The sequence below is a fragment of the Tauraco erythrolophus genome, chromosome 9 (genome assembly GCF_009769465.1).
Source record: "Tauraco erythrolophus isolate bTauEry1 chromosome 9, bTauEry1.pri, whole genome shotgun sequence".
Taxonomy (NCBI): domain Eukaryota; kingdom Metazoa; phylum Chordata; class Aves; order Musophagiformes; family Musophagidae; genus Tauraco; species Tauraco erythrolophus.
The window spans coordinates 11,441,745-11,585,923 of NC_141473.1; the positions used below are offsets into that span (position 1 = coordinate 11,441,745).

General features: G+C 42.8%; 4 protein-coding genes across 11 annotated transcripts; 1 reads left to right on the forward strand and 3 right to left on the reverse strand.

The window, feature by feature from the left end:
- Positions 1-26,876: 26,876 nt before the first annotated feature.
- ADRA2A (adrenoceptor alpha 2A) lies at positions 26,877-28,208 on the reverse strand. The gene has a single exon (XM_009991746.2). The coding sequence runs from the start codon at positions 28,206-28,208 to the stop codon at positions 26,877-26,879; it is 1,332 nt and encodes a 443-aa protein (XP_009990048.2).
- Positions 28,209-47,287: 19,079 nt separating this feature from the next.
- SHOC2 (SHOC2 leucine rich repeat scaffold protein) lies at positions 47,288-113,517 on the reverse strand. Of its 3 annotated transcripts, none has more exons than XM_086616295.1 (9): positions 113,480-113,517; positions 84,882-85,819; positions 69,661-69,798; positions 57,490-57,620; positions 53,718-53,906; positions 52,304-52,426; positions 50,033-50,170; positions 49,509-49,626; positions 47,288-47,566 (listed from the first exon to the last, which is right to left on the reverse strand). In XM_086616295.1, the coding sequence occupies exons 2-9, from the start codon at positions 85,582-85,584 to the stop codon at positions 47,358-47,360; spliced, it is 1,749 nt and encodes a 582-aa protein (XP_086472421.1). In that variant the 5' UTR covers positions 85,585-85,819; positions 113,480-113,517; the 3' UTR covers positions 47,288-47,357. The 3 variants fall into 3 exon arrangements, with proteins under 3 accessions (XP_086472421.1, XP_086472422.1, XP_086472423.1); XM_086616296.1 differs by lacking the exon at positions 113,480-113,517 and adding an exon at positions 90,938-90,987; XM_086616297.1 differs by lacking the exons at positions 84,882-85,819; positions 113,480-113,517 and adding an exon at positions 83,547-83,577.
- Positions 113,518-126,378: 12,861 nt separating this feature from the next.
- BBIP1 (BBSome interacting protein 1) lies at positions 126,379-129,441 on the forward strand. The gene is made up of 3 exons (XM_086616459.1): positions 126,379-126,424; positions 126,504-126,696; positions 129,055-129,441. Exons 1-2 carry the CDS (start codon positions 126,379-126,381, stop codon positions 126,656-126,658), a joined length of 201 nt encoding a protein of 66 aa, XP_086472585.1. The 3' UTR covers positions 126,659-126,696; positions 129,055-129,441.
- On the reverse strand, positions 127,210-144,104 carry PDCD4 (programmed cell death 4). 6 transcript variants are annotated; one of them, XM_009985898.2, is made up of 13 exons: positions 143,214-143,591; positions 142,558-142,712; positions 141,287-141,383; positions 137,572-137,868; positions 136,918-137,012; positions 135,098-135,211; positions 134,622-134,843; positions 134,257-134,354; positions 132,648-132,762; positions 131,710-131,817; positions 130,544-130,654; positions 129,429-129,568; positions 127,210-128,100 (listed from the first exon to the last, which is right to left on the reverse strand). In XM_009985898.2, exons 3-13 carry the CDS (start codon positions 141,324-141,326, stop codon positions 128,040-128,042), a joined length of 1,401 nt encoding a protein of 466 aa, XP_009984200.1. In that variant the 5' UTR covers positions 141,327-141,383; positions 142,558-142,712; positions 143,214-143,591; the 3' UTR covers positions 127,210-128,039. The 6 variants fall into 6 exon arrangements, with proteins under 6 accessions (XP_009984200.1, XP_086472584.1, XP_086472581.1 ...); XM_086616458.1 differs by lacking the exons at positions 127,210-128,100; positions 143,214-143,591 and adding an exon at positions 144,087-144,104 and having other exon boundaries at positions 129,530-130,654; XM_086616455.1 differs by lacking the exons at positions 127,210-128,100; positions 143,214-143,591 and adding an exon at positions 144,005-144,035 and having other exon boundaries at positions 129,530-130,654.
- Positions 144,105-144,179: the final 75 nt, after the last annotated feature.

The window sequence follows — 144,179 nt, forward strand, 5'->3', positions numbered from 1 at the left end:
TAAAGAAGAAGGAATAAGTAATCCTCTCTCAAATATAAGAAAGTGAAAAATATTTGTGTATCATCTTCTCCAGTACTGAAATGATACAATATATAGTCTGATACTGCATGATATATAGGATATTTCAGTGGGGTTTCTGGAAACAAAACTTCAACAGAAGAACAGTTTTCCTGTACTTTCCAATGAGGCACATTCTTGCCACTATAAGGTCCCCACACCTAGCATCCCGTGGCTCCATCAAAAAGGATGAGGACTTTACTTCAAGCCTTCTACTTCTCAATGCATCCTAATACTGAAATTTGTAAGCTTCTGTTCATCTTTTAAAAAAAAAATCGTAAAAATTTGAAAGTCATCTAAGCACAGCCATTATTGCTTGGCTGCTTGCCATTTTAGACAAAATGCTGTTCAGAAGGGAATACTTGAGCATTGCAATGACACTAACAGGAGATATTTGTCCAAGGTGTAGACCTCTCTGAAGACAAGAGCAATACATCATTAGTAAATTTAATCTATTGCATCACTAGTTTGACATTCAAAGCAGCCAGTAGCAGAGAGTTGCCAAGGACTCAGTGCTGACACAGGTCTTCTCCGGCAGTAGCATGCCAATCAGGATGAAGTGGGAAGGAAAGCTTTGGAGAATAGCACCATGCAAATGGAAAACAATGGAAAATTCTTAGCTCGGGTTCATTTCAGAAGTCCAAAAATCTAGTGTCAGCAAGCTTTCCATTTCTGATGAAAAGCAAAAAAAAAAAAATATTCCTAGCTGATAGAAAAAAAAATAATATATATATATAAAACTGAAAAGTGACAGAGATATAGTAGCTTCCAAGGTACTTACTTCCAATAAAGTGAGTGCTGTTAACTTATCCTGGATACTCTGCAGTCATTTTATTTGTTGATACTAAAGAAAAAAAAAATCCAACAAATTGAGAGCATGGTGCAGAGAGAAACTTCCTGGGTCATAAAGTCCAGACTTCTAGTATCGCTGGCACCACATGATTGACTTCTTTTCTTCTGAGTTATCTCCAGTCTTCTAGATGGACATTGAAAAAATGTAAAACAGGAGAAGTAATACTAGCAATCAGAAAATAAAAAATGACATGTTTTCTTCCCTATGACAAACAAAATCACATTAGCAGTGGGAGCAGCTGTACATACAGCAACCTGCAAGGCTACAATAGATAAGACAAAAACTAAAGTGTAGTGAAAGGTCTGACAATTTTTGAAGAAATGTGTTGTAGTCTTAATACACCTGTATCACATGAGTGGCAGAAGGTCTCTTGGACAGAGGCAGGCAAGGACAGAGCTGTGGGCTGGGGGGCTGTTTGGTGCCTCACTCCTGCTGTGCTCTGGGTATTCTCCCACTCTTGCCTGATGGGATGCAAACACACTCTGCTCGCAGAGGAATGATCTGGGTTTCAGCCCATGGTGATGAAACTGGTTATATTGTTGCATGGGACGAACAGTCCAGTATCGTAGACCAGAAGAAGACTCAAAGTTCTAAAAGCCAATAAAGAAGAGTTTTCAAACTAGAGAAGGCAGATAGGTTCTATACTTCACCCTTTGTCATGCTTACAACAGCCTGGGCAATTTCCTGGGGAGTTTCCTGAGACTGTGTGCCTGCTTCTACATACATATTAAATGAACTCTAAATAGCACTTAGGCAATGAGGGCCTTATAAATAAAGTGCTGCAATATGAAGCTGAAATATTGTGCGTTGGTGGTGAAGGCAAAAAACAGGTCTCTTCAGATTAACCCCTAGATCACATTTTCACTCAAGAAGCACCTTTCAAAAAACGGCCTCCGGATTTTTCTGCAAATCCGCTACTCAGTGGCAACAAGGACTTGCTGCAGCAAGACAGAGAGGTGTGTGCCCAGCCACACACAGGGGGTCGGCCCTGCCTGTGCTCGAGATTCCCCCTCCCCACGAACAGCCGCCGAGGTGCAAGGGCAGCTGCTGGGACGGCGTGCCTGTCCCTGGCCACACCAGCGAGACCAGGGCCAGTTCCCTGGCCCTCTCTCTGCTCCCTTTAACAAGAGTGGCTGACTCCAATGCTTGATCACTGGTGCCTGGAATAACGGGCTTGATTTCCAAAAGAGACCTGCTAATGACAATACCAGTCTGTGCACCTGATAATAGGGATTTGTCTTGGATATTGCTTGACATGTTTAAAGGTAGAGAATGAAAAAGCTGGTGAGTATATTAATAACCTTGATCTGAGTATATTAATAACCTTGATCTCTTCACTGTGGGAGGGAGAAGTTCATACGAAGCTTTCTGCCTCATAAAGCCTTTCCAAACCTATGCTTAGGAAAAGAGAAAAGGCTATTTTTAAATAAATCGTTTTCTTAAAGAGGCACTTGCCTGGAATAGGCTGAGCTTTGGAAACCATTGTTTAATTGCAGCCTAATAGAGAAAACATTGCTTTGGGCTTTATGAAACCTGGAGCCCAGTCTCTCTGCAGCAAACGTTGCACTGCTTGGGGCTTTTGATGAGAAGTCATTTCCATAGGTTGTTCCTGTTAAGCTGCTGTGTCCATGTGGGAGCTGGCAGCATCTCCTTTCCAGTCCACAGGGGAGATGAGAATCAGCCCCGTGTTTTTTACCAGAAAGGAAGGAAAGGGAGAAGCAATAGAAAACTACATGAGGCAGAGGGAATTGACTGCAACCAGCCAGATATAATTACATTGTGGAGGACATTTAATATTTCATCTTAATCTTTGCTGCATCAGGAGAGTAAAGAAAATCACCATATGAGAGAGAGAGGCTGCAACTTCTCTTGATTTGAATTGTAAATTCCCAGAAGCAAAACCATGAGTTACTTTCAGACAATCTGTACTGCTGCTGCCTGACTGTATGTGACCCAGATTGCAGGCAGAACCAGAAAGCCACTCCACCTGCTTTTGAAGACAACAGTGGCACTAAGCCATGATGGCAGGTTCCCAGCACAGCAGGTATTTAATCCAATTGTACTAATCAATTTCTCTCCTCCCTGCACTCCTGGGCAGCTCCAGACATATTGGCACAGGGGTCTCTGGTTAACCACTGCAAGGAGGAAAGAGCTTTGAATCTCACAATCTTAAACAGCTCCATGCTCAAAGCCAGACCTTTTACAAGCACAGCATGGGTTTCAGTTATGACTGGTGTAAGTAACGTGCACACACATGGGAAGAGACAGTTGCTGGTGCAGGAAGTTTAGAGTGCTGAAAGGAAAAGATGAGAAGGTAAACAGAGGCTCTGAACCAAGGTTAAAAAGAAAAACAAGAGGTAGACTCAAAGCAAGGACGCCCGCTATACTAAGGGCATATATATGTGCAAGGCAATCCATCCCATGCAAATCCTCCAAGAAAGAACACTAAATCCCAGTAAATCCACCCAGCCTCCACTGACTCCTAATTCTGGTGTCTGGTACCCAAAAAATGGGCCATGCATTTGTTGTGATGGAAGAAAGTCAGAGGCAGCATCTAGGAGGAACCTGGAGAGAGAAAAGGAGGAGAAGGCATTACTGAGCATCCCTACACACCTAGATAGCTCCTTATAACTTTGACTGGACCAGCCTGTCTTTAGTGGTTTGGCCACCTACCACCAAAATGCAGCTCCCTGAGCTGGATCAGAGATGGCTCAAGCCAGACCTCATATAAGGGAGGGAAAAAACACCCCAGGAGCCCCATGTTTTTATCTTTCCTACAGCCTGAAGCTGCCAAACACGTCTCCATTTGCCTTGTTCACGTCCACACTCACTCAGCCGACAGTAAACCAGCTCTACATATTAATTATCATAAATGAGGGGGAGATTTACTCATTGCTCCAGATGATTAATCAGCTAGTCAGGCACAACACCACCCATGCTATTGTAATTGCAGTCAAATAATAATGTTATACACACCACAATCATAGCCATCATCAAACACCAGAGGAGTCTGGTGATACAAGCAATGGCATCTCTCCACAGTCTCTGCAATCTGAAATTATCTACAATCTGGAATAAGTTCTTAAAGAGAGCTCATGAGATCAACGTCTCAGTGCAGAGGAAAACTGGAAACAGACCAGTGATGGTCTTCAAAACAAAGTTTATGGATAGCATGTGGTGACAAGGGTGTAAATTGCTTTCATCTGTAGTTTTCCTGACCTAGTGCTGCATGTGTGTAGGCAGGAGCTGGTCTCGAGGCCGGCGCACTGCAAAATGCTGTTGTGAGCAATGACCCACTCCCTGCTGCCGGGACACATTCCCCCAGCCCTCAGCGCCCTGCTCACCCCAGGGTGTGAAGGGGAGCAGCCCCTTAACTGCCTTATGGAGAAGAGTCAGGGAGAGGAGGTTCAAGCTCATCAGCACACCGTGCCTCCAAAACCTGCTCTAGAGAGCAACCACTGCAAAGGGCTGGAGCAGTGGTATGGAGAGAGAAGACGGATTTCTTGGCCGATGGCTCTCTTAAAATACATCTCGCCACTCGTTTTGTTATCCATCCTGGTTTTGGAGCAGCGTGTGAACAGTCAAGACAGATAATTTGTTTAACAGAATTTACTAGTTTTGCATCTTTCTTTATAGCTCTTCCTGGTTAGCTGAGTGAGCTAAGCCCTAACCCTTAGACAATTCTCTAGGTAATTCTCCATGCACTGGCCCTCTTATCTCACTGACCTTGTCACTTAATGCAGCAAAACGTCTCTTCTAAATTTTCCATTAGTCCTATTCAGATTTCAAACCAAAAAAATGAAAAAGATGAGTATTTACTCCCCAATCCTACTCCACAGCTGCCACAATGTGCCATTTTTTCCCCATTCTCTGTTTCATACAGGAGCAATTTCTCCTACAAGTTTCTAAACTAGTCATCTTCTGGCAAGGGTTGGAGTACTGGATCCTGAAGCTGGGCTGCAGCAAGGAGAAATTTTCACTAGCTATATATTCATATGAGTAGTCAAAGTATGTATTTACTGGGGAAGGCAGGTGAGAACGCGCCTAGGCCAGGTCCTGCATAAACACAATAACCAATAGTGCTGTCCCCAAGGCCATACACACATCCAGCAGGCAAAGGCAATGTCTGCCCAACAGCCTCAACCCCTCTCAGGCTCCAAAGCTGCTTTAAAAGATCTTGTGCACTTGCAGAAATGTCTTAAACTCAACAAGAGTTTGCACCAAGCACCTAAGCTACATCTCACCTCTCAAGACAAGCTAGAGAAGAATATTTGGCTATCAATCAGCCTCGTATAATACTAAGTCCCACATCCCAGGGCCAAAAACAAAAAGCTCAACCATGTAGCCAGAGCCCAGAAGAAAGGATATAACATTGAAGCAGCACGAGAACTTACAGTCATTACACCAGCTGTGAAAAAAGTATCTTTTGTGTTGGGTTTTTTTTTAATCTAGTGTGTATTTTGCCCGAGGCTGGTGGTGTTCACTTGTTGAACAGCTCTTTGGTGGTCTGCGGGAAGCTGATCGGTTTGCGCAGTGGGGCAGTTTTAGTTCAGAAGGGATAATTTAAGACAAAGGTTATCAGTCTGTTGTCCAGCTTTGGAAAAGTGGCTGAGCCTGCTCAGGGGCTGCTTTCCAGTGGAATGAGTAGCTGCTTGACATGGGGATCTTTTCTCAGCTAAGTAATGAGCTGTATTGATTTTTCTCAAAAGAAAATTGGACTTTTACAAACAACGCAACAAGCTGCTTGAGTCAGGATGTTGCTGAAGTGATCTCGTGACTACCGTAGGCCCTTGTGCTTATCATGAAAGAGAAAAAAAAAGTCAGTAGGTTTATTCTGCAAGGTCAGGTTACACCAATAAAAAACTTATCTCCCTTCAAATACATCGGTCAAGTATCAGACTGACATGTCCTGCAGGGACAATTGACATTCACTCATTTGGAAAACAGCTGCAAGAATAGCCCTTGCACTTGTTCTTGTGTGTTGAGGCCCGAAGTGTGCAGAAGTCCATGTCTCCCTCCATCCAGTCTCTTTGCAGGGATCATGTTAATGCTCTCACCACCAGCCGGACACCTCTCCAGCAAGAAGCACTGAGCTACTTCATTTGGGCAACCTGAGAGCCACCCGGTAGCTCATCACTGTGAGTCTGGGCAAAATAACTCCAAAGGCAGAGCCCTTGAAAACATCTCTCTCCTCTTTCCCAAGCTGTTGAGCGTTTTTGACCTCCTGAAGAAGTCTCATCACATGGCAGAGCCCATGAGATTGTCCTGTTTGCTTAGACCAGGCTATCCAGGTCTGGCCGGCATAGGTTTAGTTCTTACATCCTAAAGATGAAAACAATTAGCTATAATCTCCATTTCAGTTCCCATACCTACAGTATATTCTTGAAGCTGACCTGACAGGAGAAAAATATTTAGTCAATTTCTAAACTGTCAATGGAACACAATTCCAGCCCTGGTACCTCTCCCAAGGTCCCAATGGCCTCACAGCTCTTTCAACCTTTCTACAGGACATGGGCTGAGGTTTCAGGGTGGCTGGGAACTGCCCAAATCTCTTGCCACACACCGGGAAATCCTTCCTCCACTGTTGCAGTCACCGAGGCAGGACTCAAGGTGTGCCCCATCCAGCACGGAGATCGTCATGCCCACACAAGGTGCTGAGAGAACCCTTGTCTGGCACTGAGCCCCCCACTGCTGCAGCTCACAGGGGTCTCTCATCTGAGCCACACTATGCAAATGAAGAGAGCATTGTCCCATGGGGTGGGTGGTGGGGGGTCCATGTCCCTCTCTCACTCTCTTTTTCTCACTCTCTCCTCTCCCCACCTCTCTCTGTCTACCCGCTGTGGCTACTTTTGGCCCATCTTTGCAGTGTGGGGCAGGGGCATCAAGGGGCAGAGACTCCCAAGCACAGCACGCTCAAGCTGTAGGGCATTGCTTTTACAGAGCTGAGCCCCAAAACTCATCCCTTGAAATGGGAACAGACCTATGGGAATGAAAGAGCAGATCCCCAGGCCAGTTCCTACTGCTGGGCAGGGACATAACACAACTTCCATCTTCTCCTTAACTTCCTGCAATGAGGGAACAAGCTGAGGGACAGCAGTTCAGGGAGGAGCTGCTCCTCGGGTGAGCACCGCAGAGCTGCTCACGTGGGTCCTGGCTTTGTGCACCAGCACATTCAGGCTTGTCCAGTTGTTCAGACTCCCCGTCCCCTCACTCTGGTCCTCACTTGCTGGAGCAGAGCACCCATCTCTCTCACAGACAGTGCCACTCTCTGTGTACTCTTCCAGTCAAACCTCAGCACCCTGCTTGGCAGGGATGGGTCAATAGCAAAGGCAAATTTCTGTCCTCTACTCAAAAGGGATCATTGCAGAGCATCTGAAAGAAGAAACCTAACCGTAATTTGACAGGTGGTCTCACACGGTCAGGCTGTCCCCAGAACCCCAACCCCAGCAGAGTTTTCATTGTGCTCTAGTCTCCCGGGGCTGCCACATCCTCAGACAGCAACATCAGTGCCAGCTCCAATTCCCAGTTATGCAGTCACAGTCCCCCAAGAAGCACCGCCAGTGCCACAGCAGGCAGGAAGGCGGTGGAGGGTATTCCCTCAACATCCCACTCCCATGGCTTCGCCATACACTGCTGCTTCCACTGGTCCCAAAAGGCAGCAGGACTCCCACTCCACCACCAGCTCTCCAGCAAAGCATGAGGCATCTTCAACCTTGCACTCAGCTGTGAAAAGGCAATATCCAAGAGCCTGACTGGTAAATGCCATGGCACCCAATTACTCTTTACAGTTTGATTCAGAGATCAAAAGATTCTTGTCTCTGTCTTAAATAATATCTGTGGACTCTGAAATTAAACATTTATGGGCAATAATTTCTCTCATTAGGCATGGACACCTGTAGAAACCTATTGGGCAAAAAAACCTAGTCAATGTTTGTGAAATTAGAAAACTAAAGAAAAAATCAACAGCAGTAAGCTCAGCAGGGACAAGAAGCGTTAATTTAGTGTTGGTAAATGGGAATTAAAAGAAGATGGAAAATAAATAAAAATGCAAATTCAAAGTCACAAAAAAGCACAATTAAAAGAAGTAGCTGACACACTTTCCTGTATCAGAAAGGAATGGAATTATAATTACAAAATAGGCTTTTCTAGTATTTTTCGTATCAGTCATTTTTGTATTTCATTTAGTGCATTATAAAATCTGGAGGAATATTACAATCTCTCCAGTAAACCAACATCTTATTACTTAGTTTTAAAAACATGAAAGGAAGAAAGATTTACAAAACCTCCAGCTTATAAAACATGATAACATTTTCCTTTCTAACGAGATAAAGAAAGATCATGCCAGTAAGTGGTGGACTTGCCAGCATTAGGAATGGTCAGCAAGATGCTCTTGCCAAGCGTGTGGACACACTGTAAGTAGCTAATATCTGACCTAGGTTTAAACAAAATAGCTTTGGTGATGGGTATAAGGAAGATGGACAATACGTTGTCGCAATGCGCTCAGCTCCCAACTGTCTGCCTGATCCAGCTCCTGCATGGTGTGTTTTCCCCAGGAACCAGCAGCAATTTGCTGTGCCCATCCCCATCAGCATTAGCTGCTGAGCAGCATGTGGCAAGGAAGAGTGGAGGGCTGAGAGGTGATCAGCAGCTCAGGGTGAGGCATAGTAATTCCATTTTCCAGAGATTTCCCATTTGCAATCCCTCTTCTCTTTAATACAAACTGTATTGGTTTAAAGATGAATGAGCTTCTTTTGGCCTTGTTTAGGGAAATAACAGGAGATCTCCAAAGCTCTAACACTGCCTTTTCTAGGAAAACAAATAAACAAACAAACAAACAACAAAATAAAAGAAACAGTGACTAATTTTGCTCCCTGCCTTAAATATGAGATGCTTGATGTCACTTAGCAGGTTCACACAACACCTGACCTCCTTCCTAAAAATGGAAAAAAGCAGCAAAATCCCTCCTCTCCCCTTGCTGTCATCCCTTTAATAGTTCTGCAGAATTAGGCTGAATGTGTTCATTATTTTCCACGTGCATTAATCATGGCCAAATCGTGCTAGCGAAGGAAAATGCACAGCCTGCTGCTCCCTCTCAGCACCCTCCTCTCAGAATAGTCTCAGCCTGGAGGGCATCCTGCCAGTGTGATTAACAGCGTGAACAGGAAAGGAGATGGGAAGACGAAGAAAAAAGACCTTTCCTCAAAACTTAGATATGGCTTTTAGCTTACCAGAGCAAGCCCTTGAGAACATCCTGCACTTGCAGCTGTGATCTTCCTCAGCTCATGAAATCCAGACAAGTGCAAGAGCAACTGCCATCATCTTCTGCAGTCTTAGTTCAGTCCCTGTCCAGAGTTCCACTCCAAACGTGCACGAGAAACACCTGCCAAGCTTTTCTCTTTTTCAGCTGTGGCTGTGCTTATTACAACACTCAGTAAAGGCTTAATAAATTATGAAGAGCTCTAAATGGTCAGCCTATTGCAGTAGATTTGGATGGAGTCTACCAGGATCAAAGTTAGGAGGAAAGCAGATTATTCCCTCCTTGACCAGATTCCTCTCTCCTGATTTTGCACCTCTACAGAGCAAGCATTCCTCTCCTCAGAGTTGGCCGGAAGCTTTCCTTCACCACCAACCAAGAGAAAGAGAGTGCTCAGGGCAATCCAACTCACCATAACGCAGCCATCTAAATCAGGTTGAATCTATTGAATCCTGGATTGGCTGGTCACAGAACTGAGAAGGTTCCTAGACCACCTTTTAGGAAGCCTTGGAAGACCATCACCTGCTTGGCTGGGATTCTGGAGACAAAGTGGAACTGCATATGTCTAATTTAGAGCTGTGAATGTCATATTTCAGGCTTGATTTGGCCATCACCACTCTCTGCAGGGAGGCAGCTTGCACTACCAAGCAAGGAGAGAAGCACAAGCTCTGATCCTCAGCCTGTAAACTCCTCCAAAGAGGATCCCTGCTGTTGGCTCTCCTCCACAGCAGCTGCTACTGCATCAGAAGAACAGGTTCTGCCAGGAATATTTTTCCATTTTCCTTTTCTTTTGCCAAAATCCTCGAGGGTACTGTCACTTAAAAAAAAAAAAAAATTGCATCCAAAAGAAAGCATATAAGAAGTGGAGATGACCTGGCAGAAGGATTAGGTGGCAAGGCCAGGAAGCAAGCAGTTAGCATTGGGCCGTTTCCAGATGCATTGTGGTCATGCCACACATTAATAAGCTGCAACAGGCATAAAGATGGGCAAACATTTGCCTACAAAGCCAGTTGCTTCATACATAGATACAATCACTGAGAAGATCAGGAGCATGTTTTTAGTCCCTGTCTTTGCAGAGCAAGGCTAGATCATAGGCACCCAGAAGCGGGGACACCCAGAGTTCAAATAAAAAGCCTTCAAAGCCTCTTAATGCAGCTGAGCATGCAGAAATACACACACATTTCGTGTCCCACAGCAAAAGGGTTGAGATGTCAGTGCATGTCTGAGCACTTAGTACACAGTATCTGAGTTCTTCCCAGGCAAGTACAAAAGTCTGTTCTCCTGCTGGCAGTGTCTGAGAGAAACAAAAGAATGGTCTTGCAGAAGTGTTTTTGCTGAAGGATGTTCCTCTTCCTCCAGCCTAGAAATCCAGATCCTCCTAAGTCTTTGCATGGGAGGTTCACATTCTGTATTACAGCAGTTTAATGCCATAAGGGCTGCACCCAAAACCTACTGAAAAGTTTGCGCTGTGAGGTGCATCAGGCCAGCAGCAGGTGTGCAACATGGCCTGGAATCTCAGACTTGCAATGGCTTTGTTCTCTGGGAATACAGAGCTGAATAGCAATCTGCTGTGACAGCAGGTGGCTTGAGGAGTATTTACTGAAAGATGGATTTTCCTCCCCGTCATGCCCAGAGCAACGCAGTCAGGCAAAACAAAGTGATCACAAAAATTACACGCAGTGACAGAAACAAAACATGTCACAAGAAAAATGCCTTCTGGTGTTGTTTTGTTGTTTTTGCGGCGGGCATCCCAGTTGGGTTCTGAAAAGCTCCCAGCACTCCCATCAGTTATTTGATCAGTTTAAAATAGCTCAAAAAAATACTGCAGCTTTCTCCCTATGACCGCGACCAGGCATGGTGGTTTTGGCTGAAATAGCTCTTCTCTTTAGTAACAAGGACTTCTCTTGAAGCCATCTAGCTTGCAGGACACGTGATGTTCCAGCTTACAGGGTCTATTTAAGTCCCATGAAGGTTAATGTGTTCCTGGGCAAGCCATCTTGGAGACTAGCCTGCCAGGCAGCAGCAAAGAGGATGCTCTGAGCCAGCAAGGTGAAAAGCTTGCGTCACTCACCACCCTCAACCCAAGGGACTTGGTAGACTTGACTGCCTGGCCCTTCCTGTGCCACCTGACAGCTCTCTTGGTGTTCAGCATCATACCAAAGGATTTGTGTAATGGGCTAACAAAGGTGATAACAGTTGAGACCCCTAGAAACCCCCTTGGGAAATGCAGCTCAAGCCCACTGACCTTCTCTGTTAGATCACGCGTTGCTGACTCCTGATGTGATCTTGACCTCTCAGTCCCATCATGATGTCATCTATGTTTTCACACAGGCAGAGGCAGATGAACTGAATCCCATCAGGCAGGTTTGAGACAAAACTTTCCCTCCACAGACATGCTCTGTTTCACACTTAGGAAAGCTTCCAGTGTTACACGATGTAAATGCTCTGCAGGCTGGTGGCATCGGTGCCTTCTCATCACTGCGTTCTCCACCGACTCTGGTCATAAATGTAACAGGCAGGACATTCCCTGGCACACAGTGCAAAGATGAGGTGAAGCCATCAGGCAGGGCTGGAGAAGCATGCGCCGTAAGGGCGCGTGTTTCTGTACCACTGCCCGAGGTGCAGAGCTCTGATCAGTACATTTCAAAAAAACATGCTCACGTTTGTCAGCTCCAAAGGGAAAAAATTCCCCCTGTGAGCTTTTAGAAGGAGGCCCAGAGGACTGTTTGATCACTGCTCAGAAAGGGCAAAGCTGGAGCAGAGATTACTATTTAGATTAGTGAGAAGTTTAGATGGAACACACTCCAAACCCACTTGTATGCTGTCTGAGTTAGTACCGACGGGTACCCTGCAGGTTTTCAATCATTCGTAGGCCTTTGGCACCAGCATCGATATTTGCAACCTGAACTCACTTTGAACACAGTGTTCCCAGCAGCTGCTGGAGCTATCAGCTTAAGAAAGAAACTGCTTGAGAGACTGAAGCAAAGATATCTGGAGAGAAACCCATCTCGTTGCTTCTCTGAGATTCTCAGGAACGGCACACCAGAGAGGAAAGGACAGCAAAAAGGGCCTTAAATAGTTGAACAGAAAGACAGCTCTGATATGGCCTTTCTCACAAGGATCATTCCTTCTTCTCCTCCGTCCCTTGATATAGTTCCTGCTTCTGCTTAAAAAATAAAATTAAAAAACCCAGAAGTTAACAGTGTGGGACTCTCTTTCTTGAGTATGTAAATATCATCACTTACGGGAAACCATGGCTATACACGTGCCATTCTCCTGATTCTTAGGAACTATTACATACTCTCAAAAATCTTCCCAGAACTATGACTGAAGATGGTTACCAACGTGGCAAAGCATGAACCTGCAATTCAGCAGCCCATGGGCAAATGCTGCTCACCTGCATCCCCATTTCCCTTCAAAGCCGTTGGCTTTGGATTCTGCACAGCCTAGTTTCCCTCTGAGAGCCTGCAAGCACATCTTCTGCCTCCAGTGAGAGGTCCCCATCCCTCCTCCTCTGAAATGACAGGCTGCATTAGACCGTTCAGAATCACATTTGTTTCTCATTTTCTAACAGACATCCAAGATAATATTTTTAGAAGAAGCTATACTGGTATTTGCAAAAAATAGCCTTCTTTGCTTTTATCCCAAATGAGGTCTTTTCCAAGTTTCTTTTCCTACTTTAGTCATATCTCTAAAGCTGTTTGCATTAAACAATCCGATTGTAGAAGGGCATTAATCAGAGTCTCTTTGGGATCCTACTTCATCTGCCTTTCTCTGTGTCATAAGGCAAAAATACAATCAGCTCAGCAATAACCTAATTCTCTCTCTCTCTCTCCAAGTCTATGCGGCTGGATCAGATCCACCCAAGGGTACTGAGAGAACTGATAGAAGTGGTCATCAAGACACTTTCCATCATTTATCAGCAGACCTGGCTGTTGTCCACCTAGACTTTAGTAAAGCCTTTGACATTGTTTCCCACAGCATTCTCCTGGAGAAACTGGCTGCTCATGCCTTGGACAGGCGTACGCGTCTCAGGGTAAAAAACTCTCTGGCCCAAAGAGTTGTGGTGAATGGCGTTAAATCCAGTTGGCGGCCGGTCACAAGTGGTGCTCCCTAGGGCTCAGTACTGGGGCATGTTCTGCTTAATATCTTTATCAATGATCTGGATGAGGGGCATTGAGTGCACCCTCAGTAAATTTGCAGATGATACCAAGCTGGGCAGAAGCGTTGATCAGCAGAGGGTAGGAAGGCTCTACAGAGGGATCTGGACAGGCTAGAACAATGGACCAAGGCCAGTTTTATGAGGTTCAACAAGACTGAGTGCCGGGTCATGCACTTGGGTCACCACAACCTCATGCAACGCTACAGCCTTGGGGAACAGTGGCTGGAAAGCTGCCCAGTGGAAAAGGATCTGGGGGTATTGGTTGATAGCTGGCTGAATATGAGCCAGCAGTGTGCCCAGGTGGCCAAGACGACCAATAGCATCCTGGCTTATATCAGAAATAGTGTGGTCAGCAGGATTGGAGAAGTGATTATCTCCCTGTACTGGGCACTGGTGAGGCCACATCTCACACACTGTGTTCAGTTTTGGGCCCCTCACTACAAGAAAGGCCTTGAGGTGCTGGAGTGTGTCCAAAGAAGGGGAATGAAGCTGGTGAAGGATCTAGAGCACAAGTCTCATGAGAAGCGGCTGAGGGAACTGAGGTTGTTTAGCCTGGAGAAAAGGAGGCTGAGGGGAGACCTTATCTCTCTCTACAACTACCTGAAAGCTGGTTGTAGCAAGGTGGGAGTTGGTCTCTTCTCCCAAGTAAAAAGCAATAGGACAAAGGAAATAGCCTCAAGTTGTGCCAGGGGAGGTTTAGACTAGATATGAGGAAGAATTTCTTCACCGAAAGGGTTGTCGAGCATTGGAAAATACCACCCAAGGAAGTGGTTGCGTCATCATCCCTGGAGGTATTTAAAAGACACATAGATGTGGTCCTTAGGGACATGGTTTAGTGGTGGACTTGGTAGTGTTAGGTTAACAGTTGGACTTGGTGATCTTAAAGGTCCTTTCCAACCTAAGCGATTCTACTATTCTATGATTCTCTTCCCCAGTAGAAGAAGTCCCAATCTGAGGCCCATATTGGGTGACAGCTGGTTCATTCAGTGTTTGCATGGTGCCACTGATGTCCGTGCATCAAGAGGAGCCGCTTCCCAAGACCTGCCCACCACCACAGGCAGCCTGCCCTTACTGGTCCCTCGCAGTTAAGAAATGCGGACCGACAGCCTGGTGCAATCCACCGAACAGAAAGGAGAGCCGTCAGCGTGGGCTGGCTTTGCACCTACCCTGAGCAAGGACTGTTGCCATCTCCCTTCCCCACCACCAGCAAGGAGCAGATCTGCATCTTCCAGGCAGTTGGCAACAGCATGGAACCACGAGTCCGTCCAAACCAGAGATGTCCTTCCCCAGCACTGGGGCTGTGTTCCCGCTGGCAGGAACCAAAGGGAAGGGCAGGAAACTAAAAAGGAAACCATGCCTGACCGTAAATACATCAGAATACACTAAGATCAATTGCTACCACACCAAATCCACAGGCAGGCAGCAAACTCCCTGTCCCCAACTGGTCCCTGAGAACCACAGCAGGGATTAGCAGGGGGGTGGGAAAACATGCCCACACAACCCAAGAGGTCCTCAGCACAGGTCTGTCTCACCCTCTGCCAAAAGGCTGGCCAGGCACTGCTTTATACCAAGCTGAATGAGATCAGCTTTCTGGTCCTTTTAAGCTTCATCCACTGGCCCATGCTGAATTATTTAAAACCATCTTTTATTAATCTACCACGGCTTTTTTTCACTCCACCTCTAGCAAGCCACTTAACCGCTCTGAATGGATTGCACCAGCTCCATCCCCACACCAGGATGCTGGAGGTGATGAGAGGGACAAGCCACTATTCTGCTACTGCTTCTGAAACTTTTTGGATGCCAGCAGACAAAAGTGGTCTGCTGGATAACTAGACCACTGGATTTACCCTCATGCTTAATGGGAGGTCTTGTCTAAACATACAGATCATATTGCTGGGTTACGACAGTACTTTTACTTAGAAAACTGCTGCTAAGATTTTGTTCATACTTTTAAAACAAGCTTAGGGTATCCAAAAACAAGAAAACACCGGCTAAAATAGTGCCAGTGCCAGCACAGGGGCCAAACACCAGCACTGAAAATTGGTCACTGAAGGGAACATATCCCCAGCCCAGTCTCTTCCAATGCCCATCATCACCCATCACTAGCCTTCTGGGTACGTGACTGGGGTTGCCCACAGTACCTCACCACCAGAAGAGGAGACGTCTGCTCAGGAGACCCCAGGTCCCTCAGGCACAGCGCAAGCCAGTCTGAAGTCCTGTCCCACTAACAAGGGATGTGGCAGAAAGCCTCTGCATAGGTGCCAGGATGGTGATCTGTGCCCAGCCAGGAGCAGAGGTGCCAGGAAAGCAGAAATTAGGGCCTTGGGGCTCAGGCAGCTCTGGGACTGAGTTTTGAGGATCTGCATCTAAGACATGAGCACCTAAATGAGTTTTATGCCGTTGAAATTCCCTCCACACACATACAGAATCAAAAAACTTAGGCTGAGAAGGAGTTTGGGAAAAAGCCTTTTTGGGAAATCCAGCCTCTTGCCCTAACAGATCAGCCCTAAATCTTGGCCATCCCACCTTCTGCAAAGTGTGGTCTAATGTGGGTGCTGGGCTTAAAGATCAGATACTTCAACAGTGCTTCATCAAATGAAAGTGGAGAACTGGCCCCAGCCATTCAAAGTCCTCTTATGAGCTCACACAGCTGTCACAAGGTATGCACTTCCTGCTATTTTTATTCCTCGCTTGCCTTTTTAACGCCTGTCTGTGTTGATCACTTGCTATGGTATGAGAGATTTTCAGAGCAGGGACATTTCTATCTGATGTGTGATGATGTATGAGACCTCACACACCTGGTACTACTCCAGTGTCAGTCCTGTGGAGGTGGCAAAACTGAGCATGGTACCAAGCGTGGTCAGACACACAAAATAGCCAAAGAAGGAGCAGACCTGGTAAATGTGCCCCTGGGACAATAACCTATATATCCCCCTCATGCTTTAAGTAGCTGGAGAGAGGCCACGACTGGCCATGCCTGTGAATCCAACGTGCTTTAAATTGCATGAAAAATTCTAATTTAACTAAGTACGTCACCTTGTGCTAACAAATGAAACCATATCTACTCCAGCAGGAACAGAGTGGATTTATTTGTCACTCTAGGTTATAAAGCAGTGTCAGGCTTTTGCAGATAAAGCAGGACACTGCAATATTGATAAGATATCTGGGTTCGGTTTATAAATGCATCATGAATTCCTTTCTCTTCTATAGGGAACTAGATCAAACTGTGCCGGCATGCAAGCAGACAGAGCCTTCAGCTCCAAGCAGATCTTTGGTTTGACCAAACCAAGGACCGTCTTTTCAGTCTACACTCACCAAAGGCAGATTTTGGCAAACGAGGCTATGTCTAGTTAAGTGTCTACCTCCAAGGCCAAGCAGCTGATTTCTGACAGCTACATACAGAGACTCGGGCAGGGGTAAGGTGTGACGAAGGCAGAGAGCAAGGTCTTCATACTTTTAAAGTTGATAAACCACCCACAAAACAAGTTAAGCCCTGTCCAAAGGAGAGTTGTAGAGAACCACAGAGGGAGAGACAAAGCTCACTTTTACAGAGAAAGAATAGACGACAAATAATCCAGCCGGCACAAACTGTCCAGTATGATAAGCAGCAGGGCTCCAAGTGGCCCATGTCTAATTTACAAGACCGTACTTGAAGTTCTTAACAAAATTCCAGATATTCTGGTTTATCTCTGGCCTATTCAAACTGTGCTGCAAGCAAACGTCTGAGGGCTGAAAGCTTGGTTTTGCTGTGGCTTTCTTCCTCAGGTCTGACGAAAAGGGAAATGCCAGCTTCATTAAGTTTTATTATTTGTTTTCTTCCCCAATTAAGCCACCACCATCCATGCAGGGCACAAGCCTAGCAAAGGCATCGGGGCTGAGCACCTGCAGGTCCTGCAGGCAGGTTGCTTCCTCCCTGCCAAAGCCAGGACAGGATCTCACCTGCTTATTGCAACAGCATTTGCCTCCGCTCCGGACAGCAGTACTGCTGGTGCCATATGGACCAGCCGAGCATCCCGGCCCCACTCCTCTGACAGTGCTGAGAGGAGCCATAACCTCTTGGCATTGCTAATGCCAGAGAAGATACAACTCAGCACATGAGTAGGGTACATCTGTTACACACAGAGATCACATTTTCTCATGTCCTTTGTTACCTGTGACTGTACCTCCATGTCCCATATATTGCCACCAATCGCATCGCCTTCCTCCTTGTGCCTCTTCTCTCGCAGACCAGAGCTGTCCACTTTTCCCTGGGGAAGCCAGGGCTTCCTCCCAACGGCTCCAGTTCACAGCTGCTTTTGTGGCTGACAAAGTACTTGACGTTTGTGCACAGCATGCTCCATGCATGAAGGCTTCCATCCAGCCATGGGTTGTGCTGAGCCAGGCACAGACCTTCCCTCCTCACTGCAAAGGCAAATGTTTCACGACAGAGGCACAGGTTGAAAGACATTGGCATGGATATTAACATAAAAGGATTTAAGTCCTAAATCTTCAGAACAACATGGTTTAATGAGCGGGACAAACATGGAATTTGTGAGCACGAGATGAGCCCCGTGCCCTTCTCCAGCACACATCTCGCACAAGGTTACGGTGCCCAAAGCACCGGTGGACACTCAGCAAACCGGACTCACCTCCCAGCAGGACTCGGGGACAGTGGTCCCACTCCAGCTCTGCCGGCGAGTGCACAGGGGCACCAGCCTGCACGAGTGGTGGGGAGCTGACTGTCCTCCTTTGAGCAAGACGTCATTTTTTCTACAAGTTTTCCTCTTCTTCAGGAGGCAGGATGCAACTACTCTGCATAAATCAGTGCCGTTTGCTTCCTATTTTGTCTTTGCCTGCCCACTGCCCTGAGAAATGAGAAGCGTGGGAGAAAACCCTTCCCCATGAAGCGTCTTTCCCAGCAGAAGATGAACGTGGCAGGAGAGCAGGAGTGACAACCCACACTGAAGTGGTACCTGAAGTCCCTGTGGGTCGTGGCTGAATAATCCCAGGGGAAGGACGACCGTGTTCCCACGCGGGCTGACAAAGACAAGAGGCCCACAGTAATTTCCTATCCGCTGATGATGATGCTCCCGTGTAGCTCTGGTCTTTGAACACTCCCTGGCATTTAGAAGATGTTCGAGCTTTACTGCCCACACAAACATCCACTGGGGCTGCTATCTGGGGGGAAGAGGGAGCTAAATATTTAATTTCAGTCTATTTCATCAAATATTTAATCTATTTAATATTAATTATGTCTTGGTCTGAATAAACAACAGCTAAAAAATTACCTCTTCCTCTAAATATCTGATAACTTGAACATGCCAGTTTATGCCATCCCAATTGAGATGGCAATTAATAAGGAAAGCGGGTCCTATCATATTCCTAGCTGCTGGAATTGCTGTGGTGGGTTGTTGGCCTCCTCTAACCTTTTAGGCTGGATCTTTTCCCAGTTGTACGTACAGTAGCATCATCTGGTTTACACCAACCATTTCCACACTCTGCTTCACTCTCTCATTTTCCATGGCCTTCATTTGTATCCCCACAAGTGCATGCCCTCATCCCAATCCCAGACACTGTTACATCCTCAGCAGTAGAAATCCATGAAGCTAAGGTGATGAGAAATGCTATTTCACCAAGGGGAAATAAAAAACAGGCCCCTCATGGGTGGATGTGTCCAGTGTGAATCATTCCCTGGTGCCTGGACCACACTCCTAACACAGCTGCACGCCTCGGACCATCACCCAGGAGCACAGCCAGGAACAAGCACTTCTGGGAATGATGAGGAACAGCTACAATAGCAGCAGATCATTTCCACTGCAAAAGATTTTAGCCAGTTAACACTGGGCTATAAAGGCAGCTGCCCCCATTGCATCTGCCACTACAACCATCTTATTTTACAACAGGAAACCCTATTTGGACCAAATCCCATTCATACCAGCCATACCAGCCAGAAACACATTTTCTAATTAGCCCTAGTAGAGCCAACAGTGACGAAAGACTGCCCTACATGCAACACTACTTACTTTGCTTTCCTCGGCGCGTGCCCGATTTAGCAGAGCAGCATTAAGCTTTTCTTTTCCTCTCCTCTCTGCTGTGCTGTTTTAAAGCCGTCTCAGCGCTGACGGGTGTTGATGAAAGTAATTACACTGCTGTTCAAAACGTATCGGGTGCATCTTCATTATCCTGAGACAGCAACGCCAAAGGCCCTGTGATGGTAAATCTTTCAGTGTAAGCAAGTCAGATTATTCCATTTAAACTGGCCATTTTAACTCTTTCAGCCTCACAAAATTTTGAGGCTGGTTTAAAAGCCATAAGATGTTTTGAAAATAATAAATGTAAGATTACTTTTAACTAACATCTCTGAAGTTTAGATCTTTGGGTTGTGCTTAGGTTACAGGTCAAACCTGTAACCAAGACAAACGGGGACACCACTCTCTCCTCATGTTGACCACTTGGTTGACTGGGGTCATGTTGCTGCTCTATATTTTAGGTACCCACCTGAGGAACAGTAAAACTTAGTAATGCATTTGGAGTCCCCTGTAGAAATGTGCCCTGTCTGGGTAATGGCACCGTGTTGCTGACGAACGGGGAGAGGCTGTGTTTGCGTGGCAGCAAGGCTGCAAAGTGTCAGGCACAGCCGTGCCTAAACTAATGGGAAGCTCATTCTGGCAAACCTTGTTCAAGGACCCATTTTGGGTCAAATATCTGCATCATGAACCCAAGAGCAAACTCAGCTTTACACAGAGAGACCGTATCACTCAATTACTCAAGGATCATGATTGCAGCAATAATTGCTGGGAGATGGGATGGTCTTCCAGGGTGTAGATCAGCATCACAGGAGCCAAGCTGTGCAGGTCTGCCACACTCAGGGTCTAACCCTGCACCTTTTGGTCTGCAATAGGAATCATTTGTCCAAGTTTTCTTGGTGGCAAAAGTTACCCTGATAATAAAAGACCAGAATTCAGTACTTCACTCTTAAAAAATGTTTGATCAATTCAGAAAAATAGAAGGTTGGCTTCAGTGTCTTAAATATCTACTTATACATTTATTTCATTTTTTTACTCAGGGAATTTTTCAGTAACACCTGAAATTTTCAATCTGTAGATTAATGCTTTGTAGCAACTCCACGTGTAGAGATGAAGGCAAAGCAGCCTTCAGAGGGGATTATTCTATCAGAGATATCCAGTGGTGGGAAGCTCTTTTCTTTTTCCTGCGAAGAGCAATTCAAAAACAAACAGGAAAAAGGCCATAAAGTCACGGTTCTGTAAAACACAACTGTTTCAATCAGCAAAGAAGCGATCGATTGTTTCATGTAGTGACTAATTTAAAACAAATGTTTCTCCTTTCTGGGAGCGAGCTCTATGACAGGTCACACAGCACTGGAGGACTGCAAGGATGGTCCTGCAAACGCAGTGCTCTGTGCTGTGCCTAAACCAGTACGGGCCAAACGCTGCAAACATTGCACACAGGGATGCAGGGATGTTTGGATAAACTCATCTCACCTCCTGAAAAACCTCGTTCACCCCTTTGCTTTAGCATAGAGCCAGTTGCTGGCTTTTGACTCAAACACATTTTTGAAAGCCATCCAGACCTCCCAATCCAGAGCATCGCTGAAGGGAAACACATGTCAGTGGAATTTCTCCGTTAGTGCAAAAGGCACCACTGACCCCAGGAAATCCCTGAGTGCCTAATGATCCCCGAGCCTCCTGGGAAGGGTCCTTACTCCTCCCTATTCCATAAAATCTGCTACAGGCCACTCTCAGAGCCATGGAGGGAGAGCAGGACCTTGGATCCAAGCCAGTGAGGATGGTCTCTCCTAACTTAGCCAATATGGAGTTGACCATCACATTAACAGTCTAAACCAGAGCCAGCTTAAGCAGTTGTTTTAAGCCAGCAAGGTCACACCTTTACTGATAGACACCTATGCTGAAGTGAGAGAGTTGCCTTCTTGCTCCCTTTTATGATTTGTCCTCATGTCTCTTTGTTAGATTTGGGTGCTGGGACCCATCTCATGTCCCTATAGACCTGGCTGTGAGTTGTTGTCCTCGCACACTGGTGGTCCTCTTTGGGAAACGAGTACTCCCAGGGGACAACTCAAATGGTCAAGAAGGTCCTCTGAGAAGGAACGGGTGTTGAATGATCAGCTCAAGTATCAGCATCTCCATTCAACACCTCCCAACATCCTCTGCCCCATGACAGCAGGTTTCCTTCTCCTCTGCTTCCAACAAATCTCTCTCCTGGGACCAGCCATGGTCCAGCCCAAGGAAGGTGTGGTTTACGATGCTCCCCCCCAGCACTGTTCACCACCACCTCTGCTCAGCCTTGGGGATATTTGGGAGTGTGCTGTGGCCTGCTATAGCATTACTGCAGTGTGACCCCCAGCTGGAAATTCACCTGGATTTCCTGGGGCTCTGACTACAACCCTTTCTCTCCACAGAGGGGTCAGGATCTGGTCCTGGAGCATTTGTGAGCTGAGTACTAGTGGCTAACACAGGGGGTAGGCTTCCCACTAACCCTGTTCTCTCTTCATTTCTACAGCTTGGGATAAGGCACAGCAATTGCAGCTACAAATATTTAACAAGTCACAGAGATGTTGCTATAAACCAGCTGCAAAGAGCAGTTCATAGCAGAGATGGTGGGAGCTCCAAGCGTAGCTGCCAGCCAGAGCACGGGCTGTAATAAAGGAGCAATCTCAACAGACTTTGAACTTTTCCAGTGGTGAAAGAACAGGGAATGTTAAGAAATAAAATAAAACAAAGAGCTTCAGCTAATGAGAACCTCACAGGCAGCTGGGCCAGCAACCCAACCCCAACCCAACCCAGAGGGACATTGCAGGGCACCAGGTCCAGCAACCCTGGGGGAGGGGATGCTGGGTGGGATGGGGGATACTTACGGCACAGGACAGCTGACAGGCATGGGCTGACACCCACAGAGGCTCCCCCAGGCCTGAGGAACTCGTTTTGTGTGCTCAGAGTGATTCAGGCCAAGTGCATCCCTCGCTGGAATATCTGGAAGAGGCTCCTGTGTGTGACCAGCTCCTTGTCCCCAGGAGAACAGGAGCCAAAACCCCACAGAAATAAGGGTGTCAGCAGGATGAGAGAGTCAGGGACAAGCCCTGGACAGGCAGTGACCAGTCTCTGCAAGGGCAACCCAGCTGCTCATGCAGCTTGCCCCTGGGGACATTTTGGGACACTCGCCACATCTCACCTGAGCCCATCCTGCACGTCCCTGAGCTGACACCTTTGGGCTGTCCTTGGGGATCGCCACACAAGGGGTGGGGTGCAGGATCACCCCATGCAGGAAAGCTGTGGAGAAACCCCTCCTGGGGTTCACTGTGTCAGCCTGGATGGCTCCCACCCCACCAGGGAGGCAGGTCTCCCTCTCTACCCTCCCACCATTAACCTTTCAGCCCCAAAACAAAAGGTTATAAAAACCAACCAAAGTTCATTACATCCTCTAATGTGCTATTTGCATGGGAATGAGCTGGGAGCAATGATGCAGCTTTCTCCTGCCAGGGAGAAATTTGGAAGGCAGAAGGGGAAGAGTCGGGCATTGGGACCAGGAAAGGGTGGTAGGACTCAGCCCCATGGCAAGATGGGGCAGGCATGCATGTGAGCGAGACAGCAGAGCTGGACACAGTTATGGCAGGGCCAGAGGAAGCATCCCAGCAAAGCCCACAGCAACACGACCTCCAGCTAAGAGGTAGCAGGCTGGTCCTCACCTACTAAAGGGAAAGTGATGGTGGTTTCACTCCACCACCTCCACCACACAGCCCACATGCCCAGAGGTCACTGTGGCTTAGACATGGCCATCTCCAGCAGGTGTGGAGGGTTCAAGACACAGCTGAAAATGACCAACAGCTCAGGGGAAATTAAATAAAAGCTTGAGTTGGAAGGTGACAAAGGCAGCAGGACAGGGGAAGCTCAGATACCAGCCACAGGGACAGGCAGGCAGCTCTGTAGTGTCGGATGCAGCGAGTCACTGCCTCCATGTAAAATAGCCCCTTGAATGTTTTATTTGACTGGGCTGATCCATGAGGGCACAAGGTTTTGGGAGGGACACAACCCTGGAGGCATAATTTCAGGTTTTTGCATCTTATTTTACTTTTGACAGAGAATTGGGCACAATCAGACATTTCAGCTGTGCAAAGCTTCACCAACTGGGAGCCCACCAAAGCCCCAGTCCCTCAGCCTGAAACTCACCAAAATACTCCACTATCTGTGCTAGCCATTTGGCCACAGGGACATCAGCCAGCCAGAAGGATGGGGCAAACATAACCAACCGCTGCTGGATTACCTCTTGCCCCAGGCACTGGATGCTGCATCTCCCATAGGGTCTGCTTTGTAAAACCCTCCAAGGCCAACAAGGCCAGCTGAGACCAGAGGATGGACAGCAGGACACTGCCCAGATCAAGCCCTTCTGGCCTGCAAAGGCCACCACAAGGTGACCAAGAGGTTCATCTCTAGGCCATCGTCAGGGGCCCCATGCCCAGCAGTGATGCTGCTTGCCAGTCCTTGTCCACCTCCCAGCTAGCTGAGCACCTCCAGGTGTGACCTCGGTGGCAGTGGCAGAGTGGGGCCATGAGACCAGCAGCTCCAGCACTAGGCTCTGGTCACATATTTTCTCACCAAATAAGAAGCAGAGCAGGGAAGCAGGGTGACTCCAGGCACCCCAACATCAGGAAGACCAGGAGCCAGAGCTCCCAAATAGCAATCAAATGTGCCCTCAAGCAAAACAAAGCACACACTAAAGCACTGGAACAAGTTGCCCAGAGAAGTAGTGGATGCCCCATGACTGGAAGTGTTCAAGGCCAGGCTGGGTGAGACTTTGAGCAACCTGATCCAGCGGAAGGTGACCCTGCCCATGGCAGGGGGGGTGGAACTAGATGATCTTTAAGGTCCCTTCCAACCCTAACCATTCTCTGATTCTAAAGCACTCGCAGGATCAGCACCTCGTGTCCCCCCCACCCCCACCTTTGAAGCTACCTGGCACTTGTGGCAAAGAAGGAGCTCAGCTGAAGCTGATGGCCAATGGACCCCAGCGTCCTCAGGGAGGGAGGTAGCTGCACAGGAGCAGCGCTTCGTTCGGTGGGAGAACCATCCCCCATCACCCTTCTGTCCGGCTGGCTCTCAGTAGCTGGAAACAAAGCCCCACTCAGATGGACACTCCTGCATATACCAAGAAATATTGCCTTCCAGCCTAATCATTCCTAATCCCCTCTGCAAGCTAATTAAAAACCTTCTCAACTCAATAGCTGTAAACGCTGCACCAGACAGGCGTTCCCAGCAATAGTGCCAGGCTGCATTTCCACGGAGCAAATCACATCCTGAAACTCTTCAGCTCTTTTCTTTAAGAAACACGTGAATGCTCTTACTGTGGTATTAGAGGGGGGAGCAGGGGGTGGAAAACCCAAGAAATATCAAGGAATCATTTGTTATTATGCCACTGCACAATGAACCGAGCCATTGTTCCCTACCTGGGGTAACAACGCCTTTCAGAAAACACGAGTGCTTTTTCTCAGTGTGTTCTTTGAAAAAAACGTCAAAAGCAAAGCTGCCAGAGGATTGGTGAACAGCTGGAAAATAAAATAAAACAAAACAGCTAACAGATTATTCAGAGAGTTTTCACATTTGATCTGTAAACGCTCTTTTATTTAATAAAAAATAATCATCCATTATAGCAACTTCTGCTCGTGGTTTGTTGTTTGCTTTTTTTACAGTAAAGCACAGTTTATTTGCTTTCCTCACCTCTTGAGGATTCAATTCTGAAAATGCAAGTGAATGTAAACATTGCTCTCCAGGTCCCAAGATGCATCCGAGGACCCTTGGAGTTAATTACAAAGTCAAAGAGAGAGCAAAATCAACAAAACACTTCCCAAAAGTAAAAAAGGTATTTGTTTTAAAGTCTCTCCATATGACTGTGCACCATATGACTCCAGAAAAGGCAAATTCATCTTATACACGAGACTTACACAAACTTCGCTTTCTCCAAACAATTTCTATGACTTGTCAGTATTTGATAAAGCTGTTCTCATAACTTTAAAAGGCTTACAGACTCATTTACTGTGATGGATCAAAAGTTTTGCCTTTTAATATTCTCCAGAAATTTCTTCATGGCACAAGGATGTTAGATTTGTTCTGTCCATTTTTTTATCTTTTTTTTTTTTTTCTAGCAGAAAGAGCTGAAAGACATTTCAGGAAAAGAGTGTAAAAGCAGTATTAACTCTCTCTCCTGCTCCCATCTCACAATATTTACATTTTTTTTAAAAAAAAAAAAAGCTTAATTACACTATAAAATACTGGAGAAACTGTCAGTGCGTTTTCCATTTCAGAGTTTTGTCCTGTATAAGACAGAGAGGGATGCTTCCATGTTTCCTAGGAAAGATGAGACTGGCAGATTAAAAACAGAACTCTTCTCCCTTAATTCAGAAAGGTGGCACAGCCTCTGTGCACAAACCCCCTCCTCTTCTGGCAGGAAAGCCCGCAGGAGTTAAACCATCACGAATCAATACAAATGAGATAACATGATACACGGAGCCCCGCTACTCGCTTTGAAACGTTATCTATTTACAGTCGGAGGCAGGGGAAGCAAGTTAGCATCGAACACATTTTGGTGCTGCGGTGTGCTATAGTATCAACCAAGATTAACTCGCGGGGAGCTTGGCTGGGTCCCAAGCCTCACGTTGCACGGGAAATAGCCTGTTACTCCATCACCTGGGACATCCCCGCAAACCCACCGCTCCGTCAGGGTCTGCTTTAATGAATAACGAGAGGGCAGTTACCATCTCAGCTGTGTTATAACACAGGCAACACAGAAATGGGACAGAATCAGGTACGATATAAAAAAACAACAACAAAAACAGCCAGTCCGATGAGGTCTGTAATCCTAAGATTTAAAGTCAAAAAAAAAATGACCGGACATTGGAAGTTTTGGTAACATTATCAAACTGTCAGGCAGGGGGAATGGCTCTAGTTGTTCAGCGGTTTTGAGTGAGGGAGGTTTCAGGGGTGGGAAAAGAAGGACTTTCAAGGTGTCAGAGATAATTAAAGCACTCACAGTTTCAAAGCTGCTTGCCTTACAAAAATTAAGACATTCAGATTTAGGGATACAATACTGTATTTTACAAGGGGGTTAAAATTAATTACATATGCAACAGGAAACAACAACAAAAAAAGATACAATAAAATAAAATGCCAACACCTCTGGGGTGGCATACTCCCTCTTTGTTGTTCGTCTCACAGAGCTGCACGCTGCTTGTCTTTAAAGAGTCAAACTGAGCAGTCTTGAAAATATCCACTAAGAGATTCTGGCAAAAGAAAAAAAAACTTACAAAATAAACCAAGCGAGTCAAAATCCATCCTCCTCTGGAAAGCCGAATGCCACGGCTCAGACTTCCACTTGCCTGCTGCTCCTTGCTCCTGCTGCCGGCATTTCCATAGGCTCATCTTGGGTTTTAAAGGCTTCCTGCTCATGAGCTGAAGGAAACCATCCCATGCAAGCACAGCCTGAGAGAGCCATGCCTTACTCTCCTACAAAGTCTTGAATTAGTCCTGCTTATAGCAAAGGGTCCTTCAAACAATCCTTTTCCTCTCTATCCTGCAGAGGATCCTTTTGAAGGCCCGTCTGAAGTCGTGGTTGAAAATGGTATAGATGACGGGGTTCAAGGAGCTATTGCAGTAACCGAACCAGAAGAAGAACTTGAAAAGGGTGTCGGGCACGGAGCAGCTCTTGCAGACAGCCAGCAGCGTGTAGGTGAAGAAGAAGGGGAACCAGCAGATGACAAAGACCCCGATCACCACCGCCAGCACAAAGGTGAAGCGCTTCTCCCGGTTCTGCCTGCCCCTCCACCGAGACCCTTTGGTGTTCCTCTCCTCCTCTGCCTTCCTGGGCAAACTGTCCCCAGGCTTAATCTGGCTCAGCTTAGTCTTGGTCTTTCCCCTCGATGGTTTCTCTGACTTCTTACACTGGTCGTTCTCCTGGTGCTCAGAGGAAGAGGTCTCCTCCATGTCTATGCCATTGACCTCTCCCTCCTGCACACCACCACCTCCTGCTGTCTTCTCCCCATTGAGCTGGGCTGTGGCTGGAAGGTCCTCCTTGTCAGCCAAGCCGTTCTGCCTCTTCTCAGGGCGCTCTGCCCGCTTGTTCGGTGGCACCCTGGTTCGCCTCTTGGCTATTTGGTAGATGCGCATGTAGACCAGGATCATGATAAGGCAGGGGGCAAAGAAAGAGCCAATGCTAGAAGAGATGATGTACCACTTCTCATCGTTGATCTTGCACCCTGCCACCCCCTGGTCAGCCTGCTGCCCGCTCTTTTTCTCGAAGGAGATGAGCGGCGGGAAGGAGATGACAGCCGAGATGACCCAGACGATGAAGATGATGCACTTGATGCGGCGCGGGGTACGCTTGAGGTTGTACTCGATGGCTTGCGTGATGGACCAGTAACGGTCCAGGCTGATGGCACACAAGTGCACAATGGAGGAGGTGCAGAAAAGCACATCCAAGGCCAAGTAGATCTCACACCAAACTTTGCCGAAGTACCAGTACCCCATCACCTCATTTGCTAGGGAGAAGGGGATGACCAGCGTGGCCACCAGGATGTCAGCTGAGGCTAAGGAGACCAGGAAGAGGTTCTGGGGGGCCTTGAGCGCCCGGCTAGTGAAGACGGCGATGATAACCAGGACGTTGCCGAAGACGGTGAAGAGCATGAGCAAGCCTGCCAGGCTGATGAGGGTGACGGTGGTGTGCAGGGGGTACGGCGTGCTCCGGCCCGGCCCGGCACCGCTGTCGTTGAAGGTCCCATTGGTGCCGAGAGGCAGGTAGACCTCCTCCTCCTCCAGCTGCCGCTGGTACTCCATGAAGGAGAAGTGGCCCCTCTCCGTGAACGGGCGCTCCAGGTTAAACATCAACCCCGGCTGCGTGGACACTCCCGCCCTTCGCCCCCTGCCCCACCCGCGCCGCTCCCGCTGCCGCGCTCCCGCTGCGCCGCTGGCCGAGGCGGGGCTGCGGGCGGCCGCGGCTCATGCTGGGGCGCTGCCCGCCGGGATCCGCTCAGCGGGGCGCGGAGCGGCGCGGAGCGGGGACGGAGCTGCAGCCGGCGGCGGCTGCTCTGCCTCGCTCGCCGCCCAGCCGCTTTATAGCCCCGGATCAGGCCGGGGCTGCCGCGTCAGCCCCACGTGGGGAGCTGCCCCCGGTGCACACACACACACACACACACGCACCCCGCACACCCCCCGCCCAGCCCTGCGCTCCCCCCGCCGCTCCGCCCCGCCCGCCCCCACCGCTCCGACACGGGCACACGCGCCCCCCGCCCCACGCACACTCACCTTGCTCCTCAGCCCCCACTCTATTCTGCACACCCGCTCACCCCCTGCCACTTCAGCCCTTACACGCGCACCCCCAGCCCCTCGTCCGCTGCGCCCCCGCCCCACGGTCTCGACCAGCCCACGGCGGGAGCGCCTTCATCCCGCCCGGAGAGAGGAGCGACCCCACGGAGCCCGGCGGGTCGCACGCGTGGCGGGGATGCGCACGAGCCGACTGGGACAGAGGGGACCAGGCTGCGTGTTGGGGGGGGGAGGGGGGACCGTGCGTGGGGGGTGCGACCACCGTGCAGGCGCTGCGCAGCCCACGGGGCTCCGGGCACCCATCGCGGTGCGGCTGGGGGCTGCTCCTGCCGCCGCCGCCGCCAGCCCGAGCCGCGCTGGGGTGGAAGCTGCCGCCCCGTCCCGCGTGTGCCTGGGGGCATCGACGGTGCGGCTCCGCTCCCGGTGCTGGGTGCGCGGCCGTGTTCGCTGGCACCTCCGAGGGCAGCGCTACGGGGGGCGGCTGGGCAGGGCTACGCTCCCGGACCCGCGAAGGGGTCCGGGGTGGGGGGGGGAGGGCACGGCCGCGCCGCTCGCAGCGAGCGGAGAGGAGGCAGGGGACCCCCGCGGGCAGGGCGCTGCCCGCTCCGCGCTGCCGCCGCGGCGGGCGGCGGCGGCCCCGGGCAGCGCGGGGGGGCAGTGGCACCTGCTGGCCGCGGCGCCTCACTGCACCCACCGCCCGCCGGGCCGGGGCGGAGCCCCCTGCCTGCCCCCCACCGCAGGGCCGGGCAGCCCCCGAGGGGTATCAGGAGGTGCCCCGGCACCTCGCTGCGCAGGCAGGGAAACGCTCCTGCCGGGGGCGGTCCCTGGGGAGGGTAACAGCCCTCATAAAGGGAAGGATGGGGCAGAGCAACCAGGGATGGGGCCAGCCCCCCAGGCTGCCTCAGTCCCGGCTGCACAGGTCTTCCTGCCCCGCAGCACCCACGAGGGCTCCCATCCCACAGCCCGAGGGCTCCCATCCCACAGCCCCAGGGCCCCCCCTCGTTGCCTCCTCCCCGTGCTCCCCACTGGCTCTGCCCAGCCCCGTGGGCAGGAGGAAGGGAGGTGGGCGGCAGGCCCAGGCAGGCAGCTGCCCCCACACACCCCTCCCCCTGGGGTGTCCCAGCCCCGGGAAGCATCCCCAGGGGCTCCCCAGGAGCACAGGGGCTGGCATCGCCCACCTGCGTGACTGCAACAGCAACACAGGACCTTTTTAATAGCAAAAGAGCAGTAGTGACATACCTGGTAGCCCGCCTGGCCCCCGAAGCTGTCAGCTCTCAGCACATACAGATTACTCACCCGTACAGCGCACGGACTCCAGCCCTGATCCTCTCGCTCACAGTCTCTTCTCCCTCATTTTCAGATGGCTCTAATGATGCTCACTTGGTGCTCCAGATTCAGGCAGCTCTCAATTAATCGCCGTGCTGAACGCTTGGGCCAATGAACGTATTTCCTCTGCGAGATGGAGGAAGCTCTGTCATCTTTGTCCCTGCGCCACACACCGTGTTATAAGCCAGGCCCAGGAGCGATGACGCCCGGGGGAGTAGGAATAAGAGTAGGAGAGATGGGGTCTGGGAGCTGGAGAGCACAGGCTCTGCAGCTGGCACAGGGTCAAGCAACGGAAAATGAGAGGGAATCCCACTGTTTGAGCCAGGGAGTGCAGGACCCACTGCACTGGTTTGCCTGGGAAAAGGGCAATCTGCAGAGAGTGACTTAAAACCTGTAAATCAAGCCCAAGATGACTGACATGCATGCACGAAAGCTCGAGAGAGAGAGAGTAAACACCATGTATAACCATAGACTTCACTGCAAGGGGAAAGCGGAGACACAAAGGATGAAGGGACTCACTGAAGTCCATGGCAAGGCCAGGCGGAAGGTCAAGGAGACACTGGACTTTGTGAGCATCTCCTGTCTTCTGCTCATTGCAGGGCACCTGTGTGCTCTGCAGAAGAACGCGCAGCTCTGCCCAGCAGTGGGTCTTTCTTTCCCTCAGATGTGGGATCTGCAGGGGCTCGAGATCACCTCTGGCAGAGACCTCCGTGGTCACTGCTTGAATGGAAGGACCTGGAGAGAGGGAAGGTGCAGGCCATGCTACCTGATGTGGATAACCCCTTCTCTGACCAGTTTGACCTCCGTTGTAACAGTGCACCTGCATAAGGCCATCACGGGCTGTCTGAGATGCTTGATCCAGACCTGGGCTGGTGCCATTCAGGAAACACCCGGCCTGCTCCCATGCTCTCTGCAAAGCCAAGCTGCGCTCCCCAACGCAGGCAGAGAGAAGATTTTAAATAACAAAACATGACCAGCTGCCTTGATTTTCTGTTTGCTTTTGTGGGTGGACATCCTCAGTCCACCTGAAGCTAAACCCAGACAACAACATCGCTCCTGAGCCACCGCATCGCAAACACAGAGCTTTGATCAGGACTCTTTGCTGGGACAGAGAGTGCAAGGAGGACACACGAGGTCAAAAGCCTGAAGAAAAGGGTTTGTTCCAGAAACCACTGGAAAGAGCTCTCTGCAAGCGGGGGACAGCTGGGATGGCATTGTATTCGTCTCAGAGAGGGAGAAAACCTGCCTCTTCAAAGGCACTTCCCTCGCACTGCCACCATCTCTGTGATTTTATTGACAGCAGCAGCACTCAGCGCCGCCTGCAAAGTGACTTGGTAACGCCAAGTCTCCCCTTTATTTTCTCTGCAGGTCACCTCATGGCTATGCCCAATTCCTCAGATGAAAGGTGGTTGGAAACTGCTGTGACTGGCAAAGACCCTTAAGATCTCACGCGACAACCCGCAGTGCACCCCGTCCTACAGGACGGCCATCTTTACGGGTCTATAGCAAGCTTGATGATAATTTGGAATATTCATAAAGCCTCAACTCGCAGAGTTCTGGGAATGGGCAAGAAATTTGAATTTGTAGCCCCTGGAAGACTGTAGAGAGAAGCTTCAGGGGGGAAAAAACAACTAGTAAATAAAATGTTTATATCAATACCCTGGCATTTGCATCCAGATGCTCAGTTTTTGAACGCGTGCTGCTGACGGCAGTGATATGAGTTATAAGAGCTCTGCAGTTCAAACTCAGTCAACAAGTGCCTGACGAGACAGCCCAGAAAACAGCCTGTTCTCCACCGGCATCGCACTCCAAAGAGCCGCAGGAGCCTGCCCTTTCCCGGTTTCTCAGCAGAGCCCTGCGAAGAGCCAGGCTCGCCAGGCGAGTGGGGCAGCCTGGGTACACACTAATGAGCGAGGCTGAAGGCTATCGATCTTACTCCGACAGCTCCCCCTCTGCCAGCCGCCGTCCCGGGCGGGCAGCGATGCCCTTTCTGAGGCACGGAGGTGAAGTTCATGTTCAGCATGTGTACCTCGAGCGCGTCCCTCGCAAACAAGCTGACCTTTATGGCTGGTTTCAGGTCATTAATTAGGCACGCTGCTTCCACGTTTATACATCTCTTTTGCTCACCGGCTCTGGCATCGCTTCCAGCATTATGGGGAGGGGGGAAGCTGGGAACACCCTCCCCTGCTGCCTCTTGGGGAGAAAGAGCCAAGAAATGTTTGTGGGGTCTCAAGGCTGCTCACAGCACGGAGCAAATCACATACAAGGAAGATAATCTCTGGAAAGAATCACTATGGTAATAAGGCTGCAAAACGTGTGTTTTGAACAAGCAGCCCCAGGAACTGTTTATTTCCAGAAGAGCAGTGAGATTCTGGCAGGGAGAGAAGTAACAAGAGCTGCTGAAGGACCGAGGCTTGCTTTTTTGACAGTCTGGTTCAGAGTTACAGAAGCTGGAGAAACCTGAGGCTAACTCAAGGCATCGCAGCACAGACTCCTGGGGGAGCCACACGAAAGGGTGACCACTAGAACAAGGTGCAAAAATTATTTCTCAGCGGAAGCTTTCAAGAGCAGCTCTGTGCCGACTGGGCACAAGCCATCAAAGCGGGGAGCCTTGGGTTGGGAGCTGGGGGTGCTCTGCAGCGGGAGGTAAACGGCAGCCACAGTTTGCTCTGGTTCGTTTGCATTGATCTCAATATTTGCGTGCCCGTGGCGGGAAACCCTTCTTCTCGCTGTGCATTTTGATTGTGCTACTAGGTGTACTTGAATAAATCAGAGCAGGGCATCTTTCAGGAAGATTTGTTTTACTAATTGGGAGTAATGCACTGAAATCCCACAGCTTGTGACACCCCGTGGCCTAACAACTGAATAGCCCTTCACAGCAGCTTTGAGTTGGCCAGTTTTCCTCCAGGCCTAAGACAAGCTGGCAGAGATGCACCCAAGTCGCACAAAAAAATGCTTTTCCCCTTTACTATACTATGTTAAACCCAGGAGGAACAACACTGTAGGAGCTCTCAGAGGAAGAAGCACAGACCTTCTGCAGGCAAACCAGGCGTCGCTGGTGTATGATGGTGCCACTGCAAAGCGAAACAAAGCAATACAACAAGCACACCATCCATTTCCAGGGAGGTGTCTCAAATGCTGTGGTTCGTACTTCCTTTTTGTTTTAAAAATTAATGAAAAAAAAAAAAATCATCAGAAGTGTGGCTGGTCCAGCCACTCCTCCAACTGCTTTAGGACCCCAGGCACTTTTCCTCCTGCACGCACATTCAAACCCACAGCCCTTCCTTTCCCCATCTGCCGCTGCACATGCGGGTTTGGGCTTTGCTCTTTCCATAGATCCCACAGCAGCGGCTTCTGCAGAGCCATGTTTTTCCAACAGTTTGTCTGGACTCAGCTGCTGGATGTACTTTTCCGAGTTGTTTGAATAAACCAGTAGGAAACGGATAGCTGCGACAGCAGTCTGTGCTAGCACCTAATCCCCTTGCGAGCAGGGACGCTGCTGCGGTGTCAGATGTTCGGAGGGGAAGGAGAGGAGGCACGCTGAATATTACCTACAGTGGCAGCTCTTCACTACCCCCCACCTGCAGAGAGCTGGCTCAAACCAGCACAAGATGGATCCTATGTGACCACCTGCTCCTCCGCTGGTGTTTTTGCAAACAATTTGAAAGCCCTGCTTGCATCTCCTCACTAGCTGACGCTCGGGTTGCCTGCCCTGTTCAGCAGGATTGTAGCTGCCGGGTTTGATTGCACAGCCCTAAACCAACAGCCAAGAGAAACATTTCCGCGCTACACGTTACAGCTTGGTGGAGCCGGGGGTGAGGCTGAGACACGGGCACTGCACTCGCACAAGCCTCTGGTTTATCTGTTCCTTATTTTTCCTCTTTTGCTTCTGCAAAAGTGCTTCTGGTGTCACGATGGCCTCTGCGACATTAAAGGCTCATTTCAGCTGTGCAGGAGGAATGATGCACAACCAGAAACCTCCCCGTCTGCCCGCATGTCGCTGCCCTTGTGCCTCTCAGGCACGTCACGCCTAGGGGAGAAGGGGAGAGAGAAATGTGCTTTTTCTCTCTGTAGCATCCACGAGTACATACACGCAAGTGTTCCTCCATGCCGAGAACAGGCAAGCATGTTTACACAGTCCAATTTTCTTTACCCAGCTGGGAATCCTCCCTCCTCGCTGCATCCTGCGACATAGCCAGAACTAAACTGCTGCGGGGCCATCCCTCAGCAGTGGCCACCAACTCCATCCCACTCCCTATGCTTCCCGTCCTGCTGGCTCACAAGATGGATCCCCCTGAAATGAGCCAATAAGGGCAGAAACATCATAAAAAACAAACCAAACAGACTATGGACCATCCCTAATATATTACAAGGACCTCCTGTATCACTCACCATCAGTCTCTCACTCAGGGAACTGACTCACTGCCTCCCCTAAAACCCTTTACCAGACTGCAACGGGCTTTTCCATACATATGGGACCACATAGCCAAAACACAGCAAAACCACAGCCAAGTCCTTCCAGTCCTGGCCAGAACAAGGGAAGACGATACCCTCCGCCCTCTGGCACAGCTCCCTTCTGGAGGTCACTGATTCGCTCCAGCATGAAGGAAGCTGGCTTCCCCCTGCAGCGACGCCCCAGCGAGCAATAACCAAGCCAGGAGCATTGCCGTGCTCCCAGTGCTGGGGCTGGCAGGGCAAAAGGGCTGTCCCGGCCAGCACTGCAAGGCAGAGGCAGTACAGAAGTGGCCAGAAGGGATTTTCTAACCAGCTTTTCAGAGGAAGAGCCGGTAGTCCTGGGCATGTGGAGAGGTGCCCAGGCTGGTGTTCAGAGAGAACAGTTGGGCACCAGTAGCTTTCCTTGTAACCTTCCCTAAATGGAACTGATCAAGTTTCTACAGCTCAAGAAGTTACCTTTCATCAGGAAAGCCGGCCCACATTTAAGGCAAAATTGAGGCAGCCTCACTTTAAGGCATTTAATTTCCCAACTGGGAGAGGTTAACGTCCAGTTATTCAGCCGAGAAGTAACTCATTCATTCCAGTTTCACTCCCTAGGGCCTGAGTGCGTGTCTCTGCCCTTTCCCTCCCCATTCTTTACCATCTCCATCCGAGAGTGACCCAGTGACACTACCTCAGCAACGTTCATTCAATCCCTCTTGCGAACGCAGAAGCGGCCCAGGTGAGCTGTAACTCTCCAGTTCGTTGCACATCCTCAGTAAGCTCTTTTGGCATGGCTGGAGCCAAGCTTCTAGCAAAGCAAATAGCTCTGAAAAGAGAGAGTACAACAGAGAGCAGCCAAACAGGGACTGCAGGTTGCAAATTCCCTCTTGGCGAGGTGGGGGTCTCACAGCAGATTCGGATCATTGGGGGAAAGGGGGATTACATCATACATCCCCTTCAAAAACCAGACCACAGCAAGCTGCTACAGCAAGAGACAGCTTTCCGTGCACGCTTGCACCAGGCAGGTTTGCTGTGTTTAACCCAGTTTATACGTTCAAAAAAATCCAGGGTGGCAGCACCGGAGTTAAAAAGATCAAAGAGCCAGGGTGGCAGCAGCAGTTCTTGAAGGTGAGCTATATAAAAGGGCCAGGGGATAATTGCCTGAAATTGCCGGGTTCCCAGAAAGCAGAGTGTGGTTTCACTGGGAGGAAGGCTGCTGGCGAACACAGCAAGACTTTCCGTGTTTTCCCTTATTACTTATTTCACCATCTAGTGGCAAAAGCAAATAATGCTGAGAAGCCATCCAGGAGCTGCAGCCGGCTCTGGAAGGAGACCTCTCTTTGCACCAGCTTCTCCCAGTTACCTCCACAGCTGCCTGGGAACACAGTGGTGGACACAGGGGAGCATCCAGGGTCCTGCAAGTCCCCCCGACCTAAATCATGGCTCTGTATAAAGACTCCTCTGCACAGGCTGACTCCCATCCCAGAACCCTCTGCCCACCCTGCTGCGGTCCCCCCACTCCAGCTCTAACCCACAGGCTGTGTGCTTCTCCCCCCAGGCACCAGTGACCACCTCCCATCCTCCTGCCTCTGCCCAAAACCACCTGGCTCGCCCTGGGGAAGCACCAGCCTCAGCTCCAGGTGGGACAGTAAGCAGAAAGCTGCAGAAGAGCAGCACAGGGTAGGGCAAACTCGGGTCTCCCAGCGATCAAACCCAGCTTAGCCAAAGGCACAGGCTGAACTAAGCCCCCAGGAAAAGACGTCAGGGTGAGCAGAGTCCTTCCAACTGGAGGTTTTTCCTTCCTCAGCTCCGCTGAACCATTTGCCAGGGCTGCGGTGGGTGGAGGAGTAAGGGTGTTGGAAAGGGACACAGATACCTTCAAGGAAAAACTTACTGTGGACTCAGCCTGGCGCTACGAGCACCTGCGGTGCTGGGGAGAGCTTTCCCTCACCAGCTCTCTAGAGGTGCTTTCTCCCCGTGCTGCCCCATTGCCATCGAGCCATGTGGAAGGGGATGTTTCCCCCAAAGCCAGGTCACAATCTGTCTACTTGGACATGACAGAAAGGTTTGCACGGGGATCCGCTCCATGGGAGCGGGGACTGCCTCTGCAGAGAGACTTCCCGTCAAGGAGGGTTCGCACAGCATATGCAGCCCTCGCAGCAGGGCCAGGGGCTGCCCCGTGTTTGAACTTCAGCTGGCAGATGGTCCAACGCCTTCCCAGCCTGCATGACAATAGCCAGGCGAGCGGAAAGCCGACAGAAACGTTCATCATCCGCTGGGCACGGGAGGGAAAGCTCTTCTCCCCAGAGCCAGGGTTTCCATCCTCTTGGTGGTTTGCAGATCCCACATGCAACATGCCACAGAGGGAAATCCATCATCCTTAGCGCATTCATTCCCTCGTTGCCTACAATACAGTTATGCCTATGCAGATTGCAAGGTACAACGTTGGGTTTTTTTTTCCTCCAAGAGGCTCAAATTAAGTTTAAACACCAGCTTTTGATTTATTTGCTTATTCAGCACCATCAGTTGCTTTTCAGCCATACAAACAGCTCACTCCCCAAGAATATTTATCCTATCTGGCAATACTATACTGAGGGTGGCAACGTGTACAGGACAAAGCACTTAGAGAAGGCAGGCTGGTATACTGGGTGCTGAGAGAAGAGGTATAATACGTCTCCACTTGTGCTTTTTTAACTCTGATTTTCTTTTTCCCTGAAAACATTGTAGGTAGCAAGGGAAATTCCTGCCATAAAAAAATACAAAAGCAAAATAATCCATGTCACTTCCCTGAAGTGTCACAGAAAACTAAGCACATACCAACAAGCATTAATCTCCGCTGCAAAAAAAACCCCACAACTCTTTCTTTTTTCTTCCCTAAGAAGTCATTTTCAGCCCTGTGCAGAGCAATGCCAGTGAATTCTTCTGCCACAGTTTTGTCTCTGTGCTCAGATGAAGGACACTGCAGGTCAGTGCTTCCATCAGCACAGGACGCCATCCCCATCCTCACAAGGCCTGGGCCTGATGTCTTTAGCATGCTCTGCCACGCTGAGAACAACTGATGGGAGCTCTGGCTGGGGGGAGAGGAAGGAGAAATCTCTATTTCACCTACAATTCAGCTATTCAGCCTGTCAACGCCAGTTAAATGCAAGGGCAGAAGGATTAAAAAGGAAAGTAAACTTTCTGAGAAACACTGGAGCTTCCCTACAGACGGGGAGCGTTGAACCTGCCCTGAACTCTGCTTTCCACTTGTTGAGGCCAAGCCATTTGCTGGGTCACAACCACAAAGAAGTGGAAACTGATGTACAGCATCCAAACATTACCAGAGGCGTAGTCCCAGTACGATCAAACACAGAGAGGAAAACAGCACAACCAAATTCAAGATTTAACAGCACCCTTTCAGTTCAGCTAGGCTAAAAATATCCCCCAAATCCTCAGAAAGGCAGTTCATTGCAGACCTCAACTGGCCTTGATCGACAGCCCCTCAAAACTGTTTTGTTGAGGAGACCTTCCTTGCTGCCCAGCAGACAAGGTGTATGGGATCAACCACCCTCCTAGCCAGCCATGAACCAGGCTCAGGTGCTACCAAGGAGGGTTCTCAGTGTCTCTGAGCACTGAGACACCTTGCTAGGCTAGCAAAGTCCTCCGGAGTTGAAGCCATTGAAGACCACCATTGATTCCTCACTACAATCCAATCTCAATTTTCCTTAAGTGGAGCAAGAGACAAGAGCGGTAAAAAGCAATCATGGCAACTTTAACGAACATCTTAAGAAAATCTGATTTTTTTAATGTTTCTGGGGAATTAAATGTCTGTATGAAATGAGAATGTCATTTTCTCATTAATATTTCACTAACAATTTAATTGTGGGAGTATGTGGGTTTTCCTAAAGCGAAAGTGATGAATATTATTAAGCACTACACATATTTCAGAACTCTTTATGGACTGCTAAGTGCTCCATGTCACTTCAAAAACTAAGACATTCATCCTTATGCCTAAATGGTTTGGAGCAAAAATTGGCCACAGAATTGTCATTTAATCAAAATTCATTCCTATCTGAGTCTTGACATGCACCCCAAGCCAAGTCATTTATCTGGTAAGTACTCAAACGGGAAAACCCTTCACAGGGACTGTGAGACACGCTGTAAAACCCTACACAGTTGCTCTCTGTAAACCACATGTCCAAGGATCCAACAGAGAAGCTCTAGAGCAATGCACAGCTGTGTCATATTCAGCAGATTCATCTTTTATATTTCTCTCTGCCAGCCATCTTTTCCCAAATCCTGTTCTTCTCCATGTGTCTCCATTCTGCAACAGAACTAGAGAAAAGGGGCTCAGAACCAATGCAAAGCAAGTTCAGAAGAGGAACTCGGTGCACCAACAGGTATACGGATCAGAAGCCACTGATCCCACATCATCTTTTTGCTCTCCCTACCCTTCTCCCATTTACTTCAGCTCAGCACAATGTGGGAAGCACTGGGATGAGACAAATGGCTTTTTGCAAAAAGAGGGAAATCTGAAGTAGGAGAGATGGGAGGTGAGAGCACAAGTGGAGAGGATAAGATCAGACGTGACACTGCAAGAGCTCACAGCAAAAAGACCAGACGATGCTGGAAAAGCCCCTCCTTCCCCTGGAGGATTCTGCTACTTCCAAATATGGTTCTGGTTTAATGTGACATCAACCCCTCACAAATTTCAAAAGCTGCTTCTCAAGAAGTGGTGGCCTGGCTCCAGGACCATCCATCTGGTGGAGCCACAGACCCAAGAATCTTGGCTGCGCTCTCCCGGCAGGCTGTCCCTGGAGCTGCAGCTGGGTGTGGGCTACCAACAGCCCCAACCAGGAGACGGGACCCGCTTACTGCTTTGCTCGACTTTCTTTTAGAGAGTTTCCTCCAGGGCCTTTCAACCTTTCCAGGCAAAGCTCTGACTCCCTGGTGCTGCTGGGAATCTCTTGGGTCTGCCACACCAGAACCATACGGTACTGTCTGATGTGGATTCTCGGGAGCCTGGAAATGCCCCACAGGCCTAAAAAGAAGCACTTTACTTACAGAAGATTAAAAAATCCAAAATCAGAGCTGCCTCGCTGACCAGAAGCTCCTTACCTAACTGAACGTGTTGCCCTCTGCTATGCTGGCGAGGAGAGATGATTTCAGACTTCTCAGTTGTAACTTCCCACTCAGCGAACATACTTGGCAAGGACCAAAAAAGCTGAAGGGCATCCAAAAAACTTGGGTCATATAGAAAGAAGAGTTTTACTGCGTTATTCTTACCATGGCTGTTTTCAAACAACATTTTAAGATTTTAATGGAAAAATATATTCCATTAAAACCAGCCACATGAAGTTTGGAAATCACTTCAGGCAGCACAGCTGTAATAATGCAGGACAAAAGCAAACCAGCTACTACTAGGTCAAGCGAAGCAACTACCAAACTACAGCAAACTCAGGATTCGTTATGAGTCTTAACAAAGAAATACTTTACCAATAGAAAGGAAAAAGAGGGTGTTGTGGAAAGAGCTTTTGAAAGGGAACACTTGTGTGCAATTTTGCAGATAGCATCTTACTCAGAGGCAGTGGTGTAGATTGATCTCTAAAGACTCTTAAAAGGTTTTGCAGTGGAAAAAATAGTTGCAAGGCATACAGTCAGATCATTAACTGTGCAGCCCAGGCTGCCAGCTGCTCACTCAAATACTCCAGATGGCTCCTCCTTTAAAACATCATCATTTGATCTTGGTAATCAAATTATCTCCCACTCTTACAATCCTAAGCGAGGCAAGGCTTGTATGAAGAGATGATGTATTTTATTTGACAGGGATGGCTTGCAAAAACAAAACAAATTAGCTTTCAAGGCGCTCAGCCTCTTCTAATTGTATCACAGCTAACCATCTCCAGCCCTTTAACACCTTTTTTTTTTTTTTTTGCTACTGCCACCACACCCAGTTCAAAGCACCAGCTACAATCTATAAAGCTGCCCGGCATCCAGATTTTGTACAGTATTTGCACACTAAACACTTAAACATACAGTAGGTACCTAAATCCGCAACTTCTTACCAATGGAAATTAGGACCTGTCACTGGGGAGCAGCATCGGGAGACTGAGTATCCTGAAGCACATAGACTGGATTAATTACACAAACATATAATCAGTTTGCTTCAGTGACCAGTCACCCAAGACACCGCCTGCACGTTTCTGAGGCCTTGAACACAGCCTTTAGGACGTTTTCTTCACTTTTCACTCAGTTAGATCCAAGACGCATTGTTCTTCCGAAGGCCAGGCTCATCTGTGGATGTGCGCTTCAATCATTTGAACAGAAAGTGGTCATGGCTGGCGAGATCCCCCCAGGCCCGGTGGCTGCCGAGCGCTGCCTGGCTGACACCGATTAGCAGCAGGATGCTACTGAGGCTGGGGAAATTGCTTTTTCTTCTCTTTAAAAAAGAAAAAAAAGAAAAAGGAATTTCTTACACGGCTTTCTGCAAAGGCTTCAAAGAAGAAAATAAAAACTGCACCGGTGCACTGTTGGTCTCCAACTTCTCTTCCAAAGAAACACCACCACTAGAAATTTCCTAATATTTTCAGAAAACGTTGAGCTTTGACAGTTTAAAAAGGCCGGCTGAAATATTCAAAAGTCACACCTTCCAAAACTATGCCTTCTTACTAGCATGAACAAAGTATTTTAAATCCTGGCATTATTTAAGTCAGCACACTTATGTAAAATTCAGTATTAATTTTGTTTCTCATGCCTAGTTGCAAGAGATGATGAAAGTCAGTCACAGCTAAGCAGAGGAAACGATTCATTACTGCAGTGGGTGGCTTGCATCTGAAGTCTAAACCCCAATCTGATCATTGACTAGTGGGATTATTCCCCACTGGAGTTTAGCACTAAACTTTATCGCCCACTCAGCTTCGATTTTCGTAACAGAGCTGTACTTTTATTTCACAAACTAGAAGCACACAAAGAACAAAAGAGCTTGCTAAAGGCCATGAATTAGGAAAAAGAATTAGAGCTGGGACTAGAAAACGATGGAGAAAGGCAAAAGAATGGAGGAGGTTTTGTTTGAAGAGAAGCTAAAAAACTAGAACTCTGACTTGGAGAAAAAACATTGCCATTTACGAAAAAAACTCTCAAGAGCAGTAAAAAGCAGATGAACAGGAAAAAGACTGTTCATAAATTTCTCAGAATATAAGAACTACGAGTCACCAAATGAAATAAGGTGGTGCGGTTCGAAACAAACAAAAGGAAGTACTTTTTCACCCAGCACATAATTATATTGTAGAATTATTAGATGTAGAATTATTAGAACGCAGGATGTTGCAGAGGTCAGAAATACAAATAGATTGAGAATTAAAAAAAGAAAAGAAAAAGAAAGCACTTTCTTCTGTGAATTTGCCTAATCTATCAAGGGCTACTGAATGCAGTGGTGCACATGCTGTTTCTTTTTCGCAAGCCCTTCGAACTGTGGTTGGTGAGGACTGGAACAGTATGCCAGAGGAACTGCATGTCCCCGTTAAGTTCCGTACATATTTGCCACCCAGCCCTGTCGGACAGGGGAGGGATGGTACGTGGTCCAACATCTTGGCACAGGACAGCCACTCTTGCGACGAGACTGGCCAGTTCCTTAGGTTGTTTCAGGATTGCTGGATTACTTACAGAAACAGGGATCGACTCAACTCAAAGACAGGCCTTTAGGCAGTTTGATCAGACCCTCTACCGATTTTAAGCAGCAGAGATCTGATGCAAGATCTGGCACTCAGATTATTGCAGGAGTGACTGCTGCAGACTATATGAGAACCCACTCCAGGGTTTTAAAGCGATCAGCCACAGCAAGTACACCGGTGCCCTCACCATTATCATCGTATCTGCATTGCTGAGGCCTTTCTAGTCTTATTTCAAGGGATATTAGCTTTATTTTGTTTGTAGGACATGATGCAAGCAAGACCTTCTTGAAACAGTATCTATAGTAATGAACTCTACGGAGTTAAAAGACATGGGTTCAGAGCTGTCATGTCAGCTTGGCAGTATTGCCTTTCATCCAGAAGTTTAAATGCCAGAATTTGTCTTTTAGGCACCAGAATTCTATACCTACTTTAATTTTGTTGTTGTTGAAATGCATTTTGCACTAAAGATTTATTTTCCCTTTCAGACAGAAAGGTGTTTTCCTTTTTTTTTTTTTTACTATATGCCCTACTGTACTATAACAAAATGAAAGTAAAAGATTTTACCAACTTTTGCTTTATAAAAGGTGTCCAATCTACATGACTCTGAGTAAAGCAGTTACTTACATGCAACTTTTGAAGTTTTCTGTAATTGCTCTACATGAAAATCTGTATTTTACTTGGAAAAAAAAAAAGTCTTTTGAAGAGTGACGAGTATACAGTGAGAAAGCAGTTCTTGATAATTCGGGACACTGCAAAGTATGACTTACATACAAGTTAATGTTAGACTAGAAATACTAGAAAACGTTCAAAAGACTCAGTGGCAGCTTATTTACAAATATACTATTTATAATGAATGCATTGATACAGAATGACTCTTATAAAAAAGCAAGGCAATCTTTTATATAGACATAACAATCAACATTACAATAATTCAGATTAAAAGTACATTTTTGTAGACTGTTTACACTCTTGTTTAGCTTTTAACCACAAAATTAGTGTGGTCTGGTATTTTCCACAGCAAGAGTCCTGTGCAGCCCTGGTTAAGACCTAAACTCAGAATAATAAACATAATTTTCTGATCTTCGCCAACGTAAAAACAAAAAACATTTGTAGATATTATCATTTGTTTGCAATTGTCCTTACTGTGCCTTGAAGTTCATGTTGTGCAAATTACTGCCAACAGCACATTTCGAATTTCTAATTAGAAGCTATTCTGGCATGCCGATTCAATACGACCCAGGTGTGACACTGACTATATGAAAATTCTTAGTTGCATTCAGATATGAAGACTCCCCTGATACAGGCTTGTACTGATTCAGAAATTTAATCTATTTTTTGGTTTGGTTGGGTTTTTTGTTTCTTTTTTTTTTTTAAAAAAAGGAAAAAATAATCTGTCAAAGTTTTCTAATTGTTAAATAAAAGGTATTTGTCAAACTCCCAGGATTAAAGATGATACTTGAATTCCAGGTGCCACAATGGGTTTAAGCGCTAACCAGCTAGATAGTTGGAGTACTAATTTACTAAATCATGTACATGAGCAAACACTACCTTCAAGAAGTCTGAACATGCACTTTCTCACCCAACATTAGCAAAAGATGGACAAAACTGCAGAGAAAACCTAAATCCAAGAGAGGCACTGAAGCAAATATTCTACAACCCAAATCTCTTTCTAAAAAGAGTGTATGAATTTCTAAGTTTCCAATAGCATCTGGCAAACGGAAAAGTGCCAATTACACAACTATGTGACCCAACTTTACAAGCAGCATTTGCACTGCAATTATACTAGGAAACTTTGGTGATGAACTTAAATAGGGGACAGCCAGAGACAGAACTTTAATGGGTTTATGCTAAAGAAAATATTTTTGCAAAGAATTACCAAACAACTTTCTATTCAGTAAATTTAAATACATGATGTGACCAACATGAGTCACAACAGCAATTATTCCTTCTTCTCATTATTTAACAAATCTCTAGTCTGCTTTACACCTTACCAGACTTCCATAAAACTATGTAGTCTATAGTACAGTAATTTAGCTTGTTAAATCAAGGCATGATTCACGATAGTGTCTTTATGGGGCATGTGTATATGTACATATTCTTATGTGCATAGGCACAGACACATACAAAATTGATATTTTGTCTACGGGCAAGCAATCAAGGTAATGATTTTCAACTAAAGTAAAGATTGTCACACTTTTCAATAACCCTTCTAAATATTTTTTCCCCAGTATGGCAAGGGGGATAAAGATTTAATACAAGTATCTGGGAATCACCTGTTTCTCCATCTTCTTTTCAAAGATGCTGTAAAAAAATTAATTTCTCCACCTTGTCAATGCTTTCATACATATATAGATACACATATACATATGTGTATGTACATGTACATACACTTGTCAGGATGAAGTTCTTTCCATTCATGCTTTAACTGATTAGGCCAAACAGAATTCTTAATAAGCAAGCACGTGTGTCCAACTGAATGTCATCAGGCATTAAATACAAACTTAGAAACTGCACCAGTTAACAATCCAGCATCCTGGGAAATGCAAAAGTCTGTTACGTCAGGATGTAAGACTGTTTTGAATGATCAAAACAGCTGGATTTATATGGATCTATGCACAGATTTGGATATAAATCCATGTATATACTTGCATAGATTTATATGCATCTATTCCAAATCCATGTCACACATTTAATACTTAAACTTTCGGATAATGTTAAAGAAATTTTCAAATTCTTCTGAGTTGATTTCTCCTGTACCAGAACTTCTCTCACACTGCTTTTATTCAAATCTCTCTTGAGACACTGAAAAAATAAGCGTGCACCTCAGAATGTATAAAATTAAACTCCAAAACCAGGGATTATCTGGCACTTGCAACAACCATACTAGTACAAAGATAGTTTGGAAAAATATCCTGTTTTTAATATAATAATGAATTAAAACATAGCTTTATTTATTCCTGTAAGTGTAATGAAAAGAATAGTTTGTTTTTAAGCGAGTGTAACGAGTACTATTTTGGTAGCCAACTTCTCCACAAGAATTTATGTGAGAGGGTCAGCTTCAATCATACAGTCATTAACCATGTACCTTAACAAGGTGAATAATCAACATATTTACAAACTAAACAAACTCAATCCCATCAACTCTTATAAAAATGGGATTGAGGAGCAGACAAGGAATGAGACCAAGATGCCTGAAAACACAGGGGGTCGCCACTTTTGTTTTAAGTAACCATATTAATTTCCCCTAGCAACCTGAGGGCACAAATATGGATTTAGCAGTATATTCCGAAGTTAGATTACAGTCTTGATACTAAGCATTTCAGCATCTTCATATTTTAACATCTTAATGCCGAGAAAGATTAACTTCAGGCAGAACTGTAAGAAACTAGCCTTTTATAAACTAAAGTCTAAACTGAAAAGCTACAGTAGATGTAAAGAAAAAAAAAAAAAAAAGAGGGGGGGGAGACAACAGAGAGACAGAGTGTGTGAGAAAGAACAGAACATTACTTAGTAAAATCCAGTGACATCTACAATAGTTTTACAGCATGTTTAAGCCCTCTAAGGTTTTATATCTCCACCTGCCTTCCATTTAAACTTACTCCTTGTTAATGAAAAGGACAAAACAGAATGCAAACAGATCAAGGCAATACATCTAAGTAAGCATGCCTGAAAGCCAGAAATAACATTACCCAAACTTCTGCATGTGAAATAATTTCCCATGGCATAGGTTGATTTGATTTGGCTCAAAAGGTACAGTTCTCTAAGTCACACTACCCCAGCAGCAATTCCAATGAGTACAAACCGGACAGTTCTTGAGTAACCGTGGAATCCAAACACCTTGAGTTCCTACCTCCTGAAAAGGGACAACTGGCCCAAGTGCAGCAATAGCGTAAATCTCCCTGAAGCATCTTCTGCCTTTTCAACAACCAAGGAAGTCATGATAAAACTGCATGTCCACTACTTAACAGTGTTTGTCTTGAGCTACCAACATCTACGCACAAATGAAAAAGGTGCCTCTTTTTTAACAGATCGGTTTAATACTGAAACAGATAGGATGAAGTTAAAAAAGAATAATCAAGATACTGAACTGAATATTTTGAAGCAAGTGCCCCAGCTGTGGGGAAAAGTGCATTTAGTTCAGCAGCAAAACAGCACAGTGTGAAGATATTGTGCTTGGACACAGAAGTTCCGTAATGGAAGGAGGTACAAGGCAAGTCAAGATATAAAACCATAGTACATTGTTAACCAACCTTAAAACTTACATATATTGCAGTGTTTAAAAGTAAGACACATTCATTTATTGTACAAGGACTATAAGGAATCCTTAAAACTGCCTGTTGTAGTTTATGACTCAACATTATAATAAAAATGTACATATATATTATTTCCTTGCCACTTAACTGTACTGTTAGACCTCATGAACTTGCTACTTCACAAAATGAAAACCGCTTTTCACTGAGTATACTCAACGTTTTTACCAATCTGAAAAGGTTTGCTTGTGCTAGAAAAGACCAACCGCAAAAGGCTCAGTTCAGATATGTTATGCCTGCAACTGATAACTTAGGGAAGCAAGACTTAAAGGAATTCAAGCTTTTTTTTTTTCTTTTCTTTTTCTTTTGTTTTGACTGCATCCTTTTCACCTGCCAGTTGTTCTGATGAGTATATGTTTTTAGTATACAAACTGGTTGATAAAAATTCATCAGCAGAGGCATATAAATTCTAGATATGATTGATTAAAACAGAGCAAATCAGAATAAAATAAAATCCAGTGATTTACTCTGACTGTAAACAATATAAAAACACCATTTGCTTCAAATCTCAAAATAAGTTAAAAGAAAATCCCAACCTCAGGACACATAACCCTTTCAGGTTTTGACACAAAAAAAAAAAAGGGAAGAAAACAGAAAAGTTCATTATATAAAGGTTATACATTTCTCTTAACTGAAAGTAAATCTAAGCAAAACTATTTTTGTCCCTTAAATTTAAACTTTGAGTTCATTGGCAATTGCTTTAAATGAACTGGCATTTCCAGATTATTCAGACAGCTTCCATCAAATTCAGCAAAGAAAACTTAGACAAGCATTTTTACAGAATAAAAAAATCTAAATGGCTATGATTCCTCTATTAGCAGAAACACATAATGCAGTCTTAAATTTGCCTTTTATATTATTTATATATTGTATATATATATAATATAATATAAATGACATATTATATTATATTATATATACATAAACAGACAATTACAACATTAATGCAGTTTGTATTTTGTACAGTGTATTGGACAATCCGATTAGCATCAGACCATGGCACGATATGGTCCCTGCATTTTTAGGAACTGAATGATGAAGGAGGGTCCTCCTGCAACAATCTGAGGTGGAAGGTGGCTGAGCGGGCAGTTCTCAATACTCATTATTGACAGTTTGCTGCAAAGAGCCAGCTCAAAGGGAAGGCTGTGCAGATTGGGGTTGTCATTCAAATACAGTTCTTCCAGATTCTCCAGTGTACCTGGTTAAAACAAAATAATACAAAGTAGTGGGGTGTTTTTTTCATTTATGCAGTTTATAACTTTTAGACAGAAGTTCTAAGTCCACTTGAAGATTCTTTACTATGTAGAATCTAGAGTCAATGACTCACCTAAACTCCTGTTTTCAAGCACTGGAACTTATGCAAGAACCAATTTGTTTTAGTTTGCCTGTAAAAATATCCATTACTACATCTCCTTTAGATAGCAACTTAATTGAGAATACACAGAATACGAGAACTGAAGAGGACTTCACTGTAACTGTTCAGCCAAGTGCTTTGCAATTGCAGGCAACATTGAATAGCTATCTAGTTAGAAGGGTCTAGAAAATGTTTATACCATACAGTATGTATTATCTCTATAAAAATATCTATGCTATACCTTTTTTTTTAATTAGAACCCATACAATTAAAGACCAGAAGCTGTAACTGTAACGCGCCACAGGAAGAAAGCAGAAGAAATCTCTGCACAGCAGTGAATTTATTAAATGAAACAAATCCATGTGAAAAATTCCTTCTGAATTCAAATTTTATAACCTGCCTCTATGAGAGATACTGCAACATAGATTAACTAGAAGACGGAAAAAGGACTAATTTCTTTTTTCTTAAGACTATCATTCCTCCACAGCAATCAAATATCAAAATTATTCCACATCTTCGAAATACACTCCAAACGTACAAGTCCTGCCCAAAACATTCCCCATTTTCCAATCTAATATACCATAAACGTCTCCTATAACATAAATAGACTATTTCATCTTTCACAAGAGCAAGCAGTAGCCACGGCTCAAAGCATGGAGAACCAACAAAAAGGAAAGGCTAAGAAATAATGGGAAATAGCTGACAAATTTAGGTGAAGCAGTCACATCTGAAAGTAGTTAAAATATTCTCTACTCTGTTACGACAACCGGCTCTAATAACCAAACTGTACTCCTATAATAGTATTTCAAGTTTACTTACATACTTTAATTCTGTAGCTCATTTCCACAGTATCCAAACTCTCTCCACTAACCTACGAACTAAATTACGAAGTGCCAGATTTAGATTGGTTTAGGCCCTTCTCACACTGAGGCACATGTAATACAAGCAAAAGCTGTAACGGCTCTTCACTAAAGATGCTGGGAGAGACAGACTGTGTCCCAGCCTTCTCCATCTGCACATCACTGTCTCTGACCACGTTTTGCTTTGTGTAGCTTCTCCCATAATTTTTTCTCCCATAATGAGCTCGAACTTTAAGATTTTAACTTAAGTGATCTGATCAGAATCACAATCTGGAGGTACCTGTGACCGACTACTAAAGAAATGAGGGCTCACAGTTTCGGATGTTCTGAATCTCATTTACTCTGGATGTCTCAAGACAAAAACAATCCTATTCCTCTCTTTCTGTAGATTTCCTCCTGTTCACTTCCTTTTCTCATCTCATCAAGGTGAAAAATAACATGGTGGTCTACAAACAGAAGTGTATGCAGAGGGACTATCAGCAGAAACGTTTGCTTCAGCTGTCTACACCTTACACAAGGTTTTGTCTACACCATTGAATTACGGTAGGATCAGTGCATTTGCTTTCTGACACAGACCTCCCCCCGCGAATAGGTTTATGAAGTTGTGTGACTGATAACACACAACTCGTGGGAGAATTTGGAAAGAAAAGGAATCTCACTATTCCAGGTTAGCGTGTGTTCAGAGGTTTTCTGCAGAAGAACTGAAAAAAGCTAGACCATTTGTTTCACTACAGTTCAGCAAGATAAAGATCATACCCTATATAGTGCTGTTCCTGTGGCGCATGCTTCATATCAGGTCGTGTATATCTAGAAGATTCACGTGAATTTTGTGGCCTCTACTTATGAGCATACTATAGGCCTATCTTCTGTGTCAGTAACTGCTTTGGCTCAGGCACACTGCATAAAATCAGAAAAAGGGATCTTACCAATTTCCTCAGGAAGGTGTGTGAGAAGATTCTCTCCAAGCCCAAGGTGCGTGAGATTGGTAAGGTGACCAATACCTCTGGGAAGGGTGGTCAACTGATTATTAGTCAGAACCAATTTCTAAGGGAAAAAAACACATTTTAAAAAATTAATTTAAATTCTGCTTCGAATGACAGCAAGTAACAAGATATATAACTGATAGACTGAGGGGTTTACTAGTGCATAGCAAAACGTGCCTAAATGGAAAAGCTTTCATGAACATGACTGAAACCAGAGGCTATTCCTGTAGCAGTGTTATACTCATGGTACAACAGTTAAACTCTTCAAAATTTGTTTGTTCGATATTAACTGATCCATCTGGGGAAGAATAAGTGAGGACAGATTGTGGATGAAGTTGTGCGAGACTCAGGACTTTTGATTCTATGTCCGGCCCCAAATAGTTTCCCTCATCAAACTAGCTGTAATTAAATCAAGATGGTGTAAATAAAGGACGCAAGATGTTTATCTCAGGCCATTATTGTTTCACCTGAAGATCCTTGAGGTAAGCTATTTCATTTGGCAAGGATTCCAGTTTGTTTTCCTCTAGATCTAGCTCTCGGAGTTTCCGTAGATTTCCAATTCCATGGGGAAGTTTCTTTAGTAGATTGTTTGACAAGATAAGAACCTAAAAAAAACCCCAAAACAACACAAAGAATTTCAGCAACACAATTAGTAAATAGCTATTAAGATAGGATCTTTCTATATTTTCAAGTAATGAAGCCCAAGATTAGCCTACATTCAAATTATGGAAGCAAATCGAAAAGATAAAAAATATAAAATCAGTGATCAACATCATTTTTTTTAAAGTCTTTAATGATAGAAATACATAGATTTATGACAGAATTATTTCAAATATTATTTTACATAATAGTAAAGTCAGAACAAAAACAAAGAACACCTTATTTCTTCAAATGACCAATGAAAAACAATTTTCTCCTGAACTTCCCTATCATTTTGTTATCCTTCCTTATAGCTATCTCATAACTATGTTTTACATTATTTGCTGTGCTTGCCAAGTCCTCCTTAAAAAGCCTAATATTTCCTCCTCTCCCTACGTCCCTTTGGTTAGGAGCAGCAGCAAGTAAACATACAGACCAGGGCACCTAAGCAGAACACTGTGTAGATAGCCACTGGCTTTTCAAAATGGTCTCCTGTCACACCCCCTCCCCTACCAGGGTGTTATCCTCTCGTTTTTCTCCTCCTTTCTAAGTTGAATTATAGATATCCTAGGAAAATAGGATAAAAGGTTCAAGGAAAATATTCTTATTTGCAATGTAATTTAACAGAGTTATTCATTATACCAGAAGCAAGTTAACAGGGTCTACGCTAGTACACTATTTTTCCTCTGGAGAAGTCTAACAGTCCCTAGAAGTAATCAAGCCTCATGACAACACAGTGAGCAGTAGGGTAATTCATTGCCAATTAAACAATGCTATTATCTAGTTATTTAACAAGGCATATTGAAACACAAGAATGTGAAAGTGCATCCAGTGTGGACCCTCATGCTAGCCAGGCACAGCTCCCTGCTAAGCCAGCCAAGGTTGCAAATGCCTGGCCCCTACCAGTCCCAGCTCTCACTAGCTTCATTTAACAGGGAAACACTAAAGGCAGGAACAGAATAGAAAGTGAGGCTAAAAATCAAAGTGAAAATCAAAACGAGTAAAAGCCAAAATCTTAGCATTAGCACAAGCAGTATTTCAGCAGCCTTCCTTTATATGCTACGATACCCACAGAACACTAAGAATAGTAACGTTTTAATCGCGTATCAAGAAACAAAGGCAGGAACAGAAAATATTACCTACATGCAACGCAGCTGACTTCACACTGCTGTGGGAACCTTCACTTTTGTGTAAACACTGCCCAAATAGTTCTTTGTATTTGATTGTTTAATTATAGAGAAAAATAGGGCTAATGGGTCTGTGGACAGTGCAGCTCTCCAGCTTCGGCAGCTGGCAGGCCACTGGCAAATCCAGTTGTTAGAGGTTACTAACTTCCCAATCACATCAATCACAGCCTTAACTTAAAGGCAACTGGGCTACTAAATAGCTGTTACTCTGCCATATCACTTTTGCCCTAAACTACAGGAATTAGTAATTATTCAGAGCAGCAGTCACACTGGAAATTTGCAATTTCAAATATGCCATTTGATATTCTACTTGAACAGATTTTTTCCCAGCAACTCACAAAGTCCATTCAGCTGCCCAGACAAACACCTCTATCTTTGTGCCCCTCCAAGGCAATCCTGATAGCACCTTGGGAAACAGGACTAGAGGACACAACAGATTGAGTTCACGGTTTCAACCTAAGAGCTCTTGGCCCTCGAAGGCTGAGAATTCCCACCCGGCTGCCTACAAGGTTCACAGTGCTACTACATTCAAGCCACCTCTGGCTGTAGACCATTTCGATACGTTTTTCTGATCCCTGCTGTTTCCATGCTGGCCTCTCCAGGAATCCAACTGAGTTCAGTGTCATTTAATTTACAACAGTAACTTTCTGTTGAGAAAAATCTTCTTTCTACATAGTTAAAAATATATGTGTACTTAAGTCTTTGTGCTACGACACTCATCTAGAGCCTGAAGAACAACATTCGAAAAGCTGTTGGCAAAAGCTATAAACAGATGCAACACATCTATTTAAATAGCATACATACACATATTTATTTGGCTTTATTTGACCCAAAAGTGATATTACTGAAAGCTGAAGTAGAGAATGCCTATTTGCATGGATTCACTTGGCTCTTTGCTTATACTCTTCTCACCTCAAGAGAAACAAGCCCAGATACATCCTCAGGGATTTTTGTGAGCTGATTAGTCGCTAAGTTCAGTTCTACCATACTAGTCCAAGTCCCGAAGTCCAAGGGGAGAGAGGTCAGCTGATTGTCCTGTAATTTAACATATCACACATTTAGCATCTGCACTTGCAAGAAGTCAGCATAGCATCCGAGAGATTAAACAAACTGTTTACCAAATATAACAAAACAGTAGATAAAGTCAGAAGAATAAAATGTTGATAATTGGCCAAATAATTTTTAAATTCCTCAACATAATAAGCAGTTCCAACCTAGAGTTACAGAATTGATTCTGTGTTACTAATATGAACTGAAGTGGAAAAATTAGAAGTACATAATTCTCAAGATTTCATGTGCCCTAGGTATTAAAATTGTTTTTGTCCTTTCTTTGCTGAATACAATCAGTGGAAGGGGGACAGGGGAGAGAACAGAAAATTCACCATAGGTGCTATTAGCAACAGTGGAATCCTAAAAATAGATGGTGTTAGCTTAAGAAAAAAAAAAAAAAAGACAGCATAAAACCCTCACACACACAAACCAAAACACACACCAAAAAAAAGGGGGGGGGGGGGGAAAACACCACCACAAAGGAAATATACCTTAATGGCTCCGAGTGAAAGCACCTGAAATTAATCTGAACATCTTACTGCTCAAATTGTAGCTACAAAATTTGATCTAGACAAGACACTAAAAAAAAAATCTAAAAAACACAGGTCATACAAAGTCCTGGTAAACACGCAAAGTTAGAAATGGGTATGTGACAAAAAATGGTCTTAATTAAAATTGAGAATCCATTTGTGCCAAAAGTTATTCTAAAACAACAGCTGAGCTTAGATACTGCTGAAACATTTTATTATTTTTTAAAATAATTTAAGAAATTGAAGCAAACCCATTCAACGAACAACATCATCACTTTTCCCTAGTTCTCTTCACTCTAAGTGTACAAAGCACAGAGTTAAAGCTTCTTTTTCTGTGCTTTACAACTACTGCCAAAAGTCTTCAAACTTAGGTTTTGAAAGAATATACTCAAAAAAGATATTTTACATAATTTTGTTTTTCCGTTTAAACTGTAACAGTAGAGGGGGAAAGAAATAAGCTACTCTACATGCTTGTCTCATGAGAACTTCGCAACCAACTTTGTTGTCATTGTTCAAACTTCAGCAAATGTGACAAAAGCTTAGCTAATGAAAAAAAAGACAAATCAGTAACATCTCGATAGTACATTTTTAAACTAATACAGTATTGTTTCTATATGTGACAGCAGCAGCAGCCACTTCAGCGTCATAAATTCATTCCTTATATCATTAAGTTTGCCAGAATTCACGAAGCAGCAAACAGTGCTGCTCATTGATTTTACACACAGTAGCATGCTTCTGTGCCTCACCTTCATGTTCAGCTTACTTAATACTTTAGCTCTAGAGAAAATTCCAAAAGGGATTTTATTGATGCGGTTGTGCTCCATATTGAGAGAGTAGATTGTGGAGAACTGGGACGGGCCACCCACGGGATAGGACTGGAAGCAGTTCCTGGCCAGTGTTAAACTAGTCAGTTTGACAAGGCTGGATAAAAGACCCTGTAGAGAGAAGAAAACCACCCAGGAACTTAGGACAGATTTATTTGAATACATCTCTTTTCCCTCATGGGTCTAATTAGAACTGTTTTCCTCCCTCAAGTCCATCCCTTAAATAAGTGTTGCAATGCACAAACCAGTGTTAAATTTGATAAAACTTCCATCAGCAACAATCTCTACTCACAGTTGTCAGCCTTTACCTTATTTCCCCCTTTCTTCTTACATAGTGCCAGCCACAAGAAAGCAAACATATCACGTTTAAAAGCGCAAGTTTAGGAGATTTTGTAACTCTTTTCTCCTCCAAAAGGAATTTTTTTAATAACACATTGCTATGCCTCGGTGGCTCCGAAGAGTGCAGGGGCAGTGGCTGGTAGGCGCAGTCTGCAGCATGTCCATCCTCAACAGCAGTCCCAGCTCCGGCCAATGTCACCCAACTGCAGCTCACTCGACTTCGATGCCTGCTGGAAGCTGAGAGCCGGGCCAATGCAGTATCAACTGCACACTCCATTCTTCAAACTGGTTTTTGATACTTCCAGTACAAATCTTTTTAATGTAATAACAATCCATAAGGTGAACACATCTGGTAGAAGTTTCCTTTTAGGCTGTAACAGTTTCAGATAACCAGGCAGGACAGAGAAAAAGAATGGGAAGGCAAAGGTTTGGAAATTCCCTCTTTTTTTTTTTCCTTCCTTTCCTGTCTTCAAAATATTCCTAAACAGCTATTACTCCACTTCTCTCCTCTTTTTTTTTTTTTTTTTTTTTTTCAACTCTTCTCCTTAAGAAATAAAAAGCAAGAAGCCTGGAGTTAAACTGGGCAGCCATGGTTGCCCATTGAATCCAGAGTCTCATTTCACTTCACAATCTAATTAGATTCTAAAAATCTCAGCAGCGCGGATCTGAGAGTTTATCTGTTAGTTATGTGCCAAGCATGTTGCTGGAACTGCGGGGATGGATAATGAGATCTAAATTACCACTGAAGTGTCACCTTTGCTTATTACTATGCCAACCTGAATTCACCCTTATTTGCTTAAGTATTACAGAAACTGGAGATTTATGTATGGTGTTACATACCATAAATAATGCAACATCTGCAATCAGGAAAGAGCAGAAACAAAGTAATGATTCCAACTATATTCCCAACGTCAGTATTTCTGGATTGCAATTTCAGTGCTATATTCACTGTAAAAGCTTTAAGAACACGGCTTTGCCTTTTCACTAGGAAAGCTTTGGCTACTTTTCTAAATAGTCCATTAACATTACTGCAAATAAAACAGGATTAAATAGGGACTTGCCTACATGTCATGGCTAAAACTTCAAGCACTGAAATATATTTGCTGAGATGCCCTCAGAATTGTACGTGAAGCAATTTTCCCCCTAAAGAGAAAAGAATGGATCTTCAAATCAGTATTAATTTAACCTAATCATTAACTAGTATAATCTTTGATTAGGCAATACTGCTTCTAGCCATACTTTAACTAACAGATATTCTTTGTCGTAGGGTTAGGCAGTCCCTGAGCTCTGTTACAAACACGCTTTATTGCTTCAAATGGATCTTGGCATTTCAAAAAGCCATTTTTGAAGTCTGCTTCCATACAAAAAATATTAAAAATATGTTAGCAAATACACTCTAATAGCCTAGAGTAATTAAACACATTTGAAGGGAAGCAAGAGAGCTGTGGCAGTACAAAGAGAACAATGCTCTTATATCTACGAGATCTGTGGCAGTGCTGCCTTCTCCCAGCCCATCCTTTTAAGATAAAATATTTATTAGGCATTGTGTCAACAGCTTCAGCTATGTTTTGAAATTCAGAAGTTTCTTCTACAAATACAGTTCTTTGTATTACAGCACAGAATGTTTTACTTTAAACAGATTACAGTATAAACTATACACTTCTGCGAGGTAGCAGCTTAAGTGTTAACATATTGTTGGCAAATATACATGAAGGCAGCAGCACAGTCACAAAGAGTTTTTATTATGACTGAACATATTTTAAAGCAAGTAATCATTCCTCACATTAGCTTTTTGTAATTATACCATAGTTGCTTCTATAATATGTCTGGGTGGGGTGGGCTAGCTTAGCACTCATCTTGAAAGCAGCCTAGTGGCTTTCAGTCAGCAGCATTTTCTGAAATGGTAATTTTACCCAAACATTTATTAAATTCTCTGTTTTCAGTCCATCATTGCCTAGTTTTAAAAGTAGTTACTGCACTTTGTTATTATGAATACTTTATGTAACTCCAAATGCATTTTGTTTTTTTTCTATGAATAGCTTCATATATAACTTTTTATATACATTTTGAATTATTTGATACTAATAATTTGTACTTTTTTTTTTAATAGCTTAGGAAAATACAGAACAGAATAAAACTCTATGTTGTGCCCTGAAGCCTTCATCCCCAAACAGTTCTAAAGCAATGGAAGGAATATCCAAAATAAGAATCAATCACACCAGATTTTTTTTTCTGTCATCGGAGCAATTCTGCCCAGGCACTACTGCTTCAAGTCAAACATTTTCTCCAAATGTTTACTAGCACCAAAAGTATGCAGTATGCAGCTGAGCATCTCTCACTCTGCTACTCTAATAAATCAGTCTCAAGAAACTAAGAATAGGAAAATAAGGATGAACGGTATAACCCACAATTGAAATAGTTTCAAAGTCTGCAGACATTAAAGCTGTATTTAAAAACTGGTCTGTAATCAACTACTGCAGCTATCCCGGACTGTGAAACTGGAATCCAAAGGGGCACCTTTCAGAGAACTCTAGGGAAGGAGTATAGAAAAACGTACAGACGCACTGGGGACTAAGACTTTGATAGCTCTGGGGAGGAGAGGCAGAAAGTACTCTGTTCAGGGAACGTGTTACTTGAAGAGACTGACAAGGTGGCTCCAGAACATCTAAACGCGTACGTTCTCCTTGGTCCCACAACGAGCCTCAAGCGAAAGAGACTAAAGAAAGACACTCAAGTGCAGCAGCTATCAAAAGAAAATGGATTTCTCTTCCTCTCTCTCCCGTGATCCTCTGAGTCATTGGAAACTGAAAAATTATGCAATTTTTTTTTTTTATAACTGACAGTAGGTGTGTCAACGAGTTGCCAGACAATATCTCAGTGCCACTTTTTCACATTAAAATGAGAATGCTGAGGCCAAGTAGCTGTGACAAGCTTTACCCATTCTCTTAAAGGTTATTCTTGCCTCAGTTAGACAGGAAAGAGATGCCCCATTTTTCTACTTCTTCCCTACCTCCATGAAACAGAAACACTGAGAAGCTCTTACCTAGCTGGAATGGTGGGAACCTGGACTCCTTATTTAAGGTTTTCTGAAAAGACTGAGGACAGCAAATACAATCACATGTATTGCTCCTACTTTTGACTGAAGTTTATGATGTCAGTTCTTCTATACTAGTTAGACACACCTAATACATACCAAATTGCAATTTTTCACATTACACACATGTAAATTAAAACAAAGGGTATTCCGCAGAGTTATGATGCAACATGAAATAATTTCACATGCTCAAATCCCTCTGCAAAACACTGACACCTTACCACAACATTGCCTCCCAAATCCACCCCCTCTAATTCTCACCTCTGGTAGAGTAGAAATGTTGTTGTTTTCCAGGTTGAGTTCATCAAGTTCACTGCATTTTGCTAAAGACTTTGGAATTGCTGACAGCCTATTGTACCTCAGGCCAAGACGACTTAGACTGGACAGATTTCCTACAGGTAGGAAACAGGTATTAATAAATCATTAGATTAACATAAAGGAACAGAACAAGGTTTGACTTCTGATTCTTCTGTTGTCTCAGGCTTTGTACCTCAAACTTTTCACATGGTGAAATGGAGCTATCATCCCAAAACAGGAGAGAGACAAATTACAGTGTTTTACAACACTGAAGTCAACCATGCAGAAACAGATTGTGCATATTAAATATTCTTCAGAAGTTGTGCATAATACGGTTAGCAAGCAAGGCTTATGTTCTATTGTAGAAGTCCTTCTATCCTGATGTTTCTACCAACAAACAACTCTATCATTCTCCAGATGTCTCCAAAATAACTTTTTTAAATTACAGATAGTATCATTAAATGCAATGACACTCTTATTACCAGAACTTGGTTATACATTACATAGCTCAGGTGCTGGCAAAACAATTTCCTCTATAGGGGGGAAAAATACCCTTAGCAAGAAAGTCTTTAAAAAGTGACGGGGCCGGGGGGGGGGGGGGGGGGGGGGGAACAAACCAAACACAAAACAAAAACCAAGCAAACAAAAAACCACACCAAACCTTCCACATTTTCTGAATGATACTGAAGGAAAAGTCTGGAGGAAGCCCACAAAAATCTGGACAATAGTGCATGTAAAAATCTTATTGAATATTGCCAGGCTGACAGTCCTGGTTGATACGTATTTCTGCCAGAAAAAAAAATTCTTGAAAAACTTGCAACTTGAAAATTTCCCATCTGAAGCTCCCTTTAGCTCCAACCTTTACCATCAGTACTTGTTAAAGTACTGAAGATCAAATTCAACCGCTTAAGGATGCCTTTGAACTATACGGTGCTGGGGCATTTAGACTCTCATGCAGGTAATAAGACCTTGAACTTCACTGAAAGGCCAATTGGCAAACAGTACGATGAAGAGAAAGATGCATTAGAAAAGAAACATAAGATTTAACGTATCTCTTTCACTACTTAAACTTTGAACTAGATGCTGATCTGGATTTTTCAGGCACTCTCAAAGAGGATGAACAGGGAACGGCTCTAGCAGACAGCATGATGCCAACTGTTGCTTAGCAATGCAACATCACTATGCCAATTCCCAGATTGTGAGCACAGGTTGTATGTATATGGCTGTATTCCTACCAGCAACATGGCATTTCAGAAAAATGAAACAAGGCAGCCATTAAGGAGAGTCAAACCGTACCGTAATTTTCCAGGAAAGAATAACACACATTGGCTATCCTCACGGCATTATCAGAAAGGAGGCATAAATAGCAGCTCCCAGTAATTTTTTCTTATCATAAATAGCATATCCCAATAGAACTTTATCACTGTTTCTCTACTAGTTAGCTTTCTCCTCCAGGGGAGAGGCAGGCAAAAGCATAACAGAAGACACATCCTGCATGTACCAACATTCCCTATGACTGTTTAACACATCATAGCACTAAATACAGTTATTCCTGAAAACTGCAACAAAAGCAGCAAGATTTCAACTGGAGCTTCATCAGTGGCACCTCTCCCACTGCTCCTGGAAAGGCTATCCTGCACCCAGCTGATGCAGGCAGTATGGACCACCTCATTTCAAGACAGAATTTATTCACAGCCAATTTATTGCCATTTAGTCTTGTGTCAACAAGACTTGGATATCTTTTCATCCGCAGAGTTCACATTCACACCTCATTGTGAACATATCACGGTGAGAAACTGCTATCAGCTTTCATTGTCACGTGCTGGACAATCCAGATCTTAGTCTCCTCTTCAGAAAAGAGGATGATCCTTAGAGCTCTTCCCTCTGCTCAGCATGTTAAAACTTACACACACACCCCTTTTTTTTTTTAAAGGAATGTTCACAGTTTTAAACATGAGGAGGTCAGATTTAGTGTCCAGTACAATTATGTTATTATTTGCCTCCACAGCCCATGGGCCAGCCACTGGGCAGCTGGCTAACGTGCTCAGGCCTCGCCTACCCTCCAACCATCAAGTTTATAACAGAAATTGTTAGGAGTTGCTAAACAGCAGACCTCGTGCATTGCACAAATGAAAACCATCCCACTTACAGCTCCCCGAGGTCAGGATTGCCTAGCTGATACTCATATACTGAGCTGCTTCACAGTGCCTGCACTCATCTCCATCTTCTCCAGTTCAGCTACCGGTTTCTGAGATGGTACCATATTAGGTACTCCACTGACATGGTTAAGTCTAAGAAATAAGGTGAGGAAGATAACAACTGATCACGATCGAGGCAGTCAGACAGTCATCAGGATCATTTGCAGTTGTACTTCTGTCCCTGAAACCATGGAATTGTAGAATGGTTTGGGTTGCAGCGAACATTAAACATCATCTAGTTCCAACTCCCCTGCCATGGGCAGGGACACCTTGCACTAGATCAGATTACTCAAAGCCTCACCCAGCCTGGCCTTGAACACTTCCAGGGATGAGGCATCCACAACTTTTCTGGGCAACTTGTTCCAGTGCCATACCTCAGTGGTTCCTCTAAACCAGACCCTCGCAGGTACAATGATTCAGAAAACACAGCACTAGACTAGATTAAAAGTCTCCCCTTTGTTTTGACATTGGCAAACACTTGTTTTTTCTTTGACTAGTACTTTTGAAGTACCTTTAATAAAGAATTTAATTTAAACCATCTATTTAGAGTTCCTTTCATAGTAACTGAATTTAAATTAATGTTTCTGGATTTCATAGAATCATAGAATCATTTAGGTTGGAAGAGACCTTGAAGATGGAGTCCAACCGTTAACCTAACACTAACAGGTCCACCACTAAACCATGTCCCTAAGGACCACATCTACGTGTCTTTGAAACACCTCCAGGGATGATGATTCCATCATTTCCCTGAGCAGCCTGTTCCAATGCTTGACAACTTTTTTTGTAAAGAAATTTTTCCTCATATCCAATCTAAACCTCCCCTGGTGCAACTTGAGGTCATTTCCTCTTGTCCTATCACTTGTTATTCGGGAGAAAAGACCAACATCCACCTCACTACAGTCACCTTTCAGGTAGACAGTTATAAGGCCTATCCTCAGCCTCCTTTTCTCCAGGCTAAACAACCTCAGTTCCCTCAGCCGCTCCTCATAAGACTTGTGCTCCAGACCCTTCACCAGCTTCGTTCCCGTTCTTTGGACATGCTCCAGCACCTCAAGGTCTTTCTTGTAGTGAGTGGCCCAAAACTGAACACAGTATTTGAGACGTGGCCTCACCAGTGCCCAGTACAGGAGGACAATCACTTCCCCAGTCCTGCTGGCCACACTATTTCTGATTCATGCCAGGATACTATTGGCCTCCTTGGCCACCTGGACACACTGCCAGCTCATATTCATCTGGCTGTCGACCAACACCCCCAGGTCCTTTTCCACTGGGCAGCTTTCCAGCCACTCTTCCCCAAGGCTGTAGTGTTGCATGATGTTGTGGTGACCCAACGCAGGACCTGACAGTCTTGTTGAACCTCATAAAATTGGCCTTGGCCCATTGATCCAGTCTGTCCAGACCCCTCTGTAGAGCCTTCCTGTCCTCAAGCAGATCAACACTCCCACCCAACTTTGTGTCATCTGCAAACTTACTGAGGGTTCACTCAATCTCCTTCATCCAGATCGTTGATAAAGATATTAAACAGAACTGGTCTCAAAACTGAGCCCTGAGGAACACCACTTGTGACCAGTCACCAACTGGATTTAATGTCATTTACCACAACAATTTGCATGCTTCCAAGTAATTTTTCATTCGTTTCTCTGTAAATTAAACAGCTAACCCTGAAAGAGACATGCAATCACTCCAGTGAAGTAATTATGAATTCTGCACTTAGATTGCTTCCAACCTGAGAGCTGGGCAAAGTGGAGGCGACTGATGGGTGCTAGTATGCTTTGCTGGTGAGAAAATGGACCTGAAACAAGGTGATTGTGTGAAACCTCATTCCCAAGAGTGACTGTTCATGCTGAATGAAGAACTACAACAATTTTTCAGTGACTTTCTTAGGCCTGGCATAAGCTTAGGGCTTAATGAGGCTTTAGCATTGTATTTTTAAAAGTACCAATGGAGGAAGAAATCCTTAAATATCTGCTTAAACTGGATGCTTTTCTGATATACCCCACTTGGAGAGAAACAGGATCTGGTATGTTGATACTATAAAGAAATTCAAATTACTAATTCAAAGTCCTACCAGTGCTTTCTAAAGGGAGTGACAAATGCTCTCTTCTTTTGAGATTTCCTTTCCCTCCCTTAGATAAAATAATTCTTCAAATTTGCTATCAGAGGATTGAAGGGTCATTACTTAGTGTGAAATATTACTGCATCATTACTAAAACATGGAATAATTAGTCTAGATTATATAACTTAGTTCATCAAGCTGGTTTGCTACCAGGATCAGTTGCTTTCTCCTAAATAAATCAGAAGTATCAGGTCAATTTAAGATCTGTTCACTAGAGAAAACTCTTCTGCAGATAATGTTAAAAACACAAATTGGATTTACAAGAGCTGTGCACATCAAAACCCCATGAGATTATAATCTAAAATATATATGAACCTCAGCATGCAATAGATAATTGCAAGAACGTGCTACAAACAACATGGCACTATAAGTATTCCTGATGGTCTAACATCTATAAATATTCTTAGATGTTGATTTGCCTAAACTTTGCACACAATGAGTAGCCACATTTTAAAGAACACTTTTTACATAACATTTCATAGAGTACAGTTCACTTGATTCATTAAGAGATCTCCTTCTAAGGTAAATTGACATGTGGTACCTTTTGTATGCAAAGAGGCATTTTTAACAAATGGAAAGCAAGAGGTACATCCAAAATTAATCAAGAAGTTTAAAAAAATACATACATGAATTAAGTTTAATACACCACATTGCATTAATCTTGCAGTCAGCATAACAAAGATGATAATATGGAAGAAAAAGCCAAAAGAGGTTCAGTAAGTATGTTACAGAGCAGGTGGGACCTAAGGGCCTTAAAAGAGTTGAAAGCTGTACAGGAGAGACTAGACAAGCTAGAGACAACCAACAGAACAAAATTCCATAGTCATTATCCATCTGATCTGGGAGCAGCTCCTTCCTAAACCAAAGCCTACAGATTTGTATGAATATAAATTCGCCCCACCAATGAATCATCCAAGAGAGGTCAAATCCTTTCTACCACCTGCAAGGCTGGAACATCCCTAACATTTAATATGCTCTGGCTAAAGGCCGATGGTTTAGGAAAATTGGGCATGGGGAGAAAAAGGTGACGGGAGTGGGAGGGCAACCACTCAGGAAAACTGTAGAAGAGAAGAGAATCTCTCTGGACCACTGCTACCAACTAGCAAAGCCAAAGCATGAAATGTAACTATGCTCTTCCAAATATAAAGGTATAGTTGAACACAACACAAAGCTTGACTTACGAACCCTGGACTTTACTGGTTTAACTGTAAAGTGATTTCTAGCATGTTTTAGTTTTTTCTTTCCAGTCACCAATGCCTCCTGATATATCAGGCCAGTGTAGGAGGCAGATTCAAACTCACAAGCTACAAGGTCAGCAGGGTCCATCATTCTTTGTCCTGATCAAACCAAAGTGGATTAACTGCCTTACACAGAGTCTAGGAATCCTCCTGAAAAATGTTGTCTATTAGAAAGCTATTTAACATAAATTTAAAATTGATCTCTACCACCCTTACTGGTTTAAATGCCATTTGAAGACAGTAAAAGAGATTTCTCTCTATTTTCAGTCTAACAGTATCAACCCAAGACAGGTTTTCCCTCATTATTTCAAGATTAAGCCTGAAGTGTGACCATGTCAGCAGTTATTTATTTGACAACTCTGATCCAAGACCATAATCACTGTTGACTGCAAATATGTGAAAGATGCTGGCAAATGCTTGAGCCTCTGTCACTCAACTTATGACATGCACACCACACGACACCTGCATAAGGCTAGAGAGCACAAACTCTTAGTGACATGTTTCTGAAACGGTTTAAGCTATGAAAATTCAACTTCATTCAACATGAGTTTATCAAAATGTATGTAACTAATAAACATGCTCATCTCGATTCCCACGTGTTCCTTTGAATCATTCTTCCCTCATACCTGCTTCTTACATAAAGAAAATAAGATTATGGACTTTTTCTTTCTCCAGTATACAAACCATTCTGAACATACTGAGTGCAGTTATAATCTAGCTGTACATATTGGTCTCTGCATTTAATTACTGTGTGATGGTACATACATTAACTAAAATAAACCGTCCCCATTTTAGTCTTATGAGGAACAATATCCAACCAAAATATATTAAAAAAAAATTCATAAATACAAATCAAATCAATAAACTCAGAATTAATAAGCCAGTAGAAGTTAGCCTAAACTTTTAAAGAAAAGCAGTACATATGTATTTAACTATATCAGGCTTATATTGGAGATTTATTTATTAAAACAGAAAAGGGAAGTTATAATAAGCTGAAAATGATACAAAAAATACAAAAACACTTCATCTTGCAAGAGTCAAAAGCAACAGCTGGGACTTGTTTTGGGCTATCAAAGAAAGTGTTGTATTTTACTCAATTCATACTTCACACAATAGTACAAAGCAACTGAAATTTATTTCATTTGGTTTTTCATTGGTAGTCTTATTTTCCTTTTCAATTGACTATTTAAAACCTTTCTGTGAAATTAAACATTAATACAAATGTAAATCACATTGTAAGAACAGTTTATACCTAACTGGCAAAGCAGAAAAAAAAAAACATTAACCTTTCCTAAGTGATAGATGTGTTTAATTTTTTAAGTCTGCCCCACTATATAAACATATCAAATGTATAACACATGAATAAACATTTATAATTTTAGCTAATTAAGGAATGTGAGAATTATTGTGCTCGGACCAGAGATCCACCTAGTATTTTCTCTCCAGAAAAAGATCCCTAACAGCAGATACCAAGAGAAGAACCTGAGAAAAGAGAAAGCACACCCTGAAACTTCCCCAAGAGCTGGGGGAAGATTCAACAGCGCGTGGCTCAGCGACTTCCTGAATTTAGCAACAACTGATACATTTTTCTTCTGCATAATTGTCACATTGCCCTGTGAGCTTTCAGCATCTACAGCAACCTGTGCCAACACCGACACCCAAGCGTTCTCTACCTCTCACATGCAGTAGGGTCTGCTTTTCACTGGTTTTGAGGTCGACACCTCACAGCTTTGCTTCATCGCTCCCGCTCCGCCAGGAGGGAGGCAGTGAGCTGTCACTTCCCACTTACCCTCTCCTGCCACTCACTATTTTTTAGCCAGTTTCACTGCTTTGTATTTACTAAGTCTAGAATTGAAGCCAACAAGAACCAGAAGCTTCAGTCCCTTTATGAGACCACCATGAGAACTAGCAAAGGCTTATAATAGTCCAAAAATGAGAATAAAAGAGGGGGAGCAACTGCTTTCTACCAGATAAAGAAAAGGTTGAGCTTACTGTGATTGCCCAAAACTAGCAGAATCTAATTAAAAATGTTTCATTAATAGTACAGTCCAAGAACAAAACCTTAGACAGAGCACTGAACGCTGATCAGATCTCCCAGTGGGAGCCGATGGAAACGGGCTTGATCCTGCGAAGTACTGATTGCTCACAGACCAAAGCATTAGGTCATGTGCTTAGATTTTAAGAATATTACCATCAAAGCTGGAGCAGAAGCTTTGGCACTTTGCTCCATCAGAATGGCAAGTAATTAGTAACGTCAAACCCATCAGTCCCTCCCTGAGCACCGCGGGAGCTGCAGGTGCTCTGCTGGGTCTCACCAGGACCAGTGCCTTCGTCAGACATTTCAAAATAAGACTTCTCCAGTTTTTCCTAAGCCTGTGAAACTTAAAATATCATTTTAAAGTAGTTCAACTTTTCTACAGAAATATCTTTACTAGAACTTCTAGGGACTGAAAGCTCTCAAGCACATTTTGTATAACCTGAGCTGTACCAATTGCATACGCCCGGTTCCGGTCACAATGCTTCATGTTTTATCAACCATATGTTTTACAAGCACGGCAGTGCTCTCAGAGGTATGCTGGGGCTAAACAGGTTAGAAGCCTAGTTTGTAGCACAATTTCCATCAGAAAAAACGGCAAAGCGACTCTACATAATATTTGCTCTCAGAAGAGTTGTGATTTCAGTTTCTGAGCTGATGTGTTGCAGCGAAGGGCAGGAGTGCAGCGCAGGGCTTTGAATATGCCTCGCATTTTGTTCACCATCTTTTAGGAACAGTGCCACGTCAGACACTGGAAAGTGTGTCCAGTGATGGAATTTTTTGTGCTTTTAAAGAATCATTTTGGAACATTTACAACTGACTATTCTTTTTCTTATTGAAATGTCTGTTGCCTTAAATGTCCATGGATATGGCACATTAGACTATAATCAAACTGCACATGTAAACACACAAAACTAGAAAATTACAAAACAGATTAAGAATCTGATTTTTTTAAAAGCTGTAATTCTGTTTCTGTTGAATTTGTTTCTCAAATAAATGTTTCTGTGCTTTTAAATACGAAATCGTGAACATATTTGTACAGAATGTTAAAATTAAAAGTTCAAAGAGGGAATACTCACAATCACAATGTGGTATTCGCAGTACAAAATTTTCTAAGCTTGCTTGTAATGAAAAGAAACACTTTACTCCACCCCAAATTTGCTTTCTCTCTGTCTCAAAAGTCCAGTTATTAATTTTAATATAAATGGTATGTTCTTCACCTTCTTTTATATCTCTTTTGGATATATTAGTGTGCCAGCTAAGTATACAGAGATAAGACATTGTGTAAATAAAAGTAGATCACAATTTCCACATCTCGCTGCTCCTCAAAAAAAAAAAAACAATCAAACAAAAAAAACCCAACAACAAACCAAACTCATGGGGGCGAGGGGAAAACCTGCCATTAAAACACTAAGCAGCTAAGATTCCACTATGATTTTGATTCTAGACTTGAGACTGTTGGAACGTGCTAAGCTGTTCCACAAAGCTCATTTTACTTACAGGAAGTGATCTAATATACAAAGTACTTTACAATTTTCAATCAACAGAAATACAGATATGAATGTATTAAGCCAATATCTGTAAAGCAAGACATTAGGTCACTTCCTGACAACTAATATCTAAAATCAACATTTGTTACTGCACGAAAGCGTGCTTATAAAGTGTCAGTTGAAACAAAACTTTGTATTTTTACAGAGTGGGTATATTGGCTCGGCTACCTCTGTAATCATTGCTGATGCATAATCCCTTCCCTGCCACTCCCCTGCATGTCACCCTCTAACATCCCTTCCTCACAGCTCCACCACGTTTCAGGACAGGGCTGTTAGTTAGAAAACAAGCCTTTTCTCTTTTTTTTTTTTATTGGCAGGTCCAGAAATCTTTCCGTAGTAAAATCAAAAGTTGGTTAGGTAGTCCAGCAGTCAATTTAAGAAGCATTTTGCAAGAATTTTGAGTGGGGAAAGGAGGGAAGTGGTCCTTTTGGAGGGGAGGAAGAAATAGAAAAGGAAGGGGGCTGTTTGTTTTTCAAAGCAGCTTGACAAAAACATCCCTCTCTCAAAAAAAAACCCCAGGCCTGCATCAAAAGGGTGTCAGGGGAGGAGAGGACAGACCCGGCAGTAATGGAAAGTCTGTTCACTAATAGGAGGCTCACCGGCTCATAGCTCATTAAATATTTATAATGAGCAAATGTGCTTGGTTCTTTTGTACCCGGCCTGCGACCCCCACCCCGGTTTGACTGAACTGGGGAAACATTAACAGCATTTATATATTAACCGTACTGAAATCTGGCAGTGTGTAAACGTTCCAAGAAAAGTCAGTTGTGCCAAACACTGGTCAGATATCCACGAGTATGGAAGAGGCAGAAACTGGAGCGAGAGATGGAGAGGCTGGCACGGCCGTCCCGCAGCCGCGCCGAGTGACGCACGCCAGGCAGCCACGCGCCATTTACTCGCTGGGTTTTTCACAGTACTCAAAGTCTCTTACTGAACAATCCTAACCACAAAGCAAACTGTAATCTAAAAATCAAGCCACAACTTGCTTTAATGTCGAACCAAAACTGCAATGACTAAGAAATAAAGCCAATGTTGCTGAACTGGCTACGGCTGCCTTTTCTGGAACATACATAAATGTAGGCTGATCATTATCATTTAGGCAGAAGTTGAAATTTTTTCCCTTCAGTATTCAATTGCGGCTGTTTGTGAACTATATGTGGCATAAATACCTTTTAATCTTAAGTTTCTGCTCTAAACAGAAATGCTCAGCTACTACACAATGGTCAATACAAACAACAGGTATTTTCCAGCGGAGCAAAAACTGAGCCAGTGTAAGTTTAAAGACACAACAGCACACTGCTGTCTCTTAACAACTAGTCATCTGTCTTCGGTGGTTTGTTGAGCTGTACAGCATTGATATTCAGCTCAGATAAGCACGTAAAGAGACAGCTATATACATTTAAAAATAAGTAACTTCAACACACTATGAAGACAATGCAATGGAAAAACAAAACAAATAGGCAGAAATGCAGTTCAGCCAGGTATGAGCCTGACTCAATACAAACCACCTAAACTTACAATAACTTTCTGAAGAAACAGATGAGTCCAAACTGTCTTGATTGCACAGTCAGCAATTTACTATCTGTCACAAATGACTTAACTGCCTACGTAACTTTGAGCCGCTCCTACCCAAAGACTTTTCCCTGTAAGCACAGGCCTGCAACACATAAAGGAGATTTTTGTGGTTCTCTGAGAAGCTCAGTGACTGCCAGTCACTAAACAACTCAGTAAATTGTATCACTATTCTACACAAGAATCAACAAGAGTGGTCTATAAGACCTAACTATAATAGAAATCTCACACTTGCTTAGAGAACATTTGCCATAATGAGCAGTTTATCCAGAGAACTCACTTCCTAAATATGACACGTCCACTACGTATAAATTTTATTTAAAACAACTTTCAGTAAGATTTACAAAATAGCTACAAAAATAAAGGCCGTGTTTATGAATTGTGTAAGTTAGATGCAAATTCCAGGTGGAACAACATCTCCAGCGTTTAAAAATATCATCAATCCAGGAAGGAAGTTTAGCTCCAGTGGATATTTCATCAGTGTAAACCCTGTTCAGGTCAAACTTTCTAAACAAAAAGCCACAGTAGCTCTACACTCAACAATTTGCTGCTAGAAGAAAAGCTGGAGTGCTGTTAAGTGGTTCCTCACTCTTCTGCTCATTCACTTTACTATAAGTTAAAGTATATTAAGAAAATGTTCAAAATAAATATTGTTTAAGTGATAACATTCATTCTTCTGAGTATATTCTGGTGACAAATTAGAGCTTAAAATCATAATGGCCTTGATTTAGTCTTTTTAAACCACAGCATGCATCTTTCTCTGCCATCTGTTTAAAACTGATTTAATTAACTAGGAAAAGTCATATTTTGTTGTTTCATCCTATATGAGATTCTGAAACCGATCAGGACAGTATTTATTTCAGTCTTACTCCCAATCCAAGCTGCAAATCCTCTGTATTTTATGGCATTAGAACATGGACTTTGACCTTGCAAGGTTTTTTTAGTTGTTCTATGGAAAAGCATAAAATACACAGAATTCATTTAAAACGTTTATCTTTTCAGCTCTGTTTCCCTTTAGCCAAAGAATCTGCCAAGTATTCCACTTCAACTACGTCTTTTAGTCTGTTATTCTTTTATATGCTCAGTTTCATTACAGAATGGACAGACAAGCTGTAGATATTTATTCATAACCACAGAACACCTTAAATCAGAGTTATAAGTGATGGATTTTTTTTTCCGTATAACACTCATTCTTAGACAATGCTGCACTCTGCAGCACAGTTAGATTTAATAACGTAATTCAGAAAGCTAGAAACTACATTTAAGGTAACACACACACTTGCTATTCATCTGAAGCGTGAAGCTGTCTTGAGCTGAACACCAGTCATTCCACAGTGACCAACCAACTACTCACTCTTACTTTGTTCCTCTTACTGAACATTTTGAAATAGTGATTTATTTTCTCTTCTCCAGCCTCCTCACATACCTATGGTTTCTGGCAGGTCCAAGAGCTCATTGTGCTGCAAGTCAAGGTTGGTGATCTGCGTGCAGCTTCCAATCTCTTCTGGAAGGTGTTCGAGCTGATTGTGCGCTACATCCAGCGTTATGAGGTTACACAACTCACCTAAAAGCACATAAGAAAACCAAAAAATCAAGTTCTTTAATGTACAGATCTAGACAATTACTTCCTGACAGAGATTAATAGGATCAGACAGATTTGGGGATAATCATAAAAAAAGCTATTGCTACCATAAAGTTATACATATAAAATAAGGCATTACAGGATCATAATTTCATCAGTCAAATCTAAAACCTGATGAACAATTTTGAAAAATTCAGATAACACTTTTATAGATTCTCTGAAGAAATTTTCATTTATTTATTGATTTTCTTCTGACAGTTCAAGCTGTGGCATACCAGTACAAAACCTCTACCTCACACTTGTTTCAGGCTGGCCTGAAGTTTAAAACATCATGGAGTAAGTGGATTGTATTGAATTTCGAGAAATTGAGATCTGGTTTTATACCATTAATTACTTTCAGGCACAAAATCAATAATTAAGAGACATCAAAATTGTTTGGCTGACAACCTAGAAAATCCAAAGTCCTGAGTGCTATTTTTAATCGTTTTTAGTCATCACAAAAAAGGCAACATATGATACTTAAACTGTAAATCTATTTACACAGATTATTATATTTTATATATGCAAGCAGAGCTATAACAAATAAAAGTTTGAAATAAAACGCTTGTCTGTTAAGCCTTAAAAAAGATTGGACTTGTTCAGAGTTTAGAGCTACTTTACACTGAAAGAACTGCTTCATTCCTGACATTTACAAATTAATTTAAAAGTACAGCTAAGCACAACTCTCTATGTACAGTAGTTTCACTTATTTTTGTGACAAACATACTGTGTTCTGAGCAAGAGATTGTTGGGCTTTTTTAAAAAGTGTGTGAATGTATACACCTGTATTCAGGCACATTTTTTGCATATGATGGAGTCAAAATTAATGCAAATTATTTGAACAGCTTCAACTCTATCCAGTAAAGATGAAGTCACTGTATTTGAGCATGACTCAGTGAGTAACAAATTTGGAAGAGTAGCAAATTCCATTTGAGAAGCAAATGTCTATTTTTAAGCTTCAGGGTTGTATCTTTGACACAATGAGGGTTTTCCCACAGGCTTGCAGGACTAGCTTGGGCAAGTTCTGACGTGTAGACTGTCTACCTATTAGATCAGTAGATAATCACAAATGGTGATTTAATAAATCATAAAATATTTATGAATTCAGACTATGTATTAAGTTGCAAGTGTCACGTAGCCACAATACTTACTACATATCATGAAACAGTTGTGAAAGGTCAGGAAAAAGAAAAGCCAACCCAGTTTCATTATTCTGTTTTTCTTAGATTGTTAGCATAACTGATCTTATTTCCTGCATTTATTAACCCAAATTGACATGTTTTTCTAGCAACTAGGCAGACGGAAATGTAAAGGCAGTGCCTGAGCAGCTCTTCCATCACTACATGTGTGCCCCCTCTCTTAAGTCAGCATTTAAGTGTATTCCAGGCAACCAGAGTCAATAGCCAAGCAAGCTGTATCCAGCACTGCATAAACCACACGTTTCAATGCCATTAATATGCAGAAGAAAGCAAATTTAAGAAAAACTGAGTAAGAGCTAATGTTCTGTGGTAGGAGCGTCATCTTGTTATTCATGAAAACAAGTGGGCAAAGTGTAGAAAGCATTGGGAGAAAGAAAAGCTTGAGGAAGACTTCAAAATCCTTCCCTTCAAACAAACAAACAAAGGACCCCACAAATCTTTAATAAGATAACTCAAGAACGTTCAGGCACGTCGGGGCAGTAGTTTTCACTTCACGGTTGCTGTTTTCATTTGTTTTCACTTCAGGCCTAAACCAATGATGTCAAATTTGAAATGTGGCATAAATTTCATTTCATCACACTGATTTCTCATTTACTTGACTCTTCCCACTCTACATCTGCTGAAGTCGAAGAAAGACTTGGGTTTTCACAGCAACATTTGCTGCACTTCATTTTTGCACCTGCTGCAAACTTTGACAACAGCAAGCTACGTGTTTGAAACAAACATCTCACTAGCTAATTCTGGGCAGGGAAAAAAAGAAAAAAAGAGATGACCATGTTTATTTAGCCAATTAAGGGCAAGCTAACACTTTGGTTTAATTTGGATAGCCATACTTTATATTATTATATTAAAGATGCAGATGTTATTTTTGAAAATGACACTGGTAAACATTTAATAAATTTTTTTGGCATTAAAATAGATTAAGGACTGCCCAACAAATTTTAGACTTTAGAGAAGAAATCAAGTGAAAGTTAAAGCCCCATCATGAAGTACAGTGACTTAAGAAAAGCAGATTTCAAGAGAAATTATAATATTCAGCTTTTCATTCGCATTGCTCAGTAGGGAATCTTGCACTTGGAATGGAATAATGCTTATGGTTTGACAGCATCTCACCAAAATGTCCTTTTTTCTTTTAAGGGTAGAAGGATAGGGCAGGTGAAATGCTGTTGGCACTGAAATTCTCTCAATACTTTAACTTAGATTGCTAAGACACAACACAGAGAGTGTGCAAGTCAACAAAAAGCATCCGAGGTGTATTTCTCCTATTGTCCTTCATGACATAAGGAAAAAATTCTTACATATGATACACATCTCTCAACAAGGTGAAAAACGTTTAGGTGATGTGGTAGAGGCTCATTTCCACATACAAAGGCACACAGAGGACCCACAGTGAGTGGGAAAACCCAAATATTCAGTGGGCTGTCCCAGGAGAGCCGTCAGCCCCGTGGCCAGTGTGAGACCCATCACGGTGAGGAAATGGAAAGTCTCTCCAGAGCACCTTGCCAACTGAGGGCTGTTACTGCATATGGGTCTTGAACACCTACCATGCGGTGCAATGAACAACAATTCGGCATGGTAAGAGCTGTGAAGCAGAAAGGGAGAAATCATAGAATCATAGAACGGTTTGGGTTGGAAGGGATCTCAAAGATCATCTAGTTCCAACCCCCCTGCCACGGGCAGGGAAACCCTCCACCAGGTTTCTCAAAGCCTCATCCAACCTGGCCTCAAACACTTCCAGGGATGGGGCACCTACAACTTCTCTGGGCAACCTGTACCAATGCCTCACCACCCTCTGAGTGAAAAATTTCTTATATCTAATCTAAATCTCGCCTCTTTCAGTTTAAAGCCATTACCCCTTGTCCTATCACTCCATGCCCTTGTAAAAAGTCCCTCTCCAGCTTTCCTGTAGGCCCCCTTTAAGTACTGGAAGGCTGCAATAAGATCACCCCAGAGCCTTCCCTTCTCCAGGCTGAACAGTCCCAACTCTCTCAGCCTGTCTTCATAGCAGAGGTGCTCCAGCCCTCGGATCATCTTCGTAGCCCTCCTCTGGACCTGCTCCAGCAGCTCCATGTTCTTCTTGTGTTGGGGACTCCGGAGCTGAATGCAGTATTCCAGGTTGGGAAGGACGAGTGTGGGAAAATAGAGGGATAAGGAAATAAGTGTCCAGTCCTCCACAAACCAATGATCACCATGCCCTGTGCTTGATCAGCACCATCTGCTCTGTCTTCTCCTTAAACTTCATTTCTAACTGTTTTCCTGGGGGAGAGGCTCTCTGTTCTGTGTGGGTGGAGGTCTGAGTACCAGTAACACTGCAGTTAACATGACCAACGCTACAGAAAACATCCCAGTATGTGGGACCAGAACCACTCAGGGCATGGAGAGCATGCTGCTGCTGGGCCAGCAGCGAACAGGGGCAGCTCTTCCACCGGCTGATGGACGGCGGCGATTTACCCGGTGAATGGACGCACTGTGCACTGCACTGCTGCACAACAGCAGCTCTTTCAAAAATTATGCCAGGGTAAACACATGGCATAAACAATCAATACAACAAATAATGATCTGCAAGAACAAACAGGCCAAAATGAAGGCCATCTGCACAATGCTCTTCCTAGGAGCCGATGTAAAGCCAGCTTGTTTCAGTGATGGAAAGTGTCCTTTTTATTGTCTGAACAGTGGCAACTGAACTGAAGGAAACATTTCTCAAAGAAATGGTGAAAATAAATTTCACCAAGATACAACTGAAACCTGCCATTGTTGCTTGGTCAGGTAAGAAGCATATGCCAAAATCAAAAAGAAAGTTTTCCTAAAAGAAAGATTCTCTCAGGTACAAAAAGAAAAAAGCCTAATGAGAGAGGAGCTCATGACCTTATTCACATTAAAAGAAAACAACATTTGCTCTTTTCTGATGTACTACATAAACTTTGCTGAAATACGTTTGTATCTTAATCAATTTAACAGAAATACGCCAGCTAGAAATATGTTGCAGGTTAAAAATCAGTCTTAACCCAGAAAGCAGTTTACTAAAGAAAAACCCTTTCCCGCTCACCACGTGGACAACTCCAGCATTACTTCACCAAAGGACTCTTTGAACACCCAAAATCACTGGATTAAGGGAAGCACTACTTTAGGGAGCTGTTAATCACAGGTAAAACAAACTAACTCTTCTCACCACAATTAATGGCCAAAAAAGACAAATCTTAAGATCACAGTAGCGAGTAAAGGATTCTCTACGGACTACTTGCAATTGCATTGAAGGGAGATGCTTCCTTAGGACAATTAGAAAATAAACTAGGATGGTGCTAGGCTTTGGTTGGGTTCTCTTTTTTTTTTTCCCCCTCGTTTCCCCACGCCCCTTTTTTTTGTCCTAAAGACTATATTGCACTGTAATTGCAAAGGAAAAAAAACAATTGAAGCTCAAAATCTGCCAAGAAAGCGGACAGAAACTGCATGTACTAGCTCGCTTGACAATAAAAGATTTTGAAGTACAAGTAATGCCCATATGAAATACATAAAGCAGTTTCTCTATAAATAACCTTCACAAAACAGTTACACCCTGTTATGCAGTTTTTAAAAACACATATTTTAAAAAGTTCTACAAGATAAAAATTTCAGATAATTCACATGCATTTTCAGATAACATATTTTGTGAAGACTCCCAACCACCTTCCGGTTAAAAATATTGTTAAAAATACAGCTAAGAGTACATCTCAACAGTCCTTAAAAAAGGTGGAGTGAGCAATCACCTCAGTGCTGTTCTCATATGCACAAAGATTAAACGTTGTAGTATGACAAAGCTAAATATACCTGCTGAGAAACCCCAGGATTATGAAATTATTAATATTTTCTGCATAACGAGACAGAACTGTAGTCCTATTTCGTGGCCAACCTTGAAGCCTGTTATGACAAGAGGACCAAGTTACATGCCCTGACTTACATAACTCTGAAAATTCTTGTTGGCCATTTAAAAAACAAAATGCTGCTTCATTAAAAAAAAATATAAAAGTACACAGAAATTATCAGTCATATAGGGAGAGAGTATAGCTCAATAGCAAAGAGGCTTTAGTGTCTCCTACCACTAATTCACTCAGTGGACACCACTCTTGGATGGCAAACACAATTTGTAATATAGTCTGTTTTCCACCGGATTAAGTCCGTGCCTGCCCATGCTTAAGTAGATTGAAAATTGTGAAATCCTTCACAACATGATAAATTCTGGGCCAGATGACACAGCAAGAGGATCAAGACTGTAATGGAAAGTACAAGGAAGAAGAAAATGCAAATATTAAGTGGGACTTCAGGCTGGTGTGTCAGAACACAAGTTGCAAGCTAATTTGTAAAGAATAATTATCCAAAATCAGCATAACTTTGGTGGTTATTCATCTCTTACTAGGTTCTCTGCTGGGAAGGAAGAAAAAAGCAAAAGAATTTTTAGTCTGTCTATAAAACTCTTCGGGATAAGTGTCCTGATTATAGAAAAATAATTAAAAACAATTTTACAGTTTCAGAATCTTTTCCCTCTCTATGAGATTTGAGACCATAACTGTAACAGACAGCCTGAATTTTTTACTGTCTGTTACCAACTGCCCATAGGAACAGTTTAAGCTGTCAGAGTTATTTTGAATTATTACTGCACAACTATAACTTACACAGAATAGTAGAAAGAATGCAATTTTAATACGGTCACAAGTCACTTATATACCAAAGTTAAAATATTCATATAAGTAATAAGCACAGTAAAATATTTTAGAATTTGCAAAATATGCAACAGGATCTAGTTATGGGAACCACTCAAAAACAAAGCAGCTAAGCTCAACTGAAAAGGAAGACTAAAAATCTGGTCCAAAACAAGCTTCAACAAGACACAACAGCAAAACACTTTTTATTAATTGTTTATAACTGAAAGTAGCAAATATAAATGAAATTAAAAACGTGTTCAAACAACATTTTAAACATGTGAAACATGCAGAAGAAACGGTATTAACAAGGGCTCAAGGCAGGATTCGAGATGGGCAGTAGAATAAACCAAGAGGAACCTCGTGAACTGCCGAGACAAAGGTGAGGCTCGTACCTAGCACAGAATAACCCCGTAAATAAATAACCCCGTAAAGCAGGACAGCCTCACATCAGCCAGTGAGGAAATAGCTCTGTGGGGAAGGACCAGGAGGGTCCTGGTGAAGCTGAACCTGGGGTCACATCTTGGATCCTGTCTATTTTCAGTGTGGAACAAGTGTGCTCGCTCTCAAATAATAAATTAGCAAGGGCAGCCTGAGGGAAGTGATTATTTCCCTCTGTTCAGCACTTATGAAAGTATTCAAACAGTTAAAATAACTGCAGCATTGATACTTAAAAAAAAAAAAAAAGCTGGACTTCTAACAAGCTGTCAGTATTTACTGGAATTACACTTGGGGCATCATCCCAATAAGCTCTGCAAGTAGATCAAAAAAAGGCAGGACTATCGAATCATTATCCTAAAGCCAGTCTAAAGAGAATGTAATCAGGAGGAATTCGACTAGCTGACAAGACAAAACTGCATCCCCTCAAGAGCTATCACAGGAATCAGAACCCAGATACCAAAGCTGAAGGTAGCCAAAATTAAGTTCTTCACCCTTCCTGGAGCTCAAGAAAGCAAACAGAACGGGATCAAACAAGCAGTTGTTTTTTCTGACTTCTAAGGAGCAGCACACATATATCAACGCCTATATTTATTTCACTTCTGTTCACAACTTCATGCCTTTATCACATTAGGATACAAAAATACAAAAATATTCTCAGCCACTGTGTTCGCAGACATTAGCATGCCAACTAAGCCCAGAAACACAACTTGGCTTTCTTCAAAGTGCTGAAACAGAAGAAGGGGTTCTTAGATACAAATAATGTAAATAAATATTTCTCTATATTGTCAGGTCTGCTAAAAAAAAGGGGAAATGAAATTCACAGCATCACTGAAAAGCTTTGCAACTACCAAGTCATTTAATAAGAGAGCACTATATTCAGCATGGAGTGGGTATACGTGAAGTAATGCAGCTGCACACATCTGGTTTGCTGTCTAAGCTTCTGAAAACCAAACAGGTGCAAGTGTTATGAAAAAGAGTTTCAAGTACTGAAGAAACCACAAATGATCTAAATATTGGGTAGATGGGGGAAGGGAAGAACAGAAAAGAGTCTCAGAGACATTCCAAGTCTGGTGTAGGCAGATTCCCTGAATTACAATCTAAAAATATTTCCCTTGTAGAACAGTCCTGACCAGATTCTCCACAGAATAAGAGTTGCATTCACAGACAAAAAACACAATATTTGGAGTCTTAAGAAACTTGCAGAAACTATGCAAATGTAATTTCAACTGTGTTGACAATATTATTTTTATTTGAGCTATGTGTGCTAAGATGACAAAAATATCCAAAACTGGTATAAGATGCAAACTTGTCTTTGCAAAGAAAACACTACCAACTTCATTGTGCAAAACAATTTCTTCAACACAGCTTGGACAAATGCAACAAAACTCTCAATATAAGAAATGCAAAAGACTTGCTTAAGTAACAGCCTGCAAATTTAAGCATTTGCTTGGCCTCATCCCAAGACAGTTCCTCTGGTTTTCATCCTTCTCATGCTGACTGTCTGAATCACCAAAGCATTCACATTCTTCCATTCCAATCTTCAACTTTTTGATATCAGTGGACTGGACAATTTACCAGATATGGCGATGAGGCTGGAGTCCACCTTGTGAACTCATTTCCACAATTATCCCTCCAGACTCTGTTTTGGCAAAGCTTCCACATGGAAATCTTTCCGTTAAGGTTTTGTTTCATGGATGCCACCAGAGAATGTTCACCAAGTGACCAGGTAAGTTCTGCTTTTGCACTCAGTGCTTATATATATTCAACATCTGCATAACAGTGACCTTTTAGTCTAGGGCTGAGCAGCAGTAGAAGTCGGCTGATTGACACTAAATTCTTCATGATAGTGAGGACAAGGGCAGAGTGAGATACTGCAGAAAAACTTCACAAGACGAAGTGCCTGGGCAACAAAATGACAGATTAAATTAGGCATATAAAGTGTAAAGCAATGCATATGGGGGACCAAGGACCCATATCTAGCTCCATGTATGAAGTGACGGACTTCGAACAATCCATTAGCATTCAGAAGCAAAATCTAGAGGAACGATATACAAATCGTGAACAGCACAGAGATAAGGATGGCTGCTGACCACCTCTGTATGTGAGAACTAGAGTTCATCTGTCAAGAACAATGTTCAAAGCAAACTTGCAGACCTTGCCAAGGATGCAAAAAGTTTATAGGAGTTTAAAGGAAAAAAATGGTCAAGCCCTTGGAAGGGGAGTCTACTGAGAATTACTAAAGAGAGAAGCTGCACCAGACCCATGAAATCCCTGATATGAAAACAGCTGGATTTGAGAAAGGAGTCAGGCTAAGTCTCATATATACACTTGCCCCAGTTTTATGCAGACATTTCCTTAGGGCTACAGTCAGAAGCAGGATTCTGGGCAAGATGCATTCTGAAAATTTATCACCACTGTTAGGTAGGATGCAATTTATTAGAAAGGCTAGGCTCACAAAGAACAACATAGAGTAGCTTTGCTATCAAGAAACTTCCACCGAATTCTCACCACCATACATAAAAACATGACAAAAAAATGCTTCAGGAAGGTGGGGCTGAGCTGATGCTACCAGGAATCCAATAAGCAACACAGGGTTTTGTGGAACAAGACATGGAAAGAAGGGGTAAAGGGAGAAAAAGAGATTCTAAAAATATAATCTGATGGATTTTCCATGGCTCTCTGCAGACAGTAATCCGTTCTTCTTCAAATCGCTCCAGTGCACTTTGCATGCTTTTGTACAACACGAGTAATCCTACCTGTGACGTTTCCTAAGTGAGCTGCAGCAAGCCAAGCTGATTTAACAGCTCAGGGAGGGCAAAAGTAGCCATTCTGCTCACCCTGTTGTGGTCCATGCTGTCCCGCGTCGCCTCCTATACCAGTTCCAGCCTTATCTGAAACTTCATTGAATTCAACTAATTAAAGTAATAGACAACAAAAGTAGCAAAACTATGAATATAATTCTGTTAGTTTAGTGAGATCAATCAGCTCACCAAGCAGCAGCTCACATGGAGGCAACAGGTCTAGAGCAGCTGGGAAGCTGTGGGGAAGGGAGTGGATACTGCTCCTTACAGCATCACAAAGCTGTTACACATCAGCACAGCCATTTCACAAGAACTCTCCCTCATTCAGCTACTCTTGAACTGAGCTTTCAGTTAAACATGCAAAAAAATTGGATAAAAAACCCCAAACAAACCTCAGAATATATTTTCAGTTAAATGGATTTTTAAGTATTTTTTAAGATTTTATTCAAACAAACTATTTATATTTGAAAATACAACAATGCATATAAAGACCTCAGCTTACTATCCAGTGGATTAAAATAATTTCAATTGCATTAAAATGTAGAAGGAATACATACATTGTTGGAAAAGTGTTAAGAGAAGTCCGAAGTAGCAATGACTTGCTAGGTGCCTAGAGCCTGAATTCACTTACTAAAAGACTATCTTCTTCCAAAGTAATGATAATACTTTCTTCATTTTTGGTTTACTGAGTGAGTTCAGTTGAGTAAATTACCATTTAAAATTAAGTAGCCTTCTGAATATTGAAAAAACAGGAAATCTTATTGTCATAATCCTACTTATAATAAAGCAATTGAATGTGAAGGAATGAGAGGTACTGCATTCTGTGGAAAAAAAGACCAGAAACACACACATCTGTTTACCAACTATAGATAATCACACTTCCTCTTTCTCACCAAAACGTTTGTTTTAAATGCAAAGTAACTTTTTCCCCAGTGTAGTCACCTCATTTAAGTTTGTGTTGTTTAACTACTCAAGACAGTTTAAAGCCCAAGAATAGAACCAAACTTTAGATTGCAGCAGCTCAGTGCTGGTAGGTTCACCTCTTCTAGGTTTTCACACCATTAACCACTGGGTTGTTTTAAAGCGGTTTCTAGGACCACTTAAAATCTGATCAATTATTTGTTTTGCAAACAACATTGTTAAATATTTTACCTTCACTCAGGCTTTTAAGGAACATTTTAGAGTTAGTTTCAGGTTTCCCTAAAAAGAGCCTATTTCTAACAAGTATTAATAGTGTATGCTTGCACAGCGAGCAGTAGATGTTCCAGATAAGCATTTCTAGAAACTTATTTTGAAATCACATGACCAGTAGTTTCTACATGTCATCTATCAAACAAGGAACACTACCATAGAATTGGTGACTATCAATTCATAATTTAAAGACAGGAGAAAAAACAAGGGGAGATTCTGATGACCTCACAGTCTCTGCAGACCAAATGAATTTGCAGCAAACATTACCAAAAGGCATGTAAGTAAGTAGAAAAGAGAGACAAATAAAAAGTGATTTGAAAACTACTTGAAAACAATAAATTTGAAAACTATTTGAAAACAATAAATTAGTTTGGCATAAAGAGTTAAGTTTTCTACAAAAATATGGAAGATCTAGTTTATTCAGTCCAGTCAACCTAGACTCCATGAAGATGTGTGATGTAGTAGCACATAGAAATAATGAGGAGACTCAGGTGGCAACTAGCAGAAGATGTCAAGATACCTAAGGAATTGACTACAACTTGCTATGGACATAACAGGACTGAAAGTAAAATATCAGCTTGGAGGGAGGTTACCTCTCTAGGACTCTTAAGAACCCACCTCATGACCGATCTTGTACAGTGTCTTCAGCAAGGACTTAGTCAGAAAACAAGGGTTTTCTAGCAAGCCACAGGCATTAGAAGAAACAGGTAGATAAAAATAACAGACATTGTATGAAATTTAGTAGTGTAAAAAAGAGTACATTGCTACTGGGATCTCAGGGTTGACCTCTAGCAGAGGAGAACAGAGAAGGCACAGAGTGCAGGTGTCTTAGACTTCTTGTACAAACGCTCTTGTGACCACCTAACACAGTTGCAATACGATCCAGATGCATGTACAGAGTTACTTCCGCCACAGAGAGGTAAACTCTCATCTGGTACAGTACATTCAAACTAATCAAGCATGCTCAGCATTCAAAACGTCAGACAACACAGAAAATGGATAGCAGGGCAACAGAAGGAACGGAGATGTCACCCAGGACTAAAAACTGTGGTCTGAGTAATGGCTCTGAGAAGACATGACTGCTGTCTGCACATCCAATGGGAAAGCAATCAGAGGGAAATCACTGCATCTAACAACAGTGGAACATCACTGGCACAAAAACCAACTAGTCACAGATATCCCGGGTGTTTGAGGAAACATCTCAACATCAGAGCAGTTAGACACCAGGGCCTAATTTCAATTTCTTTTAATGAGAGTAGAAGGAAAATAAACTTTCTCTTATAAGGCTGGAGACTGAAGATTCCTAGAAAAGTAATTAAACGGAATGATTGCTTGCAAATCAGGCTACTCTTTATTTTAAACCAGCAAGGTCCTAAACTTGGAAAGCCTTTTATAATTATACTGCTATTTTGTGTTCAGCACAAGTGAAAGCCATCATAAGTCTGTCGCACCAGGGTAAAACTAATTCCATCACAACCTTGGCTCTTTGAGGGAACAGCAGCAACATCCCACCTCTCAAGCTGAAGTCTGGGGTTTTAATCACCTATTTTTTTTTTGTCCAGGGCAAACTTTTGTAGCACATCTACCTCTAAAAGACAAAGTTAAAAAAAAAAACCAAAAAAACAGGATACTTTGCATAGCAACATGAACACATTGTAGCTAAATGCTGCAAGACTCTTCCTTGCTGGACAAGTCGGCAGGTTACATAAGCTTTGAATTTTTAAAAATATGAACAAGCACACTAGCTTACCATCAGATATGTGAGCCTTAGGCCCTAGAACAATGGGGTATTTTTAAAAAGAATTTGAAATGCTCCGCATGATATTGCTTTATAAAAGATAATGGCCTCATTTTACTTCCCGTTTTGCAGTAACAAAAATTTCTCTGTTATTTACAAGCTGATAATATAAGAGTGTTTGCTTGTATATAGTATTTAGGAACTGTAGTATAAATATACAAAGGATTAAAATAATTGGAACTTAAAAGGCAAGGTTTTTTTAAAATGCACATGTAAAATGTAGAGAAATAACAAGTGTTTAAAGAAACGGAGAAATTCCATTGGAAAGTAAGAAGTACATTTCTCAGCAGTTTCATTTTTCAGCTGTGTTTCCAACTGAAACGTTTCATCTTTGTGCTAAAACAAAGATACATGAAAGTCAGTGAGTAGAAATCAATTACAAAAATGAAACTATCTTGTCTGTTTTTACTATTTGAGGAAGAAGGTTTTCAAACACCTGTAAATCTTAGCAGTTAAAATTATTTGTGTCACTTAAACTTAGAAATCCTTTAATTTATTTTTTCAACTGATTCAATTGCAGGCAACCTAGTCAGAGAAATTTACTTTGAATAAAAAAAGGAAGATGTTGAACATGGCAATTTCCCTTCCATCACAAGGGTGACAGTCATCTCGCATTTGTGCTTCTAAAGTGCCTTCCGCAATGAGGTGCTGACCCATCACAAGGAACAGGGGCATTATCAAAGCACAAATAAAGGCACGACTAATTGCTGGATACAAAGACAGAAGTAAAGTAGTTAATGTTCTCAAGCTAGGGTTTGATAAAGAACTGAGAGCACTGTCTGTATCCATATCAAGACAATAATTAAAAAAAAAAAAGAAGCAATTCACATATATTCCTTCACGTACAGGTATCTACCAAATTTCTTCTTGAAACTGTTAGGCACAATCTCTTTCAAGACTATTGTGAACAAACACACACAGAAATTACATACTTTAATGTAAACTTAACCATAAGAATTCAATAAACAAAATAGTTAAGAAACAAAGAGGTTCCAGCAGCAACAATGATGTCTGCAGTATCAAACACACCTACAAAAAGTTTCCAACGGGCCGCACCAACTGGAATGCAACATCTAACAGAAGTTTTTCCTTCACGCACTAGTATTAATTTAAATTCATGCAGCACTATCCCCAGTGGAACCTCACAAGCTGACTCTTTGCCAGATTACACTTAATAACCAAGCCACAAACAGACCCAGGTAAGGTACTGACAATTGCGGAATACAGCTCAGCCGGCTAAATTGGCCACAATTTCTTCAATGTATGTAGAAACACACAGTATGTTGGGGTTTTATTTCAAACATCAACCCCATGGTTTCAAGTATGATTCTTTGATTAGTAAAAAATTCTAAGAGGCTGTTAGACTTAAACTGAAGTGTCAAAATAATAATTCCTTAGTTCTCCCAGGGGAAATTCCCAGGATTGCCGAGATGCTCATGCCAACTCAAAACTCATGTTCATCAGGAAACACACCACCTTAACCATTTAATTTTTGCCTAGCAAAAAGTGTTTCTGTGGCTATAGCAGAATCCATTCCCATAGCTGCTACAGGGATCCAAAGACTGGGACCAAGAACTGACAGCCTCACCACGTTTCTTCACTCCTGTTATCATGCACAGTTGTCGTCTGTACCGGACATTGCTGCTAACACCATTAGCAGTTTCAGATGTGCCCAGGAGTTCCTGCCATCAAGAACATGTTATCTCATGTATCCTACATATCAAGGTGCAGGAGAAAGAGGCAAACACTGCTGGTTTGAAAAAGATCTATCAGGGATCCAAAAAAGAGCATTTCCCAAGCTTTGCAAAACTAGTGGGCACAGGGGCCAGCTTTAGTAACACTTTACATACTCAACACGTTGGCTTGGTTAGCAGGAAAACGTCTCACATCAGCTTTTAAAAACAAGGCACAGGAACTATTACCCGTAGAGTTACAAGGGCTTTTACAAGGTTTTTTCCACACTTGAAGAAAGTCAGAGAACTGCATGAGGTTTATGTTCCCCCCTCCCCCTAAAGGAATGAAGCTATGCTTGCATTTTAAAAACTGGTGATACACAGAAAAAAAAAAAAAAAAAAACAAAAACGATAGAATCTGCCTTTTATGAGGCAGTCATTGTTCAAATATTGCTTGAGAACAGTCTGATAAAGAGATGTTTTCCATGAATCAGAAACTATTAGGAACAACCTAGCAGTTCTTGATATACAGCTATTCCAGCACATTTTTTGTAATAAACTATTTAAATCAATAAGCCACTTTTATACCATTTCACAATCTTTCAAACTTTCGCAACAATGTTTGGAAAAATCATTAAAAAGTCATAAGAATCATCAACCATGCACACAATATTTGGTCACTTTATATTAAGAGTCCATGTATTAATATATTCATGACTTATAAAAGGCAGAGGCTTTCACAAATCATTAACCTACATTATTAACTGTTATGGCATCCAACAGCTCAGTCACGGTAACAGCATGTAGCTACCTATTCTACCTTGCATTACCATGGTCACACCCCTCTGTAACATGCCCATAATGTGCTTATGACTTGCAGCAGTTCATAAATGATTGATAAAGAAATCTTAAAATGAAATAATGGCCGTGTATCTTTTCTTTTTTAAACCATCTGGGCTCTGAAGAGACAATATGTGAAAGCACAAGGAAAAGACGAAAACAAGATACATCTGATTTTAAGATGACAGATGAAGAAAAAGGGCTTTTGTTGTTTTTTTTAAAAAATATATCCAAGGTATTGATTACTCTCCAATGTAAGCTAACATTGCAACGGTACAATCAAGAGCATGACTTTATGAAGTTTTAAACGGAGAAGGGCACCTGGAGAAGTGGCAGTTGATGTATACTTAACTGAATTGCAAAATGAACTTAAGCAAAGAATTAAACTTTCAACCAGCGTAATCGCTTACCAATCTCAGCAGGTAGTTGCTTGATTTTGTTCTCTCGTATGCTAAGCATGGTGAGTTTTGACAAGTTTTTGATATCCTTTTCCACAGTAGTTATACGATTAAAGCGTAGGTAAAGAGTGGCGAGAGAGCTTAGCCTGTACACCACTGGCGGGATTTCTCGAAGTTTGTTATGCCGCAGGTCAAGCATGCGCAGCTTCTTCAAGTTATCCAGAGAGTCAGGCAAACTGGTAAGTGAGTTTTCACTTAGGGCCAGTGTCATCAGGTTCACAAGACAGCCTACCTCTGCTGGTAGGGACTGCAGTTTGTTACTGTATAAATAAAGTTCCGTTAACTGCGTCAGCTCTTTGATAGCTGATGGAAGCATGTGTATAGACCTCTTGGACAAGTCCAAGCGCATTGAATTCTCTTCCCGGCATTTATTTAGCTCTTTGATCACTTCAGCATTGCTGGATTTTTTGCGGGTACCTGTGGCTGGATTAGGTCTTTTTATCGTATTGTCCACTGAAAAAGCTACTCCAGGCTGTGTGCTACTGGAGTCCTTCTTTCCATCTTTGGCATCTTTCCCTTTGGTCTTAGGTTCCTTTTCTTTGCTGTCTTTCCCAAATCCTCCAGAGGCTTTGGCCTCCTTCTCCCTTTCTTTTGACGATGGGACTTTTGGATCCTTCTCTTTACAGTCCTTTTCTTTTCCTAGATTACTACTCATGATGACTCAACGTTTAGCAAGCACCACATGAAATCCGTTTCTGAAGTTCACAAGAACAATTCACTGCTGAGGTGACAAGGATCCTTAAAACATGCAAGCATTGAACCAAGGGAGGAACTTCCAAGGTGCGATACCCATTTGCTACATATTGGTTCTGAAGGCACTCTTTCCTAATCCTGGAATCAGGAGATTCAGCTGTAGAGATTAGAAGGTCAAATGCTCCGTATTAGTATATCTGTAAAGTAGAGAGAAGAGAAGCTAAAGTTAGTGTAAGTATAAAACGTAACTTCCAGTTAAATGTTGAATGTTTCTACATCAAGCCTGTGCTCACTAACTCAAGTTAATGATTTGTCCTCCTCTTCAAATGTCAATGAAAAACCTAGTGCTAAAACAAAAATACTACACATATTGCTCAGAAGACCCACTGTAGTAGAAGAGCCATGCTGATTAGCATACATGAGGAAAGAAAAATTACAATTCTTAAACATAATACTGCTTTCAGTACTACATTGGAGTCACCATCCTATGTCTTAGCTGGTTCTTAGCATAACACTCTGGTCATCAACATGAATATTCTCTCTCTCCTCCATGCCCAATCAGACAATTAAGATCTGCTATAATTTTAAGTGCTTGCCTCTTCAGACAAACTTGTGCCGGCTTTTTCTTTCAGCACAAAAGAGTCTTAATTCAATCTATAGTGAAATCTAATACGCCACTGTAACATGAACACTTCGCCTCGAGATCTCCCTTCCAATGAGCTCTGAACCATCAATCTCTGCAGAACTTTGTCACCAACTTCATGTTCTTTAAAGATGCAAACACGAGGATTTTTAAAATAAACCTATCAAAAAGTCAACTGAAAGCTCAGAAGAAATAATGTATTATGCTTCAAGACAAGCAAAATTATGAAGTGATTTCTCATGTGAGTAGGCCATAACATGTATTTAAACAGTATTTTGACTTTTTCCCTTCCAATGAATATAATGCAGCCTAATAACTGAACAGATGTCTGAAACCTATAGAGCCCCATTTACATTTTTACAAAATCATCATGCATCATAGAGAGTAGCTTTGCTTCATGTTTCAATTCAAAACACATGACATGCCCAAGAACTTAATGATTCTGAATACTCTGGAGAGGTTTTTGAATGTATCTTTGTGGAAGAAAATACATGGTCAATCAATGGCAACAATAATTTCACATCCCCATGTTAATCCACTGTTTAGTCTTGTATCAACTTTCTTTTGTTATGCAGCATTCACTGAGAAGTTTGTTTGCATCTCAGAAGAGTACCTTGCTTCCCCAGCCACAAGAGCTATGTTACAATACCCTTTAAACCTCCACAGGATCTATGTTGCTGTCCTGGCATCCCGTCTTCTGCACAAGTTCATAAAGCCTGTAATCAAAATGAATTAAATAATATTTTGCATACTTAAGCCATCACAAGAACTAGAAATGCAAACATTTTTTAGCAAAACTCAAGTAACTATTTGTAATTGCACAGTTATGCCATGTATGCTTGCCTTCAAGTATAAACATGTGCTCGGAGAGCACATAGGAGCAGACTTTGCTCAATATATCTGTTCACATAAAAAAAACCCTAAACAAACAAAAGCTAAAGAAAATCTATTTAAGGACAGCAAGAAGGGCAAGTCAGTTTACCTCAGCTGCAAATCAAGCTGCATAGTAACAAAGTTCAAAAAAGAACCTCTCCCAGGAGGTGGCTCCCAGTCCTTCACTCTGATTCATTACCGCTGCAGCATCACAAAGTGTGTGCTTACAAACCCCATAATATCAAAAAACCCTACTGCCTCCAGTTACTGTGTTCTGGACAACTCTGTTGTAAACGACCATGGCTGTTTGCCAGCAGTAGCAACAAACAGCAGCTTTTAACTTGGAAATTTTCTTCAAGCCACAGTTCTCTAAAGCAGCAGTACATGCTGGTTCCTTACTGCATCCTTGGGTTTTCCACCCAGCTCTTCCACCATCCATTAACCTGACCCATCCTCAAGATTACCAGCCTCACTACCTTATATTTTAAAACTTGTTCTCAGCACTGTATAAACTGCATGCTTTTAAAACTCCAGTAATAGGAAATGTAATGACTCAAAATGCAGCTGACTAAAGGGCGGGATCCTGAAACACCTGACAAGTTGCTTTCAGTACGAAAGGTAACACAAAGAATCATGAACTCACACAGTCGGTTTCTAAATTCTGACAAAAGAGAGAAAACTCAGCCATGGAGCAATGCCAGACAGCTTCTGCTCCAATCCAGCCCCTACAGTGCAAAATACTCACAGGGCTGCTGCTCTCATGAGCTTTCAATTTAATCAAATTTAGGACCTGCCAAGAGATTTGGTTCATTTCTTATGTGCTGAAGGAGGTTTTGAAGGAGCATCAGAAAGGAAAGAGGGCTGGAGATTAGTGCTGCTGAAAGCAGCTCCGTTGTGCAAACACTCCAAATAATCTGCATGCATTTCACTGTCTTGGTTAGCAATTACTTTAATTGTACCTAAAAAAGAGGGGAGCTCCCTGTTTCAATATGCCGGTTTAACATCTCATTTGCTGGTAAGAAACAAAAATCTTTTGCCTATACAAAAGGATAAAAATAAAAAAGTCATTACAAGCATCATGAGAAACATATAAAGAAAATTCAGAGCAATACAAAGGGTCATGACCAAAGACTTCAACGTCTCCTCACAGTTAAAGATGTTCGGAGGCAGTCAGCGTGCAGGCAAGCCACAGGCAGCCATGGTTTCCTAACACACGGAAACTGGAGCCAAACCAGCTGTGCAGCAGGCCTTCCAAATATACTCCCTGTTCAGAGTGACAAAAGGCTAACAGTTAAATGTACTGCACCTATGTCATTTTTATGTCTTTACTGAGGATTTTAGTTGCTGCCTGAGACTGCAAAACGTATTTAAAATAGCTTGAGAAGGTTTAGCCTCTCTCTTTCCAAGGAAAGTAATTCTCTAATACCCACAATAACTACAACCAGCACTTCTAACAAGAAAAAGCTTATGATGAGAAGTTCTCAGGAAGGAGAGGAAGCTGGAGGAAGCACATTGAAGAAAATGCCTTGACTGGAACAGCCTCCCAGAGTCTGAGACACCCCTAAGAGACCAGTGTCTCCTCTTCCCCTGCTCACTCACCAGGGCTGGGATTCCCAACAGCAGAAGGCTCCCTACAGCGACTTTCTAGGCTTTCCTGTAAGTACGCTATGATGATCTTGCGTCATAACGCAGAGGCAGCACAGGACCTAAACAACTACATGAAACTCATCCTATTTCTATTATTTCATAACTTTAATACTTGCCATTGCAACCTATCTAAAATTATTTAACATATTTGCATGAAATATAAGTGAGAACACATATTTGATGCTGTATGCTTTCAGTTAGCAGGGCTAAAATCTTGCCGTTTCAGACATCAAAATGCAACAAGGCAACCATGCTCAGAACTCTTTAATCCTACCAACATGTACACAAATGAAACGCTCAACTTCCCATAAGCATCTCTACAGAACTTTTGTTTCTATTGCAGATCATTCAAGCTGATAGGGTTACTCGCATACATTGAGGGCAATGTAAACTTTTGGAGGGCAGGAGCATAATTACATATACTACAGAGGAAGCCAAATATGTTTCAAAAGGTTATTAATATTTTTCAAGCCCTTTTGGTTAAAGGACAAGAGTCACCACCAATTCTAAACTACAGTCAAACAAGCATTCATTGTATCTCAAAAGGAGAGCTTCTTTTAGAGATATTTTTAGTGAAAGGAAATTCAGTGAAATTAGCCAGTTCTGCCAACTACTTCAATTTTCCAATCCTGTTCAAACTGACTTCCTGTCAATATTAATTGACATAAAAATATTTAACTATTATGTGCTGGAGAACTTGGAAAACTGAATAAGACTCTTGCTTGGCACAGTATATGAAGGAAAATAAAACTTTTAGAGAAGTTAATGAAAACAATCTCGTCCCTGTTCCGAATAAGATTTTTTTTTTAAGTAAAATATTTGTAAATAGCTGTAAATAAACAGCATCAGAGTTTTGATTCACTCCTCCTGATGTCTGATGAACATAACCCAGATGTATTTATTTTTTTCTGTCAACTGTAACTGACAAAACTTCAGAAACACAAACAACTTCAGCCTAAACTGCATCACCTTTCCTAGCTGACTCGAAAAGAATAACACATTGATCTTGTGTATTGTACTGATTTTTTTTTAAATATGTACAAGTAATTGAAAAGAGATTTCAGTTGCTCCGAGCAATACAACCCAAAACGTTTATGCAATAAATGCTTTATAAAAAAAAAAACTGGTAACGTAGGAACAATCATGCCTGCAATTCCAGGAATACTACTAAACTAATCACCTGCAACTTGGCAATATAAATACTGATGCTTCTTGGTCATTATCTAATAAAATATGAGGCTTGAGATAAAGGATTTTACCCAATTGGTATTCAAAAAAGGCTATAAAAGACATAACTGTCTCCTACTCACTACTGCAGAACAACTTTACTACCTTAAAAAAAAAAATCCACTGCTAATGTTACTTCACAGCTTACTAAAGACTTTCTCCCAATTGCATCTTTTAATTTTTATTTTATATGAATAAACTCTCAAATAGGTGGCACCAAGGCTGAACTACTGGTGCTGGGACAGCGGAATGACCAAGCCTCAGGTGCCAGCCAGCAGAAATGGCCCAAGCTCACCTGGCTGACAGCACCAAGGTCCCGCTGCAAGTCTCGCAGCTCCCACCCCGCAGCAGTGGGACCCCTCTAGAAGAGGCCATCCCTGCATGAGTTACTCTCAACAATCTCTCATTTCTCAGAGGATGCTTTACGTGTCTTGTGACTTTCAAGTATATGAAAGTTTCCTGTATGCTCACAGAGATGGTTTGAAGAAAAAATCGTTAATTGAAATAAAATACTCTCCCACTGCTGAAATATGTCCCTCTCAAGTGATGAGACGAACCAACAGCAGTCTTTTCTGCCAAGAGAAAAATCATTGTGGCACATCATCTTACAAAACGGTCACTTTACAGCTCCACTTAAACACTTACTGGTTCCTGGTCTGTGTTTCAGTAGACGAAACAGGCACTTTAAATCATAAACATTTCTAATATTCTGAGCATGTGATATCTAAGCCATCGTTTTCACTAAAGCGTAATACATTACACTCAAATAAACGAGAATTTTACTCCTTCTGTGATGCAGCAGGAAACCTACACGCCAGCATTTGAAAGGAAAACTCTTTACTACATGTATCATTTTATATCATAGAAGAGGAATGATTTTTCTTTGTTCTGTATTTGTACTAAACTTAACCCAAAGGTCACGCACCATGGCTGAGGCTTTTCGACCCAAATAACAGAGGAAGATCATTCAGAATATTAAACACATCTAGGAAATAAAAAAAAAAATCAGCTCGTACTTGACACTCTGGAGTAAGCAGACAATGATTCCACTACATAATAAAAAAGAAAATGTTTTGAGATTGCAATTGCGATCCAGGAAATTCTGATTAGTCAGACCTAAGTGGCTTTTAACAACAAGGCAGAGTTCAAATGCTGCCTAGCAATTGCAGCAACACCTGTTCACAAATAAACAACAAATGGGGGAAAAAAAAAATCTACCTTCTTAAAAGTATTTAACTTTTTTTTTTATATATCCCTTGCTTAATAGCAAGGGATATATCAAAAACATTTCGTGTTCCACTACACCACAAACACGAACGCATCAAAAAGCAATGGATGAAATTTAAAGTTCAGCCAAAGCAGCTACAAAGACTTTCCATTCTCAATACCACACACGCAAAAAAAAAAGACGGTCACTACTTTCATTTCAAAACCCAAATAGCTTAAGCCGACGAGTCACTTGCAAACAAAGCACATTCTCGCCTACAATTTATCAGCTTCAAACGTCTGATCTACAGAGTTTTCATCTGCGTAAGTGCATTTGAGCTCCTGCCACTGCAGCCACCACAGTGCAGCCGGGAGCGAACCGCTGAATCAGTGGCCAGGCGGTTGCACGGCTCCCCAGAACGCAAAACCTCGCTCGGAGGTACGGGGGCAGCATGGGGACAACCAGCCCTCACAGCCCGCCATCAATCAAAAACATCACCTAATCTGTCTTGGCCAAAGTAGTGCTCCTGAAAAACACCAGCTAGACATCTTCTCTTCTTCAGGAAGAAAACTACTTTATTTCAGAGCACAGGACAGTCGACGGCAGTAGCATAATATTGTGATGGTCCTCGGTGCCAGCTGCGATGGCTGGCTTGTTCGACAGAGAAGGCTGACCATTAGATTCACCTTGGTCCCATAAATGAACAGGCAGCAGATGGTAGTTTACAGACTACCAATGTAGCTTGATTTCAACACATCTGGATGCGATGCCACTTTCTCCTCTAATCCCCTCTGACACTGAGGGAGCAGCTTGTTGCCTCCCTGCACGCAGAGCCTGAGCCTGTGCAGCTGGGTCAGTGGGGAGGCCTGGACCCTGACAGCCCACTAAGCCCTTTAGGATATCTTCGTCTGCCGAAGGACTGCAGCCAAGACCGTTCCCCGCCTGCTGGCTGCTGCCACAGCTGCAGAACAGCTGAGCATCACCCAACCTTGCATTCGAGTAAAACCTGGAGGTCAAGGAAATGACCGAACAAATATCAGACGAAGGGAGCAACTACTAGACCATTTTTGAAGGCTTGCTTACTCTTCACTTGTGGTTTCTTAAATCTGAAGACACATCTGTAACTGTAGGCACCTAATTACAAACCTACATGCGATTGAAGCTGATGTTACTATAAATAAGCGAATCCGTTTCAAGAGGTGTTCAAAGGTTGATCACTTTGCACTTGCAGAACCAGGCATCTCTCCCAGAACACCCCATCCCAGCTTCCAACACAACTGTGCCCTTCCATGGTAAATGCACAGGCACATGGACATTACTGCTGGTTCTGAAGCTTTCTAATCCATATTTTCATTCACTGGTCACCAGATTTGCTGCTCTCTGGAAGTACTTCATCACACTAAATGCCAGGTCAAATACCCAAGTCCAGATCTATCATGAAAAAAAGGCTCCACGCTAGCAGATAGAAAGTCACCTACGCCTTAAGTTCCTAGGGGGCAGAAATAATCTTTGTGCCCTGCCCTTGAACTTATCTAGCAAGTACAAAAATGCGTACACTGTGATTCATTCTGTGCACTCTAACATTATTTTTATGAAGCATTTTCTCTTTTTCTCCTTTACAGGAAAAAAACCCACTATTTTTTGGCCAATTTACAAAACACCATTCCATGGTTTTGTAGAAATAGACTCTAAGAACAAGTACAAAGAACTCTGCTAACTCCAGAGTGAGCAGCTTATTTTAATATGTAAAAAGGTACTTTCTGCATGTGTGGTCCCTCAGCATGTACCTTTTGGGCTGCAAGTCTCTGTTTCCATGGTAACTCGTATCAGCAGGCTGTGTAATCCTGCATAATACATGAAATTTGAAAATCGTAACTTGCTAGATGAAACAAATTTCCCGGTATTAGTACAGGTCCTAATAACTAGATATGCCTAAAAAAAAAGGTTATTCTAAATGGACGTATTAGTCTAGGAAAATCCATTTATCTCACTTTTGTGTCTATACAAATTCTGCCCCTATAGTGGCATACAACCTCCCACAAGTGCTCCAATCTACCCAATACCCTCCTTTGAACAAAGATCACCCTGCTGTAACAAAAACTTACTTTCCACTATAAACTACACTGTTTATTACCTTCACGCAGCACCCAGGCACTACCATTCAGATCCCTCAACAATTCCTATAAACAAAGGAAGCAGCCTGCCACACACAGCTTTGTTACAGATTTGAGAGAAAATGGCATTGGTCTGACCAAAGGTGACGATGCAAACTTTAACCACCATCAAATGTTTTTCTTTTATTCATCATTACCTCTGAGCAATAAAAACAACATATCAAAACAAAACCAACTAAACAGGAGACAAAACAAGATAGGCATGAAAGAAAGTAAACATACAAAGCAACAATAGAGTAATATATTATCTACTAATTATCTATATTACCAACAACTTCAGTTATGTTGATCTTAGAGAAACTGGGACAAACTACACACTGAATCCCCTCTCAGCTAAATAAAACACTGCTCTGTTACTATCTAGGGTAGCATCCTACCCTAGTGTCTACCACCAAGACAGAATTACCTAGCAAAAAAAAACAAAAATATTGTTTATTGTAGCATTCCTCTTTGTTTCCTTGTCTCGGAATTTGATGCAGTAAGTTTGTCTGTCTTCTTCAACATGCTTTTATGTAATAATTATGACCATTTTGCAAAGTTCAGTGCAGGATGACTCTCAGTTCCTTGAATTTTCTGACCATAATTCGGGACTGTGTAAGTCACAAGATCCCTTCGCAGAGGGTTACTATACTAGGAAAAAAGCCCATCTGAAAACCAGCTTAAAATGTGCTTTTAATGCAATTCTGAACATGAGAAGAAGCAATGGCTCTTTACCTTCTACGTTCTAGCAGACAAAGCCACAATAACTACGTATTGCAGCTTGTCACTGCACAATATCTGGCCCCTGTTCAATTTTTTTCCTAGCTAAGATTATTTGCAGTTCTTGATCTTCAGCTAAGATGAGAAAATTCGGATATATTTGTTTTACTGAACACCTAGTTTAAATATAACTAATATATAGAAAAGGACATCTGCAATAACATTTACTTTCCAACTAACATATGCGAGTTTGGAAGATATACAATTGTCTGGTAAAGTACAAAAAAAATATGTATTTACCCAAAGATTTCCAATTATAAATCTCCTCACCTTTAGAAGTCATTAACATATTTTGCATCTGACCTCCTCTCAGAAAATAAGTTTCTCCTTGAATAGGTCAGCATTCTTTACAGAGAAAAGATATCAACCATAATCAGAATCAAATTTGCTCCAATTTAAGTGTACGTTTCCGCTGCATTACAACTAAATTAAATAAAAAGAAAATGTATTTGGAAACTGCACAATGACCAGTGAGAGTTGTTTACTTCAGGATGGCATATTTTTCCAAAAGTTTATGTTACATATTTAAATATTACAGGAAACTAAAACAAATCTAGAATATTCTGAATAAAAAAAAAGTCAAAAATATCTACACATCTTCCCCCGTCACTGCTTGACCAACGTTTTTCCAGTGAGGCTTTTTGTTTGGTTTTATAATATGACCCTTTCGGACAAACGCATTTTACGCAGTGAAAGCAAACTGATTCAGGCCGAGTTAGAATATAGATAGAATGAGACTACAAAGAAACTGCCATGTTTCAGATAACCGGATGTCAGTTACAATACTCTCACCTCTTTTTTTTCAGCAAACATTTGCCTAAGCATGATGTGATGGATGCTTCTGCCTTCCAAGTATTCTTATTCAAAAGCAAGAACTACAAACTGTCGAAGAGAAATGGTATTTTTTCCTGTAGTACGTTTGTCCACTCCAGCTAGATCCTCATTATTAACCACTACCTGTGTTTCTAAGGTTAATTGCATTCTGCCTACCCAGATTTTCCCTGCAGTTTCAACTGGATTTTGTGTTATTCTCTCCCTGTCCTTACCCTCTCGTGCTGCGTTGCTGCAGGTGGTTAAACGTTCCACCAGACAGACCACTGTCCTGCATTGCTGCTTGAAGCGATGCTTACCCATAGCTGGAGAAGCCAAAGCAACTTAGAAACACCTCTGGGAACTTTGTAAATTAACGGCACCATAGAAACGTAGGCTCATTACACACCCTGGTAAGGTGATGAAGAACAAAATTGCTCCCAAGCCTTTTTCAGAGCTTTTAACTGCTTTCCCGCATGAGCAAAACAGAATTAAGTATAATGACATAAAACAGTGAAATATTATTTAAGCAGATAGATGCACACTATAGGTGATTCAGGTAGGACTGTATCCTACTGTATATATAGCCAATGCTTTACGGCGAAGGCTGCTTCAATCACAGTGAACTTTTTTAGACCTCGCTCCTCAAAGCTGACGTTTACCAGCAGTTGCCTGCCAGTCCTATGGATTTTTAGGGGTTGGGGAGAGGGGCCTTGAGGGGACATGAGAATCAGGGAAAAGGTGAAATAATTTATTTGGTTCAGCTGTTTATAAGACAGAGCTGGCAAAAGCACGTTGCATTGTTCATGTCAAAGGTAATCTTAACACTGATTTTGTAACAACTAAGGTGGTTTTGGTTTAGATTAGGGACTAGAAATCTCTTAAAATGATGTCTGGTGTCATAGCGAATTTCCCCACATATTCAATCCTGGCCACTTTGAAACCTCTAGTAAGAAAACTGCAAGGAATTCCTCTGGCAACAAAGAGCTGAGTATTTCATAAACCCTGAGCCTGTTTCACCTCCTCAACTCCTACACATCGACTTCTTTTCACATAAGACATTCCCATAGAGCAAGTCAAACGCACAGAGTGGCTCAACAGGCCTTTCCTATCATCTGAGACACCCTCCTACCATCCTCCCCACCTTCCATGGGGTCACAGAGGAGAAAAACTCCTGCCTGTAGCACGGGAAAGCTGACAGATATGGTGAAGGGAGAAACAAAAACAGGGACGGGGGGCTGGTGGGCATGGGTGGCGGGCAAGAGGCAGCTGGTAAGAAACTCCACATAAGAGAATATCACAGATATAAAAATACTAAGGCAGTAATCAGTCAACAAGCACCACTCCTGCTCCTACACACTACATGAAGGAATGGTCTTAAAGAAGGCAAAAGTGTGCAGTAATTGGAGATGCATTAAACACATTCTGACAAGCATGGTCACCTAAAGCACGAGAAGCCATCTTATTCAGACTTGTCTAATTTTTCTATATTCCAAACTTAATTTTCATAACTTAAGAGTATTTTTATTTAGTTTTTCATGTTTTTCCCCCTCAGTCAATATTTAATGCTTTAGCATTTAAAAAACACAACAAAAAAAAAACCACAAGAATGACAACATTTGAATTCCTTGCAAGTTCATCCACATTCTTACAGACTCTAGTGATGATCCTAGAGATTTCTTTCTCAGGATAGAAGATAAAACTGAAATAAACACGGAAAAGAAAGCAAGTTCTGTTCACCTTCCTATGAAGAACCAGCTGAAGTCCAGACCTGCCACAAATACTCCTCATGCTCACTCCTGCTGTTAAGAGAACCTTACCCACACAACACTTAAGCCCCAGACTGACACCCAAAAGACTCCAAACAGCACTAATTACTATTCAGCTCATAACTTGGAGCCTGATTAAAAGATTATTTCACATATACTAACAATTCTGGAAAACGCATGATAAATAGAGTATCTTCACAGGAACAAGATGTTTTCCTTCAAAAGAAAAAAAAGAAAAAAGAAAAGCACTGTGATCCCTTTCAAGCAGATTCTTCAAAATCTGTTCAGATGAGGCATCCTTTTTTTCTAAAAAAACAAAAGGTCTTCAATGACATTTTTACTAGAAATAGTGAAAAACATGATTTCTGCTTGCCAAAAACCAACTGGATGATTTACTCTTCAGCACGGTTGAAAAGCTGGTGTATTGTAAAAGTAGAAAGCAGCGGCAATGTTAATCTGAAAAAAGACATGGAAAAAATTTAAACATACAAACTGAATTAAATGACACTGTACAAATATGATGCAATAACAAGTCTTTTACCTCATCACTTTCTAATAAATTAAATAAGATAATGGAAATCTGAAAAAAAATGATGAAAAAGCAGGCTAGCTTAGAGCTACATGAAAGTTCATACCACTATCCTATCAAAATGAAAAAAAAAGTACTGAATGCCTATTTATAATGAATAACATCTCTGCACCTTATAGCCCTTCATTTTAGACAAAAAACAGATGTCATTTATAAATGTCTAAGTAATTCAGTAGGGAATCATCCAGTCTGTTTGTGAAGATTTAAAACTTATCATAAGACAAATGACTAAGAAAAACACAACCTTTACACTTGCTCAGGCACAACATAGTGCCTCACCAAACCTGCTGGTCTCCAGACACTGGTGACTTGCAAAATCTGTACGTATTAAAGAAACAGACCAGAGGATTGCACTAGATGATGTGAGCTGGGAAGAGGTGACTCATGGCATTTGGATTGCCCGCATCAGCTCCTCTCTGACCTATGCAGAGGCGATGATGCTCTCAGCTCCTCGCAGTGCATTCCTGTACCGCGCCCGTCCTCCACCGCACAGCTCGCCAAAGTGATGGAGCCTGGATTTTCCATTTGATGCACAGGGCAGGAAATGAGCATTTCAACCACCTATGTGACACTCACACGAGTAGTACAGGTTGAAATAACCCAGATTAAGAGAATCAGCCCTTTTTGAAACAAGTATAATCCAAAAAGCATTAGACACATGCAGAAAGCACTCAAAGGTATATAGACTCACAAGACTAAAATTTTGGTATGTCAATATGCTCCAGAACAATATGTTCAAAACCAACGTACTATATTTATATATGAACACTATTAAGATACAAGGAGAATATCTATGAAGTGAGAAAAGAGTTCCTGAATAGAAGGAAAAAGAAGAAACTGACATACTGGAGAGGTACCTGAACCTCTATCAATAAATAAATAAAAATTAGTTTAACAAGGAAGTTGATTAACTAATTTTAATAAGTACTTGCTACGTATTTGTTCCTTCTTTACTTGACCGTTCCCAAAATAGTGGGAAAGAGGGGCGGGGAGGGGGAAAACACAAACCACTCAGAATGACACTTGCAAGGAAAACAGAACCAGAAGGGGAGCATGAGTGCGGGTACAGGTAGAAGACAGACTACAACCACTATCATCTACCTGAAGTGAGAGCAGAAGTACTGGGTAAGGACTGCAAGAAACTAAGTATGACAACGTATAGGAATAACAACCAGAGAGCAGCAGAAGACAGACAAACAGGACAACAGAACTAGAGAAGAGACAGAGAGCAGGACCTAAATTGGTCTGTCCCCTGCAACAGGGCACGGCCAACACCACCTTCTCAGCATACACTCCCTCTGCAGCAAGGCACAACATGCCAGCGCTGTATTCCTCCATCCTGTCCCAAGATTTTCTCCATCCCTCTCTTTGCTGCAAGGCAAGAAATAGACAAATTACATCAAGCCTTTTATTCTTATGCCGGGCTGAAGGATTAGCATGTATCTGATGAAACCTTCTCCTCCCTACCAGCCTCCAGCTCCTGTGATTCTTGGACATAAGGTTGTGCGAATGGGGGCAGCTTGTCTCCCCCACAATTTCTCCTTCCTCCCCTTCTTCCATTCTCTGACAATAAGTCTTCGAACAGAAGGTGGAGAAGCAGCTGCAATCTGAAGAGCTGAATATCACTTGTCTGTATTACACAAATTCCCACCAAACCAAAAGTTCCATAGTTCTTATATGGACAATAACATAACTGGTCTGACAATAGTCAGTATTGGCTTAGTATTAAAGTATAATTCAATGCTATAAAAATACTTTTTTTTTTTTTTTTAATGAAGATACACCTAAAAACACCTTATATGTTGTGGTTTAGCCCAGCCAGCATCTAAACGCCACACAGTTGCTCGCTCACCCTCTCTCACCCTCAGGGAATGATGAAGAAAATTAAAGGGGGAAAAGGGAAGGAGACTTGTGGGTTGAGATAAGAACAATTTAATAATAACAATACCATAAAATTAAAAGTAATAGTGATAAAATAATAAAAATATATGAATACATATAGATATAATGATAATAATATATATACACACAAGTGATGCACAGTGTAATTGCTCACCACTGGATGACCAACACCTGTCCCACCCCAGTAAGTGATCTCAAAACAGATAAGTCCTGACACCGCAATCCCAGATGAGTGAGAGGCTCAAAAAGAGAGCAAGAGAGAGACAGAACTCCAAAAGACTGAGATTCTGAGAGCGTCCTCAGAAGAGAATGAGCCCTCAGAGCGCTTCTTCAACCCTCATCTATATATTGGGCATGACATTGCAGGATATGGAATATTCCATTGGCCAATTTGGCCCTCAATCCTACGTCTAAGTTCAAATCATAAGGGGAGTTGTGGGCCCTTTGTCCCAGCCATGCTCCCCCTCAGCCTGTTGTGCTCCTGCACACTGGCAAAACATGGGAAGCTGAAAGGTCCTTGCTCTTTCAGCACCAACTATAAACATCAGTGTGCTATCAACATTCTTCTGGTAACAAATCCCATACTGAATCCAAAACACAAAGCTCTTCTAGCTGCTAAAAAGAAAAATTAACTCTATCACAGTCAAAACCAGGACAGTATGTTAAATCGGCATCCTGATGACTGACACGTTGCACGCTGTCCTCTAACTCCTAAATTCCTCTTGTCAGATCTGTGCAGATGATGTTTCACTGCTCACTTCTCTCACAGCCAACCTCTGGTTTATTTTACAGAGTGAATAACATTACCACTAAATCCAGGGCAGATGATATCTGCCATAGTCAGACTCATTACTGCAGGCTGCATTCAGCATACTTGATTTTATGTAGTATCATCTCTTTCCTCATTCTAGTATTTATTAATAAACTATCATTTTAATTCAAGAGCTCTTCATCTCTCCCCAGAAGAACGTAGTATCTTCAAGGGATGCTTTTGTGGGTCCACTGTCTCTCTTATATTTACAATCATACAATAATTCTGCAGCAATCTGCTAGAAAATTGCCTCCATTCATCCATCCTTTGGCCACATTACTAGTACATCCAGCACGCTGGATGAGGCTACAAACTAGTACCTAAGAAAAAGTTCAATGCTTGAAGTATTTGTTGCCCAAATAGCCCTTCCACCCCTCCTTCAGAAAAAGGAAGCAATAGGATTAGAAACAATTGCAAATAGTAATTATGTTTGATCACTATTTTTGGAATCTGTATTCATATATCAATAAACAGTTCCCAAACACAGACACAATCCAGGGAGCAATTCTCTCTAAAAAAAACACAACAAAAAAACCCACACCAACACCCAAAACAAACACAAACAATCAACTCAATCAGCAGTGAAATTAGATTAGTAAAATGTAGAAATTAGATTTTTTAAAAAAAGTAAAATTTTACTATTTCAGCTAAGTGACACAGTGCTTTTCTTTTATCTTTTATAAGAAGATTCAAAATTGCACATGTCCTTACACTCAGAAAGAAAGCATGAAGCCAACAGAGGACACCTGAATCTTTCCACTAAAGAAACTACAGTCAGAAGACCAGCTGTTCATCATAGGTATCTCAAGAAAAACATTAAAATTTGAGAGTACTGCAAGAAAATACGATCATGGTTGGTTAAGTGGTTTTATTGAGCCATTAAAATCTGTGCTTTCACTAAAATTTAACTGTTAAGAATCTAGCAACTAAAATATCTTCTTAGGAAAACTAACTCAAACACTTTAACAAGAAGTAGAAGCTACAGACATATCCCAACATTAACTCAGCATCTCCTGGATTCTCCTTTCAAATAGGTTTTCAAACACTGAATGAACAGAATACTGCTTAGCTTAAGAAAAGCCCAAAGAAAACAATTTCCCTAAGCACAGGGGAAAAAAAAAAAAAAAATCGGATGTTTCTAGAGACCAAGACCATTACAATGAGCATGCTTAAGTTCTTATTTAAAAATAAATTAAAAAATGAGAGATAAAACTGCAAATCTAGATTGAGCTGAAAAAAATACCATCTGTTCCAGTTAACATTTCTTCCTCACCTATATTATCATCAGGAGCTCTCAATTTGTTATTCATTATTTCTAGATACTATTTCAAATATTAAAAGCCTTGCATAAAACCCACCTTACTTCTTCAAGAACCACTACATGCCATCAGAAGAACCAAAGCTAGAAGTGATTCACAAGTGAATTTGATGAACTTCACAGGCAGTGCAAAGTGATCCCCCTTCTTTTTAAACACACACACACATATATATAATTGTACCATTACAAGCTAGATATATATCTATATCTCGCTTGTAATGGTACAATTACAATGGTGTCAGCATATCAGAACACCTCATATGAAAAGTGAACCTTACCAGCAAATTAAAAGCTTAACTTAAAAGAAAACCAAATTCCCTGCACGGGCTAATTAGTCTGCTCTGTGATCACATGCTTAAGCTTTCATATCAGAAAAACTCCTTTCACTTTGTCACTGCTTTTCAAGCTAGGATATTTTATTTACATTAGGCTGCGAGCACAAGGCAGTGCTCGCAGCTGCATATTAATAATAATCAAAACCAAACAGTACTCTGAGATGTAAAGCGCCCATGGTCACAGCAGATGAAGAAAAAGGACCTTACAACCAGTTCCCTCCCATCTGACCAATAACAAAATTTACAGTGCTCGCTAGCTGGTAATTAGAGTTTTGGCAACAACAAAAATCAGAATCCAAATGAATCCTAAGTGTTAGGATTATGGAATTGTATCTCTACAGAATCACAGAATGGCTAGAGTTAGAAGAGACCTCAAAGGTCATCTAGTTCCAACCCCCTGCCATGGGCAGGGAAACCCTCCACTACACCAAGTTGCCCAAAGCCTCATCCAACCTGGCCTCAAACACTTCCAGGGATGGAGCAGCCACAACTTCTCTGGGCAACCTGTTTCAGTGCCTCACCACCCACAATGTATTTCTTCCTTAGATCTAATTGAAATCTATCCTCTTTCAGTATAAAGCCATCACCCCTTGTTTTATCACCATATATCCTTGTAAAAAGTCCCTCTCTGGTTTTCTTGTAGGCCCCCTTTAAATACTGGTAGACTGCTACAAGTTCACCCTGGAGCCTTCTCTTCTCCAGGCTGAAGAGCCCCAACTCTCTCAGCCTGTGTTCATAGCAGAGGTGCTCCAGCCCTCAGATCATCTTCGTGGACCTCCTCTGGACTCGCTCCAACAGCTCCATGTCCTTCTTGTGCTGTGGATTCCAGAGCTGAATGCAGTACTCTAGGTGGGATCTCACGATATAATGGATCAATGTAAACCTCATATTAGAGCAGCCATCTGAAAAGTGGTCAAAAACTGGGCAAACAGTAACATTTCCAGCGTTAATTCTATTCCATTAATCAAGTTCTGCCCATTTACTTCTGGTAACTGAAAAGCAGCACGCATTTGTACTGGATGAACGTATACACACACCTGCAGTACATATGGAAAAGCCAAAGTACAACCCCACAAATGTAAACTTGTTAACTAGTTCCTTAATCTCTCATTTAGTTCATAAACCAAACTATACGACACTGAATTGATATAAAAATTATAACTAAAATAGATAGCCAAGGCTGTCATCCATGTCACCCTCCACTGGTTGACAAAGTTGCTTAGTGAGAGGAAGGAAAAAAAAAACCACACCTTGACACCTTGATAGGGAGACAAAGGTCTGAGCAGTCGTTTTACACTCCGCACTTAAAACAGACAATTTACAGTCCAGTCCATGAGCTTGCACAGCCACACACAACCCGTGCAAGACTCTCTCTGCAGCTCATCATCCTTTGCTCACCATCTCCAAACATTATAAACAACTCATGGCTTTGTCATTGAAAAAGTCTGAGAAAAACATTAAAACCATCATTAGATTCCTATTTAGAAAAAGCATTAGATAACAATCAGCAATGTTCTGAAAGTAGCACTCACATACAAACCTTCCATGCTCCCTCCCTCTACTTTTGTTTGAGAACTTTATATCTCTAGATAGATTCACAAACAGAATAACTCCATAGTCAAACGCTCCAGCATTCCAGTTACTTGGCAGCATACCTCACGTTACCCCGGGATAAGAGAACACAGACAGTTGCAATTAGTAGCTTTCATGCTCTACACACCATTTTGCCTTGTGTTAACTTGTTTCTGTGTCACAAAATAAGAAATTTACAGCAAAGATTACAGAAACTTACTCTGTAGCATTTCTTTTTGTTGGAACTGTGCAATGTATTTTCACTGTTAATTAAGGGGCTTTGTAGAACAAGGACTGAAAATGACACTGTAATAGTACAAAATGATGGGAAAAAACAGTAGATGCAGCTCTAGAGCATACTTTTAGATTACCACGGTATACAACTATTCAGTTTATCTTAAATAATTTTGAAAGACAGCCAACAAGCTGGCCCAAAGAATCAATGGTGTGCAAACTGTGAAAATGTTTCTGCTAACATGAAGCAGGTTTAAGTAGTTTCAGCAGACACTGGAAGACACAGGAGTGAAAGCTGTGACAAACATAGATTTCCCGTTCCAAGACTTGACATGTTGAGAATAGCACATAAACATTTGCCTAAAGAGACTGAAGTTGTACGTCCATAGTTTATACACATCATTAGCTTTGAAACTAAAATGGGAGCAGCCTTCTTTTAGTGTTGTTAATACAGAGGATCATTAAAGAAACAAGAGATGACATACAGGCTACAACCACTTCAGGATCCTTTCAGGCAAGACGACTACTTGTTATCATACGGCATATCCAAAGACTTGACACGCTACTCTGCATGGCTTCATTACCCATAAAAATTTCACAGCAGTAACCATTTCACACCCTTTTGCCTGGCTCCACCTTTCGCTTGTCTGGAAGGAGTGTGGAGTCCAAGGCTGGGATCCTCCTCCACTCCGCACTCTGGTGAGCTCGGCATGGGTCATGGCCAGGCAGCCTCTCCAGGGCACATGCTGGAACTGGGTTTCAGCTCCCACTTGTGCACAGCAGGAAGGCAGAGGAATCTCGTTGCCATCGCTGCTATTAAAAATCTTCCCTGTACTTTCTGTGCCTAAATTTCCCTACTGTAACGCAAAAGGGATAGCACATATCATGTAAAATGGTCAGAAAGTTAATTCAAAGCTATAAAAGGCTACAAGGTCTTTTTGATACCATAACAGTAAGTTTAAAAGTTACTTTGATTTTTCTCAGGGCTTTTTGAAGCAGAACACTTTACCAAAAGCAAACATACATCTTGAGAGATGTGAGCAGCTGCTCCAGAAGAGAAAAACTAGTTCTTTATCCTCCTCTCTTTCTCTTCTATTTTTACACAACCTGATTTTGAGAAAAACATTTAAATTTTCATTACCACAGGAGGGCAGGAGCATGTAATGCTAGTGACAATTTCTTCTTGGAGAGAGCAAAGCAAACAGTGGGAGCCGGAACACAGAAAGAGCCAAGTCAGAGACCCGGCGTGATGAAAATTCAGTCATACCAGCAGAGTTAACTGCTTGTTAATGAAGGCGTATGCATCCCATCTGCCGGCTACAGAAGAGCTGGAACAGTCCCAAAAACATTCCAAGACAGACATACCATCACATACGTGATGCGAACATGTGATCCATACCCAAAAGTTTACCCTACTGATTTCGGCAGGACCGAGTAAAGGCACAGGTACCCGCAGGCACCGAGGCTGCAGGAGACGAACCATGTCCTTGTCACACGTTAACTGTCACTGCCCGTTGAGAACACAAATCTTTCCAGTGCAATTTGTTTACTCATTAATTCTGATTTCAGGAGAAAGTTCTGGCTTGCGCCCAACAGCTAATTGGTTCAATAAACAGCATCTCGGTTCAGAAGAAGAAGAAAACATGATACTATAGTGAGAGCATGTAACTGAAACCTCGATATCTGTTTGGGTATGACTTAGGGCTTCTCAAAAGAGCTAGATTGCAGAGAGCCAATTTTAAAAGACAAGACAGCATATAGTTTAAATGCAAGAAATAACTGCCAACACTCTCTGAAGACTTCTTACAGGGAAGAGAGAAGAGAAATTACTACTCTAAAGATGTGCCTAATGATGACAGAAAACAAACCTATAGATGAATTCCAGGGGGCGGGGGGGGGGGGAGGGCGGAAGCCAGGTTGTTGTATTTATTATGTGAATTACAACTCATGGCTATAACATTTAAACTTTTGTTTCCTTACTAACTAGGCCTGCCACACACAATATGCTATCAAGAAAGCTGCCAAACAATTGTTTGAATATTCCAAAAAGCAAATACGTAGCCCGCCCACCACGAAAAACAAATATGACAACCTGAAATTTGCCATCATCTGCACACTGTCCAAGAGTTGAAAAGAGTTAGAGGGACTTACCAGAACAAAATTTGCTGCACAAAGACAAGTTCCCAGGTATCTTAATTCATGTTTACTAACATAAATTTCCCTTTTCATGAAAAGAAATAATCTAGAATCTTAAATTCAATATAGATCACATAACTACCAGTATTATAAAATTCTCTTTAATAAGAAATATTTTAGGTTTTGCAAGTACTGTACAATAGCCATTAGATTTTTAAATCTATTAGAAAAGCAGTTGTCACAGATTTAGTATGTTAACAAGAACATTTGAACTGAGGCTTTGTTTAACTCATCCATCCTTTCAACAAGAAAATGGTGCAGATAACTCCAAATTATGCATATTTTATAGGATTTTTTTTGCTTTAAACCGTTTAATTGTACAATCATTTATTCACAAGAAACATTTTAAAAAGTCATGTACTGTAAGTGCTATGTCAGAAGTAACAGCAAAATGAGGTTTCATGTTAAGTAAGTCCTTCATATTTCACTATGATCAGCATTTTGCAGGACTACATAGATGGATTCTCCAGTAGCCCTTCACTTCCTTGTTTAGGAGATCACTTTTTTGCACTATTTCTTTTTATAAAGATCTATTTTCGACTGCTGTGGACTTTTGTTTACACATTCAGCCACCTGATGCCTCCAGGAGCCATATAGTTTGCTAGTGAAGTCATTTTCTCTCTACCACACACAGTGACTCCATGTAGCTAAACGCTTCTAAACAGGACTTGGCATTTATGGAAATCTGAAGACGACTCCTCTGCACGGTTATCCCTTAGAATTAAAAGAAACGCACAGTTCTGCTTTTCTGCCATGGCTGACTCAAGGAGGAGGGGGAAGGGGAATATAAAAGAACACACAACTCTAACATCACAATTTCAGAAATACAACAGTTCGTCTAATGAAGAGAGTAAGAATTACTCAATTATTTCCTTGTCTTGGACAGGTGAAGGTTAATTTGAGGGGTTTTTGTTGAGTTGAGGGGAGGCACTGAGAGAGATTATCAGCTTTTATTATATTTTTTTTTTAAATGAGGATGAAAAACTCCAGTATTTTGCTGGATTAGGTATAACATGGAGGAAGAATAAGACTGAAGCTAAGAACCTGAACCCTTCTATGGCACAAAGCACTTCACTCAGCATCTGCAGTTGCACTATACATATCGCTTTAGACAATTATCTACAAATTTGCTAGGACCTTCACTGCTGTGCTATACAAGCTTAAAGCTACACAAGCTTTAAGTTACAGTGACATACTGATTTGCTTTCTTCTGCTTAAAAAAAAAAAATTCTATGCAACAGTTAAAACAGTAAAAAAAAAGTATGTTTTTGCTTTAAATATTTCGACACAACATGAGTATTTCCCCCCAGGACAATTATCAATAAGCACGATTAATGCTGTGTATTACAAAACAGATTACAACCTAACTTTCAGCATCAAAAAAAAAAAAAAATGACAGCAAGAAATCTTACTATACAGAAGATTGGAGAGTTCACGTGTTACGATTATACAGGTTACCACTACTGCCAGTTACAAGAGAGAAGTGTCATACCGAATAAAAAGCAAAATTCCCTGTTTGCCAAGATTTAGGTGACTGGGACGCAAGCAAGAGAAAGGAAAAGGAAAAGAGAGAAGCCCAGCTACCCACTATCATTGCTTCACCTCGGCTACAAATAATTGTCAGGCCCTGGTCTTTTGCTTGCCAGCCAGGTATTTCTTCATAAAAGTAATAAATATGTTTATTTTTCTTCCCAGTCAACACAACATGCCAGACCAATAGATCGTTCTGACCATTCAAACTGTCACAAAACACCTCTTCAGTTTCCAATTTAATACTAATTCCTATTAGGATAGAAACACCGACAACACAGATCTAAATGCAACAGCAAATCCTAAAGTGGTTTTGCCAGATTCTTTGAGGCACTAAACCAATATTTCCTGTAATATCTAATGGATAATTAAAATCCAAGTACACGTGAAGTATAAATATAATACAGCTTAAGGTTCTCAGGTATCAGGGTTTCAAGATTATTTCTTTCATTTAACATTATTTAACCTTGTATTTTCATGCCCATCACTATAAATACTTACTCTAAACTTCTAGTAGACACAAGTTTTTGACAGTATAAGCATTAAAAATACTGTATTATAGTAATATGCATGTTGTTTGCAGCACTATGCAGAATACTTCATATATAAGTGAATCATCTATAGAAGTTCTAAGTAAGTGTATGGTTTCTTGCAATGCTATCACTTACCGTTTCAGAAAACAGGGTCATTCATCAGATCATTAACCTGAACGACTACCACTTTAATATGCACAAACAAGTGAAAGAGGGACAAGCTACTAACATCAAATATATAAAACAAAAATGAATGTTTGATTTAAACGTAACTTTCTTGCTGCAGTTTTCACAAACTAAACTGTGTAAAAGAGAGTGAACCCTGGGATTACAACTGATTAGCCAACAAATATAAATAATAGTTTAATATATTGCCCTTCCCAAAATTTGACACAATACATCAATAACAAGGCTGTAGCTACAAGAAATTCACTAGAACCTTTAAAAGATGGCATTCTGTGAAGATTTTTAGAAGTCTCTATGCTACTAATCACTAAGAGTCAAGTAAGTGATACTAACCACTGTTCTGTTTAACAACTTTGTAAAGCAAACTTTCCACAGATAGGTGATGGTAATCCGCCACCAGTTCCCAAAAAAAGTGTCTGCTTTCAGTCACATCACTGTAGTAACACTTTCAAAGGAAACTCGGGGTACTTGTGGTAAAGTTAGTCATAAGTCATCAAATGTTTCAGTACCAAAACAATGGTGGCACAATATTTCACATTCCTTATACATAAAATATTCCTACAGATATCTATAGGATTTCTGGAAATAAATGTGAAACTAAGTCTCAAGCAAAGATGTTTTGCAACCCCAAATATAGTGAGTTTAGAAACAGTTGGTGAAAAAGTGCTCAAGCTTCAAATTTTTTTTTCCCCTCCAAGTGTCCGTATCAACCTGTGGCCTGAAAGGAGTGGGAAACTACAACATAGGTAGGTTAAAACTGCACCTCGTCACAAACGGGCTTCACTATTCACTAAAGATGCCCCTCACAACCCTCTCCAAGCAGTACCAAACACGAACAAGCTCTGTGCTACAGAAGGAACCTACTTTAAACCCCAGCAGTCAAAGCAGTGAGAGAGCAACCGAGATGTGCTGCAATATTTATGCAGCCATTATAATGCAAATGCCTGAGGTATTAGAAGGGATATTTGCACTGGTGCACAGCCCCTTCAGTCTGTGTACAATGCCAACAGAAAGAACAATTAGGATGCATGCATAACAAAAAGCCTCCGACCACAGGGCAGGCAGGTCCACTGAACCGGATACAATATCTATGGGATCATCATGGAAATACTGTCTCCTGGATCACTCCATTCGTCTTGCTCATACGTCAAATATGAAGCATTTTAAGACACAAAAGCACGCAGAGGATTAGCACAGCAAAGGTAAGAGCAAGCTACAACCGATTTACTACGAGCATCAGTCCCATGTTTCTCAAGACTAAAAACTGTGCTGGAGCAGAGCTCTCCTCCCCAGGGCTGCTCCTCTCTGCGAAACGCCAGCACCACTAACAGACAAGTAGCAAACTGTCAACTATGCTAAAAAACAACAAACAGTTACGTACTTTCCTGTGGCAAAAAAAAATACTCTCTAGCACTTTCTGTAACAAAAAGGGAGGCAGGCGTGCAAATTCAGACCTGATGTACAGCCACTCTGAGCACACAGACTACGCTTTTGTAGAGAAACCAAAAAGCAAACAAATATGTTCAAGTCTTTCCGCTTTTTGTGTTTTTGGTTTTTTTTTTTTTCTTATACACCTTGACCGTAAAACAATAGTAAAAGAACCGAGTATATAGGCACGCCAGATTGTTTTAAGAAATTCTTTGACCACGCATCCTAGTATTTATCTACACCAATTCACAGCCTCTTAACATTTTCTCACACTAATCAGCACGTCTACAATTATATGATAGGCTCTGTTCTCTCAGGTATTTCTCCTGTAGAGCAATGTAGATAAAGCACTACTTAAACTGCAATGATTTTAAAACAGTCTAAGGTTAACTACGTGGTATAGAATTACTTTTTTAAAAGAAATTATAGACACTGCATAGTTTCTGTACAAAATATATCCATTACCTAGAGGTTAACGATGGAAAAATCCTTAGTAATTAAAACTCCCTTTTTATCCAGAGATCATTGTTTTGCCATACCAAAAATGCGTTTATTGAACCAAATTTGGTGTCTGAGAATGCCCAGATTTAATAGCACATGATGTGTATTTCACAACGCAGCCAAGCCAAACGCAGCAAAAACCAGGCAAATTAAGGTCAGCGGCTAACACCGCAAACGTTACCTGCTTGTTATCCAACCTGCTACATTTTATCCCAGTACATTTTGTAACGTAGCAAGATTTACTGTATCAAACAGGCTACACTATGTCAGCCGGTACCATTTTAACGTCAACACGGGTTCTTTTTATCTCTACAATCTAGTTACAACTGGCTGTTTAATCTTCGCTGTCGTGTCCTCCCCAGCCCTCTCTCACACGCACACACACACAAACCCACCAGAAAAAGAGAGACAAATATCTCCTCTGAGATGCTGTTGCACGCAGCAAAAATAAATGCAAGGTATTACGATGGCAGAGAGGAAAGAGAAGCCTCGTGTCAATTAAAAGAGCATCCGCGAAGCTGCCGCACAAAAAAAAAAAAATAAAAAAATAAATAAATAAAAAGCAATGAGCCTCGAAACGTTTCGGGTGGGAAACGCTGCTGGCCACGCTGAGCGAGAGGGTACGGCGGGCTGGACGTGGGCACGTGTCACGGGCTGCAGACCTGGAGCCACCCCGCACCCGGGCAAAGCTGGGAGTCACCCGAAATCCACCCGCTGAGCAGGGCAGGGGCGAGGCGGGAGCTGGGACTGAGCCGGTGGGGAAGGGCGAGCGCTGCCTTCCCCTCCCGCCACGCACACGAGTTCTCCTCTTTCTTCAGACACGAAGAAGAACCTGCTGCTAGAGAGAAAAGGCTCCTTCTTAGCACCCACCCAGATTCTCCGCGACAGTATTTCGGAAACACCTGAGATCTCTTAATGCAGTTTTATTTCCTTACCATTACGCTAAATCTTCCCGAAAGAGAGAGTGGTTATTTGCAGGGCTTCCTCAACCTTGCCAAGAGGGGATCGATCACAAAAGGTGATCCTTCTTGTGATCACAAACAGAAGATCCTTGTTCAGCCTTAACTCAATTAAGACGCACGAGCACTATGCACACATGCAAGCACACACATCCACCCATTTCAGGGGTGCTGTACACACGTTGGCAGCAGCCGGCCCGCGCAGTGACAAGCCAAGGCTGCCACACACACCCCGCTTCAGCAGAGACATTCTTTTCTAGAAAGCCACAGCCAAGTAGCAATCAACCCAGGGGTTTCCTAAAAGGCGCACGCACAGCGATCTTTAAAGCAATTAATTTCTGTACATAGGCTAAGAGTGCAGGAAGACAGCTGGAGAAAATATCCATCGTCTGAAGGAATCCCTTCGATCACACGAAATTCCTGGAGGAGAATAAACCTGTCAGCGCGATTTAAGTGTCAACATAACAAAGGAACGCCCCTCCCAGCACCTCTTGCCTTACAGATATGCCATGCTGGAAAAGAAAAACTAGACCAGGAACAGCAGCTATTCACAATCAGCACTGTTTATCGACCCTACCCTCGCCATCGTCCCTAAGAAAAAACGTTGGGGACTGTTTAACGTTTCTAGATAGAACAGAACAGAGGGACGTGGCAGAAGACAGCATCCTCTTTGAGGATTCCTCAGTATTCCTCAAAGGAAGGCTGTGGTCGCAGGGAGAGCTTTGTCTGGAATCATCTTTCTGTATTACAAGATGATATAAAAAATTATTTTTGCCTGATGTACATGTTTTGCCTTGCCACACGTACAGAAATCCTGATGGCTGGCAAACATCAGCCTAAATTAAAAGGAATCCAGCTTCGAATTACTAAAATAATCTCTCATTTTACCCATCCAGAGCAAAGAATAATTACACAGAAAATCAAAATAGCCAAACCCAAATCATTCAATAGGAATTAAGATGATAAGAATGTTACTAAAATTAAAGTGTATGCACAACAGTGTAATAACAAATTCATAGAATACAGTAAATCTTTCCCCAAACCAGGCTAGGATTATATCAAGATCACCATACAACATATGCCAGAAATATGGCTGTAAATAAGTGTGACTTAATTTGACCACCACCTACTTTAAGCCCTTGATTTTATAAATAGAAGCATGCAACAATGACAAGTGATTAAAAAAAAACCCCACAGTTCAGAAGGTAAAAAGAAGAAACAAAGTACAAAGTCAAACATGCAAACAAGAAACAGCAGAAAATTAAGACCCTGAGGGTAATTACTAAAACCATCTTGATTTGTTTCGATAGTCCGAAAAAAAATCCAGACCAAGTACTGCAGCAGTGACAATACACACAATTACAACTCCTCAATCATGAATATTCTGCCTCGAAAGCGTCTGCACATGTGCAGAACTGACTAAAACGTATGCTTCCATAGTCCCGTCGCAAACACGCGAGTCAAAAATTGCTAGTACTATTTCAGTACTTTGTAACTGTTTTCTCACACGTTGCGACTGTTTATTCCATCTCCATACCTATTCCCTAAATGAGCCGGTAAGTCGAGCAGCAACACAGTTTCACTAAACTTCAGGTCAGTTGAATTTCTGTACAGCTCACGCCCAGTCGCAATTTTAGTCAACACACACGGCCGTTCACCTCGCTTACTACAGCTTTTTAACCGTTTCCTAGAGAAAGGTACGTGCAACTCGGTGAAAACACCTTCTACGGCCACAAATACACGTGGGAAGCTGTCACACCACTTTCTCTCCGACACCTCTCCCTTTTAAATACCGGGAAAATCACCTGGCTAGACAAGAAGGCGACGACTTTCGAAAGGGGAGATTCTGCCTCTCGGGCTCCATCGGAGCTGCCACAATAAATACATCGGGTGAAACAGGAAAAGAGCCTCACGCCTGTGCGAGAGGGTGGGGGACAGCACTCGCGCACAGAGGAGCAGCTGTAATCATTACCCTGAACGCCGGTAATCATTACCCTGAGCGTCAGCGCCACTACACACACGCGAAGTTGTTAAATTTCTCCTCGCCAGCTCTCGGTACCGGGAGCTGGAGGGGAGAAGGGAGAGGTGAGGCGCTAAAACGGTGCTTCCTCCTTCCTTTCTTTCTTTTTTGTTGTTGTCGTCGCGGCGGCGGCTGGTCGCTGCCATCGCCCGGCGGCACGGAGGAGCGGGGCAGCCCCGCCGCCGAGCCCGGCGGGGCGATCGGCCGCCCCCGCCCCGCCGCACGCAGCGGGCGGCCCCCGGCCCGCCCCACCTGCCCCGGGCCCCACGGCTGCCGGGCGGGGCTGCTCCCCGCCGGGGCGCGCACACACACACACACACACACACACACACACACACACTCGCCGGGTGCCGGTGCGCGGAGCCCGGGCGGGCGGGCTGCCCCGCCGCCGACCCCCCACCCTGGGCGGCACGGGGCGCGCCCCCCGCGCGGCTACCTGCCGCCCGGGCCCTCCCCGCCTTTGTGCCCGCGGCCTCCCGCCTCCCCCCGCCGCCGCTGCCGCCCCCGGCCGCCGCCAGGCCCACCCCGCCCGCTGTCAGCCGCCGCCTCAGCGCGCCCCGACGCCCCCGGCGGCGGCGAGCCTCGCCGACGCCCCCCCCGCCCCGCCGCGGCCCCGAGCCCGGCCGCCCCGTACCGTGCGGCTCCGCCATCCTCCCGAGGCGCGCTCGGGCCCCCCCTCCCCGCCCCTGCCGGCCACCGTCTCTGCGCACCGAGCCGTCACGGGACTCCCCGCCCACAGACCTCCCGCGGCACCACGGGGGCGGGCCCGCCGAGGCGCGGGGCGACCGACCGCTTCCAGGTTACGGCGGCGCCGCCATCTTGGCGGCGGGCGGAAGTGGCACGGTTGCCCCTGGCGACGGCGGCGGCGGGGCGGCGGGCTGCGCGGGCTCTGCCCCGCGCGTACGGGGTCTGCCCCGCCTGTGCGCGCGGCGCGCCGGCCCTCCGGGGCGTGCACCGGCTTCCCGGGATGTGCACCGGCCCCCCAGTGTGCACGGGCTTCCCGGGGCGGGAGCGGGAGCGAGGCGCCCTCGCGCAGGGCTCCCCGCTTGTCTCGGGGTCCCCGCAGCCACGCGGGGCCTGGCCGCGGCCCGCTGCCTCACACTGGAGTCCCCGTGGCCGCGCGTCCCGTTTAAAACTTCTGTCAAGAAGAGAGAAAGTCTTCTTGAGAGAAGAGAGAGAGAGAGAAACTTCTGCCAAGGTTTCCCGGAGCGAGGAGCACACACAGCCCATAGCTCTGCTGGTTACTGGCTGCAGCGCGTTAAAGTGTTACTGGCTGCAGCGCGTTAAAGTGTTGCAAGAATTAGGAACTGTTTTCCCCCCGTTCCAACTGTTTAACTGGAAAGTTTGCCCCCCAGGACAGACAGGATCAGAAGTTCTAATATAATGAGTTTATATGAAGTAGCTCTTCTCACTGCTCCATCCCACAGCTGCCTCGCTCTTGCTGCGGGTCACCTTTAGCTGCTAAAAGGTGAGATTAAGAAAGAGATGGACCAGGGCACCATGCCGTTCCCATGTTTCCTTTTTCTGCAAAATCGGGAGCGTCCCCAGTTGGCACCTACTATAACCTCGCACCGATGTGCCGACTATTCTTTCCGTATGAGGTATCACGAGCCAAGCACAGCCAAGCTGCCCTGGCAAGGAACGCGTGGGCACTGCAAGACGTGGCAATAGCCATTCAGAGAGTGGCAACCATACTTCTTGGGTAGGCAAATACGCTCAAGTGTGACAGAGCATCTGTGATCAGTCATCATCTGATTTTGGATGAGATTTAAAAGCAAGTTCTTTCACAGCTTGTTATAAAAGATCTTTTGGTATTTTGCTGAGAAAGTTTCAGCTTCTTTTTAATGCTAAATTCTCAGGCGGTTGCAATCAGCTCCCCTTTCAAGCCTAGATGGATTCTGCACTGCAGTAGCAGCTCAACTTTCTAATTTCTAAAATACAATAAAGCTAGTGGGAGTCTACTATTTGATCTCAGTACTTGCTGGACTGGACTGGTCCCACTGGCTCATGCTCAAAAGGAACAGCAGCCATCTCAACAGAATCAAAACCATGAGCAAACTTGGGAGCCGTTTCCTACATCGGATAGTCAGAACTAAGTATCTGATATTTCCATCATTTTTTTACAACTTTTGTCAATCATGGAGGCTAGTTTCAGTGAAACAAGGCTATTCATATTCAGTTATCTCGGTTCTGCCAGTCTCCTTTGTGTGATTCTTTGGCAAACCAGACAGTTCAATGTGGCTACACACTTTTTTTATTCATAAATGCTGGACAGCATTAAAAGCAGAATTGGCTTTTTGGCATAACAGGTCACAGGGCAGAAATCAGGTGAAATTTCCTAGTGACAATTGTCCTTACAATGACTGGATGTTTATTTGTCGTTATTACTCAGTAAAACAGTTCTGCGCTGACAGTGCACTGATCCCCTACAAGGATGGAAATACATGCTTTGCCCTGACAAGCTTGGAGTCTGAAAGAATTTTTTCCTGTGTAGCTTATTTGAATGCACACAGATGTCTACATATAACTACATCTTCTGCATTAAAGACGATAGAGTGTATTCACCATGCATAGGGAGGATCTGAATGTTTTGTTGGCTGCGTACTGTACCTTTAGGTTTCTCAGGCTCTTTGTCTGCAAAGTGCCACTGCCCAGTTGCTTTAGCATTGAATAAGTATGTACAAAGGATACACGCTACGTGTACTTTGCTTCTGTTAGAGATTTTACTTCTGTTTCTGTTTGCTTTGCTTTCAAAAATATGGCTTGAAATCTAAAAAAAATGTTACTTTATACTAAAAAAAAACTGGTTTGCTCTTTTCATGATGAAACATGAAACTCAAAAGCTGATATAATGCATAGCAGGACAATTGTCACTAGACGATGAATCAGCCAAGAAATTTACACTGATAACTCCACCCTTCTGCTGCAATTCCTTAAATATGTCCTACGAGATTAGACTGATACAACAGTAATACCTGTGCCAACAATCAAAACCAACAGACGTTTTTGCAAAGGCAGAATTCATACACCCAAGATTTGTTTTTAATCTGCACAAATGGAGTAGTTAATTTTGTACCCTCCTACTGGATGCTGGAGAGCTCAGCTCCAACCTACTCCCAGCCTTCATCAGCACTGTTTGTCCCCAAATCTTCATCAACACAGACCTGGTGCAATGTAGGTGAGTACAAGAGTACAAGCCTTATAAGTATTAGTTAAGGGCCTCAGCACCAGAAGACTACCCTGACAAGCTCATATTTTGAACCTCATGGTATTGTGACTGAGTACCCCTCGTTAAGACAGACCCACAGACAGTAAGTCAGAGGTTCTTCCATCTCCATTGCCCCAGAAAACACATAGAACTGTGCAAGGATCTTCAGCTACCGCCAGTCACACTGAAATGAACAGGAGAGGAAATATAATTAATAAGCATTTCATAACCTACAAAGGTGCAGGTTCTGAATTAAGGTTTCACTGGCAATTTCATTTGGACATTGCCTAATTTTTAAATGCTTGGCTTTGCAACCTTCATAATGTTGCTTTAACACCTGTAGCATTTCCTGTGTTCCTGAAAAGGACAACTGTCGGTGCAGGATCACGCAGCATCTCAGCACCTCCACGGGTCATCAGCCATGCTGGTACCTTTGTATGCCCAACACGGACCTCTGCCCCTTCTACTCAAAGAGAAACAGAGAGCACTAGCAGATGACTATCCTCCGTCTAGACCAGCAGCAGAGGGGGATGAGTGTTGGAATTTGAACTATTCACTGGATTCATGAGACTACTCCTAAGGCTACTTAGTATTTACACAATTGTTTCAAGCATGTTTCTACAAAGCAACGTGATTTATTAGGAGCTAGCCCTTTCACAATGAAGTAAAATAAAGCAATTCATTAGTTGAGCTTGCTTAAGCTGACCACAAGATCAATTCAGCAACTTCAGAATCATCTTTGACTGATTTCAGATACCTCTGATGTAACAGCCCCACTTGCCTTTTTTTAATTTAGTGTCTGCCAGGCTAATGAATTGACCCATGTGGCCTTTTCACTACCTCCTCCCAACTGTAAAATTTTTGTCATCTAACTACAAGAAAACCCGCTTTCCTTCCCCAGGCAGGCAGCTGCTGCTGCCACGTCCAAGGACACCCAATTCTGGTCATTTCTGTACTGTGTGCTGGGGCAGAGAGCACAAGAGCCAAATTCTTTGCCAGCTGAGCCGACGAGAAGGCCAGCCTCAAGGAAGCTCTGTTCCACTTCTAGCTCTGGAAGTCAGGATGTCCCAGCAAGCAAATCCCATTGTGTCCCTTTCCACGCACGTGTCCCTCTGCTCTGCGTGGGGCTGCCTCCCGCAGCTCTCCCCTGGTACTCCATTCCATTCCCTTCCCTCTGCCTGTGCCTGACCTCCACATTCAGGCGTCAATCACCTCTTCCATCCCCAGGCTCTCTCTCCTTTCTTAACCTCCAAAAGGGCCTCCAACTTTGGTTCCCCATGCCAGGTCCTAGTTCAGTCTCTTGTCCGGTTCTTCATCTCACTACCTATCCCCCTGACATTCCTGTCTCTTCCTTCTTGTCTCTTTGCATTGTCAAACTGAATTCTGCTGTGTCTTCTGTCTTCTGCTGCCAGTTCCTTGCCAGCCAGTCTCAGCATAAAACTCCTTTAATTCCCAGTTTCACTTTCTTTGTGAATCTCAATCTCCCTCTATGACGTCTCAAACCTCCAAATTCCCAGTCCTAGGTTTTATCTTCCTCTCATCTACACCTCAATCTACCCAGACCATCTTGCCCTGTCCTATTCCTTTCCCTTCTCTTGAATCACCAGTTTACCAGAAGTTTGGCTTCAGTCTCTTAGCCAAGGGTTGCAATGTGTTCAGTTGTTCTGTGGGAGAGCAGCATGTTTTGAAGGCTGATGATATGATGATGCCCATTTCATCCTGTGAGCATCAAACCGATCACAGCAACAGTGTATGCCTTCATCGCTGCTTTTCTGTCTTCCTCTTGAATGTAATCTTGGCTCCGCTGCCTTTGTCATGGGACTACAAGAACTGGGAAGGCTGGACGAGTGGGCACAACTCAGGGAGAGAGGAAGAGTGCTAGGCACTGAAACTGTACCTGAAGGACGCACATAGACATTCAGAGCCCTTGACAATGTCTGGAAGCTGATACTACAGCAACAAGGTGGCTGACAAGATCCGTCACACTGAAAACAGAGACTTTCCAGAGGGAAAGCTTCTGCTTGGTGTGAGGTGCTGTTGCAATACAAACAAGGACACAAAGAACAGGAACCTCAAAGTGTGGTTCTCTGTTGAAGGACTACAGTACAGTAAGATGTTGCTATTTTTAGTGTCTGTTCCTTTTACGTGTTCAGAGCCAGGTCTGCTTACTTGAGTGACAAGAAATTATTTTTGCTTTTTCCTCCAGTTGGTTCTACAAAGCAAATATATGATAAAAGGAGAGAGTTTGATTAAGGTACCTATGTTCTCAAAACCCATGATTTAGGGTTGTAAAACTACCATGTAAAAACCAGTTCCGGTCCTGCCAGCTTCGACTTTCAACTCATCAGCCACCTATCTATGTCTGTCAGCCTGTTAGCAATTTTTTGAACAGACTTCCTAGGTCTTACAGGAGATCTTCCAGGTGGAAAGAGAGGACATATCAATATTGAAACAGCACATCCAGAATGCCATGCATGAAATTATTTTCTCTCGTTTACTTGTATGCACACAAACTTTGTCAAGTATGCACTGTGTCCTAACTGCCCCAGGGCCAGCAGTTCTTCAGTTTATTTAGTGCAAGGGAAAACTGCAAATCCAGCAGGCTATCAAGCAAGCTAATCTTCAGTTGCACAAACGAAGAGTCAACCAGTTCAAACAATTTATCTTTCAAAGTCAACACTACAAACAACAGAAACAAGCAAGAGCTTTTTCATTCACAACAGACAATAAACTGTATTTTTTTTTTTAGTGTAGATATTCTAGACAGGATGGTATCAGCTGTTAGAAACTCCTACTTTTTTCTACAGTGAAAGACAGGGCAAATTAAAGGCTTCAGTTGTCTGTACTTTGAAAGGGGAGAAAGGCTGGAATAAAAAACTCAGTTAAACTGAAACAGATGCTGATTATTCCAGCTCCAGTCAGGCCGTCCCTAAAGAAACCAAACTTTCTTGACTTCATTTAATTCTTCTGGTACTTGCAAATCCATTTCTGTCATCCCTGGGTAACTCAAAAGGACAAAGCAGGATCCAACGGGACATTCTGTGCTCTGCTGGACAAGCTTCTCTTAGCTTGGGTCTGCAGCACCTGAATCTCGGTAGGCAGTGTGCCTGCCAAGGACTAACCAAGTCGAGGATTAACATAACTCCCAAAAGTAAGGGGCAAGAGGGGATGGGTGTTCAGAAAAGCTAGTTTAAATCTGCAGAGGTTAAGCTTCCCCTGTAGTCAATAAGACAAGCCTATGCTTAGGCACTTTGAATCATATTCTGAAGAAATCACTTTTTCCATCGACCTCATGCAGACCCTGGGGAGTTGAGCTTTCCGAGGGAAAAGCCACTTCCTCCCCAGGAAAGCGCATTCAAGCCTAAGTGGCCAAGGGTTTACCAGCTTTTCACATGCCGCACATTGCCGTTGGACTCCGATGCTGCGTAGATCTGCATGCCTGCAGGTGGTACGAGACATCTCCTACCATTGTACCTGTTTCACTTGGCTTTTGTGTCAGCCTTCTAAAACTGGCTGGCACCAATAATACGGTATGGTGTGGCTTAGATTTCATTTACAATGCGTGTCCTTTCATGCCTTCAAAGGTCCATGAAGATTAGTACAAGGCTGACTGGTATGGCACGGTATGTAGAAACGCGAGTGTGAAACAATGAAAAGCAGCCCAAGTTTTTTCTCTGCTGAACTTCATAAAAGGGTATATCCTGCCTCTGTTCTGCATAAAACAGAGAGCAGGCTTCCACTTCCCCATTGTCCTCTCTGATCTTCCAGTCCTCAACAGCCACAACAGGGTAGCAGCGTAGCCCGTCCTTCAAAGAGAGAGCCTGAAGACAACCAGTTCTGCACTGTTATCACTTTTAGCTGATAAAGGTGTGAAGCTGAAGGAAAGAGGCTCCCACAGTAGCCAAGAAAAGGGAAAGGTCTCTGGGAGTGGTGGCCCCAGGAAGGCAGAACAATTATATTACAAGGTTTTTTAAGATTAATATAAACAACTCAACTGTGCCCTAAAAGTGACTGGGAGTGGCAGCACGTCCATGCTGAGCTGTGTAAAAAAGCCAGCTGCCCCATGCCCAGGCAAGTATCGTTGCCAGCAGGTTAACCAAGGCCACAGGCAGAAGCAGACTTACTTGGGATTACATCTCGTCACTGCTGCAAGCTCCGCTGTCAGAAATGTGGGAGAAGATGAACATCAGCTGAACAGGAGAGAACCCAGGAAAAAAACAAACAAACAAACAAACAAACAACTCTCGTTTGCATTCTCACAAAGAGAAAAAAAAATCTTTAGAAGTAATGTGGGAAGGGAAAATTGAGTTGGAATAAAATATTTGCCTGTTGGTCTTTATAGCTGCAGCTCTGCTATCTATTTTCTCTCCCTCTTCCAGACTGTCAGCAGGGATTGAGTGTTCTCCTGGAGCCAAGGATGGATTTCCTGAATGGTGACAAATAGCAGTAAAGCCTGAAGTCAATTCCACAGTGAAATCATTATATAAATTGCTCTTTCCTACAGGAAAGAAATGGAAGAAAAATGAAACAAATCAGAAAATAGTACGAAATGAGTAATCTTACAGTTCAGTTACGGGAAGTGAAAACAACCACCCCAACAACGCTGCTGGCTCAGTCAGGGAGCCAGGCGTTATAGGGAGTACACCTGCAAAGGAAAATTTCAGTTCAGGATTTCTGAAAAAAAAACCAACCTGGAAACTAGATCATTCAGGTTCAGAATGATCTTCCAAAAGGGTATCATGAAACTCCTTCTGCCTAGAGCCATAAAAACTAGAGCAGAGTGAGTGCAAGCAACCCTAATCTTTATTATTATTGTGATAGTGCGCAGGAGCCTTCATCTCGATTTTGTGTGTGGGTGCTGTACAAAAAGAGTGTTCTGATTCAGACTGAAAGCTAAATGTAAGACTAGAAAAATGACACGCATTTGTCACAGACGCAGGGAGCATGAGGAAAGAAAAGCAGTCAGCGTGCTGCCAAGTTTTTTTATAGGCCATACGGACAAGAAGAGCATTGGAGAGAGCTCTGAAAGATGATTTTTTTCAACACACATTAATAAGGGGTTGGTTGCAAGGCTGGGAGGAAGCATAGAGATGTTTGAAATGGTAACAAGTAGGCAGTGGAACTGGCCATCACAAGCCGATCTTAGGAAAGAGCTGACATCCCAGTAATACTCTGAAACACATCAACAGGGATGGGCTAGGGAAGGATGGAAGGGCCTTGAAGAGGCAGGCGTTTGGCACACAAGAAAAGGGAGCACTAGTAGACAGAAAAGAAAGAAGCAACACAGACAGAGCGACAGGCTAAGAACAGTCCTGCATTGTGAGGACAAGGGCTTGGTTATTCAAGAGTTTTCTTTCCCCTCTTGTTTCTCAGGGGGAGGAGCGGTGTTTCAAGGGATAATAATACAATCATTTCACTGTGTTGAGAGATTTATGGCCTGACTTTACCATGTGTTAAAATATTGATTCTCTTTCTAACGTATGCTTTAGATATTGACACTATTTTTTCTGTATATGAGATTGACTTCTGCATACAAAAGCTGGGACTTCATAGTAGGATCCAGCAACGCTGGGTAAATACAAAGTGACGTAAGTGAAGCACAAGTCTCAGATTTTTTCCACTCAATTAAATAAAGATAGCAAGAGAGACACTGAGCAGTGCGTGGCAGGGAGAAGCTGGAATAATTAAACAAGAATATGACAGACGGTGCATTTACGGGCAATTACAGCATGCCTCTGCTGGCACTTTAAGGCACAAGGCCAAAGACTTAAGCGATTCAAACCACACAAGTAGAGCAGTAACCTCCTAGAAATGCCAGGTTAGAGCATCTGGCTTGGGAGCTCAGAATGGGAGTTACACGTAGCAACAAAACAGGCAGTCAGGTCTCTGCATTTACCGGACGTTACCGCTACAGATAGAGCAGGAAGAGCAGCCCATGAAAAAGCTGTTTCTGCCCTCCTTGGATAATACATTTCCAGGCACTTTTACGTATGCAGCAGTGAAAGACAAATCTTCACACTGAATAAGGACGTCTCCTTCTTTCCTTGTGTTTACAGCTTGAGGATACCACTGCATCAAACAACAACAGATTTAAATAAGTATATTCAGAAAGCTCAACCAAAAGAAATCACTCATCTGTCAACTCCCTTCTAAAAACAAGGACTAAGTTAAACATCAAGCTATCAAGCTTCAGGCTCTGAAGGCATTTGTGATTCCCTCAGGGAGTCACATGAGGCTTTCTGTTCCCCACCTTACCCCACCCAGTAAACTCAAACCACCTTCCTCCTCCTGTCTCTGAAGAAGATGGGCTCTGTATCCCATGGTACTGCTCAGCAGCTTAAGGGGCAATTGTATGAAATCTGCACGTGTATTTTTGAAAGCATTGGTATGCATTATTCAACACACATCACAGTCCTGCTGGTACGCTACGTTTCTGACCTCGTCAGCACATGTAGAGGTGAAACGAGGTCTAGATTTTTAGAAAAGAAGAAGAAGAAAAAAGAAAGAGATCTGCCTGGAAAGCAAACACAGATCAGGTGTTGTTAAAAGCTTCTTAAAATGTCAACAAAGTATTTACTTAAACTCAGAACAGAAAATCACCTTAAAGATGCGTAATTCTCATGAAAGTGTCTTTATTTTTAAACACCCCATGTCTGGAGCTGCATGATTATGCAGGACTCTGAACCAGATTTTTGTTTTTAAAGTAAGGACTTGATTCCAGACTTTCTTGTCACATGGAAAAAATGGAAAACATGAACTGGAAAGGCTCAAAAAGCAGAATTAAAATAAAAAGCATTTAAAATGTACAAAGACAAAAACCAAGCCTCATAAACAAATGGGACTGGCAACATTGCTTCACCTAAATGCTTTTTTCTTCTACTTAGTAGGAGATGTTTCTCAAGACTTAAAATAAGTTGTTTTGTATCTGCAGGGCTTTCAGCAAGCGGCTGCCACATTACGAAACTCTCTGGATTCCAGCAATGCTGTCTGCTGCACTCGGACTATCTGGGAAGAGGAGGAGGAAAACAAGCTTATCATTTATAAAATTATTGCTGGTTTTGTGGTTGTGAGGCTTTCTGCAGTGTACAAGAATAATTTCTTTGTGACATCAGTAAAATAAGAATATGCAACCTGAAGTGCATTGTCCTCTCCGTGGATAGCACTCTCACACTTCGCAAATTGGGTTTTATCCAAAGGTCAAGTCTCAGGACTTTAGGAAGCTGCATGCCATTGGGACACAACGTGAAACCTGGGCACCATCATGCTGTGCGCAAAGACAGTCTTGTTCTGACTTCTCCAGCCACATGGAGTGGCACCAAGACAATGCACTGACTCAGCATGGTCCCACTGCAAAGTGCACGGTGCTTTTCCCAAAATGAAGGGTTTTGGCGAGATATTTCAGCTTTCTAGCTATTTCTGGCAACTGGACAGGCCCGTGAGAGAAACGAGCGTATGTTCAAGCACGTATCCACCCCACAGGCAGAAAACGGTGAAAAACGGAGTATAACTACACTTTCTTCAGCAAGAGAAAAAATCGGGTCCACCATCTGAAATTGGAAAAATCACATCTTCTCTTGTTGTTCCTCTTCAACAAAACAAGGGGAATTAAGTCCTCTATGCCACGCTTTCCCCTCCTATCAACTATGGCCAACAGCACTCTAGTGAATAAACACCACTCTTACTGAAAGCTAAACCAATTCCTGGTTTTAACGCACTTCGAAAAGTATGATACTAAGCTGCAGACAGTGCCCATGCCTCTCTCCTCTCACCCAGTCCTTCTAGTCCTGAAAGTGGTAATGTTTTTTTTTTCCTCAACGGAAGGAGGTGTCTTAAAAGCAGGCTTACTAGAGACTGTCAAAAACAATCTCCACAATCACGCCTGTCCTGGTGCTATCGGCTTTCTAGACAGGCTGCCAAGTTGGCATTTGACTAGCTAAGAAAATGGATTTAGCACACGATGCCAGATTCCACTTCTCAGTCACTAAAATGCCCAAGTAACAGAGTTGACCATTGTTTCTTATCACCAAGCAAACAAAACCCTGTTGGCAGGAAAACTGTTTGGAAAGTGATTCCCTACATGGCTGAGATGGGCTCTAGTTGCTGTAAATGCCAACACTCACATAATGCTGGACTCCAGGTGGTCATTGGCGCTGTGAGGGACACTGTCAAAAACCTAGCCTGCGATTTGATTTCAATGTCTTGCTTTCAGTTCATCTTCTGTTGCTCTGCAGGCCATATTTGTTTCCACAGGAATAACTCGGTTTCACAGTGCAAGATTTTCAGTCATGACTGGCCGTCTTTCACACTGACTTTTAGCCACAGCCATAGCCAAGATGTTGGATCAGTTTTTAAAAACAAACGAACAAACAACTACCGAATTACTGATCTGCAAACTGCATGTGCTGTTTAAAACGCCCTGGTCTATAAACATCCACAGTCCTCATAAATCAGTCCCTAGTCCTTTCCCTTCCAACCAGTACAAAATACTAATTGGCACACGGACTAGCACACCAGAGAAAAGAGCTTTTCCCATTGGAATCAGTGTGAACGCTTCTGTGCACTTCAAAGCGTAGAGAAGGATGTCCCAAGCAAGCACATCCATTTTATAGCCTCATCAATGCTGATCTCCTGACCTGAAAGCGGAATACGTGAATCACAACAGAAACGGGCCCACTTCTGCGCTGTCCCAGACCAAACCAGAAGTGTTATCTTTGGCCGACTCCACAAAAGGCAGGAAGCAGGAGACCTGCTCTCACCCTCTGCAGGTTCTCTGCTGGCCTCCAACCCAACAAGGAGGCAAAGCTTCGAATGAGGTGGAAGCAGGCTACCTGAGGGACCATTGGTTTCCTACCCTAGGTTGCCTTAGAGGAAAAAGGAAATAGTGCTGGAACAATGCAGACAGAGGCTTTAAATAACTATGAGAGAGGTGCCGCTTACTGGAAGTTAAAAGTTTTATTACAGGTCTCCCAGCAAACCTAAGCCTTGGATCCCATAGCTGACACGTCCATGGCGTGTTGCCTGAGCTACCAGAGGAAAGCACGTGGCCAGCTACAACAAGGAAGAATGGAAAAGAATTATTAGAAAAATCATTTTCTCCCTCATTTTATTCATCCACGGCCAGTCCCTGTGCAGTAGTGAGAAGCAAGCTCTCAATCTCAGAACAATTGAAGGAATTGTCACTGCCTGCTGAGGCTAGTTTAGCAGGATTACTAGCCTTAACTGCCAATCCCCAAAGAAAGGCCAAGGAAGACGTGTGCAGGGCACCCAGGCAAGCTCATTAGCAAAATCTAAAATTACAGCACATCCTGGAATTGGGGTGGTGCTGGGGCATCGCGCAGGCACAGGGAGTCAGGTGAATCTCTCTCCAACGATCCCGGGTCGCATCACGGCTTCACGGCGGGGGATTTCTGAAGGGAGCTGCTCCGAGGGGAGCTGCTCCGAGCGGCAAATGATCCGCCAAGGCGCGAAGCTGGTGGCGGTGGATCTCAGGCGCGCTGGCTGACCAGGTTTGGCGGCGTTTAAGCCCTCAGCGTTTAGAAAGACACCGGCTTTTACTGCTGTTTGCGTTTCGAACAGCATGATTCACATCGGGAACCCTCAGGCGCTGCCTGAAAATGAAAACCGGAACGCGTACGCCCTGGCCAAACCCACCCGTTGGACGGTGTCTGCTGGGGGTTTTATTTGAAAAACAAAAAACTAAGACAGAAAAGCCCCGAAGTCCGAGTTTCGCGGCGAGGAGAGCAGGACGGCGAGGCGGGGCGCCGCGGCAGCCAGCGCGGGCGGGCCGGCAGCGGCACGCCGCGGGGCCGGGCAGGCCCGCGCACGCTTAACGGGGCCGCCCCACCGAACGGCCGCGGCGCGGGGGGAGGCTGGGAGCAGTGGCGGGGACCCGGGCTCAGCCTGGATCGGATCGGCTCGGCTCTGCGCGCTCCCGGCGGAGCGAGCCAGGCCCTGGGTCGCCCCACCGAGCCCCCGGCCCCGCGTCCCGCTGCCCACGCAGGACGCCGCCCCGCCCATCCCCACGGCGGCGGGCAGGGAAACGGCAGCCCGGCCCCGCCGCCGAGACAGCCCCCAGGGAGCCGCTCCCGTCACGCCCGGGGCGCAGCCGCGGGGCTGACCCAGCGCAGCAACTACAGCTCCCGGCGAGCACCGCAAACGACTACAATTCCCACAATGGACACGGGCGGTCAACGCGAGGCTCTGCGCAGGGCAGGCTGGGAACTGTAGTTTTTTCGCGGGAGACACGCCGTCCCCCTCAGCACCGCGCATGCCCGCGCAGGCGGTGCCAGGGCACAGCGCCTGCGCGCCTCGGTGCGGGAGCCGCCATGCCGGAGGGGAAGGCAGCGTTCCGGGAGGTGCTGCCCAAGCAAGGTACCGGCGGCGGGCGCGTCCCGGCAGCCGGCCCGGCCCGGCCCTGGCACTCAAGCACGGCGCTTCTCTCCCCTTGCAGGGCAGCTGTCGGTGGAGGACGCGGCCGCCATGGTGCTGTGTAAGCCCAAGGTGCTGCCGCTCAAGTCGGTGTCGCTGGAGAAGCTGGAGAAGCTGCAGCGGGCGGCGCTGGAGGCGGCGCGGCCGCCCGAGGGGACACCGCCGCCCCGGCCCTAGACCCGGGGCCCGGCGGTGGCCGCACCCGCGACGCGGAGGTACCCACTTTGTAACAGGCTGCAGATTAAAGGCTGGCTGAGACCACGGGACGTGCTGCTGGATTGCGGAGAGGGGAGGCGGGAGGCAGTTCCTGGGGCGCTTTCTCGTTAAAGTTACGTTTTTTAAGTACGTCTTCAGGCTTGCCACGTCCGAACGAAACAGAATCGCGGTAGGCGCTGCCCTGGGACGGGAGACCAAGGCAGACACCGGTAGGAGGGGAGTTACACAGCCCCGCCGGGGTACTGACAGCTTACCCGGCTCGCTCCGGTGCTGCAGCGCTGGTCTCCTGGAGCACGTCCTGTTCCCGGCCCTGTAACGGCTATTCTCAGGGCTTCTAAACACCTGAAATCTTGACACAAAACTGAAAAGTCTAAGAGAGTCTTCCCTAGATCCATCTTATTCACTGGAAAGGACCTGGCAAAGCTGCACTGTGTAGACACCATCAAAATACCGCAGTGCCAGCCTGGACCCTCCTACACGAGTCAATTGTTTTCAAAGCATATTTGGTAAATACTTAGCATGAGTTTAATTACTTAGTGCTCTTCTGCAGATTGTAACACGAAAGGGCAGTGTTAGATGTACACCTTAAATCACACACGCTACAGAAAGTTAAAACAGTTAAAATTAATTCTGTGGGGTTTTTTAATTAAAAAAAGGCAGAATGGAGAGCTTCACAAAAAAATATTTTTAATATGTTTACCAGAACTTTTTACTTTTCCAGTTACATAGAAAAACAGACAAGTTTGGTACATGGGGGCTAAAACCAACCAGTGTTCTCCCCTGGAACAGATCAATTAATCTTATGACCCAACTCCATTTTCTTGGGCTCTTTAAAACAAAGAAGCAGCTATTTTTCCTCCCAAAGCACAGTATTTCTTCAGCAGCAATGGAAATGGGATCACAGCAGCTTAACTTGACCCTTCTATAAAGCTTTGTATAAAGCAGTGATTTTACGATGACAACACTGTCTTTGAAAGAAGAGCGGCAGTCAGACATCGATGCAAACATGGAATGATTAGGTCATAAACATATGGCACTTAAAAAGATAGCTTATTTGAAGGCACCACCACAGTAGAGTGGCCAGTTGCTCTACTATATGCCCAAAGAATGACGTTTTCTTTCTGGAATTTATAAAACTATTTAAAAAAAATTATTTGTACCCAAAACGTGCTTTTAAAAAAATATGAACTGTACTAAGCAACTCTTAAAATTTTCGTATATTATGTATGCGTATACATATACACATGCACACACCAAAAAAGCATGTGTGTTTGTGTATATATATATCTATCCATCTATTTTCCCTTTCAACTTTTAAGGCTTCAGGAGCTGGTTCTCACATTCAGTAGCTTTCTAGCTTGAGGCGGCCTCCATCTCCTTCACTCACAAAACGCTTTCTGCCCCTGTAAGAAAGCAGAAAGTAGCTTTTCAGTAAGTTCAAGGTAGCATTGCTTGTTTTCTTACCCCTGAGAAGAATCTTCTCTTGGTCTTGGGAGTCAAACACAAGGTGTGCAAGTTCAGCAAGATTAGCCGACCTTCTTGATCACTGGTAAATTGCTTAAAATACAGCTGAATCTTACATCTAGGTTTCTTTGCAGAAAACTTTTCAAAATTTGCATTGTCAAGTGCTTTCTACTTTGCTCCGCTTTTAACATTCACATTCGCAAAAAATCCTAGTTTGAAAGGCGAGGAGTGCTGTTTTTCTACCCAAAACTGAAGTACATAAGCCAAAAATGCCTCTCAGAGTATTAATAACTGAAGTATAATCAAGCTTTTGTTGCAGCTATGATTTTCAACTGTCCCACACCCCAAAACCTGCAAAACATTTGCTACAAAAAGTCTAAAGTCCACTAATAGAGGCTGGTGCTGATAAAGACACTGACACTTTAAAAGCTGAATTTATCACAAGGCTGTCAAGACAGTTTAAGAAGCCTAACAAAACCCCTAAACTGGAAAAGATCTGTCTAACAGTATCATATTCCCTATGTGTAAATTGTGAATAATAGTTTTAACATAAAGTTTAAACTTCACACATATTCCCCACAGGAAATAGAACTTAAGAACTGTACTGTGACCAGTAAAGAGAGAACAGAATACTCATTAGCTACGGTTCAAATAGCATTATTTATGCTATAAGTAGGTACACAATAACAAAAAAAGCACTATACAAACCACATGACAGACAGATATGAAGGGATCAGTTGGGTAGAGCTTGTTCCACATAAACGTCCTATTCCTTTTGACATAAACATTAGGATCGTTTTTCTCATCTTAGAATTCTGTTGATGCCAGTTGGTATGTTTAAACCATTGCTTAAAAGCAATTTTTTTTCTTTTTTTTTTTGTTTTCCACTGTAGCTGATGGTTTTCCACTGTCACCTACATGGATCATTGTGATGCCGGAATCTTCCTTCTCAGTACTGCACTGATCTCTACCAAGCACATTAGCAACAGAGGGGAGAGGCAGGCCTTCATCCCCTGGAGAGCACACAGGCATGCTGCCTGGGACTCACCGGAAGCTTACTTTCCTCAAGCATTTATCCCAGCCTCCGTATAACAGGTTTCACATCCCTGCAGCTTCTTAATAAACCTTTTACCAGTCCAACCCTCTTTCTCCATCCTCCATAGTCTCCAGTTCCAATCTGTAATACTTTGGTCATAAGACCCTGCTTTCTGTACCTACAATGAGGACAAAAAGCAGTGCCTTCACCTATCTACAATAAAACAAGTACCTTGAAGGACAGAGGTCTCTCAGTGGTTTGGAGATTATTCCAGCCTGAAAGCATTCCTCTACAAACCGCTCGAGCACAGAATAGGAGTGTGGCACATCCAGGTTAATATCTGGGATTTCAGAGTAAACTCGTTCATAGCCCTGCAATGTAAGAATTCAAATAATGATCTGGTTATTCTATGATTTGATTAGAAATTTTCCTAATACCCTTTTGCTCTTAGAGGATTTATTTTTCAGTATACTTCCATGTATACTATGGAGAGTTTCAACAAACCTAAAGCAGAGCAGCTGCAAGTCAGTAGAAAAACAAGGTATAATACCAGCCAATACTATGGTATTACACAACTACCTATCTACATAAACACAGGAAGTCAGAAATCCAGACAGTACAAACGTGTATGTTAGCCTGGCCGCTGTCACATAGGTAGTAACACATGGAAGAAAAGTTAATTCTTCCATGTAAATGAACAGAACGTGGCCACAAATCTCCACCACAACAGTTGATGCAGTAAAGGAAACAACTGGTGACAACTAGAGGAGACTTCACCACTTCCTGCCAGCAGTATGGCTGGGTAAATTTTGACACAAGTCTCTGTGTGGTACCTAGTTTGCCCTGGGACAGAACAGCTGTCCTGTATTCACACTCAGAAGCAAAGCCATGGATGATTCCAACTGTGCAAAACAGTAGCTTCTATATTCTGTTCTAATTGGCATTTGTACTTGAGTGGGTCCTTATTGTACTACTTTGATAATGAAGAACTACTGGATAAAAAGAAAAGTTACATTTAAGAAAAATGAAGCTATACTGGAGCATTTTAAATTATTAGTTTTAACCATTTCATTGCATAAAAGCAGTTGGAAATCTTTAAGATTCAAATACTCTGTACCTCACAGTTCTATAGAGAACTACTGCTTGGAATTCATTTGTACTTCTTCCAGTACACGACAAGCATTGTACATGTATCGGTGACAGATTATTTGTATGGGATATAGAACGACCATAAAGAATTTTTTAAAAAAAGTATCAGTCAGCAATGGACTACAAATAGTACTTAAGAAGCTAAAAACTATACAAATTTTGGAAGACCGTACCCATTCTCTATATGCCACACTTACTCTTTTCATTTGGTCCACAGTAATGATCGAAGACTTCCAGAGAGATTTCAGCAAATCCAGTAACATTTTAAAGGTCTTTTCTCCAGTTGACTCCAAAACCATTACAACAGCCTAAAAGAAATCATGCAAGTGTTTTAAATAAAAAGAAAACCGTGGTTCAAGTACATGTTGTGTAAGGCTATGAGGAGCGAAAGGAGTGAATGGGTTACTGTGCATTTTCTGGGGAGACAAGTCCATTTGTTACATGCACTCACAATTTCCGAAGAACTGATGAAAAGTTATTTGGATAAAGATAAAAGGTATGAAAAACCAGAAGGGACTGGACGGAGTGAAAAGCATTACCCTTCTGGCTTGGCTTTGAGAGATACATTACTATATCCATATGGTTGCTGCCGTACAGATGGCAATTAATTAATTTTGTGAAATTAATTTTGTATCAATGATTTTAGAAGAATTTAGAAGTTTAAAATCCACAAATCTCCACAACCTCCGTCAACTAAAAGGATTCTGTTTTTTCTATCGTGAAGGAATTTTCTAAAGGAGTCAATTTACTGAAAAGAAAATTTTGTAGACTGTGGGTGTTCAGCATTATTGGTAAACAACCATTTCCCAGTTTGGCAGATAAAAGGTACAAATGGCAACAGTCTCCCAGATACAGCAAAGAAAATCTTACTCTCACACAGCCTGGTTCTGAAATATCTCAGAGCTTTCAAAAACTTGCTAGATGGAACAATCTCACCTTGAAAAGCATGCTCTAACCTAACAAAAACCAGGTAACACTCATTAGAATACCAGAAATCTGAAACTAAAAGGAAATGAACACCAAAACAAAGCATGTTTTTTGTTGCTACTCCTCAGCAGAAAATAAATCGAACTGCTCTTTTTCAGGAATATGTAATACTCTGAATTCAAGTATTTACCCAACAAACAAAAATTAATTCTGGATCTTCCCAAATTTAGCAGCAGCTTACTTGTTACACAGTGTGCACACAAACGAGCACACAAGCCATTAACTTTACATGAAACAATTTAGTTATTCAAATAACATCAGAACTTGCAACCTAAGCTTCAGATTCCAGTTCCATTATTTGCATGCCCACATCAAACCAAAACCAAACCTGTTGGTATTGCTGACAATTATTAAAGGGACTCTGATTTCTCCTTACTTCGTACACAAGTTCATGGTGAAAATGGGGTACTTCCAGTTCCTGAAGGCAGCGTTCAGCTTCCAGTACATCTCCGGAAAGCAAATACTCTTTCAGCAACATATCAATCTATTGGATTTTAAAACAAACAAAAAGCCCAGCACTAGTCAGATATAAAATATAAAAGCTGTCAACTGTTTTGATAATCTGCGATCAAACCAGCAGCAAGTTAGTTCCTGAAACTTGCTGCTGGTGTTTTTATAAATGTAATTAAATGGAGATGTTATCAGCAACCTGAAACACAGTACAAGCCAAACATCTATCCATAGTGTTAATACAGACACACAAGCACCAAAACATTACTTTAAAAGATGCATATCACCATAAAAAGTTAATATGGGTACAATTAAGTTTATCTTCTCTGAACTCCTCTTCCTATCATCTGTTAAACTCACAACCTAGAAATTATAACATGACCTTTTCCTTTAAACCTGCTTACTTCATAGCATGGATCTCTAAACTTTTCTCTTCCTTCCCCTCTTTTTTTTTTTTTTTTCAGTTATTAATGTGCTTTTAACCAGTGATGCAAAGAAAAAGTTTATCTAGTTTAGCCAGTTTCATCTTGGCTCTAATTACTTCACCATTTTACATTGTAAGCTCTTAAAAAGCTAAGTGCTTAAAAGTTTTGCTTAAAGCAAAAATAAATGTATACTTACAATACAGAATATTGTACTAGCATATTCCCAACACTGACAAATACTAGAAAAATCAACAAAATTATCTACATCAGTTTTTATAATTTATTTATAAAAAGTAGTTTTTAAAAAGAAAACACAAACAAAATCAACACTCAAGACATCATTTTGCTACAGGATATACTTATCTCCTCACTCCACCCCAAACAAGATAAGCTTAGACAAACAGTAAACTAGAGAGAAGAGTACTGTATAAGTAGTTACCTCTTTAACAAGGTGTTTCACAGACTGCTGGCCACCTCCTGACCCCCACACATTGTCTATACGCTTTCCACCCTTTGTCATACTCAGCAACACAGTAGCTCGGTCCAGCGCAGCTCTAGAAAGCAGTTAATGTTTTTAAAAGTTAGTGCAGGAACTTCATTAAAAGGCATCTGTAACTGTGCCAAGGAATGGCAGTGGGAGAAGTGACCAAATCCCTGGGAAGAGGTCAGGGTTAGCAACTCCACAGGGACATCTAGATCAAGAAGAGAGCAAGCTAGCTCTCCACATGCCCTTTCTGCCACCTTTACACTTTTGGTTGTACCTTGCTAAGGACAGGTAACAATCCTGTGATGGCAGTAAATCTGAATCATCAATGCAGAACCTGAAACATCCTCACAAGAATGAACTTAATAGTTTCTTACACAGAGATAGATTGTATCTGGGCTCCTCCAAGAATACAGCTTGGGCATGTGTATCTCAAACAAGAGAGGCTTGAGTTGAACAGCTTTTCTACTGAAATAGTTTTCTGTTTGAGTCTAAAGAATTATGAAACTTTGCGAATTTAAGCCAAAACAGGACTTCGGAAGGCAAATATGTAGTTCCAAAAAAGTGGCATGAACTAGAGAAGTTGGCAGTTCATTAAGAAAAGAATGAAAATGGAATTAAGGTGAAAAAAAGAAATCTCAGATCCAGTTAAGCACCATAGTGCTATTATCCCAGTCCTCATACTGGGGGCTAGCCAATAACAATAACTCTATTCACCAAGATTTAACGAGCAGAAGAGATTGGCCCAGAAATACCTAAAGCAACTACGCATCCCAGATGTGCAGTACACAGGCTACAATTCTTCAAATCACAAGAGACGTGTATAACTGACAGACAATTTTCACAATTTAAGTGCTCAAGTTAGGCAGCTAAGCATTTCCATTCCTTCTAAAAGGACTCAACTACAATTATTACAGCTGGAGCTTTTAGAAGCTTTAGGAATTCAGCACCTCCATATCAAGGCTGAAACATACACTTATGGAGGAAAAAAAAAAGTAAAACATGGCTAGTTATTAAAATGTCCCTCTTTATCAGAGATTGCTCCTTCGAACTTCTCGCCCTGACATGGAAAACAATTACACTTCTTGATGAATAAAGCACTACAGAGAAAGTCTGTAAAAAAAGCACTGCACAAGCATCAAACCTTTACAAGGCAAAACAGTTAATCCCTTGTGCATTTCACAACATATTTACAGCAGCTGTCCTGATGCTATATTTACTCCTTAATCACATTAAAGCTTTTTCTAAAGGCAAAACCTTCTATAATCACTTCGTGTTTCAGCTCATTTTTTCTCCTCTTCAAACATAAGCTGGACAACAACCCTGACAAACTTAACTCAAACGTAGTAATACATTTTTCAGGCACTGTCAGTATTTCTCCTCTGACCTGAGTCGTTCTGGATTTCATTGTCGTTGTAGCAGACTTTGTGGGTTTTTTTACAATTTTAAATTAAAAATAAGTTATAGAGAACCACATGATTTATCATTAAATCCTAAATTCCTGATCATCATCTTTGTCATTTGGAATGGAAAACTGTGGCTATATAGAAAGCAAGAAAGTTACCGAGCTTGGACACAATCCACAGTGCCTTTGTAGCCGTCTATGTAGGTACTGCTTAGAACCCCATCTCCAACAGCTCTAGCAATGAACTGGCCCACCAACTGCAACAACACAGAAGTATTTTTAACCAAATGTGGAATTCCAAAGTAGTTCTAAGTAGACAATTATAACGTACTTGTTTTTCAGATTTTATTTAAACGAGTAATCTCAAAGTGAAAACATAGTCTTGGAAATTGGTAGGAGATTACAGACAGTAAGACAATCCATAGATATTTTTCAGAATACGGAGTTTATTTCAATTGATCAATTTTAGCCACAATGTAAATGAAAAAGTGTTTGATTACTAGCATAAAACTTTAGAAACATACCTGTGGTGCCCTGGGAGAATCCAGCACCAGTTCAGGTAATTCTTTAAGCAGTCTATCAAATGATTTTTCCACATCAGTTTTGCTTACTACTGTCCCACAAAGGTCAGAGATAAGCTTAGACGTCATTTCCCTGTGACTGGCCTTCCCCTCTAATGCCAAGGAGACAGCCAGCACTGGCACACTGTATTTCATTTCACCAAGGTTTAAATTCTTCAGCATCTCCTATGTAAGATTTGAAAAACAAAACATTCAGATTTCACAATTTTTATTATATAACTATATGAATATTCATATGCTTGTATTTATATATTTACATACATGCTTCTGCTCATGTTATGAATGTAACTGCTTAGGTGTTCTTATTGCACATTTCTTGCCAACATCTCTGTACACTCATTAGTAGCTGGCAGTTGGATACCCTCATATGCTACAGGTTTGCTGTCTAAAATAAAGAAGTGAAAAGGAATGCGACGTACCGAAACTTCGTTAGTATCTCCATGTTCAAAATACTCTTGTATGATTGGCGTTAAAGTTTTTTCGAATGCCCTTTCATCCAGAGGTAAAACCACTGTTTCATAGACACAGTTCTCCTATGTTAAAATACAAAAAAAGCACACACCCTTTTGTAAACAGTACTGTCTTCTTCTTAAATTTTATGCAGTGCTAATAGCATCAAAATTTATCTTCTAAATCCTTAACGCTTTAGTCTTGGTAGTCAGTATCCTGCCAGAAAACACCAGATAATGTCTCTACAGTTAAAGTGTGGACAATGCTGGCTAAATGTCATGCTACTTATATTTTCAATTTACTGTTAGCTGAATTTAACTGAAAAGCTGAATTTACTGTGAAATGATGGTAAATACTCCAAACTCTGTTCCTCGGATTCTGCTGACACCACATGAACACAGGGATCAAGTGTAATGAAGGTAGAGCGATAGAAACCCATCTCAGCCCAGCAGTTAGCTGTGCCACAGCACAAGATTTAACTTTCAGCATCTTTCCCTGCAAGCGGCACACCAGTCCCTGATGACAAACCTGCCTGTTCTCCCTCTGCCCTAGTGACTGTGTGGCCAGACAGGTGATAGGCATGTACAAATTGGAGAAAAGGCATTTTCAGAATATTAGTGAGCAAAGGCATTCCCTAAGGGGAAAAAAGAATCACATAGCAACTGTCTCCTGCATAACCTGGTCCTGCAGAGTTCCAGCACAACCAGATCTCCCCACTGTAATTCCGCTTCCTACTCCTCACAGACTACAGAGGTAACATTCAGAGCAACACTAGCGATCATGGAAATTCGAACAGTTTCGCAACTAATGTTTACTGGAAAGAAGCCTTCCATGACCAACAAGTATAGCAGAGGTCCAAAAGCCTATCCTTCCATCATAGCAGCCTCTGTTTTCAACCTTAGGAAAGCTAAGCATACAGAAGTTCCATGGAGTACTCATTCTTCATTAAACTTGCTTTTATGCACTCATCAGCTTCACCTTTAATAGCTGTAAAGCACTGAATTGCAGGGAAAAAAAATCCGATACTGGAAGGCTTTGATATTCCCACATACCATCCTGTCAGCAAACAGCCTCTGCTCACATGACACCACCATAACTCTGCTAGTGTTATACAGAATTTACTTACAGTCTCACAATTGTATTGATCTCAGAGACTTTATTAATCTGTGTTTGTAATCAGTGTTTCCTTTCCTCAGTGATTTCATGTTATAAACAACCCTTCGCCCAATGACTTCTGCTTTCCCCGCCCCCGCTTGATAATATGGCTGTAAGGTACCATATCCTAAATACATACACATAAACAAAATATCCAGACTATCACCTTTGCACTAGTTTGAAGTGTTTATGCTAAGTAGACACAAGACATTGGGAGGGCTGGGAATACAGGGAAGAGAAAAATCCACAAAGGATACTGCCCCAGACTAAACTTCCAACTTGAGAAAGTCTGTGTCACGTTTTTAATGCAGTGCTTGTTTGCAATATAGAGCAGCATTGCAACATTCCATAGGAACCAGCAGTGAAAGAACACACCTGGGAAGAGTGCGGCCTAGTCAGGCACAGAGACAGGGCTCATGGGTTAAGATCTGAGAGTGTTACACTGTGACACTTCTATACCAGTTGTCTTTAAGTAGTCAATAATCCATTCTTGAACATAAAAAAGAGCATGTAGTTCAGCCAGGCTGACATTCACATAACTCACAAGGTCAAATTTCCATTAATATAAGCGTCACAGCAACTGGAATCAATAACAGAAATAAAAAACAACACAGTAAAGAAATTATTTGCCTACCTGGTCATCATCATAATTAGGATCCTTAATATCTACTTCTTCTACATCATACACTTGACCTGGTGTTCCCCAAACTCCTTTACCACCTGCTCCACCTGGCAAAATACAGGACAGTAAGAAAGGACCGCCAGTTTAACAAGAATACTTGAGTTCAATCCAACGTTCCTTCACCTAAGAGCGACTTATCGCTGTTTGTGCCCACCTCCTGACTCTAAAATATATGCTGAAAAGGGTGGTTTTGTATGACATGTTCCAACTTTACCAGCGAGTCTTTTCATCACTTTCCAGTAAGATACTAGAAGCAGTATAAAACTGCACAGGAATTACTGAAGGTTGAAGCAACTGCACTTTCAAATATAACCATGCTTTCAATTTGTATTAGTAACAGTCCTGTGAACCACCAACAGTTCAAATTTGTGTATTAAATTTGCTAATAAAAAGTAATCAAAGTCAGAAGTTAATGATACACATACAGAATTTTCTGGTAAGAATGCCACCTACTACTAGCTCCTGTTGCCATCTACTATCTAACATAAAGAACCAAATGTCTGCACAGAGACTGTGGCTTATGAAAATGACTCCCAGGGGAAAAAAATTTACTATGTTTTGGACAGAATCTTTATCATGCTACTCTCTTCACTGAGCTACACCAACCTTTCTTTGGTAGACCCCTTCCCTTTCCAGAACGGGATCGCCTGTCCAGGAGTTTCCCCTTTGGGCTTGTTGGTACAACAACTCCAGTCTTCAGTGTCTCTCCATTTTCACTAACAGAGTCTCCTCTCCCAGAATCTCTAGAAGAATTTTTCCTCAGCCGTCTCTTGGCTTTAGCGTTTATTTTGGCTTCAGTAATCAAAGTTGCAGGAATCCAATTTCCATTGATTTCAGTCTTTCGTTCCTCAGACCCATTCTCTTCATCACCAGAAAATGGAGCATCACTTAGATTCTCAAGTTCTTAAAAAGGAGATGAAGAAAAAAATCCAGCTTAGTTTTAAACAGTTTTACGTTAAAATACGAAAACATATTGCATTTAAGAAGGATTACAATGTTAAATAGAACTCTTACTTCCAACATCATTAAGGCAAACGATGTTGGCTTTAGAATATGTCTACACATCATGGTAATAAGGAGTTCCTTATTCCCCTGCACAAACTATCCACAATCTAAACAGAGCATATGTCAAGAGCTGGAAAGCGAATGAATAAACCATTTATAAACAGGTAAACCACAGAAAACCCCACCCTTGTTAAACAAAAACTATCAGAACTCCTCAGTGCGTAAGATCTAAGTGCCTAGTTCTCACTCCACCCACTCATCTCTTGATTTAGAAACAAACAAAACTGCCAATACTGTAAATTCTGTAAGAACTTACTAATGTTAACAGACTATTCACCAAAGTGAAATTAATTTCCCAATCAGCAACCAACATTCCCCTCATTGAAGGAATTTCAAAGACCTCACCAGCTGGAAAAGCAATGATTTAGACTTACAAGAATACAAAACCAACATCACTCTTATTTTTGTTTTTAAAGTTATGGGGGGAGGAAAAAAAAGCCGTTTAATACAAAGCCTAGGCAGTTTGGTAACAGACACACTGAATAAATAAAAGTCTGCGAAACAGTGCGATCTCTCTTCTTCTCCATGGATTGCCCTTATCCATGGCTTCTGTCAAGACTGTTTCTAAAATGGCCATGGTTTATTCCCCAGCACAATCATATACGATAGGTAATTAGCTTTGTTTCATACTAAACAAAAAACCTTCTCAATTTAAGGATCTGTAAACATCTCAGCACTGAGAAGTGCAATAATTTCACTCTCTTGGAAAGTTAATGCACATTTAAAATTTCGATCTAAAGTCTTTTATTTCACAAAGTCAAGACGTCCCCCAGCTGAGCTGTATGGGTCAGCAGAATGTCTTATTAGGAGCATTAAGAACAAAAGCCTTCATCATTTCTTCCTCCCCTTCTTAACCCATAAGGATTAAAAAAAGCATCTGGGGACCTATTTTACAGTCCAGTTAGTACCCTGGGAGTCCTTGCAAATTGGAAAAAACACACAGAGAGGGAAGATCCTCAGCTCTGTTACACAGCCCTTCTTTTCTTGAAGATTCAGTAGAGTCTCAAAGATACAACCTATAGCGCCAATCCTAGGAAGCGCAACGATGAGGCATGCAGAAGAAGCTGCTTTTCCAGCCGTGCCAAGCCTGCTTTACGGAAAAGTTCACTGCCATAAACCCAGAATATGAAGATGAATTTAAATTTGTATTTGAACTTTGCTTAATGTATTACTTCACCATTCCAATACATTCTAATTAGCGACGTTCATTTGGCAAGACTTCTCTCAGAACTGTATTTTTTCAATTCAAAACAAGTTCATGAAAAATTGTTTTGAAAGCAAAGTGCACTAGTAAAACATTTCCAACCTCAAAGTATTTACCCATATCAAAGACAATACTACACTACAAAATGAAGAAAGTTTGATGCAACTGCTTCCTTCGTGATCAAAGAAATAAAATTTAGATACTAGTGTTCACAGATGCGAATATGTTCAGCTATAGCTGAACAATAATGCAGCCATTCCAGTCTAAGCTTCATCTTTCCACTCATTACTCCCACAAAAGCATTCCTTTTGTGCTTGCAGCAAGCTAAAAGAGAAAAGCATGCCTCACATCCAGGAAAAGATTCCCACAACAAGCTTTCTCAGTTTGTCTAATATTTTAATAAAACAATGAGAGATTTGCATAAAGCTAGTGGGGAAGGGGGGGGAAGGCACAAAATCAAATAGAACAGGCTTCCTTCCTCTCCATTCCCTAGAGAGACCCCATCAGCACAACCAGCTCATCTCAGAAAATCTCAGAAAACTGAATTTAAGTTCTCCTTCATGCCCACTCTCCCACAAATTTCTCCAGTTTAGACCTGCAATCTGGCTGTTCATGAACCACACTCTTCAATGACCACTTCCTTCTTTCTCAGTTTCCAAAGAAAACAGCCAACAATTAACCCAAGTCAGTCCTGAATCTGACAACTAAGTACAAAAGAGGAGGCTACAGTCCAACCTCCTCACACAATACCGATCTCAGGATCAAGACGAAAGGAAATTCTCCACAGGAAACATCCAACCCATAAGACTTAACATTTCTCACTGCATTATCAAATTACTTTTTTATACAACGCTATCACTTCCAGTTGCAACCTCTTTCTTCATAATGCTATGACCAACTGGGCCTCCACTATTAGTTAATTACTTAGGCTGAAAAAACAGGTTAAACGGATAAGCTAGTTTTCAGTAATTTTCTAAAATAAAAGTTTTATAAAAAGTACATACAAAATGATGCAGATTTTCCTTTCAGTTTCTCATTTTTACATCATATAACATATCCATGCACATAAATAACCAGTAACAGCATTCTATAAACTTTAAGACTTTGTTTGCTATACATTTAAGAGTTATCCAAATTGATCTTACTACCCTGCTATGGAGCCTAGCAGGCACACTTAAAATCTATGCTTTTATGACGCTACCTTAATTAACGAAGCATTCAGAAAGTACTTACCTACACAGAAAGTACACCTACAACTTCCATTTGACCAAACGAGGTCAATTTAGATACCTAGCAGTTTCCCACCTCTTACCCAAATGTAATTCTAAAGTGCTGAGAAGCAATGAATCTTCCACATTCAGCTAATTCTGGTTTAAAATAAGAGGTCATATGGAGCATGTTGCCACTTCAACTGCATTACATATCATCTTAACATATTTTTTTTTCTCTGAAAAACGTTTAAAACCTATAAAAATCTCTTTGGTATAAAAAGATCAGTACAGATCATCACAACCATTGGAAGACACAGTAAACAACATGAAACTGTTGACTAAGCATCATAAACCATGTGTGTGATACAGACAAGTCGGTCAATTTCAGGGCAGTCTCTAGCACATATTCAGTAAAGTTTTCTCACGCCAGCCCACTTCCAGTCAAGCCTTTCATCATTTGTTTCCTCTAATTTTAAGCTAAACAGTTATGTAAAACCAGAATTTGTACCTCTCAAATGCACCTACACATTTTACTTTTCAACTTACTCTTTTATTCACACCAGCACAACTGGAAGTTAGGTAATAAGGAGTCCAGAGCCACTATTGTTTAGCAAGTTAAAGACATGTTAATTTTATGATTTTAGCAAATTTTGAAATAAACGTTATCAAGCAGGATTCCACGATATAAACGTGAAAGAACTATTCTGTAAATTTTTGATGAAAGATTTTTTTTTTTTTTAAACCTGTTAAAAAATTAATAGGCAATACATTTTTTCTTCAGAGAACACTTCAGGTCAGCTAAGCAATTCTAAGTAAAAAAAATACTGAACATAGTACTTACCTGTTGGGGTAACATAAACATGCTCCTTTTCTATTTCCATAGTTGCTTAGCAAAACTGACTGTGAAACGTAAAGTCTTAATGTTTTCCCTTCAAGGCCTAAACAGAAACAGAGAAGCTTAAGAAAAGAAAAGTACTAGACTGAATCTCTAAGTAAAAAAAGCTGCAAGGCTTCGCTCACAAAATACAATGCAAAAATAGGGGGGTTTACATTACAATTAACTATCAGTAACCACTGAAAAGTTCCTGGGAAGGTAAATGGTGTAAAATGAGACAGCACCACCCTCAAACACATCTATCTAAGCCTTGACATCTCAGCAGTTGTCAGTTCTGTTGCTTATAAAGAAGGCACCAGGATAAAAGCCGTTATTTTAAGGATAAAAGCCCTCTGTGAAGCAGCTTTTTTAGTAGATAAAAGCCACCTCTACCAACTTACACTGTCCTGTTCTGCAAAGTGGTTATCTATACGAGCATACAATTTCAATGTTACAACTGCATCCACAAGAGAAATGTTCTTCAGGTGAACTACACTGATAAAATGGTACCAATTTATCGAGTTCAGACCAGCCCTTAGAAGACAAGCTATTTTTGGTTCCTCCCCTCAAGGACATAGTCTTTATGTTTTATTGTATGTGTACATGCAGCTGTCAAGCTTTGACACCTGCGCTTCTGCGCCCTTCAAACACTCCTTATAACCACTATTCACTCTGCAAGGGATAAAGTTCTCTTTTTCTGTCCCTCTTCCTAGCAGCTGCTATTCTACAAACCACCCCATGTCACTGTAAAAGAGATGGCATCATCCATCTTTGCTTCATGTACATGAAAAATTAAGCAGCCCCAGAATTCCCCAAACACTTTTTCACCTGCAAGAGCTTCACAAATCCCTTTGTAGCCCTCTGAATATTACTGGTATTTGTGTTTGCCCCATAAGAATTCAGTGGCTCTTTTCCCCCCCCCCTTTCTCAGCCTTTGCTGCCCTGAAAACAGCTTACCGTTGAGAGGCTAGATTGTGACACAAACGACAGCACTCCCTTCCCCTTTTCTTCTCTTCCCTTGTTTTCCTCCCCTATGCCCACTTGCCTGCCACAGACCTATTAACTGCAAATGATTCATCACAGACCGTTGGCAATAAAGTCTGGTTTAGGGCACAGTATCAAGCTGTCATGATCTTGCATTTCCTAATGTCAACCCAAACAGTTAACAGCTTTGTGTAACACGAAGTTCTCCCTGCCCCACACAATTTTTTTTTAGACAAACGTTTTTTCTGAGTTACCTCAATCAATCATTCAGGAGTTCTCAAGTGTTCCCAGTCACTGTTGGTTAAGTCGTATGTTGTTTTCTTGTATGGGTCTCAGTTTAATCTGAGGAAGCTACCTCGTAAGAACCGTTTTACTCCTCCTAGTGGAATGTTCCATCAGTTGTCCACCTCTTTGAAAAAGAAGACAAAGGATAAAACCTGTTTTAAATAATAATCATGATTTTCATAATCTGTCATCAAGTCCTAAATTTCAAGTGGAGAAATACTTCTTCCACACAGGCCTCTAGTTGGAATTCTCCACCTATGGCAACATACTAAGAAACACGGCAACTTTCACGTGCTGTCTTGTTGTGATTCAGCATCCTGCTTTGTTTGTAACAGGATGATGGAATAATTGAGCTTTACAGTTTATGTTGTCATACTGATCAGGAGACATATTCTCAATTTAGCAATGCACCCTCTCATTAACTCAAGCCAACAGGTCTGCTCAAGCTTCAGGTTACCACTATGTACATTAAAAAAAAAAAAAACCCACACTTTATATTTTGTAGAATTATACCACATAGTATTACCAATCAACTAAGAACACAATTTGAAAACCTGCATTAAAAACATCAGAATAAATAAGCCCAAAATTGTCTCTGTTCTCACCACCACCGAAAGTACTCTACCTAAATAAGCAGTTCCACATCTGCAAGTCAACAGCAGCAGATTCAACGTTCAGGAACAGCACATGCTGCAGAAAGCTTCTAAAACTTCTCAAGACCTTACACCTATGCAAAACATCCCTGAAGAACTTCCGCACGGATCACACGATTTTTCTCTTCCCCCTGACTTTAAGCAAACACTCCTCATCACCTACATCATCACCTGTAGCACTCGTCTGTAGCATCACCTACAAACGCCGGCTGCTAGTCTGCACCCACACGCAACAACAGCCAGGCAAGGCTTCGCTACCCCTACAAAACCCGCGCTGCTGGAAGAAATCAATGGCGGAGCAACACCAGCCCCTAAAAAAAGGCGTGACTGAGGGCTGACGGCAGGCGGGAGCGGGGCTGGCGCCGGGCCCTGCCGCCACAGGCCCGGCAGCCGTTGTGCTGGCCCGGCTGCGGCCGAGGAGTACCCGCACCTCACGGGACGTGCCCTCAGCAACGCTCGCACCGCCGCCGCCACCGGCGGCGAAGCGGGGCTCGCTGCGCAGCCGAGCCCAGCTGCCGCCGCCGAGGGAGAGGGCGCGGCGGGGCGGGCTGGCCGGGGGGCCGGGGTCAGTCACGGGGAGCGGCTCCTCACAGCGCCAACCGCCCCTCCGCGATCGCCCCGCGGCCTGGCCACCCGCCGCGCACCCCGCAGGGCCGCCACGCCTGCAGGGAAGGGGCACGGACGCGGACGCGGACACGGCCGCCCCCGCCGTGCCGTGCGCCCCCTCACACGCCGCTCCCGGGACCGGGACCGGGACCGTTACCGGCGGCGGTCCGCGGGCTCGGCCGCTCCGCTCCGCGCCGCGCCGCTCTCGCCGCTCGGCCCCGCCCCTCGGCCGCGCGCACCGCCGCCTGCTTGTTGTTGTTTTCTTCCCCCCAGCGACACGGCCGCCGGCGGCGCCGCGGATTGGCTGGCTCCCGCCCGCCGTCGCAGCCAAT

Excerpts from the sequence above, each read along its gene's own strand:
- ADRA2A (XM_009991746.2), bottom strand. The coding sequence starts at position 28,208 with ATGTTTAACCTGGAGCGCCCGTTCACGGAGAGGGGCCACTTCTCCTTC.
- SHOC2 (XM_086616295.1), bottom strand. The coding sequence starts at position 85,584 with ATGAGTAGTAATCTAGGAAAAGAAAAGGACTGTAAAGAGAAGGATCCA. Across the intron at positions 69,799-84,881 it reads GCAACTACCTGCTGAGATTG|GTGAGTTGTGTAACCTCATA; the intron begins GTAAGCGATTAC and ends ATGTGCTTTTAG. Across the intron at positions 50,171-52,303 it reads CTGGGCTTGTTTCTCTTGAG|GTTCTTATCTTGTCAAACAA; the intron begins GTGAGAAGAGTA and ends GGTTTTTTTTAG.
- BBIP1 (XM_086616459.1), top strand. The coding sequence starts at position 126,379 with ATGCCGGAGGGGAAGGCAGCGTTCCGGGAGGTGCTGCCCAAGCAAG. Across the intron at positions 126,425-126,503 it reads GGAGGTGCTGCCCAAGCAAG|GGCAGCTGTCGGTGGAGGAC; the intron begins GTACCGGCGGCG and ends CTCCCCTTGCAG.
- PDCD4 (XM_086616458.1), bottom strand. The coding sequence starts at position 141,326 with ATGGAAATAGAAAAGGAGCATGTTTATGTTACCCCAACAG. Across the intron at positions 134,355-134,621 it reads ATTCTCCCAGGGCACCACAG|TTGGTGGGCCAGTTCATTGC; the intron begins GTATGTTTCTAA and ends GTGTTGTTGCAG. Across the intron at positions 130,655-131,709 it reads ACCATGAACTTGTGTACGAA|GCTGTTGTAATGGTTTTGGA; the intron begins GTAAGGAGAAAT and ends GATTTCTTTTAG.